This window comes from Astyanax mexicanus, chromosome 8, assembly GCF_023375975.1.
Source record: "Astyanax mexicanus isolate ESR-SI-001 chromosome 8, AstMex3_surface, whole genome shotgun sequence".
Lineage (NCBI taxonomy): Eukaryota > Metazoa > Chordata > Actinopteri > Characiformes > Acestrorhamphidae > Astyanax > Astyanax mexicanus.
Window position 1 is genome coordinate 45,072,442 of NC_064415.1, and position 133,446 is coordinate 45,205,887.

General features: G+C 39.4%; 3 protein-coding genes across 8 annotated transcripts; 2 read left to right on the forward strand and 1 right to left on the reverse strand.

The window, feature by feature from the left end:
• Window positions 1–1,358: 1,358 nt before the first annotated feature.
• myo9b (myosin IXb) lies at window positions 1,359–69,668 on the reverse strand. Of its 6 annotated transcripts, none has more exons than XM_022663605.2 (42): window positions 69,516–69,668; window positions 68,087–68,948; window positions 47,245–47,339; window positions 45,337–45,399; window positions 44,432–44,531; window positions 43,417–43,517; window positions 42,025–42,148; window positions 40,695–40,784; window positions 40,114–40,230; window positions 38,793–38,927; window positions 35,021–35,142; window positions 33,911–34,052; window positions 32,701–32,896; window positions 32,405–32,480; window positions 31,854–31,946; window positions 30,559–30,666; window positions 28,240–28,279; window positions 27,891–28,013; window positions 26,181–26,261; window positions 25,221–25,331; window positions 24,399–24,521; window positions 24,160–24,309; window positions 22,680–22,834; window positions 20,842–21,321; window positions 19,390–19,474; window positions 19,060–19,236; window positions 14,783–14,862; window positions 14,383–14,492; window positions 14,118–14,305; window positions 12,816–12,923; window positions 12,254–12,430; window positions 11,981–12,016; window positions 11,551–11,662; window positions 11,129–11,202; window positions 10,658–10,850; window positions 10,261–10,389; window positions 10,060–10,165; window positions 9,079–9,210; window positions 8,864–8,987; window positions 8,608–8,705; window positions 7,891–8,018; window positions 1,359–5,061 (listed from the first exon to the last, which is right to left on the reverse strand). In XM_022663605.2, the coding sequence occupies exons 2-42, from the start codon at window positions 68,939–68,941 to the stop codon at window positions 4,862–4,864; spliced, it is 5,937 nt and encodes a 1,978-aa protein (XP_022519326.2). In that variant the 5' UTR covers window positions 68,942–68,948; window positions 69,516–69,668; the 3' UTR covers window positions 1,359–4,861. The 6 variants fall into 6 exon arrangements, with proteins under 6 accessions (XP_022519326.2, XP_022519327.2, XP_022519325.2 ...); XM_022663606.2 differs by having other exon boundaries at window positions 14,392–14,492; window positions 69,374–69,668; XM_022663604.2 differs by having other exon boundaries at window positions 69,374–69,668.
• Window positions 69,669–108,472: 38,804 nt separating this feature from the next.
• Window positions 108,473–118,174, forward strand: myadmb (myeloid associated differentiation marker b). Its single transcript, XM_007236328.4, has 2 exons — window positions 108,473–108,720; window positions 114,452–118,174. The coding sequence occupies exon 2, from the start codon at window positions 114,534–114,536 to the stop codon at window positions 115,413–115,415; it is 882 nt and encodes a 293-aa protein (XP_007236390.1). The 5' UTR covers window positions 108,473–108,720; window positions 114,452–114,533; the 3' UTR covers window positions 115,416–118,174.
• A 3,039-nt stretch (window positions 118,175–121,213) lies between these two features.
• ftr66 (finTRIM family, member 66) lies at window positions 121,214–127,772 on the forward strand. Its single transcript, XM_049482818.1, has 6 exons — window positions 121,214–121,810; window positions 123,655–123,750; window positions 124,988–125,209; window positions 125,307–125,466; window positions 126,195–126,254; window positions 126,807–127,772. Exons 1-6 carry the CDS (start codon window positions 121,214–121,216, stop codon window positions 127,334–127,336), a joined length of 1,665 nt encoding a protein of 554 aa, XP_049338775.1. The 3' UTR covers window positions 127,337–127,772.
• The last annotated feature ends 5,674 nt before the right edge of the window (window positions 127,773–133,446 follow it).

Here is a 133,446-nt window from a genome sequence, read left to right on the forward strand (position 1 = left end):
CAGCAAAAACAACTCAATTTTGGTTTCATCTGTCCACAGTATATTTAGCCAGTACTTCTGTGGAAAATCCATGTGCTCTTTTGCAAACTTGTAGATTTGTCAACAAAAATGTTAGCATGTGATAGAGATTTATGTCTGATTTTAGACTTTATCTGACACTCTAGGATTCTTTCTCACCTCATTGGACATTCTGTGCTGTGCTCTTGCAGTCATCTTTACAGAACCAGCACGCCTAGGGAGAGCAGCAACAGTGCTGAACTTTCTCCATATGTAGACCGTCTGTGTTACCGTGGACACATGAACATCAAGACTTTTAGAGATTCTTTTTTAACCCTTTCCAGCTTCATGCAAGTCAACTGTTCGTGATCATGGGTCTTTTGAGAGCTCTTTAGTGTGAGGCATGATTCACATCCAGCAATGCTTCTTGAGAGCAGCAAACTCAACACTGGTGTGTGTTTTTATAGGGCAGGGCAGCTTTAACCAACATATCCAATCTCATCACATCTTGGCTAGGGGTTCACATACTTATTGCACCCTGCACTGTGAATGTTAACAGGTTGTGTTTAATAAAACCATGCAAACATATAATCTTTTGTGTGGTATTAGATTAAGCAGACTGTGTTTGTCTATTGTTGTGACTTATATGAAGATCAGAACACATTTAATGACCAATTCATGCAGTAATCCCAAAGAGTTCACACACTTTTTCTTGCAACTGTAACTGAAGAACTTTTCAGGACACCACCAGACTCAAACCCTCATAATGAAGTAAAAATCAAATAACCATTTCTTTTTTTATACAAATTATTTTACTTACTGGCACCAGTGTTTAATACTTAGTATTCATTGCATCCTCTGTTTGCTATCCTCTGACAGCTCCTTTACAGAAACGTATTGTACCAAATGATAATAAATCCACTACATCAAGCCTAAAACAATGTTTGAAAAAGATTTAGCATCTAAAGCGTAGTTTAACCCAGAATATCCAAGAGCCAGTTCTGGTGAACCTTTTGTAAATGAGGTCACATGATTTCACATTCACAAACTGTCCTTGGTAGCTTACAAGATGTTCAGTATATTTCACTTAGGGACATTTGGTTTAGATTTGCCAAAATACAGTATATACTACTATAAAATTCAGAAGACGTGAAGATTCCCTGATGGACAGTAAATAAAATGGCTATCTTTGTGTTGTAGTCTGGTTTTATTCACCACCACTAAAGAAGTCTGTGTCTGTTAGTTTCTCTGCAGTGAAGCACAGTGTCACACTAAACACCACCCACTCTGCATGGGTTCATCTAAACACTGGATTATGCAGATAATTTAAGTAAATAATAACACATTCATTTCAACACTGATGAGATGGACTGCTTAGGTTTTATTGTCCATAAAACAGAGCAACATTTATGAGATGTTCATGAGGCTTCTTTTTACAGGTGAACTCTGCAGGCTGAATCCCAAAACTCTGCGTTACAGAAGTTCTGAGTCAAGTCATTCACTAATAAGAAACAAAATCATCACAGGATATATAAACTCTAGAAGATAACTAGATAAAAAATAGAATAAGTGACAGAGCTCAAACATGCATATCAGCACATATCAACCAAGTAACAATTATAACTTTAGCTTTAGAAATGCAAATATACACAGGAAACACTGAAAATAATGGTTAATTGTATGATAATTAATTATAAATGAAATTTTACACCTTGTTTCTATATACAGTACTGTTTCCCTGATGAGCAAATTGGTGCCAACAACAATTATTATAATAATGCTGAAAAAATGCATTGTGTGCGTGTATGTGTGTTCCTTTTCATACATTTCCCTTTTAATTGAAAGGGAAGAAAATGAAGGCTAATATTAATGCAATAATGTGTCCTTTCACCAACAATTACATGTTTTAAATATGTGTAACTGAATTGCTTGTTTATATCCCTGAACAGTAAAAATAGGTCTTCTTTATATTTAAATTTTTTTGCTTTTTGACATAATTTTAATGTTTTTATTGTTTTTGTTTCAATTTATTGTGAGTGGACAAAGAGTAATGCTTTAAAATGATCTCAAACTCCTCCCAGGTACATTGACTTACACTGAAAATAGTTAAAGGTATTTGCTTAACCTGTAACATTAATGTTTATGGAAATACTAAAGGTTTTGTTACAGACAGCAAGAATATTACTTATTAACTATTAACAGGCATGAACATTAGGCATTATTTATTGGGGCCTGTATTGCCCAAATACAGTTTACACCGATCAGTCATAATATTATAACCACTGCTAACTGAAGGGAATAACACTGATCATCTGGTTCCAAGTGCTTCTGCCTAGGGTCTGGTTATATTAGGCAGCAAGTAAACAGTCAATTCTTGAAGTTGATGTGTTAAAGCAAAAAAAAAAAAACAAGAACCAAATTGTAATGTGCTAGATAGCTGGGTCAGAATACCTGCAAAACATCGGACAGGTCTTGTCAGGTGTACCCGGTATGGGGTGGTCAGTACCTACCAAAAGTGCTTCAAGTTGTACTGGTGACAGAGTCTTAGACATCCACGACTGAATGATGCTCATTAAGGCCCCACTTCATAACTTATGGGAATTAACTTCTGAAGCGGTACAGAGATGACAGGAATCCTTGAGAAGTCAATGTCTAAGAATAATACCGAGCACAGTATTAGGCAGGTGGTTTTAATGTTATGGTTGATGGGTATAAAATTGTGTTCAACTCTAAAGAAAAGGAAAAAGAACGTGTCTCTAAATGATTGTGTGTTTTAAGAGTGTGAAAGTTTTCTTAATGCTATTTGACTTACAGAGGTCAATGCCTCTTGTCTCTAAGGCTATGTTAAGACAACAAGTATAATTGTTGGAATATGTATTTTGTATTCAGATTTCTGATAGACTGAACAGCCTGCAACTCTGATTCCCACAAATGAAATACGGATTTTTCCAGACTCATGTGGATGCTCTTTATAATCAATCAGACCCTGTCTTTTATATCATTTGCAACACGGCAAACACAGACCTCATTAAATCCAGGGTAACTGAAGCATGGGGGTCTAAGAAAAGCATTAATGGTTAGTTACTGAAGCTGACCTCGTTACAGATACGTTTGTGTTGTTCAGACATATCAATTTCACCTCCCCCCCTTGCAAATAACAAAGCAGACTTTAATATATATATATATATATACCGTATTTTTCGGACTATAAGGCGCACCGTATTATAAGACGCACTATCAAAGAACGCCTATTTTCTGCTATTTTTCCATACATAGGGCGCATCGCATTATAAGGCGCGTTAAGTGACACTAGAAAGGGTGCCTATATCAAAGTGAACAGGGGTGGCGCCATGTTTCCCTTCCCCCACCGGGGGTGGTCGCTTGCCGGTGGAGCGTCTCAGTATACAAATCTAGCTATTTCAAAGTCAAACGAGTGCTGGATATTAATCTACACAGATTCCTCTCCTGAAAACTGTTTATTTGGGTGAGTAACGTGCTTCAGTTTATTTACAGTAAGCTTAGATTTCCAGATGTCCACTAAGGCTTGCTGCACCAGCGTTAGCATAGCTATCCGCTAGCACGCTAGCTAGTCACCTAAACTAGTAAAGTTAACCCAAACTTAAACGACAGCGTTACACTGAGTAATCCTGCGTGTTCTGGTAAGACAGTGAGATATTAGCTAGCGATTCGTCCCCCGTAGCTTGTTTTAACACTGTAAACAAGCAGATTACAGGCTGATAAAACTCACCTCTGAGAGAGTTAGCGCTTAGCATCTAGCTAATGCTAGCCAGGCAAAGCAGCACAGACTTACAGGCCGATAACTCACCTCTGAACGGTGAACGCTTAGCGATTAGCATCTAACTCTAATAATACTGCTCCAGCAGTATTAAAAGTGCTAAATTTAGAAAATACTGATCTCTGAACAGTGAAAAAGCTAGCTAGCTAAGCGGTTAGCATCTAGCTAATGCTATTGCTGCTCTGCACGGAGTGTGTGTTTACTGCTCCTTACACCTGACGGGTAAAATTTAGATAATACTGATCTCTGAACAGTGAATAAGCTAGCTAATGCTATTTGCTGCTCCAGCCTCGGAGCTGCACGGCTCTGGACTCTGTATAGCACTGAAACTCTGTATAACGCTGCACGGAGTGTGTGTTTACTGCTCCTTACAACCTGACGAGTAAAATTTAGATAATACTGATCTCAGTGAATAAGCTAGCTAGCTTAGCGGTTAGCATCTAGCTAATGCTATTGCTGCTCAGCCTCGGAGCTGCACGGCTCTGGACTCTGTATAGCATTGAAACTCTCTATAACGCTGCACGGAGTGTGTGTTTACTGCTCCTTACAACCTGACGAGTAAAATCCATACAAAAGGCGCACCGTATTATAAGACGCACTGTCAATTTTTGTGAAAATTAAAAGTTTTTAAGTGCGCCTTATAGTCCGAAAAATACGGTATATATATATATATATATATATATATATATATATCAGATTTGCCTGCAGTCTGAAAATAGTCCAAGATGGTTTTACCGGATAGCTCTACAGCGCCACCTTGAGTGAAGCAGTGGCAAGGCTTGCATTTAAATGAATCACATCTAAAAGAAAGCTGGTTCTTTTTGTCCACTCATATTTCCTACCCTAACAACATGGCCTATTTGTGTGACTGTGCCTCTAAGACCCAAAATATATATATAATTTATTATTTGTGAATCACAAAAACAGTTAATCCAAATGGACCACATTTGCACCATGTCCCTCTTCGGACCGCTAGGTCTAGAGAGTGAAATTTACGGTTAAAAACAAATATCACAAGCTGTTTACAAGAGTTACACGAGTTCGTATAAGTTAGGCTTCCACTACAGCTCACGGATCATCATCTATAAAGGGGATGTCGAGGTCGGAGAAGTTTCCAGTGGTTCTGGAGCTTGTGTTCTGGATGCTCCCTGCACTTGTGGTGGACAGTTGATTTTGGTTCTGTGAGGGATACGTAGATTGCTCGCTGCCTCGGCTTGCTCTCGCCGCTCCCTCAGGCGTGCTGCCCTGTGAGGCCTTGCTCTTCTGGTCTGAAATAGAAACTCTAGATTAGGCTCGTGAGAGCTGCACTCAGATGGACCTCCCACATTCTTTTAAAACGTGTCCATCTCAGAGCTCTACAGCCAAACACAACCAAAAAAACACAAGCAATGACTTTAGACATGCATTAACCGACAGCACAGACCCACAAAAACTCCACACAACCAGTAACCAGAGATCAGTAACCCAAGACAGTCTGACCGGGGAAGAAAAGATTCATTTAGACAGTTTTCCATCTTAATACAGTTCATCAGCCCAGATAAGTAGAGTGTCAGAAGTTTGCTTCATTAGTTAATAAGTGTTCATAAAACTAAGCACCAAGGCTAATGTAGACAAAATAAAAGAGCATGGGTATGTGACGGATATGTACTCTAGCTTAACGTAGGCTAGATGTTAAAAACTTTTCAACTTTTTGTCACCTTACAACCACAAACTTTAATGTATTTTAAGTGACAGACAAACACAAAGTATTGCATAATTGTGAATTGGAACAAAAATGATACATAGTTTTCAACATTTTTAACAAATAAAAATCTGAAAAGTGTGATGTGCAAAAATTAAATCCAGTGCAATCAACTGCCTTCAGAAGTTAGTTATTAGCATTCAGCTGCGTGTGATTTAGTCTCAGTATAAATACAGCTGTTCTGTATTGGCCTCAGTGGTCTGTTTTAGAACACTAATGAACAAACAGCATCCTGAAGACCAAGAAACTCACCAGACAGGTCAAAGATAAAGCTTTGAAGAAGTTTAAAGCAGGGTTAGGTAATAAAAACATATAACCCAAGGAGCACTGCACAATTCACCATGCAAAAATTGAAAATTATTCTACAACTGCAAAACTACCAAGACATGGCCGTACCCCCAAACCGACATATCGAGCAAGAAGAACACTGGTCAGAGAAGCAGCCAAGGCCCAGGGTCACTCTTGAGAAGCTGCAGAAATCCACAGCTCAGGTGGGAGAATCTGTTTACAGGACAACTATCACAAGTCATGCGCTCCACAAATATATCCTTTATGGAAGAGTGTCAAGAAGAAAACCATTGTTAAAATAATGTTTAGATCAAAGAATATTCGTGTGTTAGAATCACTCAGTCTTAAATTGCATTGAGCTTCTGTCACAAGACATGAAAACTGCTGTGTACAGACACTCTTCATCCAACCTGGCTGAGCTTGAGCTGTTTTATAAAGAAGAATGGGTATAAATCTCAGTCTCTAGATGCGCAAATCTGGTAGAGACAAATCCCAAAGCACTTACAGTTGTAATTGCAGTAAATGATGGCTCTACTAAGTATTGATATAGGGGGGATGAATACTTTTGCACATAACACATTTATTTCAGTTTTATTTGATAACATGTTTTAAAACGATGTATAATTTTCGTTTCACTTTACACTTTGTATTTGTCTATTATTTAAAATCTCAATAAAATATGTTTAAGTTTGTGGTTATAAGGTGACAAAATGGGGAAAAGTTCAAGAGGGATGAATCATTTATTGTGGTGACGGACAGTTCTGGTGGAAACAGGAGAGTTGAGGTGCACATTGAATTCTGCTGTGATTTGGGGAGCCGTGGTTTTATGTTTTTTGGATACAATCCGGGTTAGCACCAGAACATCCCTTTCATACAGCTTCTTCTTACAGCGTCCACAGTTAATCCTGTTGGATGTGGTTGGTCCTTCTTGGTGGTATGCTGACATTACCCTGGATACCGTGGCTCTTGCTTCATCACAAAGACTTGCTGTCTTGGTCACAGATGCGGCAGCAAGATGTGCACCAACAATTTGTCCTCTTTTAAACTCTGGTATGTCACCCATAATGTTGTGTGCATTGCAGTATTTTGAGCAGAACTGTGCTCTTACCCTGCTGCTAATTGAACTTTCACACTCTGCACTTACTGGTGCAATAATGTACAATTAATGAAGATTAGGCTGCTCCAATTTAGCCATGAAACCTCCCACACTAAAATGACAGGTGTTTCAGTTTCATTGTCCAACCCCTGTGGTTACCTATTTCAGCTGATGTCAGCTACTTGTGTTAACTATAATAAGTAATGTTATACATAATGTTAACTATTCTAGCTAAAATCAGTTATTTATCTGCTTATCAATTTTTGCTCATTATAACAACTCTAAAACATGTTTGCTAGATAATTACCGTAATATTGAGAATATTGACAGAAAAAGTAAGTTAATTTGTGTTTGGTAGAATGTTTTTTTGCCAAATCTCTACTTTTTCAGCTTATTTTGCTGTTGCTATTGACACTTGCTTTGAGCTTCGGGTGCTCCAAGGTGCTGCCAATCAGTCACAAGCTGGTGTTCCAATAAACCATAATGGGGCATTATTTGGAGAGAGCCCTGGTACCATTCCCAAATTGAAGTTCCATTTAATGGGGGATGTCAAAGAGAATTTGCAATGTTTTTCACAGGCAAAACCCACACACTGCGCTCTACTGCTCATCCCACAAATGCATGTTCCTTACTTTTTGTGGTATTATTAGTTGCATTATATTATACTATTCAAATAATGTACTGAAGTACTTGCTAATATGTAAACTTAGTGTGATTTCAGCAAAAATGATTAAAAGAACAAATGTTCAGTGGCAAACAGGATGTGATGGTTTAGAGTGTAGATCCAGTGAAACATTTTTACAGAATTCAGACGTCCTGGGTGATGGGTGACATGTTAGTAATTATTCCTTTAAAAAACAAGCCACTCACAGCTGACCAAGCCCCAGGAAACAGCAGCAGCTTCCTCCGCTCCACAGCAGCATGCAGCCCCACATGCATTAAACAATAAAACTGTCTGTACCTGTCACTGACCTTCCAACACTACGCCGCTAATGTGGTGCTCCAGCGGGCTCTCTAAGCTGGCCATGGACTCAGAGTCCAGCGTCTCGTTGTCAGAAGTACTATCGTTCATCTCTGGCAGCCTGCGGGCCAGATTAACTCTGAAACAGAGAGGAAGAGGGTGTGAGTGAGCACTGCCTGTAATTCTGTACAGTTTCTTTTATCTATGCTGAATAATTTAGTCTATTTGGGTTTATTTTAGTGTTATATTAATGTTTACAGGTAGACTCTCTTACTGACCACTGACTTTATATAAAATTTGGGTTTATTCTTATTTGAGATGCACTAACTAATCCCAGACTTTATGTTCATTTAGTTTATTCTAATGTTATATAGAGTTGATTATAGGATGACACATTCACTGACTGACGTAACAATTGTTGGTTCATTTTAAATTGAAAGTTTTACAAGGAAAACACACAGTCCACTGCCTTTGTATACTACAGAGCAGGAAGGTTTGAGGTGAATGTAGTTTTAAATAAAATTATATTATTTTGAATAATGATGATTTACTAAATCATAAAAAATATATATTTTTTGACAAATTGTGGAATAATTAAATACAGATTACGGGTGTGTGTTTATGGTATAAGAATTAAAGAAACAAAACTGAGAGTTATTTAATGAAGTGATTTAATTTTGATCCCAGAGAATTAACTGATTATAAGAATATGAAGATGCTACACTTGCTTTTCAATCTTTAAAGATTTGATCCTCTCTTTCAGGGTCTTCTCCACCTCTGAGTCTGGGGGAGACGAGTCTGCTTTGCTCCTCGGCTGCCCCCGGATCTAAAACAAAATGTACACAACAAAAAAAACTAAACAAACGGCATCTAATCATATATTTGCTTTGACATAAAAGTTCCTTATTGGATAAACAGAGAAATGCTTTGGTATGTAATGAAATGTGTAAAGCAATGATACGAGTGTGTGTGTGTGTGTCTGACCGTGCTCTTCCTCTGCAGTGTGAGCTGTTTAATGGCTAATGCCTCAGCGTGTTCCAGCTGCTGAATCTCCTTCATTTTCTCATCATAGCGTGTGCTCTGCTCTATGATTAGAGTCTCCAAACACCTGATAAACACCAGAGACAATATCACATACTATTAATTCATTGACTGATGAATTTATTTGGGTATGACAGTGTTGTGAGTGCGAAGCTCACAGTGTGGTCCTGGACAGGTCCTTCATGCTCAATAACGGGTCAGAATTGTCGGGACAGCGCAGAACACACGGAGCGAACACTATAGCGAGAGAGTTTGCAGACATCCGGTTATGAGATTCCTCCTTTGCCACTCTGCAGAACAGACAAGAGGAGTAAGACAGTTTATATGCTCACACTTACAAATTCTTACACACTTTTCTATATTCTATTCTACTATAGTGTAAAGTTATGTTTATTATGGCTGCTTATGTTCATACTATGTACTAGTGTACTAGGATTATTTATGTTTACAGACTAGAATCTTATATTCTAGTGTACAGAAGTTTTTTTTATTGAGGTTTAAAGACTAATATGTTGTAATGTAAAGTGTGTATCAAGGGTATAAGTATTATACAGGTGTACAGGGGTGTTTTTTGAGGTTATTTATGAACACCATCTTCTATTCCAGTGTACATGAGTCTTAATTGAGGAGTGTTCAGTTTGTACTAACGTCTCCTATTCTAATGTATTGGAGTGTTTATTGAGGTTGTTCACTGATTAATATAAGCACTATTCTAGTGCTAAGTAGTGTTTATTCCCCACATGACCAAGCTACAGAGGTCACATGACTGGTATGTGTTGAATGATACATAGGTTTCAAAAGTTTAATCACATACAAATCTGAAAAAACACACACACACACACACACGCAGTGAGCCCCCCTCTCTCTCTCTACCTTACACACACACACACATACACACACACATACACACACAAACACACAGCAAGCCTCCCTTCTTTCGCTACTTACATACACACCACACAACAACAAAAAACAGGAGAGAGGAGAGAGGGGGGGCTAAAAAGTAACTTGTAATCTTAGTAACTTAACTTACTTTTAAAATCAGGTAATTCATAAAGTAACTAAGGTACTTTGTAAAGGGGTAATCAGTAACTATGCAATCACTGGTTGAGAGTGTGTGTGAGATTTTGAACACTCACCTGACAAGGTGAAAGATAAGTCTTTCTAAAGTGTTGTAATTCGGAGTAGGAAGTTCCTCTACTTTTCTGTAAATTGCTTGGAGCCTTTCAGATTTCTCTGGCAGGTCTGAGGAACAAAATGCCAGGGTCATCACCTTTTCAGAATTTCTATTTAAACATGATCATAAATTAGAGATCGCCGATTATTAAAAAAATACACACCAACAGCGTAAAGGAAGTCGTTGTAGAGGCTGAAGGTCATCAGGGGATCTGGAAGTTCCCGTAACCAGCTTTTAATCAGCCCAGTGACCGTGTGAATCTGGTAGTTTTCAAGATATTCCCTCTTGGGATCTGAGAACAAAGACCACACCAGTGTAATTAGTACAGTGCAGTGTTTACATTTCCACATGTAATCACACCAGTAAGACAAGTGCATAGTTTCTGAACTGTTTGCCTAAAGGGAGGCATAGAGTGTATATGAGTATGCTCTGTATTCATATGCTTATGAACGCTGTCACCCAATAACCTTGATAAGATTACAAGACTTCATACATATAAGTGTATGTATACGAGAGAGTGTGTGTGTGTGTGAGAGAATGTTTGTGTGTGCGAGGCTGACCGGTCTCCAGCAAGTGATGGAGCTCTTTGGCCTTGCAGGCTGATCCAGACTTGCGGTAGATCCCCTCAGTGTAAAGTCCCTGCAGCTCCACATGAGCCATCATCATTTCCATCACAACCGGCACAGGCGTCTCACTGCTGGTCAAAGCACCCACAGGCACTCCAAAATGAACAGTGCTTTTACCACATTCAAGCTAGAACACACATGTTCACATATTCATTTACAATGCAGGACAAAAAAAGAAGGAAAGGTTGAATGAGAAGGTTTACTAGAATACCTGCATTTTCAGCAAAGCAGTAAATACAATTAGTAGCATATGCCATAAGCATACTACTATTAATCCTCCTCCTATTACTACTATTATTATTATTATTATTATTATTATTATTATTAATAATAATAATAATAATTAATTAATTTTAGCAATTAATATAATAATTATTATTAGAAAGTCTAACCAACACAGCTCACCTTCCTGCTGGTGTGTTTTGAGCAGTATGTAATTATTTTACTGAGACATTTCCTGTGACACACCATCTTACAGGCTAGAAAGAAAGAAAGAAAGGGAGAAAGAGAGAGAGAGATTTGTGTCACAATAATGGAAGAACAAACTGCAAAATCAAAACATTTCGAATTCATTGATTCGCTAATGTCACAAGAGTTGATTTGTTTTTTTCATATATCTGCCCATTCAGTCTACAACATTATAATGATATAAAGTCAGAATGTACAATATGGGTTCTTGAATAAAAATGTACATGCACTGGTTATATAATGCATATAAATATCTAATCATTTTCAATGACAAATCTGTTGATTCATGTAACAGCAGCCACTTTATTGCAGATCTCAGAGCCTGAGATCTGAAGCTGATGACTGCGGGAGGAACTCACAGCTGCATATGCAGGCTTTCTCCATTCCCCAGATGAACGAGTTACACAGGTCACATGACTGGTAGATGTTCACCTGGTACGTGATGAAACTGTGGTCTAAAGGACTCTCTGGCTACAGGACACAAAACAGAACACACATGATACACTGCAGGGCATAAACAACACACACATCTTACAGCCACAGGACATTCAAATTCCACTGCAGAACAAACGAATGCTGCAGGACACACACGACACTGTGGGACACATAATACACACAACAGGGCTCACATGACACAACACAGGACACAAACTTCACAGCGCAGGACACATAATACACACAACACTCACACAATGTAACACACATGTAATTAGCTATAAAATACTGTAACAGAATTCCACTCCAATTGCAGAGGAATAATAATATAATGTAGACAACCAATAAACTTACACATTTATCATTTGACCTCTTGACCTTTTTTTTGGGCTGGTGGATGTAGGGAGACACATAAGGAAACAAAGTTATGTTTGTAAATGACTTGAATACTTAAATTCTTTTTACATTAATTAATTACTTAAAATATAACAAATGTAAAAAAGTAGATGTTTTATACAGAATCATTTTTACATTTTATTCATCTTTATAATAAATGATCAAAATCTTGATGTTAGAAAAAGGTAGAATTGTGTTTTTCTAGTATTATGGTGTTTTTCAGAAGCGTACCTTCACAGGCTCTAAGTCTAAAGAGGCTTTTCTGATCTCAGCTCTGATGAAGTTATCCAGAACCGACTGGAATAGATTAACCACCATGGGCACCTCGTCTCTCTTCTTCTGCCCAGCCAGGCTGGACACTTTGCTCTTATAGCCCTGCAGTAGCCCTTTATAGTTAATCTGGGGGTTCTGGTGGCACAGGAAAGAGTGGGGTCAAATTAATATACATTAGCTAGTGAGGTAAAATTACATATACGCAAAAACAAACCACATGTACACACTATCCCACCTAAACTAAACGTGGTAAACCAGCAAAGATATTATGGTTACAATCACTCAGCAGATAAAAGTGTCTCAAATCCAATATATTTGTTACATTTGACACAAATGTGTAATTTGTGCAGCACATTAAAAAGATTGCGTGAACAGCCTAAAATAAATATTGGATTTGGTGAGAAAATCAGATTTTTACCTGCTGTTTAAACAAAGCCTAAGTTTCTGTTTCCAGGTTTACACTAGTTCTACAAGGCTAATATACTGGTAATGTATGGCGTATGTGTAGGTTCATACTCACAGAGAGAGAGTACATGCTCTTGATGGTGTCTCTGAACTGGGTGGTCGCTGTGAGAAAAATTGCTTCAGTCTCTGAGAGAACCTTCGTCTGAGACTGGAGATCATTCATCTGCAACACAGTAAGAACAGAACTAAACTCACTGTCCACTATATCAGAAACAGCTGCCAGCTTTTGCTTCCTCACTGCTGAAACAGCTGACTCACTGTGCCTCCACACCCCAGTCACTTTATTAGAAAAAACAGCTTTCTTTGTGCTTCCGTTTTCTGGCCAATTTAATAGAAACACCCACCACCTTGTGATTACACTCTCTGCCTGCTTCACTGAAACACACATCACTTTGTGTGTACTCTTGGACCACTTTATTAGAAACACCTACCTCCTTATGCTTTCTCACTGGCCTTGTCATTAAAAACAAGTACCTTCTTGTGCTTTCACTCTTTGGCCACTATATTAGAAACACCTTTCCACCCTGTGTCCACTTTATTAGAAACTCCTGCTCCCTTGTGCTTAAATATCTGGCTACTTTATTAAAAAGTACCTACCACATAGTGATTACAGACTTTGGCCATCTTCTTAGAAAACACATACCTTGTTGTTTTTCCTCATTTGCCACTTTTTTTTTTCTTTTTAGAAACACCCACCTCTGTGTGGCTTCTTAAGGCCTCGGCATACTTCATGCGGAGACGACGTTCGCGTGGCTCTAGCGAACAATGTGACTTAATTGCGGAGAAAACGAACAGGCGCGAACGTCGCACAGGGGCTTCGTTCGCCGTGTCGTGCACATGGAAGCTGGGCGAACTCCACGGCCGAAGACACAACGCGACAAAGGCTGTGATTGGTCGTTAAAAAAGAGGCGTGCCAAGAAAACAAACATGGACGATTTTGAAGAAAGGCTGGCTGAGCAGGTACAGCGGTACCCTCACCTTTACGATTCACACGTTTTATAGTATTTCACACGTTGCCATACCGGAGCTTGTGTAGACAGAGCGCGATGGTTTTCCGGTAACAGCACCACCTGCAGTTGTGGAGCATGCGAGACAGGCAAAGGGAAGCCGCAGAAAGTATGCCAGCTCGAAAGCTCGCGAAAGCGCGCATGACTTCGTGCAATGCTCACGAAATTCGTTTCGCTGGAAGTATGCCGAGGCCTTTACTGGTCACTTTATTAGAAACAAGTACCGCCTTGTACTTCCGCTCTTTGACCACTAGATTAGAAACACCTGTCATCTTGTGCTTACACTCTCTGGCTACTTTATTATACTTTACTGAAACCCCACTCAATGGAAGCAAAAGAATCAGACTCACCTGGTTTCCCAGGTACTCGTCTAGGTGGCGCAGCTCGTGGCAGTCAGTGATCTGTCTGTCCAGGAAGGCGTCGCACTGCTCCTGCACGCGCGTGCCTCGGCTGATCCGGATGCTGTGGTTCCGGCGTTTGCGGTTGGGCAGAGTGGATGTGATGTATGGGTTTGGGTAGTATGAGTGGGGGCTTCCATCTGCAAGAAAGAAACACACACCAGTGAGTTAGGGATGAGAAAACCAGTTAAACAAGTGAGTCACATGAGGTCACGACCTGAAACACCTCGTTCATCAGCGAGTGTCTTCACCATGGTAATATTCCCATCCTGAGGTGTCAGACGCTTCTTCTGGCCTTTTGGGAAGAACTTAGCAAGGAACGGCGTCCTGCAAACAATCAAAAGGGAAACTACATCAGTCTAACATTAATGATGTCAAATTAAGGTTTTTCTGTCCAAAATCGAATAAAATTAAACATTTAGCTGATGGCTGAGTACTGAATTCCGAACACTGCCATTCCTTTTTAAAAAAACATTAGAGAAAACACTGCAATGTCACTTTAGTCACTGACTGGTAGAGACAACTAGGTATTTTCTCTTTTTCAAAGTATTTTAAAAATAAAGTTAAATACAAAAAAAATCACAAAAAAAACAAGTAATTAGATTTGAGTTACTCACTTCTCAGGAGTGCCATGCTGTCCAGGACCCGTCACACTGGTTCTCTTGCTTACTTTAGAGCCATCAGTGTCTATATTCAGCTGAAAGAAAAACAGCAGTTTTAGAACAACAGCAGCAGGAGAAACTCGACCTGGGATGGTTTTCCGGACACAAATCACGACTGTCCTTCTGTGATTTACACAGAATTTCCAAACATTTAACTCGACTAGCATCTCTTTCCTCAGTCACTGTATTACTGTTATAATTTACTGATAAGTTTCCTGAATCATAAACCTATTTTGTTCCCCACAAAGTTCTCAAGGTTGGTTTCCAGGACTCTGAGATGGTCTACAGTTCTATAGTAGAGATGTAGCACCAACATGGGTCCTTTGTCTGGTTAAAGGAATCTAAAGGGTTCTTGATCACAGCAAATTATTCCACTATTATTAATATTACTGAGTCAAAGAAACATTTTCAGAACTCTTTTTGCTTTCAGTATAAACTTTGGGTTCCAATATGGTTTCTTAATTGTAAATGTTCTAAACAGAACCATGACAACCACTGGAATACTAAAACTGGTTCTTTGTCTGGTGAAAGGGTTCTAAAATTAGTTATAGATAGCAACAAAAGGGGTCCCATTATTATTGTCTTTTTTGCTTTAAGTTTTCATTGATACATTAAGGAGTAAAAATTGTTGTACCGGGCACTTGGCTTATGTTCACATAGTTGCTAATAACACCACCTTTCCCATGACAGTCCCTCACTCTACACGGGCAAGACTACTAACTTCTAACTCAGAACTTCGGTCTGCTTTTGAAGTCCTGACCAATGGATGAGCTTCATTATGTGGTAGTGAAAAAGGGTTACCTGAATCCTCGTGATTTTGGAACCCTTTCTGGTGCCACCCGACCTTAATTAGTGCATCACAGATAGCACAACACTCGGCTAGGATAAGGCAATTTTCAAAGTGTGTCCAGAAAACCAAACCATTTGGAGGCTTATGTTAAAATAGCAAAAGCATCATCAGAAGACATTAGTCTATCATCAGCTCCAAAATCCTGCTTTCAGAACCACCCTAAAGAGAACCATTTAACACCTTGACACCTCTGACCCATGCTGCAACAGAGAGAAGCTGAGGAGGAGTCACATGTCCAGAGAAAGACTAACAAAAACTGGGTTTGTTGCTGCCAGAAGCTCAGTTTACACATAAAGCACATTGATCATGCTCAGGTTAGATTACAGAACAGAGAACCAATCAATTAGGGATGCAGTGAATGTTTGGCAACCAAAATATTTGGCTAGAAATGGAATCTGGCACTTTATACAATACAATCACTTATCATGCTTGGTATCAGTTACAAACTGTCTGTTTTCCAGCTGAAGGATTCTGGCTGTTGAGGCGTAGGACAGTAACATTAGCTGAGATTAGAGTAGCACTGCTGAGGTAAATTCACGATTAGAGCAGCATGGCTGATGTATATGTATTATGTTTAGTTGCTTTGCCTAGTTTTACTTTGAAAAGCAAGACAAAAATACAAAGTGTTTAAAAGTTGAATTAATTTTCCTTTCACAATTAATTGAATTAGTCATATGCTTAATTTAGTTTGATCTCAGCCACAAATTCCATTTCAGTGCATCCCTACAATCAATAGATCAACTGATTGGAGTTTTCCCTCCACCACTAAAGAATGAAAGCACTTCTCCCACTACATGCAGCCCTCATCCTGCCCCGACATTGACCTTTTTTGCTATAAGTGATTGTTTCTGATTGAGCTGTATTCAACCAGCTTTAATCCCTTAAACCCTAAACACTCTCAGAATCACAGAACCAACAGATTACACTGAATTAAGATCTAATAATTATATCAATCTAATAATTCAATAAATGATCAGTTTAGAGTTTGAGGGATTCACATTAAAACTGGAGTTAATGATTAGTCCAGATGAGTTTAAAATTAATAAAGACTGAGAGATTAATACATTAGATTTAGTTTGATGTAAAGACCATAAAACACATCAAATAATCATAATAATCATACTGACACTCTCCTCAATCATCTGCCCCCTCATTAAGTGTGACTTATTATACATTTAAAGGGGCTGATCATTTTGAAGGACATCGTATTACACACTTACATTCACTAAATGTTCAACATTCACTGCAGCCGTTACACTGAATTTTGTGTAATTTCAACCATCAATCTCACATTATATGCAGTAATTGCCTGGATTAAAACAGTTTTAGTGGTATTACTAACAATGATAACTAGGCTTACAGTGATAAAATGTTAACAAAAAAGGTCAGAAAGCAGCTACTACAGAAAACGATTAAACAGAGGTTCAGCTGTTTGAAGACAAATAAATCATGGTTCAGTTAAGACCCATCTTCTGAGAAACACCAAGATCTCTGAGTTTAGAATATTCCAGTATTTCAACATTCCAGCTTTGTAGCTTTCAGTGTTGAGACACGTTAAAATAGCTACATTTTTACCTTCCCATCTTCTCCCAACAAGTAGTCAGTCAGCAAAGACATGTTTGCTTCTTTCGTTAATTAGTTGGTAAGTTAGTATTTTGGGTGGATTTTGAGCTAATAAGTATAAGAATGAACCTTTGCACTGGTTCCACATCAAGTAAAGAACCCTTGAAGAAAATAGTATTATTTAGCTGTTATTCAGCAAATTTCTCTTTATTTCCTAGTCATGACAATTATTACTAATATCCACTGAGGTCCAATTAAATCCTAACCCTCAGACCTACACAGCATCAACCAAGATAACCGGACGGTTGTGTCCCAGAAGCTAGCACACTTTAATAAATGGTAATAAAGTCTAAGTGGCCGAAGGATCAGGAGTTTATATCCCTCTACCATCAGCAGGTGGAGCCCAAATAGCTGTGGTAGACGGCGCTCTCTTCCCAGTCTCTCTCAAAGTGATACTTGCGGGCCCAGACGTCTGTTGGCTGGTGTATTATAGCAGGGGTTCCTGTGTTTTTCTCAGAGTCTAATGAAGCTGAATTGGTGACAGTTTGAAAGGAGGTAGTGCTTGACTTCACATGTATCAGAGGAGGCATGTGCTTGTCCTCACCCTCCTTTTGGAGGGCTGCATGTGATGCGGGATTTCTAGTTATTGGATTAACTAAACTGGGTTAATTAAAGTGGGGGTAAAAAAACAAAAACAAAATGAGTTCAGATTTAAACCTGGTTTAAATGTGATTAAATGGTAACTGCAGATCTTTCAGAGTAGTATCTTTCAGTGTCACAGTGCTCCATACCATCACTACTCCTATACTATCACTACTTTTCCAATTTTTCTGTTTGGATGAGAGACGTACAAAGACAGGTTGTGCCAATACTTTTATCCATATCATGTTTGAAGATGAATTATAATTTAGATTGTTTAATTCCAGTCTTTCACCATTCAGTAAAATGTTTTGAATTATGAAATATTGTTTACTGTTGTCTACTGACTATTAGATTTTAATATACCAATGTACTCTACTTTTAACATTAAGTACACACAGGTGAATTTAATTATTTCAGTTAATTTACTTAGCTATGCATGTTTTGCATTTATCCTTCATTTACATATTTGGAACACTGCAATGTTTATATGATAAATTTATATTAAATATGTATTAATATTTTATTTGTATTACTATATTATACACGATGAGTCAAAGGTCACAGAACACCCTTTTATTTCAGAAATGGGGAAAAGGGGAAATGAATTAAAAGGGAAAATGTCAACTAATTACCACAGCAAGTAATGGGTGAGGTGGCTGTCTTTTAGGCTTTGTATGGAACATAGCTGCCATATTTTTTTCTGAAATAAAAAGGCGTCCTGTACACCCTGTACATCAATCAGCCATAACCTTAAAATCATCTGTCTTATCTTGTGAAGATCCCTTTGTGCCACCAGCCAGCTCATACTCATCGAGGCAGGGGCAAGGTATTCTGTGGTATCCAGGGGATAAGTCCTGTCAGTTGTGAGGTGGGACCTTCATGCATCACATCCACATGCCTTTGACCCCTTAATATATCCAGCCCAAATCCAGATGATCAGTGTTATTCACTTAAGCTGTGATCATAACATTATACCATCACTCGCTTTCAGTGTTAAACAAACCAATAATTAACCCCTATAACATGTCTCAACTGACTGACTGTTTGGGGTAAGCTGTAGGAATCTGATTTTTTGCAAGACTTTCCCTTCAACCTGAAGGCCTGCATGCAGAGCACTGAAGCCTGCCCAGTCCTGCCCTGGCTGGGTTTGGATCATGCAGTCCATATAACCATATACCTGGACGTCCAGCCCCTCCGTGGTCCTGAGTCTAATTGATTCAGAAGGGCTGATGGGGGGCAGGGGGAAGTTCCAGTACTCCAGGTCGACGGCCTCGCTGTGGGGAAGCATAAGGATGCTTCGAGGGTTGGCCAGCCGCCGCTTGTGCTTCAAACGTTTGCGGCTACGCAGCCTCACCTAGTGTTGCGTAAACCACTGTTTTACTGTTTCATAAGCTACACCAACCCACAGGAGCTAAAGAAGTAGCTACAGCATACTACTAATATTCCTTTTAAACAGACCACTGCTGATCTGATAATGTGCATTAAGCCACCCCCTGTAATACAGTACCTCACTCGTGGATGGAGATGTGCTGTCAGACTCAGAGGAGCTGAGCTTGGACAGGTTATCCAAAGACATGGAGATCCCTCGAGACCTGAAGTCAGACAAGAGAGAAAGTTTGAGCTTGGGCTAAAGGCACAGAGGAATACCACAAGAATTTAAAAAGGAATGGGCTGTGACTGAAATGGATCCTTGAGCTCTCATTAGTACAGTGCTATATTGTTTACGAAGCACTATTTAGTGCATAACTCATAGTCAGCAGATATTATGCTTTTTAAAAAGGTATGAGGCTATATTGCAACAAACAACCAAGACTAAAACTCAATAGAAATCCATAGTAATCCTCACACTTGCATCAATCTGCTTAAACTACCTTTTAACTATTTTGTAAAAGTAGTGTAAGAGTACCGGAAATGGTTTAGGACATAATATGAACGACTATGAACAATGACTGTAGAAAACATGTGAACCAATGCTTCTGCAGGCTGGTTGCAGTATGAACTCTAGCCCTGTCCATTTCCAAATGTTGAAGTCCATTTTCTCATTTTCCCCTCGAAACTATCTTTTTAAAAATATTGGCACATGGATTTCTACTGTGCATTAGAGATTACTGTGCAAATTTGACAACACAGCAGACAATTCTGGCTTTATTTCTACAATCATTGTTATAAACTATGAGCTTTAATAAAGCTTAATTTGCCTGGCGTTCAGCAAAAACTATTTTTGTTATACCGTGTCCAAAACCACGCCCACAAGTCCTACATCCAACATCTAAACATCGTTTAATCAGACTGAAAAAAGTGTGTGGGGGATATTTACCCGAGTACTGCAGCTATGAAGATAAAGTTGCTAACAAATACTAGAAGTCAATAGTTATCCAAATTGGTTAGGTTAAGTGCATGCCCACAAACGTGTCTAAACCAGCTTAAACCCCACTCAGACCTTCTGGATGGTGAACAACAGTGAAATTTGACCTAGAAAATGTTCCTTAGTGAATATTGAAGAACGATAGTTTGTGTAGTAATTAATTACATGCTCAGATATTAAGAAAACATGCTGAGTTTAGGCATAGACAGCTATTTTGAGCTGAGCTTCAGTATGTACTTATTAGAACTGTGTGGTATGTCACAGAAATCTGAGTGGGAATCTGTCTACCGCCATTCCCCCCAGTGCCATTTCCACACCCTGACTTTCCAAGTATAAACAACAGTATGCAAACAGTGTGCTACAACCATGGAAATAGACGAGCTGGCTATTTTTCAGATAAACAGGTAATTACAGAGCTTACATCTATATGTATTTTACACAGTTACAAACAGTTTTGGAATTGGGGCTGTAAGTCCACACAAGTTTGACTGACTACTGACTTCCAGTGTTTATAGCTAATGCAAAACTAGCCTTATATCTGGAGTGCTAAAAAGTCACAGCCTTGGGGAACCTGTAGATAAGGAAAGTTCTTACTTTAAACTCTTCAGTTTGTGGCCCTGCAGCTGTAGGTCTTTGTAATCGGATCTCTCAAGAAGCCCAATGTCGCTCCTTCTCTCCTTCCATTTCTCCACCTTCTCTTTCATGGTGGATGTTTTGGGGTAGCGCTGGAGAGGTGCAGTGTTTGATTGCAGATCTTGATCAGACTGGACTGAGCTCAGACCGGTCTTTAGATCTAGAGAGTCTGGGCGAGTCGGGGCAGAAGAAGGAGACTTGTTCTCTTTCTCTGCTCTCTCTTTCTGACCCGGCTCTTTACCGTTCAGTGTCCCCAAACGATCCTCAGATCTTCTGTTTTCGTCCCTGCTTTTCCTCTCCACTGAGGTGGTCTGGGTGGGTATGGATGGCAGGGGGTTTGTTATAGCACCAGGGGGCTGTGCTGTTGCTTCTTTACTCTCCTCTATTCCTGGGCTGATCTTGGGAGTTTCGGTTTTGCTTACGTTTCCCTGCAGCGTAGATCTGAAAGACAAAGCACTAAAATCACACCCACCAGGATGACGATGCTCATGTATTTAGACTGAATGAACAGTGGTTCATGGTGGTGTGTGGTTTTCACAGCTGGCCATGAACTGTCAAAATATCATCCCGCAGGGTTTAGGTGAAGACCCCAGTCTGAGCTGTTAAATGTACTTATATAACCAGAATAAGCTATAATGTAACATACCTTTAAATAATAACAGAAACAAATAAGAATTATTTTCCAATATTTTTGTTTTGATTATTCCTTATGCAGCCAAACACTAAGGTACTGTAATCTAAATCTAACTGCTCATACAACAGCACAAACAGACAACACAATTAGCAAGTACAAACTATTAAATATGCTTTTAACTGAATAGAATTAATCTATTAAAAAGTTCGACAACTTTTGCAAAACAAATCCTGATTTTGACAAAATACGTCAGAACGAGAAATTCTCAATCTTTTTAGGAAAAGCTTACTACTTTAACAAAACTGGCAAGTAAAAATGAGAGTACAGAAACTCCATAGAAAAAAATAAGATAATAAAACAAAGAAAATATCTTAAAAAATAAAAAAGCAAAATTGAAAGAAAGGTATTTTTGCTTAAAAAAACTTTTCTTTTTGATGAAAAACTGTTAGTCAATTTTACATTTTGCTAGAAAAGAAGTCCTATTAATGCTAAACCAATTAAGTCGTTACAAAAAATAACCACATATATCAACAATTTCTCTGATCTGTTGTTTTCCATTTTTTTTTTTTTTTTTTCATGGTAACTTAGTGTAATTAAACCACCTTTTAGTTTTTTGGCTATAATCTTATTACATTCATATTCTCTAAAAAAGTTCTCTGTTGAGCTTCAGTTGGTGGACAGATGGTCTTGGTAAACTTGGGAATTCATTTTTCCGTTGATGACGGCAATCCGTCAGCAAAGCAGCCCCAAACCATTATGCCCCTCCACCATGTTTCACAGTTGGGATGAGGTTTTGATGATGTTGTGCTATGCCATTTTTCTCCACACATAGCGTTACGTGCAGAAATGTTTTTTGGCTTTTAGAGATAATTTTGTAACCCTTTCCAGCTTCATGCAAGTCAGCAATTCTTGAACGTAGGTCTTCTGAGAGCTCTTTTGTGTGAGGTATGTAATGACCAGTTTATGCAGGAATCCAAGTAAATCCCAAAGGGTTCACACACTTTTCTTGCAACTGTATACACACAAACTATTGTTTTAGAGAACATGAATGTAATAAGATTATAGCCAAAGTATAACTTTAGCATATTGTAACATTCAATGTTACAGTTCACATACACATCCCGGCTACACTAAAACAAACGAGTTACACTAGTATTACTGTTACCTCCTGCGTTCAGAGGGCCTCTTCAGCTGCTGCATTTTCAGAAGGCTCTGTCTCTGGTGGAGGTACTCGGCTCTGTGATGAGACTGTCTCCAGGCCATCTGGATCACTGCAGCTGCTCTATAGCGGGTCGACGCATTGTAACCTCGCCAGGAACGCTGGGATATTCAGAGGAAACCCATTTTTTGATTTTCAATGGAAGTTAAAATACAAAGTTAAAGTACTTCCATTGGAAATGTGAATTTAAAGGTCTCATTCTATTAAAATCCACTTTTTTCTTTGTGAATTACGACAGGTGTCTCTGAGTTGTATATGCATGCTGCAGTAGCTAGAAAAATAAAAGCCTCAGAAATACGAGTTGATCAGAGAGACGATAGGTGTGTACATCAATCAGTGAGTTTATGGCCTCGTCCACCTCGGCTTAGGACCGCCCACAGGCAGTGCTGAACCCGGGCTACAGCATTAGGAGCTATAGATATGGAGGAGCTAACAGCTTTGTTCACAGCTCTGTTTACAGCTTCTGTTTACAAAGCTAAGAAGTGTTAGCTATGTCATTTTACCAAGCCCTTAAATAAACACTAGGGAAGCACTAGCTTTGCACTGCTGCGGGGATAGCGGCATCGCGGCCGTAGGGGTTATTCACGCTGCCGCAGAGACGGTGCCGTTGCATAAATTTAACTGTGAGTGAAGGCAGGTAGGCGTTCTCTGCTGCAGTGCTGTTAGCCAATCAGAGGCAATATGTTTGCATGTATGAATATTCATGAGCAAGAGCTATATCCTGTCTTTCTCTAATTCAGTGATCTAAAGCAGGGCTTAAGCACTTTTTTAACAAAAAAGTTAAGTGATTAAGTCATACTAAAGACCACAACTACACTGTTTAAAATGAATTTAAAAACAATTGAATAAGACCTTTAAATAAAATTCTGAATATATAACTTATTTTTAATATACATCTCAATTAATAAAATCTGAAATATACTTTTGAACTGAATTTGAATCTGAAACTATACTGACTTTAAATGTTGAATTAAATTTTTAACTTGGATTTTTTTTTTTTTACAAATTTAAATTTTAAATATTGAACTGAAATAGAATTTTGAAAAAGCAGTAGTTTAACATTTCAAAGTGATTTTTACATTTGAGCATGTGCATATTCAAATTCAAACTGTGATACAAATATAAAACAAATATTGTTCAAATTTAAAGTTCTCATGGCAAAAATAATTTTGGAAAACGTGAAAAATATCCTGGATTTCATTTGTGGTTCTGTTATTAACAGTAATAGGAAAGAAGAAATAGCTTTTCTAGTCTAGTACAGATATATTCCAGATATAACTCTAATATCAGGTCAAAAATACAGACACTCTAAGAAACCCCCTTTTTTTTATAATGGTTTTGTGATGAACACATGTTGATAAAAAGTGTAATATTAGAGTAAACACACAGCAGAGACAGAACTCAGGATCAGAGTGAATATCAGCACCTGTAGCGTTACGATGGCTTTCCTCTTCATCAGGTAGTGTTTCCTGGTGAGACAGGCGCGGAACCACCTCTGCAGAATGAGGATGCGGCGCATCACCTCCCTGTGGAGGGTCTCCTGGAGCTTCTGTCTGTCCACCTCCTTCAGAAACACCTGCAAAGCATACCAGAGCACAGGTCAGGCAAAAGGAACAGGAGACACATCCACTGCGTTCACAGTATGAGGACGGAAAGCTCAGGGACCTTGGTCTTGCCGATCTGAAAGCTTGAGTCGTCGATGCCCGTTCTGCGCAGCAGGTTGGGGATCTCCTTCTGAGGCGTGGATGCTTTCTTTGGCAGCAGAACCCGGAACTCATCTGTAAACTCCTTCAGGTAAAATAGGAAGATATCATTTAGTGTGACTGATTTAGAGTTTTCGAAATATATAAATATATAACTGAATGATAAGTGGGGTTCTTTGTAATCAATCTAAAGCATTCATTTTCATTAATATGCTAACAAAGCTAGAAGGATTTATCACTGATTCCAGATTCATTTTATTCAAACTGTTTGGTATCTGGCATGTGCTGGAGATGTTAGGCTAACATTGATAATAAACACTGGATTAATCATCCGTCACCTTCTAATCTCAACCTGTCTCTCAAATCTCCTCCAGATCTTCACTGGTTTGGGAAACGGATGTGGTAATTCCACTATATGCCCAGAGAAACTTAAACCAATTATCAACCTAATGCCAGAAGTGGTCAAGACGGGTATAAAGTCCCCCAGCATTGCGCTACAGTTTGAAAGTGGAATAGCACTACAAAGTGGGACTGTATAAGAATGCTAACGGGGTTACATTATAAAACTGAATATATGTGAATAATATTTAAAAATATCCATCATGAAGTTTTTGAGAGATTTTTGAGGCAAATAAACCATGTTTTGGTTCATGGGTGTGTTTTAAAGAGATAAGATTGTCTAAAGGTCAGTTATTTTTAGCAATATTAGCCTAGCATCTCCTGGTCTAAGCTAAAGTAGCTTCCATTCAATGGTCAACATGAATCAATAGAACATTTAGCCTACCTTAAATGTGTATTTGGCTCCATATCCAGATCTCTTGATGCGAACAGTCTCCAGCATACCTGTGTATCTCAACTGCTTCAGTACCAGATCTTCATCAAACTGCATTTCCCTCTGAAAACACACACATCAAATAACAGCCACACTCTCAGCTAAGCACATCTTCAAGCACATCTACAAACAAAATTACAAATTCAATAATGATTTATATGTACATTTAGAACTAATCAAATGATTAGTCACCTGGGCATTTAATCAGAGCTGATTTATATCATTATGCCAGTCAATCTCAGCAACGCGTTTTCTTCTCTATTTTTAAATTAGTATAATTTTTAAGCTGATAATTTTACTTATAGTATAACGAAAATGTATTTTAAGTGTAATATTACATTTTCTCATTGTTATTTTTTTAAACAATAATGAGGATTTATATTTAACAATTACGTTTTTTTAATTATTATTATTATTATTATTTTCACTTGTTTACTGTTTTACTTTTACAGTTTTACTGTCTGTATATTCTTAATTACAAAATGTATAATGCTCTTTCAAAGGTTGTAAATGCATTACTATGTGATAAAAGTATACATTTATTAGTGGCATAACATTGTCTAAAATTGGCAAGTGATAAGTTTGAGATAATATATCATCAAAAAAACATTATTTTAAACAATACTTTAATTTATATTATTATATAAATTAACATTTATGAAGGCTGCGCTTGACAATTCTGTCATTTTAAAACTGAAGACTGGAGTAAGCCTTTATAAATAGTTCAGTGTTTTATATGAACGGTTGTATAGGAATGGTTATAAAAGGTTCAAGCAGACTGTTAATGCTGTCCTTTTGTAAAGTGTTACACATGAGACCCAAAGATCATTATCTGCACTATTGAACACCTAGAGCTTCAGTTCTTCAGTTGTGCTCTCTGTAAAGCTAGAGAAGATCATGCGTCTACTGTACCTTCTCAGCATTGGATCTGATGCAGCGGACGAAGAACGGTTCTGCTTTCCTTAGCGTGTCCAGCAGCCTGACCAGAGACGTCTGAGGAACACCAGACAATATAGCACATATTTCATTGATTTCTTCATCAGCGTCCATTAAGCCCCACTGTTCCCACCCAACCCCAACAGCCGACCCTCTCCTCTTATTTATAACTGCACTCCTACTGAGGCTTTCACACTAAGATGGAAAGACCATTCTCTGGATGGAGGAGGATGAATCATGTGTGCTTCGCTGAGTGGGCATTTTTCTGACCCTGCACTTTCCAGATGATCTATAGTTCCAGATGATAGAAACCGAATTATATCAGTAGGGCTGATTAATAACCATCCATCTGATCTATAATTACAATACTGATACTCTCCAGCTGTTTATATGGTTACACTACGCCCCTTTCCATGACCAGGGGTTTAAGAAAATATTGATATACTCTCATTGTAAAAGAAATTGTTGGAAAAATAGATTTACTCAGAAAGAAGTGTTGGACTGCAATTCTATTCAGAAGTAGAATAAAGCCTACCAGGAACAATACTTATTGAGCTACACATACAATTATAGTGTGTAACAATAATTCAACCGAAATAATTTTTTTTTAAACCAATAAACAAAAATCTATACAACGCTTTGCTTAACAATATATTTAAAATAACAATATATTAAATTGGATTGTAATACGTTCACTAATTTGCCAAAATTAACTGCTCATCTGCCTATATGAATTAAGTGACATTTCATTCTTAAACCATATGGTTTAATATGTCGTCTGACCACCCTTTGCAGCTTTAACAGCTTCCAAAAGTTTTAGGAGTGTGTTTATGAAATTTTGATCATTTTGATAGAAGCCCATTTTTGAGGTCAGACACTGATGTTGGGCAAGAAGGCATGGCTTGCAGTCTCTGCTCCAATTCATCCCAAACTCAGGACAGGACTCGGTGCAGGTCAATCAAGTTCATCTATGCCAAACTCACTCATCTATGTCTTTATGACTTTGCAATGTACATTGGTGTGCAGTGAGGTTTGAACAGGAAGGGGACATCCCCAAACTGTCCCCGAAACTTTAACATTATGAGTTCCTTTCACTGGAACTAAGGGGCCGAGCCCAACTCCTGAAAAACAACCCTACAGCGTAGCCCCCCCCCAAAATGTACACTTGGAACAATGCAGTTAGATAAGCACCATTGCATTGGCAACTGCCAAACCAAGACGCCATTGATCTAGAGTCCAGTGATTTTACACCACTGCATTCAACACCTAGCATTGCACTTGGTGATGTTAAGCTTGAATTCATTCCCTGAGACTCTCTACACACTATCTCTGTTTCTTTAGCTAATCTGAAGGCCACATGAAGTTTGGAGGCCTCACTAATTTCCATGATTATGTAACAGTCCTTCCTATGGATGTGCTCTATTTCCATGGTTGCATTACCTTATTTCCATTATTTATATATTATATGATATATTATTAAATTATTATTATTTTTTCAGACATATTTTTATGGTGTTTCGTGGTTCACTACATTCCCTTCCATGATTATACAAAAGTCATTTTCACAGCTGTTACCAAATTAATTCCTATTACCCCATTAGTATTTCGCTCTGTTCTGAAAACACAAACAAATTTGGACACTTCCTCATACAGTAATTAATATGTGTCAACACCAGTCACCCTAACCTGAAACTGGGCACTGATGCTGGGAGGCTTCTTCTTCTTATGGAGGTGCAGGAGGGACCTGGTGTCTCGGTTATGCAGATTAAGGTCCACAATCATCTTCAGGGATTGAGAGTCGATCAGGTTCTGCACAGAATTATGTAGAGTCAGAGGGAGGACACTGTGTTATCTATTTGAGTAGTAACTCAAACATTTTCTTCATGTGTTTGAGAGTTTTCATATATACTATAGTGTTTTCAGATCATTTTGAGAAGTATAAATAATGGTTTCATGATCACAGTGTTCTTCATTATTAGTGAAGAAGGCAGAAGGCAGAAGTAAGGCTTAATTGAGTATTGCAGTAGATGCGTACCTTGGGAATGAGCTGCTTGTGTCTGTTGGTTCTGTTCTTTCTAAAGAGAGACAAGACAGGATCTGAAGACCACAACACGGCTCCACATCATCAATGAAACTAGTTTACACAACAAAGTTGCCAGTATTCAATCAACACTGTGGGTTAACTTAACACTAATAGTGTTAATTTAACACAGGCAAATTGGCTGTGTGGTCCTCATGACTAGAGCTGGGCATCAAATATCAGTGAACCAATACGCACACATGCTAAAACCAAGCCTACAGACTTGTCCACAGACACATTCAGAGCCTGTAGTGATGTTCAGAACAGATTCTGCCCCCTAGTTTAGTAGATGGGCTGCAATAAAACAGATCAGTATGAAGAATTGGAGCTCACTCTGAGCCACTGTGTTTCTTTTACTGTATGAAATGTGCGTTCTGTCCTTACTGTTGGATGCACTGAACTAATTTCTAAAACCAGTTCTATTCTTTATGCGTCCACTCTCTTAAAGGAGAGGGTGTGAAATGCACTTGGGGTATAGTAAAGCATGATAACGAGTATGAACTTTTGTTGAACAATGATTCGACTGATGAGTACAATAGGGGAGAAACAGTAGGATAGGGGAACAGATATAGAAATTAGGGGTGTCACGATTCTCTAAACCCTCGATTCGATTTTATTTCCGATTTGAGGGTCACGATTCGATTCGATTCTCGATTTTCTTTTTTATTATATTTTTACATTTTATTATTTTATGCCTCATAAAATTTAAATAATATATTATTTATTATTTTTATTATTATTATTATTATTATTATTATTATTATTATTTATTAAGATATATATGTAATGCCATCTAGTGACTTTTTTTGGTAGCAACAGTGTGCACTATTAAAACTGCAACGTGCAACATAAAATAAAAAAAAAATAAAAAAAAAAGGAACAATTAAAGCCTTAACAAACTGAACTCTATCCTACTATAACAGTTAAACATGAAAAATAAGACTCGGTCCCTGAGAATTACAAGTTTTTTTTCTTTAAGAAAGATATATTATTAACTTTATCTGAGAGAAAGATGTTTTTTTAATTCAAATGAAGCAACAGGTGTAGTCAATCATAAGTTTAAGATTTTTAATCCACCTCACTGTGATCTATAGTCAGCGTTCTCAAGTCACACTGACACACGCATTTCAGCGAGTTCACACGCACCCCCCCCCCCCCCCACACACACACAGAAAACCTGCGCGCACAACGCCCGCCCCCCCTCACCCCGTTGGACAGATAAAAACCAGTGATCACACTCCCGCCGACACTCAAAACTTGAAAGCCCTGTTTGAAGTTTCAGTTTCAGTTTCTCTGTTCTCTGCCTCTCACACAGCAGAACTGAGGGCGGGGCTGCGCTCATGCAGCGGCTCTCTCTATTTAAATGAATAGGATGCGCTGTGTTGGTGCTGCGCCATTTGCGTAGCGCACTGTGCGCGCGGGAGGGATCGTCGATACTCTTTTTGACTTCGATACACGATACCATGACCTCATTTCGATCGATTTCGATAAAATATCGAGATCGTGACACCCCTAATAGAAATGCATATATATCCTGTCCGACGTATTTGTTTGTGCTTGTCAGTCAATTAATTCTGACTTAATTTCAAGATGGCGGCGCTAAGAGATCTACCTGAAGGTGCTGTGTGTATAAACAGTGTTTTGTTTAATAAACTTCCCTTTGCACTTTCAAAGTTCTCAGTGCCTCGTTTTAAATATCAGGGCCATTCAACCACTGAAGTGTGGAGCTACTTTGAAAAATAGTGCACTCTAGTACACTCTAATAGTGTGACTCTATGCACCAATCGCTGGAACTGTAACCCTGTTCGGCTTACAAACGGTTAAAAGATGGTCTGATTGGCTAAAAGCGCTGTATTTCAGAATGCTGGAGGTGAATGGGTGCGCTATTCAACAAAGTTTGAACTCGTTAACATGTTTCACTTCACCATTTCACACCTTAAACCACATGTCTCCTTTTAGTTTTTTACACTTGGCTGCTTAAATAATTCTTTGCCTGATTAAAAATAAAATGTAACCTTTTAATTATAGGTTTACTGAGAACATCACTCCTGATGACAAAGCAAACACTGAGAATATATTCAGTGTTTGAAGGTACTAAAAACAGTAATTGTTTAGCCTAATGTAATTTTCTATTGCCTAATGTAGTCTAACGTATGTGTTCAGTAATTGAACTGGTACTCAAGTGGAGGCATCTGCACTGAAACATTCTGATCGATACCCAGCTCTACTCAGGAGCTCAGCTGTGGAGGCGGGACAGTACGAGAACACACTCACTGAGAGAACTGACGCAACTTCCTCATAGAAATGGTGGACAGACGGAGCTTTTGAGGAACTTCACCACCTAACCGCTTAATGGTGCACAGGACTTTGGCATGCAACTCCCTGATTAACCCAGAGCCCAGAGTGGAAAAGAGAGAGAGAGAGAGAAAGAGAGAGAAAGATGAACAGGTAAAAATCAACACCTGATTAGTAGAACACATATATTAAAGCGATAGTCTGGTAAAACAAAAAAACACCCAAGTATAGTTGATAAGCAAAGTCTTGTTTGATTTGACTAAAAGTTTACTCTGAAGCTACAAGGCTTTTGGACAAGGCTAGCTACCAGGTTTATACTCTATCAATTAGCATGGCTCTAACAGCACTCTTAATATTAACTCCCTATGAGTTTATTCAGCTCATTTTGAGTGTATATGTGTGACCATAGAATAAACTCTAGGGTAGAGTAACATTTCTTACTACAGCTTTCCTATTGGCACCTGGCATCAATTAATAGCTTAATAACAGCCCCCTGCTCAACATTAATGTGTACTTATTCAGGGTAGGTTAGCTTGTGTTTGTTTCTTAATACAGAAAAAATGACACTTCTTTACTTCTATCAGCCCCATGTTTTTACCATTACATGAAAAAATGAATCCAGCACTGGGCTGCACTTCTCAGCCAGAACAAAAAACGCTCAATCATTATATAAAATATAACTGAATACCCAGGGAAAAGTAGCCCTGGTGTACAGGAGTACACAATAATGGTGAATAAGGGTTGAGGAAGATATGCCTGTTATGCAATTGATGCCATGAGTTTATTGTATAACTCCACATTGTCCAGCTCCAGTGTTGATCTTCAACCATGCAGGAATGTTAGAACCATGCCATTAGACGTTTCAGAATTTTTCTGCTGTTATTTTGAATGTGTGTTGTATATATACTTTTTTTTAACCAAAACTGAATTTTAAATTAAATATGAGCTCTGAAGTAGAGCTGAATACTGAACTGGGTTTGAATTTTGAACCCAAACTATCGCTTTAAAACAGTCCAGCCACCCCTATCCTAAACAAAACAGCCAGCCAAACATTAGCAGCCACGTTCATCTCAGTAAAAGGAGCTGGATCAGGACTTTCACCGCTGCTGAAAACTGATCCAGAACTCCTCCTGATCTGAGGGCCTTAGGAACAGAACTGATGAAGACATTCATACTGTGGTTATTACACAGAGGAGAAGGAGGAGAACCCAGATAACCCAGAATGAGCATGTGATTAAGATATTAGTCACAGGGTTAATAAGAGGTCAACTTACTTTTTACTCTCAAATGTGGCGAAAATGTCCTCGAACACCTCCAGTGGGTTCTCCTCTGAGCGGTCGAAAGAGAACTCGATCAGAGAGCGCTGACTGCAGAGAGAAGCAAACACAGGATTACTATATAGGTAGGTATATTGTTTTACTTCATATTGTATATTTATGTTTACTTCATTTTACTTGCAAGTCATTCTAAGATAGATGTAAATATTAATAAAACTTAATCCTGAATTTTAAAGTTATTAGTACTTTAGATTTGTTTTTATTAAATACATATTAATAATTTATATTATATTTAATTAATAATGCTATTAGAACTAGAATATTAATGCTACAAGAACTTCATTCTGGATATAAGGTTAATTTGTTTAGTTAGAACTACAAACTGGTTACTCATATTTTATTTTACACTAGATATACAGTATTACTAGAACTTCGCTGTTGCTAAAAACTCTAATTACAAATTACATAATTGAAGTGTAAATCTTTAATAATTAAAAAATAACATTCAGCAAAATGTATAAAAATAAGTCCTAATAAGACCTCCTCACCTCATCAGTCTGCCAATAGCTGAGGTGGGTCTCTTCATTTCACTCAGAGAATGACGGGAATAACGTCTGACAGAGTCTGAAACACGAGAGAGTATATCCATATACATCTTGAACATTTACCACTATTTAGACATTTACCATAAATGAACAGCATACATTTTAATCCATTACACAGCAATGCAATAACTCAAAGAACATTATTTATTAGAAACACCGACCTTGTGCTTGAACTAACTGGCCACTTTATTAGAAACCACTGTGACCAAGGAACAGTGCTGATAATGAACAGAAGGTACCTGGATGTTGTGCAGCCCAGCGGCGGCCGGCCTCTTTGAAAGTGGCCAGCGTTCGTATGGTGGCCCGTAGGATGCCCCAGCGGAACACAGCCACAGGATCTGAGCCAATCAGCTGCCTCAGGTAGCCCCGCTCACTGCTGCGCAGCAGCGCCACCATGCCTGGACGCATGTGATCAGTGTTCTTCGCCCTGAAGTCCTGTAAGACAAAGAGGAGGTTCATTACAGGTGCTTTATAGAGGTCATGTGACTCAGCATTACTGTCATTCTCTTAACGTACAAACATATAGAGGGATGAAATATGGTTTCTGAGCCCATGTTCAAACAACTAAGACAGCTATAAGATATACATATACATATATCACGTTTGGATGCGTAAGTGTGAATAAACCTAGCTTGGGGTTATTTGGATATTATGTAACACTGGTAACCGTAAATAATGTTACAGCTGTTGAACAAGATGACGTAGGTAGGGTTAGGGGAATTTATGTTTTTATAGAGATAATAAGTGTTGCCCAGGATGTACCAGATTAATCTGATTTGTTTTTCAGGGATGCTCCACTGATATATAATCAATTAATCAAAAATCTGGTTTTCCTGGTAGTGACTTTTTCTATTTAATTAGTATTACAATATTTTTCTGTTTCTATTGAAAGATATATCACCAGCGTATGTGCCTATAACATAATGATAAATGTTACACTGACCTCTGACCCCAGATTTAGTTTATCAGACCTGATATTAAATATATGATTAAAAGGAAAAATAGGAACATGGATGTGAAACTTCATTATTATTATTATTTTTATTGTAGTCCACAAGAAATAGTAAAAAATGACAATATTTATTTTCTAATTTTCCATTTTTGCATCTCCTAAAAAAAGTTTGCAGTATACCATCAGACTGGGAAAGAAGATTTCTTTCTTTTTTGTATTCAGAAGAGAAAATTATATTGAGGTTACACTAAATTTTTGATGTAACCCTCAAATGATGAAAAAAAAATGATGAATGTAGTAATCGATCATTCATTTGATTTTGTGCTAAACTGCACCTTTAAGGCTTCTACTGCATCAGTATGGAAACATTATAGAACATATTTTCTATAATAAACTCACAGTCAATCTGCATACTATTTTTAAATAGTGAAACTGAGGCGTGTTAAATAAATAGCTCAGACACAAAAAAAAACAACCTTCAAAATGCTTTGCTTTACCTTTATCTGGTATTTGACCTTGCCGGCATAGTGGAGGATGACGAAAGCGGGCTCCATCACCGGCGTGAGCACAAAGAAAGCATTCTCCTGATGCTGCTGTTTAAACTTCTCCAGCAGAGTGTCATCTGTGGCATGAGGGAAACTGAAAATGGAAAGTGTGAGATAACACAGTTTACTTCACAAATTTAGTAAATCAGCCACAGCGGTTTTGATGCTTATCAACTCTTAGGAGTTGAGCTACCAGGCAAAATTAAAGTGACCAATGTTTTGGTTTCCCAAAAAGAGGATGCTAGGGACTGGGGTGGGTGATATGGCTCCAAGAATCATCACAATATTGCAGGCTATTTTTGCAATACCAATATTATTTGGGGATATGAGGAAACATTGAAAAATAATTAATTAATTCCAAAAACATACTACTTAAGAAATAATAAATGATGAAATAAAAAATAAGAAATAAAAAATGATTTATTTTATTTCAGTATAACAGTTTCAAACATTCAAACATTCAGGAGAAACAATAGTAACTTACCAATACCAATATATAAAATAATAATAATGCAACAAAAGAAATTATTTAACATACGTGCAAAAACGTTGTATACAACTGCAAAAAAAATACACAAGAAAAAAAAGCTTCAGAGTAAATAATGGACTGCTTTTAACTGAACCCTGCTATAATGATTGTCATTTTTTTTCAAAGACAATATTACCTCCCAATATATTGTGCACAATATGATATAGCACGCCCTTTCAAAGGAAACAGGGGTGCCCACCAGGGTTGGGGGGGGTTCAAGAAGGCTTTTCAAGTAATATTTACTTTTACCACAAGCACCTTCCATATAATAATATTTGTTTATGCCAACATAAAATAAATACATAAATTTAATAAAATCAGTTGCCAATATAAAATTCATTGTTTTACTGTGAAACACACCGTGTTTCACGCTGCTCAGTTCTCCTGCTGGGTCTGAGAGTTTGCTACTGTGGGTGTGACTGAATTGATTATTGATTTGAATCTTATTTGATCTGCTTCTATAATTGATTTATTTATCTGTATGCCCCTTGTTTTCCCCAGTCATTGGTTTAAGCAAGATTCCACTCAATCACCTGCTCTCCTCATCCAGTAGATAGAGCAGTCCGGTGGGCTTCTTGCTGATCAGGTTAATGCAGCCGATGTTATCGGAGTAGTCCACCGTGCTCCAGGTGATTCCCTCCGACAGGTATTCCTCCTGCAATGAATCACATAGTGCTTTGCAAACAGACAGTAGAATTGCTGTTTAAAGCTCATTTGCTGCTTTCTTTAAATGTTTTCAAACGATGTGCTGTTGATATTGTCTCAAAAAGGATGTCAAAACCTTATGATTGGGTAACACTGCTTCTTAGACATAAGGCTACTCTTTACCTACAGTTGTGGTCAAAAGTTTACATACACTTGTAAAAAAACATAATGTTATGGCTGTCTTGAGTTTTCAATAAGTTCTACAACTCTTATTTTTCTGTGATAGAGTGATCGGAACACATACATGTTTGTCACAAAAAACAGTCATAAAATTTGGTTCTTTCATAAATTTATTATGGGTCTGCTGAAAATGTCACCAAATCTGCTGGGTCAAAAATATACATACAGCAACATTAGTATTTGGTTACATGTCCCTTGGCCATTTTCACGGCAACTAGGCGCTTTTGGTAGCCATCCACAAGCTCCTGGCAAGCTTCAGGTCGAATGTTTGACCACTCTTCTTGACAGAATTGGTGCAGTTCAGCTAAATGTGATGGTTTTCTTGCATGAACCCGTTTCTTTAGCACTGTCCACATGTTCTCAATGGGGTTTAAGTCAGGACTTTGGGAAGGCCATTCTAAAACCTTAATTCTAGCCTGGTTTAGCCATTCCTTTACCACTTTTGATGTGTGTTTTGGGTCATTGTCTTGTTGGAACACCCAACTGCGCCCAAGACCCAACCTTCGGGCTGATGGTTTTAAGTTTTCCTGCAGAATTTGGAGGTAATCCTCCTTCTTCATTATCCCATTTACTTTCTGCAAAGAACCAGTTCCACTGGCAGCAAAACATCACCAGAGCATAATACTACCACCACCATGCTTGACAGTAGGCATGGTGTTCCTGGGATTAAAGGCCTCACCTTTTCTCCTCCAAACATATTGCTGGGTGTTGTGGCCAAACAGCTCAATTTTTGTTTCGTCTGACCAGAGAACTTTCCTCCAGAAGGTTTTATCTTTGTCCATGTGATCAGCAGCAAACTTCAGCCGAGTCTTAAGGTGCCTTTTCTGGAGCAAGGGCTTCTTTCTTGCACGGCAGCCTCTCAGTCCATGGCGATGTAAAACACGCTTGACTGTGGAGACTGACACCTGTGTTCCATCAGCTTCCAAATCCTTGCAGACCTGCTTCTTGGTGATTCTTGGTTGACTCTTGACCATCCTGACCAATCTCCTCTCGGCAGCATGTGATAGCTTGCGCTTTCTTCCTGATCGTGGCAGTGACACAACTGTTCCATGCACTTTATACTTGCGTATAATTGTCTGCACAGTTGCTCTTGGGACCTGTAGCTGCTTTGAAATGGCTCCAAGTGACTTCCCTGACTTGTTCAAGTCAATAATTCGCTTTTTCAGATCCACACTGAGTTCCTTTGACTTTCCCATTGTAGTTTTTGTAGCTGAGTCTAATCACTGGGTCAAATGAGCCCTATTTAAATGGGCTCATGAGAAGTCAACAGCTGTAGTCAATCAGAATCACTTACAAGAAGTGAAGAGGCCATGACATGAAGCTAATTTGATTGACACAACTCGCTACATCACCAAAATTGACAAATTTTGTTGCTGTATGTATATTTTTGACCCAGCAGATTTGGTGACATTTTCAGCAGACCCATAATAAATTTATGAAAGAACCAAATTTTATGACTGTTTTTTGTGACAAACATGTATGTGTTCCGATCACTCTATCACAGAAAAATAAGAGTTGTAGAACTTATTGAAAACTCAAGACAGCCATAACATTATGTTTTTTTACAAGTGTATGTAAACTTTTGACCACAACTGTATATATACAGTTGCAAGAAAAAGTATGTGAACCCTTTGGGATTTACTTGGATTTCTGCATAAATTGGTCATTAAATGTGTTCTGATCTTCATATAAGTCACAACAATAGACAAACACAGTCTGCTCAAACTAATACCACACAAAAAATGATATGTTTGTATGGTTTAACTGAACACAACATGTTAACATTTTCAGTGAGGGGGGGGGGGGGGGTGGGGGGGGAGTATGTGAACCCCTAGGCTAATGACTTTTCTAAGAGCTTGCCCTGCCCTATAAAAAACACACACCAGTGTTGAGTTTGCTGCTCTTAAGAAGCATTGCTGGATGTGAATCATACCTCACACAAAAGAGCTCTCAGAAGACCTACATTCAAGAATTGTTGACTTGCATGAAGCTGGAAAGGGTTAAAAAATAATCTCTAAAAGTCTTGATGTTCATGTGTCCACGGTAACACAGACGGTCTACAAATGGAGAAAGTTCAGCACTGTTGCTGCTCTCCCTAGGCGTGCTGGTTCTGTAAAGATGACTGCAAGAGCACAGCACAGAATGTCCAATGAGGGAGGAAGAATCCTAGAGTGTCAGGTAAAGTCTAAAATCAGACATAAATCTCTGTCACATGCTAACATTTTTGTTGATAAATCTACAACAAGAAAAACATTAAACAAGAATGGAGTCTAAGGGAAACACCACAGAGGAAGCCACCGCTGTCCAAAAAAAACATGCTGCATGTTTAAAGTTTGCAAAAGAGCACCTGGATGTTCCACAGCATTACTGGCTAAATATACTGTGGACAGATGAAACCAAAATTTAGTTGTTTGGAAGGAACACCAAACACTATGTGTGGAGAAAAAAGGAACAGCATCAAAATCTCATCCCAACTTTGAAACATGGTGGAGGGGGCATCATGGTTTGGGGCTGCTTTGCTGCCTCAGGGGCTGGACAGATTGCCGTCATCAACGGAAAAATAAATTCCCAAGTTTACCAAGAGATTTTGTGGGAAAACTTTTCACCAACTGAAGCTCAATATAGGATAGATGATGCAACAGAACAATGACCCAAATATAGAAGTGAATCAACAACCGAATGGCTTCAACAGAAGAAAATACACCTTCTGGAGAGTCCTGACCTCCTGAACCCAATTGAGATGCTGTGGCTCGACCTCAAGAGAGTGGTTCACACCAGATATCCCAATAATATTGCTGAACTGAAACAGTTTTTGAAGAGGAATGATCCAAAATTCCTCCTGACTGTTCTGCAGGTCTGATCTGCAGCTACAGGAAATGTTTGGTTGAGGTTTTTGCTGCCAAAGGAGGATCAACCAGTTATTAAACACAAAGGTTCACATACTTTTTCCCCTGCACTGTGAATGTTAACATGTTGTGTTCAATAAAACCATGCAAACAAATAATTTTATGTATGGTATTAGTTTGAGCAGACTGTGTTTGTCTATTGTTGAGACTTAGATGAAGATCAGAACACATTTAATGACCAATTTATGCAGAAATCCAAGTAAATCCCAAAGGGTTCACATATTTTTTCTTGCAACTGTATATTTTGACATCACCCCAGGAGTGATTAGGGGAAAGAGCACTATCTACCACCCAGAGAGAACAAGGTCAATTGTGCTCTCTTAGGGCTCAGGCAGCTGATGACAAGAAACTCGTCTCCTGTCTCTTGTTGTGATGATTTGGTGGATGTGTGTTTCCACCGCCTGCTTCTAATCTGAAATTGGTGCACTTATGCATCTTATGCAGTTCTATAAGGAACTGACTGATATATGAAAAGGGTTGTTTGGGTTTCTGAATGAGCGCTGCTGTATCTCACCTGCTCCAGTCTGAAGATGTGCTGATTGCAGTAATGCTGCAGCTGTTCGTTAGCGTAGTTAATACAGAACTGCTCAAAGCTGTTCGTCTTAAAATCCTCAAATCCAAATATATCCAGAACTCCTATAGACAGACACTTCAGAGCACACAGAGTAGAACAATTATTACAGAGTTTACAACATTCAAAGATATCAATGATCTGTATCCCTGAGAAGGCACAGCTAAAATTACATTTATTTTGTGTGTGTGTGTGGGGGTTAAAGATGATTACTTTTTAGTGTCCATACTTGATAAATGTTATACAATATATTAATATAAGTGCAAAAACACTTCAGTCTATTCCATCTGTGCATTTTTACTGAAACTAAAAGTATTTTTTTACAGAAAATGTATGATATAAAAAAACACGAAACCCCTAATGTCATTTAGCACAACTGTCTCCTGTCTCTTTTAAGAAGCAAAACTTATTAGACTAATTCGTTTCTACTTGAATTTTTTAAGTAAAATTTAAAATGTACTGCTTTAGCATAAAAGATACTCCATCATGTGTTTTTCAGTATTAATAATATTCAAGACACTTTCAGTTTCCATTTTCTCAATATTCAATTGTCATTCAGTACAACTTTAATAGTCTTATTATAGTATTAATTGCACTGAAGGACATTTTTGTGTCCTTGCTGTTTGTCAACATCACTAGAAATATAAAATAAGCCAAATTCTGAGGAAAACATACATATTTACATAAATCACACACTTGCACACCTTTGTAAATATGTACACAAAATAATAATTTTATCTGGTTAAATTAAAGTACAAACATTTGCATGTAAGGCTATAAGGGTTACCAGACTCAGCAGCTCAAGACTCTATTTATACAAGTCCAAATGTTTGTGGACACCCCTTCTAATGGATGCATTCAGCTACATGAGGCTGTACCCACTACTGAAATAGATGTACATGCACAGCTGGTCTAGTCCCTGTAGAAATGCACTGTCAATAAAACAGAACTCTCTGCAGCAGATGAACAAAAACCAATTAGGCACCATGCCTAATGCTAGGTGTGGGCTAGAGGGGTATAAAGCTCTCCAGCATTGTGGAGAGGTGGAGGTGCAATGAGATGATGCTCCACATCCAGTACATTTGAGATGAGGTGCGATTGTGATCATCAGACATCCTGACCTCACAAACATGTTTGTCTCTATATATCCTCACATCAATTATGCAAAATTTGGTATTAGGCCTTCCCTGGACATTAGAGACAGTTACTCCAACAAAGGCAGGATATACTGCTGCACAGGTAAGCATGGATAACAGAAACGTACTGGGACAGAATCCTCCATGTCTCTCTTGTTCAGAAGGGCGTGATTGATCCGCAGGACGATCCAGTCGAACAGTGAACTGTACAGAGACTTAGCCATGGAGTCTCGGGCAGTAATGGCCTAAAGAAAATCAATTAGAAACATAATTAGTGTCACAGTAGTAACAGTAATGTAACAATAAATAAAAACAATACTTTAAAACAATGTAACATTAATATTTTTTTATAGTTTATAAAGAGAACACTTCTACAGAGTTATGCGCTCACCGGGCGTTCTGTATTCTGTATTTTCTATGCTTAATGTTTTGCCTAATTCTTTGTCCTGTGATCACGTTTCTGTAAAGCTGCTTTGTAATAACATCAGTTGTAAAAAGCGCTATACAAATAAATTAAATTTGATTTGACAACAATGCTTCTGAAAAACAGTATAGAGTTGTTACTAATAATAATAGTTTTACAATAAAAGGAAATAAGACTAGAAATGAGACAGAATTGATGTTTTATATTTTGTGTTATGTTGTAACAGTTTACAATAATATGAATAATTATAGTATAATATTTTGAAATAACCGGGAGCAGGCTCACCTCACTGAGTGTGTATGGAAGGATGAGGACATCATTGGCTGTCATTGCTTTCCTCTTGGTGAGAGCTTCCACCAGTAGCTCCTTCTTCACCTGCGCTTTCAGAAACATTAGTAAACATTAGTAAACATGTCTAGTGTCTGATGAATCAGGAGGCCAGTGAATCATCAGCACCTATTGGTGTACAGCAGAAGTCACTAACAGGCGGACCGCGGTCCGGGTCCGGACCCAGACGTTGTCCAATGCGGACCCGAACCGATAAAACTACAGAGCAGGATTTCATTTTGACAGTGTTCATTTAAAGCACCGTAACTTTTCTTGTTCACACTGCAGCGACGTGGCATCGCTTCCAAATTGCTTTCCCCGTCTTTTTCTCGCCACTTTGGGGCGTGTCGCCTGAAACAGCAAGCAGTTTATCTGCCACCAGCAAGAGTGTGCAGAGTTGTAGTTCAGTGCTGTGTATAAACGAGACGCTGTTCTTTTTTTATCACCTGGTAAACCCTGCTAAAACATCCAGTTCAGCGTTCAGTCTCAACGCTTTGCCTTGATCGTGCCGCTACCGGTCAGCGTTCTCTGCCGCCGCTCTCCATAGAAAACAGTGGGAGGTGGCGCAGTGTGTGTTTTGTGGCGCAGTAAACGCACACACCAATCACCTGTGGTGTAAGATCACCAAATGCTCTCATTTGCCAATCAGATCTGTGGAGACCGCTGCCCCGGCTAGTGAATTGGGACGCGGCCGGGAAAAAAACGCCTTTATAAAAGATAGGGAGCCCGAGAACTGGCAGAAAAACAAGAACGGGCAGAAACTAAAGACAAGAGTTCAAACAACCTCACGGGTCAGATGTTTTATATATATAAATAAATATATATATATATAGGGTATAGCACTGAATCATAACACAAGTTAACATTGGTCCGGACCTTGAACTGACGAAATTTTCTCCAACTGGACCGCACTGAATTCTAATTAAAAACCCCTGGTGTACAGTATGAGGTGGGATTCACCCCATTCAGAGAAGACTGCTATGTAAACACAGATTTATACAGGAATAACCATTAAAATTCCCCTTCTTAAAGGTGCACGCTCTTACCAAAATAATTCCAGGGATTTTATATCTATCCTGGTAAAATGCATTTTAAAACATTCAATAAAAACACATTTTCAAGGTTTTGTATAGAATAAATCTATTTCTATTACTACAGAGCCATTTAACTACAAAAGAGGCATTAAAGTATCTACATTACTCTTCTCTAAAGAAACACAGAAGAACCCTTTATAAGATTACTCATTTAAATTTTTGCACAGTTTTTGTACAGTGATGAAGATGGTCACCTTAAGAAGCTCAGAAAGAGTGGACAAAACATCTGCAGGGCCCACTGTCAGACCCTCTTCATCAGCTTTCGCCTCATAAGTCACATTACCCAGGTACAAAATAGCAGACAGCACAGAGAATATCCTGAAAAGGAAGAAAATAAAATCATTTTAAAAACAAACAAAGAAAGTGCTTTTAGAAAAAAAGATAAAGGTTACCAGGAATAATTAATGATTATAAATTTAGACTGATGTGGGCAACCAGACAGTGTGTAACGCATATGTAACATAACAATAGAATTTTACACATTTTTATTTGGGGATAGCTCTGGCGATGTAGCTGAACATGGCATAGTATCTGTGTCTTCAGTGCAAGCTCTTTAGACAGCAGCAGCATTCTTACAAACATTGTCCTGTTGAATAGTGCACCAGAGCGTGCACTAATAAAAGGTATGGTCACTGATTGCAGGACCTCATTTCTGTAACATTGGGCTGTGAAAGTGCCTGTAATTAATACCAAAGGTAAGATCTGGCAGCATATGAAAATAGCATACCACACCCTGACCCCAAGACCTCTAGATGCGGAAAGCGAAGACAAAGGCGTGACCCACTGCTATTTGAATTTACCTCTTGACGGTCGGGCACGATTACCCACCAGGTTTCATTCCTATCAGTTAATTCCCTCTGGCTGAAACAATAATTTGATGATGAGTGTAAAACCTGTTTGTGTTCTGTTTAATCTGCAGTTTCTGTTTTAGTTTAATCCATACTGGAATAGCCATGACACATTCCAGAGTCTGTGATACAAAAAAACTAATTTACACCAAACTGTTCGATGTGTTCTACAGAATCTGATACATGTGTTAATATCATACTGTAACCACACAGCATGGCTAGCTGGTTAACTCTACTAAGCTCTACTAACTCTACTAAATACTAAATCAAGGCTAAGATACTCTATGTGGACAAAAGTATTGGTATGCCTGTTCTTATAAGGACATTAAAAGAGTGTATTCTGCTTGGGCTAAAGTAACTGTCTCTTCTACCCAAAGAAGTTTTTTTTACTAGATTCGGAAGAGTTGCTTTGAGGATCTGTTTACATACAGCACCAAGAACATCCCCAGCCCATCGCAAAAATACTGGATGGAGCACAATCTTTCTGAGAACACAGTTTCACTGCTCCAAAGCTCCGAAGTTCAGTGCAGGTGGGTTTAAACCCCTATGGCCCACAGTCAGTAACAGACATGGTGGTATGTTTGGTGGCAGCTTTGTGTTTATCTATTCCAGAGAGTCCTATTCTATTGGCCGTACTTCTCTACGGGGACTAGACAAGCTGTGAGCATGCATTTATGCATCTGTGTCAGCAGTAGGTGCATCATAAATTAGCTGAATCATAAAGTAGCTGAAACTCACTGTTTCTTAGTTGCAGGCAGAAAGCCAACCATTTCCATGGCCTGATGAAGTCTTTTAAATTCATACTGAATTTCAGCTTCATCTTCCAAATGAGGATTATCCTGTAAAGACAAAGACAATAACCCCTCAATAAACACTCCTATTCACAAGAATGAGAGATATTAGTCCATTAACACCCTCGATAAACATACATAAACTCTATACACTGGATAAGGAGATATTAGTTTTTAAAATAACATCAATAAACACTTCTATTTATTGAAATAAGAGATAATAGCCTATAACAACAACCTATAAACACACTAGTACATTAGAATAAGAGACTGTACTCTATAAACATCAATAAAAAAACACTCCTATACACTTGAGAAGGAGATATATGCTCAAACTTTTTGCACATGCAACCCCTTCAGTCTCTATTCTTTAAAGTGCACCCCCTCCTCCAACAGCACCCTACCCTCCCACACAGTGACCATCCAAAAGTCATATACAATGCAATATTGTCACAATGATTGCAAAATTGTTATGTAACCTTATTGTTTGAGACAGTTCTGTGAGTACAACAGAGGAATTTGTGGTTCAATTCCAGACACAGCTAGTCATAAATCACCTTCCATAGTCAGTCAACGTGAGCTGATCTTGCTTTTGATGTTAACGTGTGCAGAAAACATGGCTTTATAAAGCTGAGTAGAGTGAATCTGCAAGACTGCACAAGTGCGCTGGTAGGTCTGCTATGCAATTAGTCCAACAAAACTGGTGCAAATGGAAACAGAAGGTGCAAATGGAAACAGAAATACAGTGCTTAATGTGGACCACAGCTGGTACCGTCTTTGTCGTCATGACATACAGTTACATTTCTGTAGGTATATATGAGGTAAATATTTCTTGAATTGTATGCATTATTTACAGTCAGAAAAAGTGCCAAGTCTCACCCATATAAACACTGCATTGTACTAGAATAGGAGGTATCAGTTCCTAAACAACCTCAAAAATATATATGTGTGCGTGTGTGTACCTGTTTGAGGTAGTGATACTCTTCTGGCTCCAGCAGCTTGAACTCCTCCCTTTCTTCCTCAGATGCTCCAACCAGCAGATAGTAAAACACATGATAGTTCCTGCAATAAAACACAAAGACTTTAACTACGGATCACACAATAGAAACATTTCCTTCTAATAAGGGAGTTTAACGTCTCAAAATGCTCTCAGAGAAACATAACAAATGTTTTTTAGACACATTTGTTATACAAGAGTATCTAAAACGTGTTTTTAAAATCACATATAATCAAAAAAGGTAAGGGGATATATATATATCTGTAAGTGCTCCTGCATTTTTGCTACAGCACAACAATTTCAAAACAATGATACTTTTTTACATTTTTAAACAAGGATCATTTAACAGACCCATGTCAGTTTATAAAAATATAATTTGATCTCACACAAAATGGCCTTATTCATTTACTAAAAAGTAAATGAAAATATGTTTATTTTGGATAGTAGGGGCGGTTTCTATAGTAAATTAAATGGCTATATATGTGTACATGTCATGGTAACTGATATATGATTTCATGATTCCATTCACTACCACCACTGTGAAACAGGTTTCTCTACAGTACACAGTACTTTGTGTACTATTTTTTTTATTTTTCTACGTTATTTAAAAACATAAACAGTGACTCCGACATCAGAGAGTATATTCATTATCATTTGGTGTAATTTCTCTGAGGAAGATTTTAAGGTTACATCTGATTCCATTCATCACAACTGCAACCGATCTGGCTGAGTACATTTCTGTAGAACAGTGTCTTACACCTAAGCCCACTATGAATTACTTTGCACACATCTTATGAGCATCTCTTGGGCATATTTATGGGTCAAGAATGTAAAGAATGCATGCTGTTGTAAGTTTAGTTTGAAGGTTACCTTTCAGAGCTCTTCCTGGACACCAGTCGACACTTCTCCAGCAGATACTTCTCTATAGTTGCTCTGAAAATAAATTTATATCCAAAGCAAATCATCATCACCACTATTACTCCTCTACTGGCAACTCTATGACACATTAGTTCTATCACAAATCAGGGGCTACATCCTTTGAAAAGCTGCGTAGACTGTGAAGACTGAACTGCAGTTATGTCCTCACATGTCCAACAGACAATTCATCTTAGGATATGTTGGTTGGCTAAGGATCCTCAGCTGCACATGCCTTCAAAATTGGACACTGTGATCCTGTCTGCAAACCCAGCTTTCAAAGGATACACTGCCTGAATTGGAACACACTTATTGTTTTATATTATGCAGGCAAATAAGGTGTAGATTAGAGTAATAAAGCTATTGTGTCAATCACAGTCAGGGGAGGAGTTCTGGTTAAGGTCCAAGTCAGGGAAAAAGTCAGACTATATGAGGTGGTGCTTTAAAACAATTAAAGTCAGGTCGAGGAGTCTCAGAAAAACAAGATGGGGCTTTAGGACAAATCACAGTAAGCAAAACAATCTAATACTTACAATACTTAATAAGACAAAATTTCTTATCAGAGAAAAAAAACAAAGATTTATTGCCTTGAAATTACATAACTTCAGATTATTTATTAGCTACATTAACCTCACATCTCCAGAGCAAATTGGTGGGGTATAAGTGTCCATTATTTGTTAGCAAAATTAGTCTCATGACTTCTGTGCTAACTGATGGGTCACTGATTGCTTGTTAGCTTCATTAAACTCATGTATCTGTAGTTGACTGGAACAAAGTCCATTGAATATTAGCTACATTCATCTCACTGTTTCAGTGCTAAGTGGTGGAGTACAAGCTTCCTTTAACCATTAGCTACAGTCACCTCACTATTTCAGTACTAATTGGTGAGCTATTCGCTTCCATTTAATGTTAGCTACGTTTCCTTCTTAGTTTCAGTGCTAGTTTGCGGGGTATAAATTCCTTCATAGCTCCACTATTAATTTGTGGGGTATATGCTTCTACTGATTCCTAGTTACATAAGCCTAAAGGGTAGAGTGCAAACCGGTGAGATACAGGTTGTTACTTGTTAGTCACAAAAGCATCATAGATTAAGTTCTAACTGCTGGAGTATAAAATTACATTGCATGTTAGCTACATTAGACTCATAGCTCTAGTGCTAATTGGTGGGGAATAAGTGTCCATTATTTGTTAGCTAAATAAGTTTCATGACTCCAGTGCTAACTGTTTGGGTATCAGCTTCCACTGATAGATTTTTAGCTACATTAGACTCATCACTCCAGTGCTAATTTGTGGGGTATTCACTGCCATTGAATGTTAGCTACATTAACTTCATAACTTCAGTGCTAATTAGAGGGGTATTAGTGTCCATCACTTGTTACATACACTTGCTTTATAGCTCTAATGCTAATTGATGGGGTATAAGTGCCTTTTTTGTTAGGTTAGCTACATTAGCCTCATAGCTCCAGAGATAATTGGTGAGGTATAAGCATCTATTACTTGTTAGCTACATTTGCTTCATACTACTAGTATTAATTGGTGGGGTACCAGCTTCCTTTGCTTGTTGGCTACATTAGCCTCATAGTTTCTTTGCCAATTACTGGGGTATAAGTGTTTCTTGTTTTTATAGCTAGCTACATGGGTATTATAACTTCAGTGTTAATAGGTTGGTTATAGGTATGATATTTTTTGTTAGCTAGTTAACTACATTGGTCTACATTGCGGATCAACCACAAGGGGGAGAAGTACTGCTTTTGGTGGACTCTCTCTTTAAATAAAAGAATGAGATCTCGGCCCCTATCTCTCTCTCTGAGCAGTCTGAATAAAGCTGATCTAAAGTCTGCAGAAGTTTTCAGGCGGACTCACCCTCTGACGATGCCACCCTCCAAAAAGTTCACCTGGATAAACTTCCCAAAACGGCTGGAGTTGTTGTTGTATGTGGTTTTAGCATTCCCAAAAGCCTGCAGGAGTAAAAAAGGGAAACGCACACTGAATTAGCACCAGTACAGTACTGTACAGTACAGTACAGTACAGTACAGAACAGTAGCAGCAGCCACATTTGAACTGATCTAAGTGCTCAGCAGTATTTAGATCTCAGAGAAACGCTGTACAGTAAAACACCTTATAACAACAGAAGCCTAAGTCTCCCAGCATACAAGCTAGCATGCTAACTACCCAAACACAAACCAGCCCCTCTCAATATGCTTAATGTTACAGTGTGTAAGTTGTAGGTGTGAATGTATGCTAAAAAGTACATTTTAAATGTGAAATGTGGTGCAGTTTCTTTTCATAATGAATGAATCTGGTGATCTAGTAAATCTGGGGTTCTAATTCTACATTAACATTTCCTTTAGGTAATATTAGGGGTGGACGATATGGCTCTAAAATAATATCATGATATTTCAGGGTATTTTTGCGATATCGATATACTTGGCGATATAGGAAAACAGAAAATAATAATTTGTTAATTTCAGGAATATAGTATAATAGTTTAACAGTATAATCATAATGTGGCAAAATAAATATATAGCATAAATAATATAATGCAGCAAATAATATTGCAGAATATTTAGTGCATGCATATAAACTGCAAACTAAAACAATTATACAATACATTCACTTAAAGCTTTACAGTAAATAATAGACTTCTTTTAAGACAACATGATATTTCTGTGTCACAATATATTGTATAGGATATAATATTGCCCACCCCTAGGTAATATGTCACAATAAGCACTTTAGTGTTGGTTTTATGTCTTTTCTATAATAAAAGTTTGTTGAAACACTTAAAATATAAAGCCTTTAAAAACAAAGAAATACTAAGTCATAGTATTTTACTGATTGTTTTATATGATAAAAGTCCTAGTTTTTGACCAATCCCCACAATAAATGGCACTGCAATAAACGTTTTATATTATAATAAATATGTTAGACTTTTCTTTTAAATTTTCTACTATAAAAACATTCATTTTATTATATCAATATAATATAGAAAGAGAGATTTAAAGAGTTTTAATAATAAAAGCCTCAACATTTGAAAACTGTTTTGATAAAGGCTTGGTATATGAAGGCTTTTCCTATAAAGTTTTTTTTAATTATAAAAGCCCAAAAGATTATACAGAAGATTATTATTCTGTGTAATAAAAGTATTTTATAAAGCATCCTAACGTGACCCAACAATGCTGCAAGACTAATAAAGCATTGTATTAAATTACTTTAAATTAAGGTCACAAAACTGATGCATGCGTTTGTGTGTAAGACCAGCAACAAAAGATGTCATTAAATTATCATGCTAAAGTTGATAGTTTTAATTCTTTTTTATTTCTGTTTTTATTCCTCCCCAGGCTAAATTTTTATAAGGCTTTAGTGTGAGTCACAAATCTCAGCTAATAGTCCAGATCCACAGCATGATTTATAATTGTGCTTTTTTGTTGAATAGGCTAATTAGAATGACAAAAAACACAACCATTAACAAGAAACACAGCTGGAGATCAGAACAGAGCCCGCAGATGGATGGCCAGTTTTAGGGAAGATCAAACCTTGTGAGTGAAAATGAAACAGACAGAAATAAAACTGCCCACACACACAGCCACACACACAGCCACACACACAGCCACACACACAGCCACACACACAGAGACACACACAGAGACACACACAGACACACACAGCTGTATAGAGTAAGAGTAAGTGTATTTGGCACTAAGGCACATAAAGAATCCTGCGAGTAAGAAAAGCAGTGGGGGTTCTCTTGCCTGGCCTAAATACAGCTGAAACAGTCTGCGTCATGTGGGTTTCTGTTTCTGTCACATATGAGCTCTCACACACACTTCAGTCAAAATAACACACACCACTATGCTGCCCATCACACTTAATAAACAGGCGGTTTTCTTTTTTTTTAGTTTGCAGAAACAGTTCGTATTAATTAACATTAGAATATGTGAATGAGAATGGGTGAGACCTTTAAACATGTTACACAAGCTTCGTAATAAAAGAGTCTATTTAAAATGGACTACACATTCTTTAAATATGTGACCATCCACCCAAAGTGACAGATCGAGCATGGAGAGCACTGGTCAGGGAAGCAGCCAAGAGGCAAATAGTCACTCTGGAGGAGCTGCAGAAATCCACAGCTCAGAATCAGCAACTATATATGCACTCCCCAAATATGGCCTTAGTTAAAGAGTGGCAAGTAGAAAACCACTGTGAAACATGGTGGTGGCAGCATCATGCTGTGGGGATGCTTTTCTTCAGCAGGGACAGGGAAGCTGGTCAGAGGTGGTCGGAAGATAAACGGCGAATTTTTTTTGAAGAAAATCTGGTGGAGGCTGTGAAAGACTTAAGACTGGGAAGGAGATTCATCTTTCAGCAAGACAATGACCTTAAACATACAGCCAGAGATACAGTGGAATGGTTTAGATCAAAGAATATGTGTGTGTTAGAATGGTCCAGTCAAAGTCCTGACCTAAATCCCATTGAGCTTCTGTGGAGAGACATGATAACTGCTGTTCACAGATGCCTCCATCCAACCTGGCTGAGCTTCAGCTGTTTTGCAAAGTAGAACAGGCAAAAAGTCTCTATATGTGCACAGCAGGTAGAGACATACCCCAAAAGACTCTCAGCTGTAACTGCAGCTTTTTTTGGTTGAAAACCATATATAATTTTTGTTGCACATCACAATATTGTGCTACTTTGTGTTGGTCTATCATTTACAATCTCAATAAAATACTTTTTTTTTTAAGTATGTGGTTGTAAGATGACAAAAGGTGAAAATGTTCAAGGGGCATGAGTACTTTTGCAAGGCACTGTGTATTATGTTTCTTCCTATAACAGAACAGTTTTGATATTAGAAAACGTTTTATTCGTCCATCAATTCGTCTTCTTATCAAAGGGTTTCTGTAAATGTAGTGCCTACCCAGAATCATCAGGCACCAGGCAGGAATACCCTTTGGAGAGTGCACTTGCACTGTACAATACAACCATTCACTCACTTCTCTCTCACACACACACACATCAAACTCTTCCTCACAAACAGTGACAAAAGCAAATTGATCGAACCCACAACCACACTCACAAAGCTCTGTGACACACACACTTTTTATGAATCTTTTCAATAACAAGAAAAAAAGATTACGTGATAGCTTTTCTATAATGAAAAATGCCATATTTAAATTTCAATATTGCCATATCAAAGCTTACCTTAAATAAAGTTTAACATTTATTTTTGTGAAATTAAAATGGTTTTAAACCTTCTTTATAAAGCAAAACTTACACAAAACTTCAACATCTAGAACCCCTTTCTCCCAAATACAAAATGCTAGAGGGCAAAGGGTGAAAGCCAGCAGGGTCTTCTTTTTTCTCAAGCTTCACTAAATCTTTTTAAATTACCCCAAGTCATCACCATTGGAGCTCAACACATTTGGAAGAGAATGCTAAATTCTAATCCTAGCATTACCCAATCTGAGTGATGATATGTAGAACTTACAGTCATTGATGGAGGGCTGTGGCATCATTGGTGTCAAACCTGCGACCTATTCATGATAAAGTCTTGTTGATTTGTACAAAAAATGAAAATAGAAAAATATTATGGACAGTTTCCCACACTAGTTTGGAGTACACAGCTTTTTAAAAGGTGATTCTCCAATAAGAAGAAAATATAGCCCACAACATGGCTTAATCCATGTCCAGAAAACCGACCCTATATGTCCAAATTGTTCTGAACACCCCATATAATGAATGCATTCAGTTGCTTCAAGTTGCACCCATTGCTGACAAAGATGTGTAAATGGGCATTCACACATAGAATAGGCCAATGTTGAGCAGATAAATGTAAACCTATTGGCACCATGCCTAATGCCAGGCGTGGATTAGATAATTATAAAGAGTTCTCTGGAATAACAGTGCTATGTGCAGTACATTTGGGAAGAATTAGGAAGGTAAGGATGAGGTGGGGTGGTGATCATCCAAATCCTGACCTCATTAAAGCACTTGTGTCTGAATGCAATCAACTCTTCACAGCAATGATTCAAAATCTAGTGGAATGCATTTTCTGGATAGTAAAGCAAAATCAATTTAAAACACTTTTGTCCAAAGAAAAATGTATCTCCAAAACAGCAACTTTACAGGAGAGAGATAAAACCTTTTTAAGTAATGATAAAAAAAAACTTCTTTCAGGTGATAAAAAAAAAACAATTTGTCTATTCATCAAGAAATTTTGTCACAGAGACAATGTGTGTTCAAGTTATGTAGTAAACATCGACAAAAATGTAAATGCTGTTTTTTCATTGGACAGCGACAACATGATTCAATTTGTGTTGCAGTCATTATGATGCCCCGTTCCATTTACAACCACTGTAAAGAGATCTGAGTCATCACTGAATTATGCTGAGAATTTTAGATTCCCTTTTAAAATCAGTCCTTGTGACGGATTTCTGCCAGTCTCTGATCGATGACCTTTTAAGGTCTACTAGAGACTGTGGTTTGGCGGAAGAAGAGATAGCAGATTGGAGTGACAGATACTGTGTGAAGAGAAATGTTTCAGCCATGGTTGCTGCGCTGAGTGCACGTTCATATACAGCAGCGAGAGGAGGCAGGCTGCGGCGTGTTTCTGCCTGCTGTGGTATTCAAGATGCAGACAACACCCTTCTCACAAACCCGGAGGACTCGTCCCCCAGCACCTTTACACACACGCGGGCGTGCCACACACACACACACACACACCTCAGCATGTACAACTAAGCAGCCTCAAAATACACCTCTTCAAAATTCCCCAGTTAAAGAAGTGTTTCTAATAATACTTCCTCTCATCCGTCACATGTGTCCGTCCATGTCCAATTGCGTAACCTCTCATTTCTAAACATCTCTAAACACCACCATCTCGTCATATAAACCAGGACTCTCCAACATGTGGAGATCTACCAGACGCCCCTTGGTCTGTATCAATATAGCATGACTTTTGTGCCAGAGGAACAGTTGTTTAAAATGAATGCAAACACTGTGTTACAATACATATTCAGAGTAAATCTTCATTAACACATTATAACAAATACAGAGGAATGTTACCCTTTACTTTGTACATTTTATACACTTCTCTTTTGTGTGGTGTTGGACTTTTTTTCGCCATGTCCACAGTGCAAGTTAAATTTAATTATTTATTTAAGTGGTTACATGATACATTTCTTAAACACATTTCTTAATATTTTGAAGATGATTTTTTATCATTTAGGCATTTAAATTATTAATTTAGCTAATGTTATAATAAAAAACTGTCCACTCAGTCATCCTAGGATAATTCTGCTCTTAAAAAACAAGGAATATTTACCCTCAATAACATCAGGAACGTAATGCTTAATCTGTATAGTCTGAAGTATTACATGGTATGATAATTAGTAAAATGTAAATATTAAGTCTTTTTTTCAGATCAAAAAGCACAGTATTAAACAATTAAGCTCTGGGAAATCCTGCATTATGGAAAAGCCCTGAGGTGTTCCATTTCATATACACGCCAGCCAAAACAATACCGGCACCCCCACACATCCAGTAACCTCCCACTTGCCTTTCAGATGACGACATGAGATTACAGTGAATATCTGGAAACCATTGAAAATCAACAGTTTACCCCTAACCCATGTGTGTGCTCAAGAAAATTTGGTTATGTTTAGTACGAAATATGGTGGTTCAATTGTGAATTTCTAGAAATACATAACTTTGGATACCACAGCAACCCCCTAGCAACTGCACAGCACTGTCATGTAATATTATAGTAACTGACAACAGCAATTAAACCATAGTTTTGGTTTGGTGTATGGTTCCATTACTTGGTAGCTACATTACAGCCTCATAGCTGATATTCTAATTGGTGTAGTGTAAGCTTCCACTACCTGTTAGCTACATCAGCCTCACGTATATCGGTCGTTAACTGTCACGTGTGTGAGACTTCACCAAAGCGCCATGTTTAAGGTGGTGTTACTGTGAGCAATACAGTGAAAATGGAGAATTTAAAGCAATACAACTCTAGAAACGGACACAAAGTGAGGAAACAGTGACTTCAGATGAGCCGAGTGACAATTCCAGAAACTCCACTTCAGATTAATAATTATCTGTTTACAACACAGATAAATGCATCCTGATTACACAAAACGGAAATGCTATTTCTGCTTATTATATTCAATTAATGAAATATTAAATTCATAATTATATTTAATATTAAGAACCGGCTTCAGACCCAGAACTTACGGTAAAACCGTGTCTCAGGCATCAGACAGTGTATTTATAACCATTTGGTGTAATAACTTTTAAAAAACGTTTTAAATTGAATATAATAAATAGGGGAAAAATACTGTAACATCCAGGTAACATTGTGAGGCTGGATGCAGCAGAAATAGCATTTCCGTTTGTTGTAATCAGGATGCATTTATCTGTGTTGTTTATTCATCTGTGATTAGTTATGGAGTTTCTGGAATTGTCACTCGGCTCATCTGAAGGCACTGTTTCCTCACTTTGTGTCCGTTTCTAGAGTTGTATTGCTTTAAATTCTCCAAATATACTGTATGTATACTGTATGTTTTGTGCTAGCCTGATTAATCCAAAACATAAGCCTAATAGCTCCAGTTCCAATTGGTGAGGTGGAAGTATTATATTAATTATTATTTATTAGATAAATTAGATTCATAGTTTAAGTTTTGGTTTGCTAAATATAAATATATTGCTTATTAGCTACATAAGCCTTGTAGCTCTAGTGGTAAACCACTAAACTGCACTGGTGTTTTATTTTTTCTGGAACTGCACTTTCTTCATTATTACATTATGTGTAATAATGAAAAAGTGCAGTTCCAGAAAAAAATAAAACACCAGTGCTGATGGTGGCACAGTAGTCAGAATGTTGACTGCTACACTTCCTTCTACACAATGTGGTCATTGCTATTCAGGTCAGAACACAATGTAAGCCTAACCAGGCTTCCTCCCCTCTTAAAGAGAAGGCAACAGAGGCTGGACTGGGGTGAACAGATCATAAATCAGTAATCAAATACGATTCTCTACAGACACAGCAGCCCCAATCATTAGAAGATTTATATTTAAAAAGCCTGTTTGGGTCAGGTCGCTGTTTCTTTAGATCATGATGATCAATAAATGGCGGTTACCAGGAATGGTGGAGGTAAAGTTGAGGTCTGAAAGTATTGCTGGAAATGGAAACCCAAACCCCTTTTGCCTGCAAACGAACAGTGCAGACATACCAGCAAATTCTGGAAGCAATGGTCAATATATATTTATTTATATTAATTGTAATAATTGTGGTTTCACATTGCAAAACACTATTCCAACTACAGACAGTTTAAAATTATTGTGATTTGGGCTTGTATACAGCTTTTTGATTTAAAGCATGGTTTCCATGTATTAAAATTTTTTGCTGATTTAAAGCATGGTTTCCATGTATTAAAATTTTTTGCTGATTTATTTTCCAATAAGCAACATTTTGGCCTCTTTTTATGTCACAAATACACAAGTAACACCTAACAGACCCCATGAGGTACCACAGCAACAACTTGACAATCACCTACCAATACCAACCAACCACTAAACAACAGCTTAAGCATAGTTTAAATATCATTGCAACCACCTTGCAACAGTGCAGCATCTGTGATCTACTGATCTACACTCACCGGCCACTTAATTAGGTACACTTCTCCAACTGCTCATTAACGCAAATGTAGAATCAGCCAATCACATGGCAGCAACTCAATGCATTTAGGCATGTAGACATGGCCAAGACGATCTGCTGCAGTTCAAACCGAGCATCAGAATGGGGAAGAAAGATGATTTAAGTGATTTTAAACGTGGCATGGTTGTTGGGTTGTTGGTGTCAGACGGGCTGATCTGAGTTTTTCAGAAACTGCTGATCTACTGGGATTTTCACGCACAACCATCTCTAGAGTTTACAGAGAATGATCTGAAAAAGAGAAAATATCCAGTGAGCTGATATCAGTTCTGTGGAGCAAATGCCTTGTTGATGCCAGAGGTCAGAGAAGAACAGCCAGACTGGTTCAAGCTGATAGAAGAGCAACAGTAACTCAAATAACCACTCGTTACAACCGAGGTCTGCAGAAGAGCATCTCTGAACACAACACGGCCAACCTTGAGGCGGATGATGAGCTACAGCAGCAGCAGATACACCGGGTGCAGATCCTGTCAGCTGAGAACAAAAACTGAGGCTAGAATTTTAAGAGGAGCTGTTGCTTCAGAAAATTACTATTTCAAGAATTAAAAAAAAAATCTAATTATTTAAAGATGTAAAGTTACAATTCTACAAACAGGTTACTATTGGATAGTTAGTATGAAATGTGTGGGACACATTCTTTATATATTCCTTGTATACATTCTTTGTATTTCCCAAAATTTGCATTAAGCTGATTATTCTGGGCCATCATACAAAGCAATTAGGGGCTTTTAGGATCTACTAGTATCTGGCGTCTGCAATATGTGAAACAGGTTCAGGCCACATCAATGTTGCTATCAGGAATACAGCTTGCATAATGCCACCAGCTAAGAGTAAATCAAGGTAAATGAGATTTTCTTTTTAGAACAGTCACTTACTGCAGAACAATACCAATAAATAGTTTACTCTGTTTATACGGTTTCCTCTGTTTATATCTATTCTATGTCTCGGGCATCAGGCAGTATATTCATAACTATATTCTCTGAATTAACAAATGAGCAAGACCATCAGGACATACTCAGTGCAACTCACTTTGTGGCCATTCCCTCTGTGCGTAGGCAGAGCTTCAGAGGTTCAGGAGCCCAGAAGAAAAGGAAAGGCCGTTAGGGAATTGTAAGAACAGGTCTGACCTGTTTCAGAGAGTCCTGACACATTACTACCTGAGAACTCAAAGACTACAGGTCAGAGTTGCAGTCCCACAGCTGTTCCTGTAGCTGTGACTTTAGATTTTAAAGGTCTAGTGTTTTTACTAAGGTCTTGGTTCTATAAAGCTCAGATTCTGTTCTACATTGGTTGATTCTGCTCAGATCTATCTTCTTCAGTACAACTTAGAAAATATTCTACCAAAAATCCAAAATGTACCATATTTAGTGCCTGCATAAAAACAAAACTATTAAAAACAAATACAGTAAAAAGCAAAACATACAAAACAAATTGCTTTTGAGAATATTGCGATATCGGTAAACCGAGTGGTCCAGCGGTCTAATGCGCTGCCACTGTGAATGGGAGGTCGCAGGTTTGAATCCCGTTCACGTAGCTCTGCCATCAGCTGCCGGCGCCCAAACAGAGCAAAAATGGCCTTGCTTCCTCTGGGTGGGTTGATGGCACTCTCTCCCATTACGCTCAAAAGTGGTGGCGGGCGGGACAAGGCGTCTGTGAGCAGATGTATCTGAACCTAGCCCCTGTGCTTTCCTCCAAGTGTGCTCGCTTCTCAGGCAATGATTAATCAGCAGCAGTTTAAAAAAGGGGTGATTGATTTCACATGTGTCGGAGGAGGCATGTGCTCGTCCGCACTCTCCTAGCAGGCGCCACTGGTGATGGGGACCCACAAAGGGGTGGGACAACTGGATAGCCAAAAAAAAAAAGATATGTATATATGTATATAAGTATATATATATATATATATATATATATATATATATATATGTATATATATATATACACATATGTGTGTGTGTGTGTATATATATATATATATATATATATATATATATATATATATATATATATATATTGCAATACCACAATATGGAGTTTTTGTTGTGTCAAAGATTTTGGCTATATTAGTGGTGAAACAATGGTTATTACTTGAGTAATTAGAGTTACTCAATATAAAAAATGGATCGATTTTTCTGTGCCTCGAGTAATCGTTTAATTAATCTTTAAAAGTCAGAGCAAAAATTTGTGCTCTGCATTTTATGTGAAACAGCGCATAGTGTTTGATCACCCGCGCACAGGAAGCAGGAGGAGGAGGCAGAGGGTTTTGAATTGGTGGAGCGGTGAGTAGGTCAATTTAACTTATAATAAATCAATGAGATTAAGATTAATGTACCTTAAGAACAGAACGACAGCGCTGTGGAGTGCGGATTATTATTAATACTGTCTAATGTGTGTGATTAGTTTATTACAATGGAGACAAGTTCTAGACTAAATACAGGCTTTATGTGATCAGTAAACTCAGCGCTGTGGAGTTTATAAATAAATACATGTTAAAGTTAGCGAGATAAAGTTACTCTGGCTGGAATGCACGGCCATGAACTTACTGTATTGTCTAAGATACATAACATAAAGCCATTGTTTATGCCTTTATTATTGATTAATGCCCTATATTTAATACTTACAAGAAATCATTAGTTAAAATAACTGTACAACTTTATTTATTACATTTATTAAATTATTACTTGTGGTATTTATGTCTATTTTGTGTTTTATTTGTTTATATTTGTGTTTGCAATGTGGAAATGTATGTTGTGAATTAAAATATTAAACCAATTGGTCATTCATTATTAAGTGAAATTTTTTATTTTATGTTTTATTCGATTAATCGAAACGATTTTTCAGTAGAGTACTTGATTACTAAAATAATGGGCTAATATTTTTGCATGCTATACGATATGTCACATCTCTAGTTGCTGTAGTTGTATTTAAAAAAGGTGTTACAAATATGGTATCATAAAGGTGGAACTACTGTTTTTGTATATGAAGAGCAAGGCAAAAAAAAAAATCTAAAATCTAATCTAAAAGGTTTATTTACATGTCATGATTATTTGCAGAACAAGTGCGTTTACAGAAAATGCATTACATATAAGGAACCTTTTAATCAGGCAAAGAGCCATTTAAGCAGTTATAGTAGTCATGTTGTCAAATGGTTCAACATAGCACCTCTGTCTTCAGTAAATCACCCTTAAAGAGTAAACTAGAACCCAGTAAAAATGCAGTGCTGTTTATTATTAGCTGTAATTATTTGCACCAAAAACAGGAACACAGCTAAATACACCACCAGCTGACCCTGTGCTACTTGCAATATATTATCAATTCATGCCATCAAATATCATTATTTTTATTAAAACATACATGCTCTAAATTTCAAAAGACTCTTCCCCCAATTTGCTGCTTCATTACTCCACATGGTGGCGCTAATCATATGAATAGGGTAAATCTATAGTGAAGAATATTGGATATGAAATGTAAATCCATGATTCCTGTTATTTGCTTATTTAGTATTTTATCCTCTTCAGTGACACAGACTAAGTGTCAGAGAGAATTATCTTGTGATATATCGAGTATTCCAGAATCACAGTATGCTCATATCATCGTTATCATGGGCAACGTAACGCAATATCTCATCTGAAGATGCTCTGTGATTCTCAACCCGAATATCAAACAGTCCACACCACCTTCTGTACACCAGCTGCCCAACGCTGGAGCTCTGAGCCACTCCTCAGTCAGACAGACTGGCAGACTCTATTTATAGCCAGGGCTTTCTTTTGGAGCCCCCTAGTTCCCCTGAGAGGAAGTGGTAAAGGGGTGTTCCCAGGTCATGTGAGCAGTTTCTAGATCCGACTTTAACAATGCTTCAGAAAGTGTGAACAACATGTAACACCTACAGAGTCCAACAGGCAAGCAGCTTGCTCTTGGCTTAGGGTCTCCTTGAAACTTAATATTTACATTTTTAACCAGGTAATGAATTTGACCAGGGTTACCTTAAATAACCCAATTCTATCTAACATTTTTCTTGTATTTTATTTTTGTTGCATTTTACTTCTTGCCAAAAACTACTAATAACTACTATCAAACTTTGTCTTTTATGTACCAAAATTAAACAAACATCTGAATTACACAAATTAGGCATTTTAAAACACAACTACACAAAAATAAGGCATTTGGGAAGACAACTACAGACAAATTAGGGATTTCAGAACAACTACATTGCAGTGCTGATTTGTGGTTGGTTGCTGTGGTGTTGCTAGGTGGTTGCTAAGTTGTTGCTATGGTATCTGTGTTGGTTGCTATGTTGTTTCAAAGTGGTTGCATGAGCAAACACATGGCATGGCTATGGATGCTGGTTTGCTCTGGACATGTGGTGTGTCCAAAATGTTGAGTGCAACTATGAACACTAGGTTGCTATGGCACCTGTGGTAGTTGCTGTGGTGTTGCTTGGTGGTTGCTAAAGAATGTATTTGCATAAATCAGATTAAAATGTACATGACATGGCTAAGGATGCTAGGTTCCTCTGAACGTGTGAAGGGTCTAAACTTTTGATCAATAGCTAGTTTATCCACAAGCTGCTTCATACATACACATTACTGGAGTGCTGGCTGACATCCGGAGTGTCCAAATTTTGAGCTAATGCTGCTTTACAAATACGTGCAAATACAAGGTGCAACTATAGACACTAGGTTGCTATGGCACCTGTGGTGGTTGCTATAGTGTTGCTCAGTGGTTGCTAAGTAATGCATTTGCATAAATCAGATTAAAATGTACATTGCACTGCAATGGATGCTAGGTTGCTCTGTATGCTTTATCCAATGGCTGTTCCATACTCACACAGTACTGGAGTGCTGGCTGGCACACAACACAACTACAATTAGATATTTTAATACACAACTAAACACAAATAAGCAAAAACAACCTGGTTAAATGTACCACCACTGTACAGAAACCAGAATTAACAATGAATGCTTTCACACCTAACCTCACTTCTGAATGACTTAAATATTATATTTTGTCCCTTTTTGTTGTCGTTTTTCTTCTGCTATACCATGGGTATACCAAACCATGACAACAACATTTTCTGATATACATTTTAAGGGTGCATACTTTTGGAAAAGGTATTCTTAGATTTTCAACAAAAGTAGAATCTTTTGGTGCTTTGTAGAGTTTTTCCACCAATCTGAGGAGCCCTTTAACAAGTTAAAGCATCCTTCTTCACCCACTGAGTTCCAATTGTAATGTCTGCAAGTGCATCAAAAATAAAAAAGGAAGCATCAGAATTAACTAGAAGGACTTGGGGAACTAGGAGAATGGTAACTACTCATTTTAGCACTTATGATGTAATAAGCATGGGTGTGTGTTTGGCTCACAAGGACATATGTAGCTAACAATTGCCAACAAAATGGTTTAAGAAGTGCTAATTAGTTATTATCAGTTAACACTGTTGGCTAAAGTTTGCTAACAACAAGCTATGACACTAGATGTTAGCATCTGCTAATGAAATATCACTGGCTAACTCCAGAGAATTCACTAATACTGGCTAAGTAGTTTGCATTACCCCATAATCTGCATACCCATGTCTCTTCTGAAATCAGTGGTATTTATAACGGCTTTATCCTGCATTAGTTGGAGTGACTACAAATGCTCAGAAAAATAAAGGGATTAAAGTAACACTTTCTAGATCTCAATAAATAAAATATTCCAGTTGAAAATCTTTATTTATTATATAGTGAAATGCGTTGAGAACAAAATAACATACAAATTATCAATATAAATCAAAATTATTATCCCATGGAGGTCTGGATTTAGAATCACACTCAAAATCAAAGTGGAGAATCAAATGACAGGCTGATCCAGCTTCAGTGGAAATTCCTCAAGATTAGTTAAAATGAGGATCAGTAGTGTGTGTGGCTCCATGTGCCTGTATGACCTCCCCACAACACCTGGTCATTCTCCTGAAGAGGCAGCGGATGTTCTCCTGAGAAATCTCCTCTCAGATCTGGATTAAACAGTCAGTCAACTCCTGGACAGTCTGTGGTGCAGTGTGGTGTTGGTGGATGGAGCGAGACATGATGTTCCAGATGTGCTGGATTAGATTCAGGTCTGGGAAATGGGCGGGGCCAGTCCATAGCATCAATGCCAGTACCTCTGGCGAGCACATGGAGGACTGACAGACATCAGCCAGAAAGGAGGTTGTATTGCTAACTGCCTCTTTATTTCTACCTGTTGTTTGTTCCATTTGCACAACAGAAGGTGAAATATTGATTCACAATCAGTGTTGCTTCCTAACTGGACAGGTTGATTTTACAGAAGTGTGGGTGGCTTGGAGTTACATTGTGTTGTTTAAGTGTTCCCTTTTTTTTTTTTTTGAGTAGTGTACCTTCTTCTATATTTTGGAGGTTTTTAAAAGGATTTGATTGCATTCAGTTTCAAGTCTAGTAAGGTCAGAACGTTGGATGATGGTTCACTGCTCCACAGTTCAAACTGTAAACACATCCAGCCCATGCCTGGCATTATAGGCACTTTATATTAATAAGCTTTACACTTATCTGCTACAGAGAGTCGTAATCTACAGGAAATGCGGCTATACAGAAACTAGAGACACAGTATGTGTCAATAGGTGCTATTTAAAGCAGCTGAATGCTCAGAAGGTAACTAAGTGTAACTAACACAGCTAAGCAGTGGCTTATTAGGTAAGTTGGCATGAACATCAGCAAACTCATCACACCAGAGTCCTGATTACATCCAGGTTAAACAGGTTTCACTGATTCCATTTAACAAACTCTCACACTAAACTCAAGCTGTTTAATGAGCTGACCCACAGCTTGCTTTACACAATAGAGGAAACTTCCAGCAGCCTGGCGTCTCTTATACTGAAACAAGTTTATGAATAATCCACCAAGAGTTCCGTATTCTTCCACTTTCAGCTCCACAAAGGACAGTAGGTCAGATACTACACCAAATGATCATGAATGCACTGTTTAACCAGAGTTCTGAGAAGATGGAAAAAATGGTCAGCCATGACAAACATACCTTCACTGAACTATACACGAAGTATACATCATACAAACAACAGCATTTTAGACCACAACTTCAAACTAATTTTGCATTCCCCAAAAAGAATATGTGTATTTCATCATACATTGGCATGTCATGGTCATATGCTGTCCCATGATGTTTGCAATGTTTTTAAGTCCACCTAATACTAAAGAAGGCTACAATGACCTGTAGGATATGTGTGCAGTGTCCTACATTAAATGTCAGTGTGATTTCTGCCACAGTCACTTGTCTGTTCACACAGAATAATTAAGCCAGGACACTAGGGCTGCAAAATGTATCCTTCAATACAATCTCAATGTGCACATCGCAGGCCATTCCATTCAAATTACATTTTAAAAGATTTCCTACAGTCTGCACACTAACATATATGTGTGTATATATATAGTCAGCATATCAAGATGGTCAGCATATCAAGATGCTGATTAGACACAGTGATCCTTACACAGGTGTACCTTTGGCTGGCCACAATAAAATGGCACTCTAAAATGTGTAGTTTTGTCAAAAAGTTATGAGGGAGCGTGCAATTGGCATGTTGACTGCATGAATGTCTATGAGAGCTGTTGCCTGTGAGGAACATAGTGAGGAAATGGAAGACCACAGGAACAGTTCTAGTTAAGGCCTGTAGTGGCAGAACAATAAAAATCTCAGATAATCAGAGGAGAAAGATGGTGAGAACAGTCATAGTCAACCCACAGAACAGCTCCAAAGACCTACATCATCTTACTGCAGATGGAGTCACTGTCAGTGATAAAGTTCCAGGGCTGGATACTTCAACAAGACAACGACCCTAAATACTTAACACTGCTCTAAATCTACTAAAGCATTCAGACAGAGGAACAAGTACAACGTCCTGGAATGATCATCTCAGTCCCAAGACCTGAATAATACTGAACATATGTGGTGTGATTTAAAACATGTTTATGATCAGAAACCATCAAACCTGACTGAACTGGAGATGTTTTGTAAAGAGGAATGATCCAAAATAGGGGTGGGCGATATGGCTCTAAAATAATATCACGATATTTCAGGGTATTTTTGCGATAACGATATACTTGGCGATATAGGAAAACTAAAATAATTCATTCATTTCATCATTTCACAGTATAATCATAATGTGGCAAAATAAATAGTATAGCATAAAATAATATAATGCAGCAAATAATATTGCAGAATATTTAGTGCATGCATATAAACTGCAAACTAAAACAATTATACAATAAATACACCTAAAGCTTCACAGTAAATAATACACTACTTTTAAGACAGAACAGCCCTATTATCACGATATGGATTTTTAATATCATGATATTTCTGTGTCACGATATATTGTATACGATATAATTTTGCCCACCCCTAATCCAAAATGCCTTCAAACAGAAGCCAGACTCTCATTAGAAGCTATAGGAAAAGTTTTAGAGGCTGTTATTTTTGCAAAAGTGTTGAACCATTTTTTTTTTTTTTGGGGGGGGGGGGGGGGGTTCAAATGTATGCACCTGCATAATTTTGTTTAAAGTATTTTTGCACACTTTCTGTAAATCCTATAAACTTATTTCACTTCTCAAATATCACTGTGGTCATCTGCTTTATGATATTTTTAAATACTTCTTCAAATTTTATGTTTTGTTTTTAAAGTTAGGTAACACTGTGTTGCCAGCAGAGAGTGAACAACCAACCCTGATATATATACTGTAGCGATAATGCAGTCATGTTCTGTGTTTACTGACTGTTAAAACATGCACTGTTGTGTTTAGGGTATAAGACAAGTGTGGGATTGGGGGAGAGAGTAGGGGGGGCGGCTGAGAGAGAGCAGGGTCTCTGTGTGTGAAGAGCTCACTGTGAGTGTTTGTTTTAGCCTGTTAGCTTGTTAGCTCACTGGAATGTTGTTATATTGTTCCAGCATTAAAGCAAGAACACTTACTTATCTTTTCATGTAAGGAAATTTCCAAAACAATGCACAATGACTTTAATCAGATTACTGGATTGGAGGTAGTAACATGTCAGATTACTCGTTACTGAAAAAAATGGTCAGATTAGAGTAACACGTAATGCATTATTGACTGAACATTATTATCACTGAACTCTACTACTTTACTAGAGAGGCAAAAAATTCAAAAAAATGTCCTCGACAAGTTCAGCACAGCTGTTAACTGAAAGCCATTACAGGTGACTCAAATACGTAATCTAAACAAGAGGTGCTCCTTTAAAGAATCTAAAATATAAAACATACTCTGGATTGTTTAACATTTTTTTGTTTACTAAATAATTCACACACACACACACACACACACACAATACTGTGTACAGTAACATTAATAAGTCATGTGTACCAGCAGTGCTACAAACAGAAACAACCACGGTGGACCATCTTCTGTGGTGATGTTATCTACCTTGTTGTTAAGTATCATAGGCGCAAGTGTGTGTCTATGTAACAGCCAGAGAGAGAGTGAGATTGTGATAGAGAGTGAGATTGTGATAGAGAGTGAGAGAGTGAGAGAGAGAGAGAGAGAGAGAGAGAGAGAGAGTGTGTGAACGAGATGTGAGAGGCTGTAGTGCTTCCTGTACTGTAGTCGTTATTTCCACTTTGCAGAAACCGGTCAGGAAATCATGAGGCAGAAATGAAAACAACAAAGATCACATCAGTGAATCATCACTTGCATCTACAGGCCCTCAGCCTTAGATGAGAACACTGCAGCTCAAACTTGACTGTCATTCTCTGGGCTCAGTTTAGGGAAGCTTTTACTGTAGTACACAATCACAATGAGAAGGTTGTTAGGATGGGAGTGATCTGTGTGCTATTGTGTTTATTGAACTTCAGGAGACACTGGGTTCATTTTACTGTCTTTGGAACCCTCTATTTTCTATATCACAGTTTTTCTTTTTTTTTTACTAATCCCCATCCACAGCCTAAACAGCCAGAGAAGGGCACCATGTGGAACTCAATTTCTGCATAATTAAACAGTTGATGTGAACAGGGTCATTCAGAGTGGCTTCAGGGTTAAAAGCTCTCTTCAATATACAGTGGCTTGCAAAAGTATTCATACCATAAGTTTTCACATTTTGTCACTGTGCAACCACAAACTAAAATGTATTTTATATAGATATAGAGATTTATAGAGAAGTAATAAACTAACACAAAGTAGCACATAATTGTAAAGTAAAATGAAAATTATATATTTTTTCTAACTTTTTATTAAATAAAATTTTGAAAAGTGTGATGTTCAAATGTATTCTGCCCCCTTTATTGAATCCCCTAAATAAAATCCAATTGACTGCCTTTAGAAGTCACTGAATTAGTTAATAGAGTCCAGCTGTGTGTGATTTAGTCTCAGTATAAATACAGCTGTTCTGTATTGACCTCAGTGGTTTGATAGAACACTAGTGAACAAACAGCATCCTGAAGACCAATAAACTCACCAGACAGGTCAGAGATAAAGTTGTGGAGCAGTTTAAAGCAGGGTTTGGTTACAAAAATATATATCCCAAGCTTTAAGTATCCCAAAGAGCCCTGTTTAATCGATCATCCAAAAATGGAAAATGTATTCTACAACTGCAGACATGGCCCTTCACCCAAGCTGACAGATCAGACAAGGAGAGCACTGGTCAGAGATGCAGCCAAGGCCCATGGTCACTCTGGAGGAGCTGCAGAAATCCACAGCTCAGGTGGGAGAATCTGTTTACAGGACAACTAAGTCGTGCACTCCACAAATCTGGCCTTTATGGAAAAGTGGCAAGAAGAAAACCACTGTTAAAGAAAAACTTATTAAGTGCTGTTTGTACAGCGAACATGTGGTAGAAGGTTCTGTGGTCAGTTGAGAACAAAAAAAGTTTTTTGGCCTAAATAAAAAGTGCTTTGTGTGACTAAAAAAAGTAACACTGTTCATCATCCTGAACATACCATTCCCAAAGTGAAACATGGTGGTGGCAGCGTTATGCTGTGGGGATGATTTGTTCAGCAGGGACAGTGAAGTTGGTCAGAGATGTCTAAAGCTGGTAGAGACAAACCCCAAAGCACTTACAGTTGTAATTACAGCGAATGGTGGCTTTACAAATTATTTATATAGGGGGATGAAGACTTTTGCGCATCACACATTTCAGATTTTTATATTTTTCATTCGACTTCACACTTATGCAACTCTTTGTGTTTGTCTAACACTTAAAATCTCAATAATAATACATTTAAGTTTGTGGTTGTAAGGTGACAAAATGTGGAAAAGTTTAAGGGGTATGAATACTTTTGCAAGCCACTGTGTACTTAGTCAGAATTGTTCAAAGTGTTGGTTAATGCAATCAGACGTCTGCAACTCTAAATGCTCCCTCACAGAAAGTGATTACACTAAATGTTCATATTTACATTGTCTGATTCCCAAGATCCTGAGGTAGCAGGGACATACACAATGTGCAGGGTGCAAAAAAATGATCACCAAAAAAAAAAGTATTTCTGGTTTATATATATGTTAACTACTCAAGTACTCGCAGGTATTAAACTTACACATTCCTGAACACAACTGCATGCAAATTATTACTGCAATCTAAAACTCAAAGTGTGTAACAATGTCTTCTCTGAGTCAGGACTAGGCTTAACCCCTGTCTGGTAAACTGTCCCCCAACGATATAACCTTGAGTCTTTAAAGGTTCTTCAGGATGACACATACCTTTAACAAACTAAAACACGACAAATTCCAATACACAAATGCATACAAATTAGCCACCTAAGAATTCAATTATATGCAAAGAAGGCATCTTAAAACCCAATCACACACAAATTAAGGAGTCAGAAACACAAGTACATTAGATTACATGTTCAACAACATTCTAATAATCAACTTAATACAAATTACATATTTAAGAACCACAACACATGAAAAGTAGACATTCTAGTACAAAGCTACACTGAAAACACAACTAAACATAAATAAGGCATTTTAGAGCCCAAGTACACAAATGAGGCCTTCTAAACCCAAGTACACACAAAAGTGGCAATAAGGGACAAACAAGGACTACACAACTGAGGCGTTTAAGAAAGTACATGCAAATTCCTTTTCCTGGTTCTACAGCTGCATTACAAAATCTAGGTTGCAGCTGATGTGGGCTGCATGTCTTGGCTGCAAAGTCACAGAGGGTTGATCCAAGCAGAAGGATTCTTACATACAGACAAGAAATGCAGAGCGATTTCAAAGATGGAACTGATGTGGCTGGCCTATGTGGGCCTGGTCGCACAAGGGGAAAAAACAGCACCATGAAAATGGTGATAAATAAATGGTGGTAAAAAAAAAAAGTCTTTATTCATTTTTAAATTATTTTCATGTTAGTGTCATGCCTCAGTGTCTACACGAAGCTGTGTTACACTGTTCGGAATATATGTGACCAACAACCTACTGAGAACTGCAACTTAACTGCAACAATGAGCTTTTAAGGAGCTGATTAGGTTTGTTGGTGTGATCAGGTGTGTTGGGAGCAGTGGGCTTCCCAGACCTGGGTTGAGAAACACTGCTCTAGGAGCCAATTATCAAAGGTGTCAAAAGTTTTCACATTCATTACTCAGGTAGAAGTATAGAAAGTAGTGTTTAAAAACACTTTTTTAGAAGTTGAAGTATCAAGTATCATTTATCATCTTTTACAGTGTAAAAGTTACGTAAGTGGAAAATAAAATCAATTAAGGACGAAAAGCTTAAAAGCTGACACCTCCCTGCTGATTATACACAAATGAGGTATTCTAGAACTCAGAACTTGTACACCCATGAGACTTTCTTCATGAGATTACTCCATCATACCTGACCATCATATACAACTCAGAAGACAAGTGTAAGTTCAATGACCTGTTTAACTCAATCTATTCTTAATCTTGTATCCTTAGAAAAATTTGATATTTATCGTTTATCCAGTATCACCCACCCTTATATGGGAACCCCTCTGTTCTTAATAATCCTGGCAGTATTTGCTTACCTCCAGCACTGGCCCTGCCCCCAGGATGGTCCTCTCCACACCGCTGGTGCAGCCCTTGCGGCTAAAGGCGGTCAGGCAGTGGATCAGGAAGTTGGTGCTCTGGGTCTTGCCTGAGCCACTTTCACCGGAGATGACAATACACTGGTTAAGGTGTTTGCTGAGCATAGCACGGAAGGCAGCATCAGCAATGGCAAAGATGTGTGGGTCCAGTTGGCCCAGCGTGTGGTTCTCGTACAACTCCACATACTTCGGGTTGTAGATGGGAAGAAACTTGAAGGGGTTGACTGCAATAAGGATGTTATTGGCGTAAGTGTAAATCTGGTTCTTAAGGAAGCGGTGACGGAGCGTCTCTAGGATGTTCTTCTCGGTCAAAACGGGAAGACTGCACAGATCATTGCAGTTCTCTGGGTGAAGATACTGAAGGCAGCAGATGTCGGGCACACGATTTGCCTGGCTCTGCTTGTCTGGACCACCCAATTGAAGGGCAAAGTAGTACCCATGGCTTTGAGGGTGGATCTCTTGGACCTTTCTCGGCCAAAGGAGCACCCTTTCAACCGGGCGGTCGCTGGCTTGCAGGGGCCACTCCTCACCTCCAAACTCCCTGACCTCCACAAGCTGGTAGGGTTTGGACATATCCAGGCCCAGAGTGACCCCTGCATTCTGGATGACTCTGGCAGCCGTGGCATCCTTGTGTACCCTGAGGGTGCAGCTCTGGGCTGTTTTGACAGACAGTCTTGGGTATATCAGGAGAATGTAGGTGGTTTCATCTTGATAGGTGGATTTTCTGCTGTCAGGGACGCTCATCGTAACACTCGCAGGCACGCACCAGCTTCGCCTCAGCACACCGCATGACATAGATCACCTGAGGGAGGGAGGGAACACGAGAATTCAAAGAAGGAGTGGAAAAAAAAAACTTCAGGTCGGTGCATGTTCACACTTGTTCCTTTTGAACTAGAACGCTTGGAACTCCAGAGCTGCCCCTATCAGGAATAATGTTTGCAAGAACTTTTACATGGTGAATGATTAAATTGAAGAAGTTAATAATTATATCATGATGGGTTTGTGAAACAATAGGAACTATACTAAATCCCCCTCCAACAAAAAAAAAAACGACCACTTATATCACCTATGCTCAGGTGTACTTCCTTCACCTGATCTCTGCTGCTTACACTGGCAGTTTCCTCAGAGCTCAATCACAAACCTGTCCCGTCAAAACCCCCCAGATAAGCTGTAAAACAACCCCACCCTCACCCGATTAACAACTAAACATCTGCTGAACGAGCTCACCTGGTTTAGTCTGGTGTCATTTCATTACAGCACGCGCCCAGTCCAATGAGGAAAGCAGAAAAACAACGTCACAGCTTCCCACCGTCCAAAGTTCACCAAACCTCTGCCTGACCCCCAGAACACACCTGAGCGCGGGACTCACCCACAGCCCGTCAGCAGTGACGCTCTCTCCACAGGTGAGATATGAACACAGCGCAGGTAAAAATCACCACAGCGCGAGCCGCGCCGCTCCGCTCCGCTCCGCTCCGCGCGATTACAGCTCAGGTCTGCTCTCGTGCCGCGCGCGGTCTCACTTCCTCGCTCTGTGACTTCGCTTCACCCCCACCTCCCTCCACCCCCACCACCCCGCCCCTTACACCGCCTCTACACCTCACACCCGTATTCAGACAGGCCCCGCCCACCCGCGCACTGATTAGCCAGAAGATCGAGGTCAGCGCAGCAATAGGCTATTCCATTTTCAGAACTGCCTTCCAACAAACATTCAACATAGGTGACACTGTTTATATGTGTTCTAAGCTACCTGTACTTCTATTCTCTGTGATCTTGTGTTCTAGTGTGTCTAAATTCTGTAAACTTGTGTTCTAGTGTGTCTAAATTCTGTAAACTTGTGTTCTAGTGTGTCTTAAGTATGCGTACTTGTGTTCTAGTGTGTTTTAAGTATGTGTACTTGTGTTCTACTGTGTCTTAAGTATGCGTACTTGTGTTCTAGTGTGTCTAAAGTATGCATACTTGTGTTCTACTGTGTCTAAAGTATGCATACTTGTGTTCTACTGTGTCTAAAGTATGCGTATTTGTGTTCTAGTGTGTCTAAAGTATGCGTACTTGTGTTCTAGTGTGTCTAAAGTATGTGTACTTGTGTTCTACTGTGTCTTAAGTATGCGTACTTGTGTTCTAGTGTGTCTAAAGTATGCATACTTGTGTTCTAGTGTGTCTAAAGTATGTGTACTTGTGTTCTACTGTGTCTTAAGTATGCGTACTTGTGTTCTAGTGTGTCTAAAGTATGCGTACTTGTGTTCTAGTGTGTCTAAAGTATGTGTACTTGTGTTCTAGTGTGTCTAAAGTATGCGTACTTGTGTTCTAGTGTGTCTAAAGTATGCGTACTTGTGTTCTAGTGTGTCTAAAGTATGTGTACTTGTGTTCTACTGTGTCTTAAGTATGCGTACTTGTGTTCTAGTGTGTCTAAAGTATGCGTACTTGTGTTCTAGTGTGTCTAAAGTATGTGTACTTGTGTTCTACTGTGTCTTAAGTATGCGTACTTGTGTTCTAGTGTGTCTAAAGTATGTGTACTTGTGTTCTAGTGTGTCTAAAGTATGCGTACTTGTGTTCTAGTGTGTCTAAAGTATGTGTACTTGTGTTCTACTGTGTCTTAAGTATGCGTACTTGTGTTCTAGTGTGTCTAAAGTATGCATACTTGTGTTCTACTGTGTCTAAAGTATGCGTATTTGTGTTCTAGTGTGTCTTAAGTATGTGTACTTGTGTTCTACTGTGTCTAAAGTATGCGTATTTGTGTTCTAGTGTGTCTTAAGTATGTGTACTTAGTAGTTCATTCACTAGTTAATTCATCTACTGTTTACGTATCTTTTGCACTGTTTACGTATCTTTTGCACTGTTTACGTATCTTTTGCACTGCTTAATTTAAATTATTATATAACTGTGTATTTGCACTTTCTGTTTGGCTGACATCAGTTATCCTCACTTTATGCACATCAACTGGTGTTCACTGTCTATTGTGTTCAATTGCACTACCTCCATTCTCCATCTCCATTACACACACACACACGAAGACTGTACATTTACACTGTATATTCTATTTCTTATTTGATTGTATTTATATGTATCTTTATATTTTATATTTTTTAACTTTGTGTATTGTGTAACTATCTATCTATCTATCTATCTATCTATCTATCTATCTATCTATCTATCTATCTATCTATCTATCTCTACTGTGTCTAAAGTATGCGTACTTATGTTCTAGTGTGTCTAAAGTATGCGTACTTGTGTTCTAGTGTGTCTAAAGTATGCGTACTTGTGTTCTACTGTGTCTAAAGTATGCGTACTTGTGTTCTAGTGTGTCTAAAGTATGCGTACTTGTGTTCTACTGTGTCTAAAGTATGCGTACTTGTGTTCTAGTGTGTCTAAAGTATGCGTACTTGTGTTCTACTGTGTCTAAAGTATGCGTACTTGTGTTCTAGTGTGTCTAAAGTATGCGTACTTGTGTTCTAGTGTGTCTAAAGTATGCATACTTGTGTTCTAGTGTGTCTAAATTCTGTAAACTTGTGTTCTAGTGTGTCTTAAGTATGTGTACTTGTGTTCTAGTGTGTCTAAAGTATGCGTACTTGTGTTCTAGTGTGTCTAAAGTATGCGTACTTGTGTTCTAGTGTGTCTAAATTCTGTAAACTTGTGTTCTAGTGTGTCTTAAGTATGTGTACTTGTGTTCTAGTGTGTCTAAAGTATGCGTACTTGTGTTCTAGTGTGTCTAAATTCTGTAAACTTGTGTTCTAGTGTGTCTAAATTCTGTAAACTTGTGTTCTAGTGTGTCTAAAGTATGCGTACTTGTGTTCTAGTGTGTCTAAAGTATGCGTACTTGTGTTCTAGTGTGTCTAAAGTATGCGTACTTGTGTTCTAGTGTGTCTAAAGTATGCATACTTGTGTTCTAGTGTGTCTAAAGTATGCATACTTGTGTTCTAGTGTGTCTAAAGTATGTGTACTTGTGTTCTAGTGTGTCTAAAGTATGCGTACTTGTGTTCTAGTGTGTCTAAAGTATGCGTACTTGTGTTCTAGTGTGTCTAAAGTATGCATACTTGTGTTCTAGTGTGTCTGTCTTGGGTGCTTGTGTTCTATAGTTTCAGTGTTGTGTGTACATGTGTATAAATTGCATGTGCTCGTGTTCTAGAGTGTATAAATTGCATGTGCTCGTGTTCTAGACTGTATAAATTGCATGTGCTCGTGTTCTAGAGTGTATAAATTGCATGTGATTGTGTTCTAGAGTGTATAACTTGCATGTGCTCGTGTTCTAGAGTGTATAAATTGCATGTGCTCGTGTTCTAGAGTGTATTAATTGCATGTGCTCATTTAGTAGGGTGTATAAATTGCAGGTTCTTGTGTTTCAGAGTGTCTAAATTGTGTGTGATTGTGTTCAAGAGTATCTAAATTGTATGTGCTCGTTTTCTAGAGTGTCTAAATGGTATGTGCTTGTGTTCTAGAGTGTCTAAATTGCATGTGCTAGTGTTCTAGAGTGTATAAATTGGATGTGCTCGTGTTGTAGAGTGTCTAAATTGCATGTGCTCGTGTTCTAGAGTGTATAAATTGCAAGTGCTCGTGTTCTAGAGTGTATAAATTGCATGTGCTCGTTTTGTAGAGTATATAAATTGCATGTGCTCGTTTTGGAGAGTGTATAAATTGCATGTGCTCGTTTTGTAGAGTATATAAATTGCATGTGCTCGTTTTGGAGAGTGTATAAATTGCATGTGCTCGTTTTGTAGTGTATAAATTGCATGTGCTCGTGTTCTAGAGTGTATAAATTGCATGTGATTGTGTTCTAGAGTGTATAAATTGCATGTGATTGTGTTCTAGAGTGTATAAATTGCATGTGCTCGTGTTCTAGAGTGTGTATATTACCTGTGATTGTGTTCTAGAGTGTATAAATTGCATGTGCTCGTGTTCTAGAGTGTCTAAATTGCATGTGCTCATGTTCTAGAGTGTATTAATTGCATGTGCTTGTGTTGTAGAGTGTCTAAATTGCATGTGCTCATGTTCTAGAGTGTATAAATTGCAAGTGCTCGTATTCTAGAGTGTCTAAATTGCATGTGCTCATGTTCTAGAGTGTATAAATTGCATGTGATTGTGTTTTAGAGTGCATAAATTGCATGTGATTATGTTCTAGAGTGTATAAATTGTATGTGCTCATTTTCTAGAGTGTCTGAATTGTATGTGATTGTAATTTAGAGTGTATAAATTACATGTGCTCGTGTTCTAGAGTGTATAAATTGCATGTGATTGTGTTCTAGAGTGTATAAATTGCATGTGATTGTGTTCTAGAGTGTATAAATTGCATGTGATTGTGTTCTAGAGTGTATACATTGCATGTGATTGTGTTCTAGAGTGTATAAATTGCATGTGATTGTGTTCTAGAGTGTATAAATTGCATGTGATTGTGTTCTAGAGTGTATAAATTGCATGTGATTGTGTTCTAGAGTGTATAAATTGCATTGGCTCATGTTTTAGAGTGTATAATTTGCATGTGCTTGTGTTCTAGAGTGTATAAATTGCATGTGATTGTGTTCTAGAGTGTATAAATTGCATGGGCTCGTGTTCTAGAGTGTATAAATTGCATGTGATTGTGTTCTAGAGTGTACAATTTGCATGTGCTCGTGTTCTAGAGTGTATAAATTGCATGTGCTCATGTTCTAGAGTGTATAAATTGCATGTGATTATGTTCTAGAATGTCTAAATTGTATGTGATTGTGTTCTAGAGTGCATAAATTGCATGTGATTATGTTCTAGAGTGTCTGAATTGTATGTGATTGTGTTTTAGAGTGTATAAATTGCATGTGATTGTGTTCTAGAGTGCATAAATTGCATGTGATTGTGTTCTAGAGTGCATAAATTGCATGTGATTATGTTCTAGAGTGTATAAATTGTATGTGCTCGTGTTCTAGAGTGTCTGAATTGTATGTGATTGTGTTATAGTGTATAAATTGCATGTGATTGTGTTCTAGAGTGTATAAATTGCATGCGATTGTGTTTTAGAGTGTATAAATTGCATGCGATTGTGTTTTAGAGTGTATAAATTGCATGTGCTCGTGTTCTAGAGTGTATAAATTGCATGTGATTGTTCTAGAGTGTATAAATTGCATGTGATTGTTCTAGAGTGTCTAAATTGCATGTGATTGTGTTTTAGAGTGTATAAATTGCATGAGATTATTTTCTAGAATGTCTAAATTGTATGTGATTGTGTTTTAGATTGCATAAATTGCATGTGATTATGTTCTAGAGTGTATAAACTGCATGTGCTCGTGTTCTAGAGTGTGTAAATTGCATGTGATTGTGTTCTAGAGTGTATAAATTGCATGGGCTTGTGATTGAGAGTGTATAATTTGCATGTGCTCGTGTTCTAGAGTGTATAAATTGCATGTGCTCGTGTTCTAGAGTGTGTAAATTGCATGTGATTGTGTTCTAGAGTGTATAAATTGCATGTGATTGTGTTTTAGAGTGTATAAATTGCATGTGATTGTGTTCTAGAGTGTATAAATTGCATGCGATTGTGTTCTAGAAATTCTAAATTGCATGTGATTGTGTTTTAGAGTGTATAAATTGCATGTGCTCATTTTCTAGAGTGTATAAATTGCATGTGATTGTGTTCTAGAGTGTATAAATTGCATGGGATTGTGTTCTAGAGTGTATAAATTGCATGTGATTGTGTTCTAGAGTGTCTAAATTGCATGTGATTGTGTTCTAGAGTGTCTAAATTGCATGTGATTGTGTTCTAGAGTGTATAAATTGCATGGGCTCGTGTTTTAGAGTGTATAATTTGCATGTGCTCGTGTTCTAGAGTGTATAAATTGCATGTGATTGTGTTCTAGAGTGTATCATTTGCATGTGATTGTGTTCTAGAGTGTATAATTTGCATGTGCTCATGTTCTAGAGTGTATAATTTGCATGTGCTCATGTTCTAGAGTGTATAAATTGCATGTGATTGTGTTCTAGAGTGTATAAATTGCATGTGATTGTGTTCTAGAGTGTATCATTTGCATGTGCTCATGTTCTAGAGTGTATAAATTGCATGTGATTGTGTTCTAGAGTGTCTAAAATGCATGTGCTTGTGTTCTAGAGTGTATAAATTGCATGTGATTGTGTTCTAGTGTGTATAAATTGCATGTGCTCATGTTCTAGAGTGTGTAAATTGCATGGGCTCGTGTTTTAGAGTGTATAATTTGCATGTGCTCGTATTCTAGAGTGTATAAATTGCATGTGATTGTGTTCTAGAGTGTATAAATTGCATGTGCTTGTGTTCTAGAGTGTATAAATTGCATGTGCTCGTGTTCTAGAGTGTATAAATTGCATGTGATTGTTCTAGAGTGTATAAATTGCATGTGATTGTTCTAGAGTGTATAAATTGCATGTGCTTGTGTTCTAGAGTGTGTAAATTGCATGTGATTGTGTTCTAGAGTGTATAAATTGCATGGGCTCTTGTTTTAGAGTGTATAATTTGCATGTGCTCGTGTTCTAGAGTGTATAAATTGCATGTGCTTGTGTTCTAGAGTGTATAAATTGCATGTGATTGTGTTCTAGAGTGTATAAATTGCATGTGCTCATGTTCTAGAGTGAATAAATTGCATGTGTTCATGTTCTAGAGTGTGTAAATTGCATGGGCTCGTGTTTTAGAGTGTATAATTTGCATGTGCTCGTATTCTAGAGTGTATAAATTGCATGTGATTGTGTTCTAGAGTGTATAAATTGCATGTGCTTGTGTTCTAGAGTGTATAAATTGCATGTGCTCGTGTTCTAGAGTGTATAAATTGCATGTGATTGTTCTAGAGTGTATAAATTGCATGTGATTGTTCTAGAGTGTATAAATTGCATGTGCTTGTGTTCTAGAGTGTGTAAATTGCATGTGATTGTGTTCTAGAGTGTATAAATTGCATGGGCTCTTGTTTTAGAGTGTATAATTTGCATGTGCTCGTGTTCTAGAGTGTATAAATTGCATGTGCTTGTGTTCTAGAGTGTATAAATTGCATGTGATTGTGTTCTAGAGTGTATAAATTGCATGTGCTCATGTTCTAGAGTGAATAAATTGCATGTGTTCATGTTCTAGAGTGTGTAAATTGCATGGGCTCGTGTTTTAGAGTTTATAATTTGCATGTGCTCGTATTCTAGAGTGTATAAATTGCATGTGATTGTGTTCTAGAGTGTATACTTTGCATGTGCTCGTGTTCTAGAGTGTATAAATTGCATGTACTCATGTTCTAGAGTGTATAAATTGCATGTGCTCGTGTTCTAGAGTGTATACATTGCATGTGATTGTTCTAGAGTGCATAAATTGCATGTGATTGTTCTAGAGTGCATAAATTGCATGTGATTGTTCTAGAGTGTATAAATTGCATGTGATTGTGTTTTAGAGTGTATAAATTGCATGTGATTATGTTCTAGAATGTCTAATTTGTATGTGATTGTGTTTTAGAGTGCATAAATTGCATGTGATTGTGTTCTAGAGTGTATACTTTGCATGTGCTCGTGTTCTAGAGTGTATAAATTGCATGTACTCATGTTCTAGAGTGTATAAATTGCATGTGCTCGTGTTCTAGAGTGTATACATTGCATGTGATTGTTCTAGAGTGCATAAATTGCATGTGATTGTTCTAGAGTGTATAAATTGCATGTGATTGTTCTAGTGTGTATAAATTGCATGTGATTGTGTTTTAGAGTGTATAAATTGCATGTGATTATGTTCTAGAATGTCTAATTTGTATGTGATTGTGTTTTAGAGTGCATAAATTGCATGTGATTATGTTCTAGAGTGTATAAATTGTATGTGCTCGTGTTCTAGAGTGTCTGAATTGTATGTGATTGTGTTTTAGAGTGTATAAATTGCATGTGATTGTGTTCTAGAGTGTATAAATTGCATGCGATTGTGTTCTAGAAAGTCTAAATTGCATGTGATTCTGTTTTAGAGTGTATAAATTGCATGTGCTCATTTTCTAGAGTGAATAAATTGCATGTGATTGTGTTCTAGAGTGTCTAAATTGCATGTGCTTGTGTTCTAGAGTGTATAAATTGCATGTGATTGTGTTCTAGAGTGCATAAATTGCATGTGATTATGTTCTAGAGTGTATAAATTGTATGTGCTCGTGTTCTAGAGTGTCTGAATTGTATGTGATTGTGTTTTAGAGTGTATAAATTGCATGCGATTGTGTTCTAGAGTGTCTAAGTTGCATGTGATTGTGTTTTAGAGTGTATAAATTGCATGTGCTCATTTTCTAGAGTGTATAAATTGCATGTGATTGTGTTTAGTGTCTAAATTGCATGTGATTGTGTTTTAGAATGTATAAATTGCATGTGCTCATTTTCTAGAGTGTATAAATTGCATGTGATTGTGTTCTAGAGTGTATAAATTGCATGCGATTGTTTTCTAGAGTGTATAAATTGCATGTGATTGTGTTTTAGAGTGTCTAAATCGCATGTGATTGTTCTAGAGTGTATAAATTGCATGTGCTTGTGTTCTAGATTGTATAAATTTCTTGTGATTGTGTTCTAGAGTGTCTAAATTACATGTGCTCGTGTTCTAGAGTGTCTCTGAGATTTTGTTCTAGAGCGTCAGTGGTGTATTTGTGTTTTAGAGTGGCTGTGTTTTATGTACTTGTGTACTTGTATGTACAGTGCCTAGGGAGTCTGTGCTTGTGTTCTGGGGTGCCTGAATTATCTGCGGTTGTGTTTTAGAGTGTTCAATGCCAAGCTCTGACTACACAACATTTTTGTCTCTCTCGATGTTCCCTATGTTAGATTAAGCAGTCATCTTCATTTTGTGTCTTTCTAGAGGAACTGGCAACATTACACCTTAGTCCCTGACCAATCATTGTCCACGTCCTTGCGTGAGTTTGTAGTGGATCGCGGAGAAGGAGCAAAAAGGGCTCTTTATTGGGTTACATCACAGGCTCTGTCTACTTCAGAGAGAACTCGAGGTATGGTATGTTTCAGTGCATTTAAACAGAATATCTCATGGATAAAGAAGATTATAAAAAAAATAATAATTATTTATGTACATACACATTACACAGGCCCGTTGCATCAGGTAAACCAAGCAATGCATGGGGCCCTCACCTGGTTATGAGTTGAATGCAACAATGAACTGTGAGAAGCCATTTTAAATTCGATGACGGTCAATGCAGGAAAATACGACATTGATTTACTGACATCAATTTCACTTTTAAATCCTGGAAACAGCACACCAAAACTTCAAGCGAAAGATGTGTAGCCATGCTATATCTGAACTCGAAAGAGCTGCAAAAGAGAAAAGTGCAGCACATTTTGCCTCAATCTTGGTCAAACAACAATATAACATTTCAGTAAAGATGGTGGTTATAATGTGTTTATACCATTGCTTTTTATACCATAAAATTTTTGACCAAGACTGAGGCGGACTGCTGCACACTCCAACATGCTCACGCGTCTCCAGCTGCTAGTGTCATTTTAGAGCACTGGACAAAAGTAATAATGACTTAATATATTTAATTTTCTCAACATGTGACCTGGTGATGAAAAACAAACCCTTACGTATACCCTTAAAGATCTGTCTATTTCACCACTCTGAGTGTCCATCATCCCTATTGATCAGCACCAGGGAGCACACTGCAGAGCATGTCAAACTAGGTGATAAAATACACAAATTTTAACATGCTAGTTTTTCCATGGGATGGTTGAACAGCGCCACCCAAGTCAAATTACTGCTCTTTCACTATGTCATACTACAAGGACCTTTGTACCTTGCAACACTAAATCAGGCCAAAATCTGGCTAATTAGTGTAGTCTGATCCGGGCTTGTGCTCAAAAGCACGTGTGTTCTGGAGTGTCTAAATTGTTAGTTTGTGTTGTAGAGTTAAATCTGTATTTGTCATTTTGAGTTGTTTCTTTACTTTACTAATGAGTCTCTGTTGAGCTCTTGGGGTAATTTTGACTAGGCACCCACTTTTGGCAAGGTAGCCAGAGCCCCCAAATTGAGACAGCCCCATTTGTAGGTTCTTTGCCTTACTGTAGACTGGTGAAAGTCATTAAAATCTCTTTGTAACTCTTTCCAAGTTCTTGTAGATCAACGTTGATCCTCTGAAAGCTCTTTTTGGCACAGCATAGATCACACAGGCAAATCCTTCTTGTGTGGAGCAAACAGCAAATGTCTTTTATCAGTCAAATTAGCTCCAGTCCACACCTCCAAATTAGCAAGACTCTAGTTATGCTAACACTTGACTCCAGTTAGCTTTTTTGAGATAATGAAGAGTTCCCATACTTTTCCTTGCCGCTGTACTTGACCAATCCATCACCTTCAACTTCAGCTCCCTCGCATTCAGAATGTCACAGGACATGTTGAAATTCAGCATTCATGAGACAAATTAGACACTCTAGATCACAAATACACAAAAGTGAGTGAGTGTACTAGTGTCCTAGAATGTTTGGTTTTTGTGTAGAACTATATCAAATCAAATCAAATCAAATTTATTTGTATAGCGCTTTTTACAACAGGTGTTGGCACAAAGCAGCTTTACAGAAACATGATTACAGGACAAAGAATCAGGCAAAACATTACACATAGAAAATACAGAATACAGAACCCCCAGTGAGCGCGGAGGCAAGGAAAAACTCCCTCAGAGCTGCAGGAGGAGGAAGAAACCTTGGGAGGACCAAGACTCACATTTGAGGGGGGACCATCCTACCACTGGTCAAACGGCTTTTAAATTAAAATTTCAAAAGTCTTTTATACATCCATATAGGTTTTATGTATTCAGGAGTATAATAGCGCCACTAATGGCTTGTATGTAATCAGTAGTGGAGAATAAGATGGACGATGAGCAGCTGATCTGTGGTGGTGGTGGAGAAGAGCTGACTTCAGAAACTTCCATCAGTCTGGCCGGACAGGAGACGCGAGAGCCTGAGGGTCCAACATCGGTATCGGGTCAGACAGGTGGGCAGTCAGTAACTCGGAGGAAAGCAGAGAGATGGAATTAGTTTTGACTGGATTTATGCAAAACTGAGAATATTAAAACATTATCAGAGTGTGGCAAATGACTCCGGCAGAACTGAATAAAACAGCCTAACTAAAGGGAGAGAGTCAGAAGGTAACATAGACATGGAGGCACCCTGAAACACTGGCATCCACCCACTCCACCGTCCACAAACCTGAGTGACCGTGTGCAGTGGGAGGACAACAGCACCAGCATCTCAGTTTACCCACAATTCCCTCTGTCCATGAACCCCTGAATCTGCAGCCTTATCTAAAAGGAAAAACATTAATTACCAAAAGCTAAACTAAACAAGTAAGTTTTCAGTCTAGACTTAAAGATTGAGACTGTGTCTGAGTCCCGAACATATTCGGGGAGATTATTCCAGAGTTGAGGCGCTTTATAAGAGAAAGCTCTTCCTCCTGCAGAGCTCCTCTGAATTTTAGGAACTACTAATAAACCAGCACCCTGAGATCTAAGTAATCGCGGTGGTTCATAACAGGAGATGAGGTCTTGTAAATACTCAGGAGCGAGCCCGTGTAGGGCTTTATACGTTAACAGGAGAATTTTATAGTCTATGCGGAATTTGACTGGAAGCCAGTGCAGTGCTGATAGTACTGGACTAATATGGTCAAATTTTCTCGTTTTAGTAAGGACCCTGGCTGCAGCATTTTGAACTAGCTGAAGTTTATTTAAGTTACTGCCGGAACATCCAGACAGTAGCGCATTACAATAATCTAGCCTTGAGGTAATGAAGGCATGGACTAATTTTTCTGCGTCATGCAGTGACAGGGCATTTCTTAGCTTGGCAATATTACGGAGGTGTAGAAAAGCTGTTCTAGTAACATTAGATATGTGTTTATCGAATGCTAGATCTGAATCTATGATAACTCCAAGGTTTTTAGCTGCTGAACCAGGGGTGGCTGAGAAGTCAGCCAGATTTAGCATTAAGTCTGATAATTTATTTCTAGCAGCTTTGGGGCCTAATAGGAGAACTTCTGTTTTATCACTATTTAATAGGAGGAAGTTGTGCGACATCCATGATTTTACATCTTCTACACAATCCTCGATTTTCTTTAATCTCACTCTGTCATCAGGTTTGGCTGATATGAAGAGCTGCGTGTCATAATAACGGTCCTAATATAGAGCCTTGTGGAATTCCATATCTTACCTTGGTATAACTGGAAGACATATCATTTAACCTCACAAACTGATAGCGATCGGTTAAGTACGATTTAAACCATGCTAAGGCAGTTCCGGTTACACCGACCATGTTCTCTAGTCTTTCTAAAAGGATAGTATGATCTATTGTATCAAAGGCTGCGCTCAGATCGAGAAGTACGAGTAGGGAAACACAGCCTTGGTCGGCGGCTATAAGTAGATCGTTTGTTATTCTAACTAAAGCTGTCTCAGTGCTATAATAAGGCCTAAATCCAGATTGAAATTTTTCATAGATCTGGTTTCTTTGCAGGTAAGAGCAAAGTTGTTGGGCTACAGCTTTTTCTAAAATCTTAGAAATAAAGGGTAAGTTTGAAATAGGTCTATAGTTAGACAGTACACTAGGATCAAGATTTGGTTTCTTGATCAGAGTTTAATTACAGCTGTTTTAAAGGCTTTGGGTACATGGCCCAGGGTGAGTGATGAGTTTACTATCATTAACAGAGGTTTAATTATATCTGGCAGTACCTGTTTTAGTAATTTTGTGGGAACAGCATCAAGTGTGCAGGTTGTGCTGTTTGAAGAGGAGATAATTTTCTCTAGTTCTAGCTGTGGAAGTGGGTTAAAGACTTCCAACCTAACTTCAGTAACAGGGTTTTGTTCTAGATCAGCCAGACCAGATGACAGAGAGGATGTAATATTTATCTGTTTAATTTTATCCCGAATGTTTTCAATTTTACTATTGAAGAAGTCCATAAAATCGTTGCTGGTGTGAATGGCTGGAATCTGAGGTTCAGTACCTGCCTGGTTTTTAGTTAATTTGGAAATAACACTAAAGAGAACTCTAGGATTATTTTTATTTATCTCGATCTGTGAGGCCAGATACGCTGAGCGGGCTTTATTTAGTTCTTTTCTATATTTAACAAGACTTTCTTTCCACGCAGAGTGAAACACTTCCAGTTTAGTTGATCGATATTTACGCTCTAAATTTCGTACTAACTGCTTTAAGGTACGGGTTTGATCATTGTACCACGGTGCGAGCTTTTTCTGTCTCTCTATTTTGTGTTTAAGGGGTGCTACAACATCTAAGGTAGAGCGAAAGGTATTTTCTAAACCTTCGGTTAGTTTGTCTAGTTCTACTGGGTCTATAGGAGAATATATTAGAGTTGATAAGTCTGGAAGCTTATCTGTAAATTGTTGGGCTGTAAAAGGCGTAATTGAACGTTTTACAGAGTAGCTAGGGGATGTACGTATATTATGACTGAGATGTAATTTAAATGAAATAAGGTAATGATCTGAAATTGCGGAGGTTTGAGAACGAATATTCAGGTTATCTATGCTCACACCCAGGGTCAAAACTAAATCCAGAGTATGATTACAGTAATGAGTAGGTCCTGTTATATTTTGAATAATACCAACTGAGTCTAAAATCGATGTGAATGCCTTCTTTAATGGATCATCCAATTTTTCGAAATGAATGCTGAAGTCTCCAACTATAATCACTTTATCACTACTTACTGCTAAGTCTGTGACAAAATCACTAAATTCTTTTAAAAATTCTAAATAGGGCCCTGGTGGTCTGTAGATATTAATTAAGGAAAATGCATTCTTTTTTGTAACTGGATTAATTATACTGGTGTAAAGAAGCTCAAAAGAAGTAAAATTTTCATAGTGTTTCTGATTGCTAACTAAGGTACTTTGGAAAAATATGCAGACCCCACCTCCTCTACCGGACAGTCTCGGATTGTGTATATAATTATAGCCTGCAGGGGTGGCTTCATTTAATGCTACATATTCATTTGGCCTAATCCAGGTTTCTGTCAGACACAGAACATCGAATTTCTGATCAGTTATCATTTCATTCACTAGAACTGCTTTTGAATTTAGAGATCTAATATTAAGTAAACCAATCTTTAGGCTTGAAATGTTAGTACTACAGTCTGGATATGATTGTTTAATATAAGTTAAGTTATTTAGATTTACTGTTTTAGTTTTTTGATGTTTTTGTTTCACTCGGGGGACAGACACAGTCTGAATACATTGGTATCTAGGTAACGTCTCTTTGCAGCTCGCAGACGGTCGGTTAAGCCTCTCTGTCTGCGGCCTGGTCCCGGCTCTGGATTGTCAGCAGCTTCTAATACTACTCTGCCGACTAGCTAAAAGACTATGAGCTATGCTGCATGAAAGTAAGGCAGCACCCTCCCGCGTGGGGTGGACACCATCCCTACCTAAAAGACCAGGCTTGCCCTCAAAGTGTAGCCAGTTATCTATAAAGCCCACATGATTTTCTGCACACCACTTGGACATCCAGCGGTTCAGCGAAGAAAGCCTGCTGTAAGCTTCATCACCACGCCTCATTGGGATGGGGCCAGAGCTTAATCACCTCTTTAATATTAGCCTTAGTTACTTCAGACTGCCGCAGACGAATATCATTGGCCCCTACATGAATTACAACCCTCGAATATCTCCTATTCCCTAACCTGAGGTTGCCACTAATGTCCGGTGCTCTGGCTCCCGGTAAACAAGTAACTGTTGCCGCTGGTGCCCCTAAAGGAGTAGCTAATTTCACGTGTCGGATGATAGAGTCTCCTATCACCAGAGTACCTTTAACAGGCTCCTCAGTTGGTGCTTCACTGAGCGGGGCAAACCTGTTTGACACGTGAACTGGGGGAGCGTGGTGTTTAGGTGGGCTGGCTGTGGCCTTTGCGGTAGCATTAGCCTTAGCCTTTCGACTATGCCGCCGAGACGTTACCCATTCGCCCCGCTGTGAGGGCTCTAAGGCCGGAGTCGAGGGGGTACTAACTCTCCCTGAGACACCCGGGGCTGCTAACAGTGAATCCTGCTGTCTATCCCTTATTAAACCCCGGACGTGCAGCTCTAACTTATTCACCTTATCCACCAAGGTGCTAACTATCTCACACTTAGTACAAATACCACTATTGTTACCAGTATCGGTGGATAAGGGATCTAAGCTATACATGCCACACTCTAAACAGGTGTAAACCTGAGCAGAAGCCATGGAGAAAAAAAGCACTCACCTTGTTTCAGTTGAAATTAGAAACTTACACAAACAAACTGCAGCAGCAAACAGCTAATCCAGCAAACCTGAGGAAAAAAGTCTATAAAAGTAGACTGAGAGTGGATTAATAGGTGTGTAGAGCAAAGAGGAAGCAGACTAAAAGTGGATTAGTAAGTGTGAAGAGAGTAAAAGAGAAGAAAACAGAGAAAAGTGTAGAAGCTGAAGATTAAAGCAAGCTTTCAGCAGCAGAGCAGCACAGCAGCCAACTATAACCAACTGCAGTTTCCATTAAAGGTTTAAAATACAGATGCTGGCAATTTAATCTACATTTAAAGCTTAAAATAAATCAGTACAATTATTCGTATTGTTTGTTTATACTACTGTTAATAATTATTGTAAGATTACAGAGGTTTTCCAAAAATAAAAGCTTGTTGGTGAGTTAGTGAGCCAATCCCAGCACAGGAGGGCGGGGCTTGTCGGAATACAGGTGGGGGAATTCCAGCTGAACACCTGAGAGAACAGCAGGTACAGTAAGAAGGAAATGATCAACTCTGAAACTGAAAGGAGAGAACAGTGTTCTAGATAAACCTTCCACACACAAACGCACAGGCACACACACACACACACACACACACACACTCATGCAGTGTCATTAAAGTAAATTTAAGTTCTCAGTGATGACACGGCTGCTGTCCACTAGAGTCCGACATTTATCGCATTTATTCCCCTGCAGTCAGAGCGCTGCAGTTACATTCTCCTACACCAGAGTGCGACAAAACCCAGATATAATAGAACACATTGACTCAGTTCAGTCAGAATATTATGAGCACTTCATTAGAGCAGGCAGCATAGGCTGGTCAAACTCAGAGGCAGATCTGGTTCTTTGCTTGTGGGAGATGCAGCACTCCTGAACAGTGATCTCCCAACACAGTTGTCAGGTTCACGGTTTTCCCGCCAAATTGGACTTGTTTAAAAGTACAGTAGTGGATACCACGGGTGCTTTTTTAAAATTGCAAATAGGAGAAATATGAGAAATGGCAGTGGGGTGCAGTGAGGCCCTTCTAACCCTTTAGAGAAGGGGTGACAATAAGTGCATGTAAATATTTTATTTTATTCAGGAAATATATATATTATAGTTATTGTAAGTGTAAGAATTTATTTTATAAATTAACTAAAATAAAAAACAGCAAATAGTTTAAAGCATTAGTCTGTGTTCTCAGTTACTACAGTGGTTTTAACCAATCAAAGCTTTTTAAAATGGCTTCTGCCCCCGCGTGACTGTGTGACCCTACTGCTGATTTTGAGAAGGGTGTAGTAATGTATCTATTAGCAAAGTCGAAGCAAGTCTAACCAATCAGATTCATGATTTTCACTCCGGGGGCGGAGTCATGGCTGTGTAACCCCTTCTCAGCGCTCTGGTGAAGGTGTTACGCGTTTCTTAGTCATAAACGGCGCTCATGCTGGATTAAGAAGGGTTGCAGAAGGGGTACCCACTATATTCACTGCAAGCCACTGAGAAATGGCATTGGAAGAATCGTTTTGTTTATAAATTTCTGTTAACCAAGTTAACTGCTACTCTCCTTAACGTTTCTAGGCTGTATAGAAATACAGTGGTATTAAAAGATTTTGGCACTATTTTTTTCATTTTTTCATTTTTCATTCATGATAATTTTCATAAATTTCCCATCAATTTTGTGTATATAAAACAAATGTGAGGACTGAACCTGAGCATCAGCTGGGCTGAAATAATCATTGCTCGTTTTAGACCAATAACACAACTCTAATTCTCTTTAAATATAAGTAAAAAAAAATGAACATCTGTGATTTAGGTTCTGAAACCATGGAATTATAATAAAACAAAGTTTTCTTTCACCACAAACAGCCATTAGGTCTAAAATGAAAGACTGCTCTCTTACTCTCTCTTTACTGCTGGCCTTTACTGCTCTTTACTGCTGTTTGGTGTTAAAAAAACATGATAAGCACAGCTTAACGAGATATGGTTCTTACTCACTTGAACATTTCCCATTATTTATAATTATTAATAATTTAAACATCATCCTAACACAATATTGTTTTTGTTTTATAAAAAAAGCCCTTGACTGCTCGACTCAACTGACGAGGCTAAAGACAAGTTTGAAGAAACTTTTAACGTTGGGTCTGAAAAGATCTTAGTGGATTGCATTCCTGCTGTCAGACCCACACTGGACAACTCTAGATCACCCTCGACTAGACTTTTAACAGATATAAACTCTTTTTTGTGGTGTAAATCCACTTTGAACCCCTTTTGAAAGCTGGAAATTATCTGTGGCGTTGAACATCTTCCAACATCTGCTGGATCAGGGTAAATCTCCATCCACTATTAAAAAGAGTGTTGCAGCTGTCTCCATGTGCCACGTTGGCATTGATGGCGCCCCACTATCAGAGATTTGCATTTAGTGCTTGACTCCCTTTGTAGTCCCCAATTTGAACCCCTGGACCAGATGGATTTGAAATGGATTTTGCTTATAACAACCATTTTGTTGGCAGTGAGCTCTTCGGGTCTTTCTACTTTCTATCGGGTCTTTCTACTTTTTATACTTTCTGCATCCTGCCTAAGGTTGCTCAACCAGCGTTTACCCTGAACCTTATTTAAAACAGGAGAGAGTGTGAAAGCCTGTGTAATCCTACAGAAAAATGGATTAATAAATATAAAAAAACATCTCAGTGTTTCATATGCAACTTGAAAATAAGATTATAATATATGTATTATTTTTTTTAATTAAAAAATGCACAAGTAGCTAGATATCTAAAACCATTTTTCTGGAGTTAAAGCTCATTGGTTAACCCAGGAAGTGCTAGCCTCCTATTAGAGCAGTGGATCTTGATCCTCAAGGATTCAAGAATTCAAGGAGATTTTATTGTCATTCGCATCACATGTGGTACATGAAGTGTAACGAAATTGTGATCTCGCGATCCAGTTTACACCCAGGCAAAATTGTTAAAACAGATTAATATAGATAAAATAAAATAAAATAAAAATAGAACACAATAAAATAGAATAGAACAAAATAGACATCAAGATAAATACGCAAAAAAATTTAGGCAGGTGGCAGCAACATGAAGTCCAGACTGCAAGTTTGCTATAGCAGCATGATAGTGTGCCTCTCTTCTAGAGGTGAATGAAGAATGAGGGAAGAAACAGCCAGAACAAGATATTGGGGTGGAATTTAGGAGATGGCTGGATAGCTGGGGAAATAAAAACAAGTTAAACCTTAACCTGGGTGGTGTTTTACTGTGTTTTCTGGCAAAAAAGGTCCAAAACTGATAATTATGAGGATAATTGAGTTGAACTGCTAATCAGCTACAGATGATGTGGTCAAGCAGTGCTATTTTTTTAAACTTAGATTCAATTTGAGTTTACAAAACAGAGAGTAATGTTTATACAGTCATATGAAAAAGTTTGGGCATCCCTATTAATCTTAATCATTTTTAGTTCTAAATATTTGAGTGTTTGTAACAGCCATTTCAGTTTGATATATCTAATAACTGATGGACACAGTAATATTTCAGGATTGAAATGAGGTCTATTGAACTAACAGAAAAGGTGCAATATGCATTAAACCAAAATTTGACCGGTGCAAAAGTATGGGCACCCTTATCATTTTATTGATTTGAATACTCCTAACTACTTTTTACTGACTTACTGAAGCACAGAATTGGTTTGGTAACCTCATTGAGCTTTGAACTTCATAGCCAGGTGTATCCAATCATGAGAAAAGGTATTTAAGGTGGCCAATTGCAAGTTGTTCTCCTATTTGAATCTCCTTTGAAGAGTGGCATCATGGGCTCATCAAAACAACCCTCAAATGATCTAAAAACAAAGATTGTTCAACATAGTTGTTCAGGGGAAGGATACAAAAAGTTGTCTCAGAGATTTAACCTGTCAGTTTCCACTGTGAGGAACATAGTAAGGAAATGGAAGACCACAGGGACAGTTCTTGTTAAGCCCAGAAGTGGCAGGCCAAGAAAAAAATCAGAAAGGCAGAGAAGAAGAATGGTGAGAACAGTCAAGGACAATCCACAGACCACCTCCAAAGAGCTGCAGCATCATCTTGCTGCAGATGGTGTCACTGTGCATCGGTCAACAAAACAGCGCACTTTGCACAAGGAGAAGCTGTATGGGAGAGAGAAAGAAGCCATTTCTGCAAGCACGCCACAAACAGCACACCTCAGGCGACTCTGTTTGTGGCTTCTTTCGCATCACTCTCTCATACAGCTTCTCCTTGTGCAAAGTGCGCTGTATTGTTAACCGATGCACAGTGACACCATCAGCAGCAAGATGATGCTGCAGCTCTTTGGAGCTCTTTACTATGTTCCTCACAGTGGAAATTGACAGGTTAAATCTCTGAGACAACTTTTTTTATTCTTCCCCTGAACAACTATGTTGAACAATCTTTGTTTTTAGATTACTTGAGAGTTGTTTTGATGAGCCCATGATTCAGTGGAGATTCAAATAGGAGAACAACTTGCAATTGGCCACCTTACATACCTTTTCTCATGATTGGATACACCTGGCTATAAAGTTCAAAGCTCAATGAGGTTACCAAACCAATTTTGTGCTTCAGTAAGTCAGTAAAAAGTAGTTAGGAGTATTCAAATCAATAAAATGATAAGGGTGCCCATACTTTTGCACCAGTCAATTTTTGGTTATTGCACATTTTCTGTTAGTACAATAGACCTCATTTCAATCCTGAAATATTACTGTGTCCATCAGTTATTAGATATATCAAACTGAAATGGCTGTTACAAACACACAAATATTTAGAACTAAAAATGATTAAGATTAATAGGGGTGCCCAAACTTTTTCATATGACTATATACTGTAACTAAGTTAATAATTGTCTTAAACATAAAGATAACAAGCATAGAGCGCAATATAACAATAAGACAAAGTGAGCTGTAGTTAGCTGTAGCTTTGGCTGTGTCTTAGGGGTAAGGCATTAAAGTAATTAGAGCATTAGAGTAATAGTATCACTTGCTGGAGAAGACAAGAAGTATGGTTGTAATTTAGACTGTATTTTGGCTATCATTATATTGTAAGCTTGTTTTAGTTTGGTATTAGTATTATTTTAAGCAAAGAGTAAGAATCAAAACAGGTCTTGTTCATACAATTCATTGTGTATATGGTTCAAATTGGTGACGTATTTATTATATCAGAGACACAGTTGAGACGTCAGTAGGAATTAACTGGTTAAAAAAGTGGTTGATTTGTTCTTAAAAGGAGATGAAACATTATTATGTACTGTATTTACTATACGGTTGAGTGTATTTGTTGGTTGTAAGAGACCTACCCCCATAGAGCCGTCTCTGTGGGGGTAGGTCGTCTTTGTGGGGGTGAGTCGTCTCTGGCGGGGTGGGCAGTCTGTGGGTGTGGGTCGTCTCTGTGGGGGTGGGTCGTCTCTGTGGGAGTGGGCTGTCTGTGGGAGTGGGCCGTCTCTGTGGTGATAGGTCGTCTCTGTGGGGGTAGGTCATCTTTGTGGGGGTGAGTCGTCTCTGGCAGGGTGGGCTGTCTGTGGGGGTGGGAGGTCTCTTTGGGGGTGGGTCATTTCTGTGGATGTGGGGCGTCTCTGTGGGGGGGGCGTTGTCTCTGTGGGGGTAGGTCGTCTCTGTGGGGGTGCATCATCTCTGTGGTGGTGGGTCATCTCTGTGGGGGCGGTTGTCTCTGTGGGGGTAGGTCGTCTCTGTGAAGGTAGGTCGTTTCTGTGGGGGTGGGTCGTCTCTGTGGTGGATGCCCTCTCTGTGGCAGTGGGTCGTGTCTGTGGGGGTGGGCTGTCTGTGGGGGTGGGCCATCTCTTTGGGGGTTGTGGGCCATCCTCATGCGAGTGGGCTGTCTGTGGGGGTTGTGGGCCATCCCTGTGGGATTGGGCTGTCTGTGGGAGTGGGCTGTCTCTGTGGGGATAGGTTTTCTCTGTGGGGATAGGTCGTCTTGGTGGTGGTGGATAATTTCTGTGGTGGTGGGTCGTCTCTGTGGGGTGGGTTGTCTCTGTGGGGATAGGTCGTCCCTGTGGGGGTGGGTCATCTCTGTGGGGTTGGGTCATCTCTGTAGTAGTGGCTCCCTCCTTGGTGGTAAGCCATCTCTATGGGATAGGTCGTCCCTGTGGGGGTGGGTCATCTCTGTGGGGGTAGGTCGTCTCTGTGGGGTGGGTCATCTCTGTGGGGGTAGGTTGTCTCTGTGGGGGTGGGTCATCTCTGTGGGGTGGGTCGTCTCTGTGGGGATAGGTCGTCTCTGTGGGGGTGGGTCATCTCTGTGGGGGTGGGTCGTCTCTGTGGGGTGGGTTGTCTCTGTGGGGATAGGTCATCCCTGTGGGGGTGGGTCATCTCTGTGGGGGTAGGTCGTCTCTGTGGGGGTAGGTCATCTCTGTGGGGATAGGTCGTCTCTGTGGGGATAGGTCGTCTCTGTGGGGGTGGGTTGTTCTTTGGAAGTGGGTCGTCTCTGTGGTGGCTCCCTCCCTGGTGGAAAGCCATCTCTATGGGGATAGGTCATCCCTGTGGTGGTGGGTCATCTCTGTGGTGGATGCCCTCTCTGTGGTAGTGGGTTGTCTCTGTGGTGGTGGGTCGTCTCTGTGGTGGATGCCCTCTCTGTGGGGGTGGGTCGTATCTGTGGTGAATGCCCTCTCTGAGGCGGTGGGTCATCTCTGTAGTGGTGGCTCCCTCTCTGTGGTGGATGCCCTCTCTGTGGGGGTGGGTCGTATCTGTGGTGAATGCCCTCTCTGAGGCGGTGGGTCATCTCTGTAGTGGTGGCTCCCTCCTTGGTGGTAAGCCATCTCTATGGGGATAGGTCGTCCCTGTGGTGGATGCCCTCTCTGCGGGGGTGGGTTGTCACTGTGGGGTGGGTTTGGATTTGAAATCATACTCAAAATCAAAGTGGAAAGTCCAACTTTAGTGTAAATTCCTCAAGATAAGGTAAAATGAGGCTCAGTAGTGTGTGTATCTCCATATGCCTGTATGACCTCCCTACAACCAGTGATGGAAATAATGGCGTTGAAATAAACAGCGTTACTAACGCTGTTACCTTTTTTCAGTAACGAGTAATCTAACTAATTACTTTGACTGTCACTATAACTGCGTTACCATTTCTGACACCCCGTTACTGCATGTTACTTTAGCCGCTCAATTAACTTTTTTTATTTTTTACAAAAGCATACTGTCTGGTGCTGTAGGCACTCCTGTTTCTCCCACACACAGCGCTAACAGAGGTTTTCAGTCAACATTCAGACAACTACACTACCCAGAACGCACCACCCGCTGACATCACACACACACCCACTGACGTGACACCTCACCTGCTTCCTCCAGGAAGCCCTGAATACTGATTACCCTGCTGTATAAAAGGACACTCCACGCACACACCTGTTCCGCGTATTGTTGGTACTTCCACTTTACAAAGCGTTACTCTCGCTGATTGTTGTTTTTCTCATGTATGACCTTGCTTTTGTTTTCTCAACGCCGATTTTTGCCTGTGCCTCTGATTGTGGATTTACCGTGTATGATCTGGACTGTTTATTGTTTCTCCCCTTTTGGATTATCTCTACTGCTGGCTTCTCTCGTGTATGAACTGTGGACTGTCTCCAGTTTATGGAATGGTTTTGTCTGTTTTGCTTCTCTTTACCGGTGCTCTATTATTTTTCCAACCGTCTACTCCTTCGTTGATTACTGTTTTAATAAACACCCACTTTAGCCGTATCTGCGAGTGTCTGTATTCTGCGCACACCGTGACACATACCTGTCAAAACTCCCGTTTTGGCCCAGAAACTACCGTATTTTACCCCTCTTTCCCGCTGTCCTCCCGTATTAGTATTGTCCCAGTAATTCCCCATATAAAAAAAAAAGGTATAAATGAGAGACTATTAAATCCCTAAACGCCAATCATGGTGTCAGTTCAAGGAAAAAGTCCTGCCTTTCAGGAGAAACAGCCAATCAGCTTGCTGGGTTTGTGGAGCGCAGAGGAGGGTCAGTGTGGGGAAGCCAGTAACTGATTATTTGTTTTTACGTGTATTTACTCATTTAGGATTGCAGGACTTCAGTTAGATAACTAGTTTGCTAGAAGCAGGATGTAGAGGATAGCCAGAATTTTGCACAGTACTTTATGTTGGTAGTTTAAAGCAGTTTCTGAACTCTGATAAACAATCCTTTACTGAGTTTACCTGTTAAATCCCTTAGCCCACTGTGGACCATAACTCAGTCATTATGTAAATCCAGCAGTGTATTAGACACATCATACCACCACTTACTTTATTATCTGGAAGTACTCCTGAGCTGTTTTTGTTGCCTGCTAGAGGAATATTAAATAAAGATTATTAATTGTGTAGGCCCCTTAGAACTGATATGTATGGATATTTCTCTTAATAATTCTTTTAATAAAAGTTCCTTCGTATTATAAAAGGTAAATAAACAAATCAGAAACAAGTGAATTGTTTACATTATTATATTGCTACATGAAATCCATTGTTGATATACTGTTTTGCATACTTTATTGAGGAATGGATTCACTGATGGACTATATCTGGTCCATGTCCTTTAGTAAAAGATCATTTTGCAGAATTTGTGCACAATTTGTTAAATTTTATTTCCATTGAATAAAAAAAATATATAACACGATTCTGACAAAATATATAACGACTCAAAGCGGGCGGCAGAAAATTTTCCTTATTTTTAAATTCAAAACTTGACAGGTATGCAAAAGTAACACACTAGTTACTTTAACTGGTAACTAGTTACTTTTGTAGTGGAGTAACTCAGTTAGTAACTGAGTTACTTTTTTGGAGAAGTAACTAGTAACTATAACTAATTACTTTTCAAAGTAACGTGCCCAACACTGCCTACAACACCTGGGCATGCTCATGATGAGGTGGCAGATGTTCTCCTGAGGAAACTCCTCTGTCTCCACCCCACAACCCCACCCCCCGCCCAACCGCTGTTTTTTCCTTTCTACAGAACAAAAGAACATTTTAACTTGAGTTTTCTAATTTCCTGTGAAGAAAATAAAAAGTTTGAGTTTGTTCAGATGTCTCTGTCTGGTTCTGGCTCGCTGGTGACAAAACTTTAATGTTTTATTTGTGGTTATTGATTGGACACTGTATTCTGTGTATTTTGTGGGTGATAGTCAGGATTGCTTAGGACCTGATGTCTCTCCTTAACCATGCACCAACCAATCAGAATTTTTTCTGAATTTCCCAGAAGCAAATCAGTGCTCTGAAGGCAAATGCTGAAGATTTGAGGGATAATTAAACAAAATGTTCTCAGCTGCGTGATCATGGAGAGTGAACGCGAAATTTGAAGAGGTGCGGTCAGCTTATAAATCCACTGTTTGGGATCATTTTGGCTTCAGCGTTGAGTATGATAAACAAAGCAAAAAGACAGCCAGCAGACATATAAATAACAATATATTTTGTGATTTTAATTAATCTATGCCTTTTTTTCTATTTAATATTGGATCTGCAAGTATGAGTATGAAAATGAAATGTTATCACAGGACAAAATCAGGCAAAACATTAAACATAAAGAATACAGAATACAAAACCCCCAGTGTATGCGACTCAACTAAAGGGGGACCATACTACCACTGGTCAGACAGCTTTTAAATACATTTTAAAGTGTCTTTCTACATCCACATACCTCTTATATATTCAGATGTATAGCAGCGCCAATAATTGAAGCAGTTCGAGGGTCTGAGGGTCCAACATCCATCGGTATCGGGTCAGACATGTGGGCAGTCAGTAACTCGGAGGAAGCCAGAGAGATGGAATTAGTTTTAACTGGATTTATGTAGAACAGAAAATATGAAACATTATCACAGTGTGCCTAATGACTCCAGCAGATCTGAATATAACACTGGCATCAGCCCACTCCACCGTCCACAAACCTGAGTAACCGTGTGCAGTGGGAGAACAACAGCACCAGCATCTCAGTTTACCACAATTCCCTATGTCCATGAACCCCTGGATCTGCAGCCTTATCTAAAGGGAGAAACATTAATTACCAAAAGCTAAACTAAACAAGTAAGTTTTTAGTCTAGACTTAAAGATTGAGACTGTGTCTGAGTCCCGAACATATTCGGGGAGATTATTCCAGAGTTGAGGCGCTTTATAAGAGAAAGCTCTTCCTCCTGCAGAGCTCCTCTGAATTTTAGGAACTACTAAGAAACCAGCACCCTGAGATCTAAGTAATCGCGGTGGTTCATAACAGGAGATGAGGTCTCGCAAATACTCAGAAGTTTTAATGAGGACCCTGGCTGCAGCATTTTGAACTAGCTGAAGTTTATTTAAGTTATTGCAGGAACATCCTGACACTAACGCAGGTTTGGCTGATATGAAGAGCTGTGTGTTTTCTAATGACTTTGCCCAGTGGAAGCATATATATGTATGTGAACCCTTTGGGATTACATGAATTTCTGCATAAATTGGTCATTAAATGTATTTTGATCTTCATCTAAGTCACAGTAATAATAACACAGTCTGCTTAAACTAATACCACACAAAACATTATGTTATGTTGTTTAGGTAGTAAGAATGCAAGACTCCGTAATAACTTTCTTAAACTTTATCTAAAGATCTGCAACATGTACAGCAGGGAAACATCACATCACTGCTTCAAGTACTCCTTCTACATATGCTTATCAACTCCCAGGGTAATGGTGCCAACTAGTGGTGTGGCAGTATGCAGACACAACATCCCCCCACAACATAAAACAATTCTTCCTGCCATGAAGTCACTAGAAATACCTTCAGGGTTATGCCTGTAACGTAAGGCATTTTAAACATTGATTAAACAATAAAGCCCTAGAATTAGACTGTCGAGTCATTAATGAACTTAATGTATAAGCACCCGAAGGTGATCAAACTTGCATACCGTACCATTTTTAACGTAAGCATCAACAATGAATGAATTCACTTTCATCCATCCATCCATCCATTTTCCTCCGCTTATCCCAGGTCGCGGGGGCAGCAGCCTAAGCAGGGAAACCCAGACTTTCCTCTCCTCAGCCACTTGGGCCAGCTCGTCCGGGGGAATTCCAAGGCGTTCCCAGGCCAGCCGAGAGACAGCAGCGGCTCTACTCTGAGTCCCTCCCGGATGACTGAGCTTCTCATCCTATCTCTAAGGGAGAGCCCAGACATCCTGCGGAGCTCATTTCGTCCGCTTGTATCCGTGATCTCGTTCTTTCGGTCATGACCCAAAGCTCATGACCATAGATGAGGGTAGGAACGTAGATCGACCGGTAAACCGAGAGCTTTGCTTTTTGGCTCAGCTCTCTCTTCACCAGGACGGATCCGTACAGCGCCCGCATCACTGCTGATGCAGCACCGATCCGTCTGTCGATCTCCCGCTCCATCTTTCCCTCATTCGTGAACAAGACCCCAAGATACTTAAACTTCTCCACTTGAGGCAGGACCTCCTCCCCAACCCGGAGAAGGAATTCTACCCTTTTTCCGGCTCAGGACCATGGCCTCAGACTTGGAGGCGCTGATTCTCATCCCGGCCATTTCACACTTGGCTGCGAACTGCTCCAGTGCGAGTTGTAGATCACGAGCTGATGAAGCCAATAGGACCACATCATCTGAAAAAGCAGAGACGCTATCCCAAGGCCACCAAAACAGATCCCCTCAACACCTTGGCTGCGCCTAGAAATTCTATCCATAAAAGTTATGAACAGAATCGGTGACAAAGGGCAACCTTGGCGGAGTCCAACCCTCACTGGAAACGAGTCCGACTTACTGCCGGCAATGCGGACCAAGCTCTGACACCGGTCATACAGGGACCTGACAGCCCGTAACAAAGGGCCCTGTACCCCATACTCCCAGAGTACCCCCCACAAGACTCCCCGAGGGACACGATCGAACGTCTTCTCCAAGTCCACAAAACACATGTAGACTGGTTGGGGGAACTCCCATGACCCCTCCAAGACCCTGCTGAGGGTGTAGAGCTGATCCAGTGTTCCACGGCCAGGACGAAAACCACACTGCTCTTCCTGAATCCGAGGTTCGACTATCCGACGAACCCTCCTCTCCAGGACCCCCGAATAGACCTTACCAGGGAGGCTTAATCCAGTCTGCCAATCCAGTGGATCTGCCCCAATGCCCACGCAATGTTGCAGAGTCTCGTTAACCAACACAACCCTACTACATCCAGAGCCTTAAGGAACTCCGGGCGAATCTCATCCACCCCCGGTGCCTTACCACCGAGGAGCTTTTTAACCACCTCGGTGACCTCAGCGTCCGAGATTGGAGAGCCCACCCCAAGGTCCCCCGGCTCTGCATGGAAGGCATGCTGGTGGGATTGAGGTAGGGTGACCAGATTCCAATTCAACAGATGTGGGACAAAGACTATTTTTGTGTGGGACAATGTGGGACACCAATGCATCGAGGCAGTCGAAACAAAACAAAACAATGAAACATCTCTATTCTGCCTCTTTAGCACATAACAGACTGCAAAAAAATGTGTATATATATATACACACATTTATATTTTTATATATATTTTTATTACATATAATAACTTATTTAAATATACTTTAAAATAAACTGAAATAAACTTTCTCTCACGTAAGAAAAAATAGTAAGCATGGACATTTCATACTATTTCACAGTGCTTCTCAAGTTAAAACACCCGACTGTGTACAATTAAACAGAACAGACAGTTCTAAGGGTATGGCTTTCCTGCATTTTCTCTAACAACACAGAGCAACAACACAACACCAGCACAACTCCAAACACCACATTAAAGTGCTTTTTTCTGGTAGAATAATATACTGAACCACATATGTACTGGATTAGGCACTAGTTTCACCCAGGGGTAGATAGTTTCCCAGTCTTTGTTGTAGCTGCATTTTCGCGTCGCGCTTACCTCCCTTTCCTCCATATCTCGTGCTGCACGCCGGTGCTGTTTTAACCTGATTTGCATTGGTTTGTGTTGGTGGGCATGCCTTAACCCGCGTCCGCGTTCCTGTTTGATTGACATGATGAAACAGCCCGTCCTGCCCCCTGCTGACAGCCTTCACTGTTTTCCCCACACAGCCGTTTAATAAATGCCAGATTACAAAACAAGCATTTTAAAACTGGAGTCTGATTGTCACTAATGCGGGACAGCGTCTCAATTTGCGGGACACATGAAAAGTAATGAAATTGCGTGACTGTCCCACACAAAGCGGGACATCTGGTCACCCTAGATTGAGGAGGTCTTCGAAGTATTCCGCCCACCAGCCCACAACGTCCCGAGTTGAGGTCAACAGCACACCACACCCACTATAAATAGTGTTTGTGGGATACTGCTTCCCCCCCCGAGACGCCATATGGTGGACCAGAATCGCCTCAAAGCCGTACGGAAGTCATTTTCCATGGCCTCTCCGAACTCCTCCCACGCCCGAGTTTTTGCCTCAGCAACCACCCGTGCCGCATGCCGCTTGGACTGTCGGTACCCGTCAGCTGCTTCCGAAGTCCCATGGGCCAGAAAGGCCTGATAGGACTCCTTCTTCAGCCTGACAGCATCCCTCACCGCCGGTGTCCACCAGCAGGTTCGAGGATTGCCGCCACGACAGGCACCAACAACCTTGCAGCCACATCTCCGGTAGGCCGCTTCAGCAATGGAGGTGCGGAACACGGCCCACTCGGACTCAATGTCCCCAACCTCCCCCGGAACGTGTTTGAAGCTCTCCCGGAGGTGGGAGTTGAAACTCCGTCTGACAGGAGACTCTGCCAACCGTTCCCAGCAGACCCTCACAATTCGTTTAGGTCTGCCAGGTCTGACCGGCATCGTTCCCCACCATCGGAGCCAACTCACCACCAGGTAGTGGTCAGTGGAGAGCTCCGCTCCCCTCTTCACCCGAGTGTCCAAGACATGCGGCCGCAGATCAGATGACACGACAACAAAGTCTATCATTGAACTGCGGCCTAGGGTGTCCTGGTGCCAAGTGCACATATGGGCACCCTTATGCTTGAACATGGTGTTAGTTATGGACAATCCATGACGAGCACAGAAGTCCAATAACAAAACACCACTCGGGTTACGATCGGGAGGGCCATTTCTCCCAACCACACCTCTCCAGGTCTCACTGTCATTACCCATGTGAGCATTGAAGTCCCCCAGCAGAACAAGGGAGTCCCCTGGAGGGGTGCTCTCCAAAACCCCCTCCAAAGACTCCAAAAAGAGTGGGTAGCCTGAACTGCTGTTCGGTGCATAGGCACAAACAACAGTCAGGACCCGTCCCCCCACCCGTAGGCAAAGGGAGGCTACCCTCTCGTTCACTGCGGTGAACCCCAACGTACAGGCCCCGAGATGGGGGGCAACAAGTATGCCAACCCCAGCTCGGCGCCTCTCTCCCGGGGCAACTTCAGAGTGAAAGAGTGTCCAACCCCTCTCAAGGAGACTGGTTTCAGAGCCAGAGCCGTGCGTCGAGGTGAGCCCGACTATTTCTAGCCGGAACCTCTCTAACTCGCACACCAACTCCGGCTCCTTCCCCTCCAGAGAGGTGACATTCCACGTCCCAAGAGCCAGCTACTGCAGCTGAGGATCAGATCGCCAGGGTCCCTGCCTTCGGCCGCCACCCAAATCACACTGCACCCGACCCCTTTGGCCCCTCCCACAGGTGGTGAGCCCATAGGAAGGGGGGCCCCTGTCTCCTCTTCGGGCTATGCCCGGCCGAGCTCCATGGGCAAAATCCCGGCCACCAGGCGCTCGCCAGCATGCCCCACCTCCAGGCCTGGCTCCAGAGTGGGGCCCCAGTGACCCGCGTCCAGGCGAGGGAACACTTAATCCAAAGTTGTCTCTCTTCATTGGGGTCGTTTGGGCAGCACTTCGTCTGGTCCCTCACCTAGGACCTGTTTGTCTTGGGTGTCCCTACCAGGGGCATGAAGCCCCTGACAACATAGCTCCTAGGATCCTTGAGACACTCAAACCCCTCCACCACGATAAGGTGGCAGCCCAGGGAGAGGGAATTCACTTTCAGCATTCTTCTTTTTTTTTTTAAGGTATATGAATGAACAATGAATTAACTTGTAGCATAACTGGAAAAGATATGGATCAGTCCATTTTTTTTATTTATTTATCAGGCCTCATAGTCTTTCAACCATTCAGGAGGCCTCCGCTCTCTGGCCGGATGCACTCGGTCAGCAGGCTGTTTTCTCTCAGGTGCATGTACTTCAGCTGCCGCAGTTGGAGGTTGCTCGGAAGGCGTTGTCACAGTGTATGTCTCCTTGGCGTGCTGATCTGGTGGCTTCACAGCTGCATCAGGCGCTCGTGTAAGTTGAGAAGAATGCCAGTTCTTTCCGTCGGCCAGTTCGAACATGCATGGTCCCACTCGTTTTTGGATTGGAACTGGGTGAGTGAATTTGGGATGACCTTTGGGAACATGTGTCTGTTTTCTCACCCGAACTTTGTCTCCCACTTTGAAAGCAGGTGTGCGTGCCCTGGTGCCCTGGTGGTTCTCATGTGCCAGCACAACTAGTGTTTTCCGCAGGGAACGAGGCACCACAAAGCGAGAGCCACGGAGCACTAGGTTCTCATATACACTCAGTTCATAGCGCATTTTGAAATAGGGCTGAAGGTCAGGGCTCAGGGATTTTTGTGAAGCAGGCCAGCCTTTTTGAATTTGCAAGCGTAAGGCTGAGAGCTCTGTGCATGACATGGAAGCAGACTGGAACTCAGCAGGTGTAATGGCTGCTTGGGCTGTGGAGAGTAGGGCAACAACCTCAGGCTCTGTCTCAGGTTCATCAGCATCAGATGTAGGCAAGGGTAAGCGAGACAGACAGTCTGCAGTTTGGTTCTGTGCACCAGCCTGATAGACAATGTCGTAGTTGAAGCAGAGCAGTCGTGCGGACCACCTGGCGATGCACATTCCAGCCCTGTCAGTGCCTTTGGTGCAGAGGAGTGTAGTGAGGGCCTGATGGTCGGTGCGTAGGGTGAACCTATGGTCCCACAGGTATGTTCTCCATTTCTCGACTGCCCAAACACATGCTAAGGCTTCTTTCTCCACAGTCGCATACTTCCTTTCAGCCTGTGTAAGTGTCCTTGACGCAAAAGCAACAGTGCGCTCACTGTCGTCAGGGTGAATCTGTGTAAACACAGCACCTATGCCGTAGTCAGAGGCATCTGTAGAAATGATGCAGGGCAAGGTAGGGTCGTACAGGGCAAGTGCAGAGCTGTGCACAAGCAGTTGTTTCACCTCACTGAAGCACTTGTCAGCCTCAGCAGTCCAGCTGAACTCTGTGTCAGTGCGCAGGCAAGCACGCAATGGCTCCACCATGGTAGCGTAGTTGGGTATGAATTTGTTGTACCATGAGAGCATCCCAAGGAATGAACGTAAGGTAGCTGCATCATTTGGTGGAGGTGCTTGTTTGATTGCTTGGACATGTTCTTTGTCCGGCTCAATGCCCTTTGCAGTCACTAAGTGTCCCAAGAAGCACAGGCTGGGCTGTCTGAACTGGCACTTTTTCTTGTTCAGGCGCAGGCCTACCTTCCTCAGGCGCAGCAACACTATATCCAGTGCAGCATCATGCTCGGCTTGTGTACACCCATGGCATATGACGTCATCTAGGTAGCTCTGAACGTTGGACACTCCCACCAGCACAGTAGACATCATCTTTTGAAATGCAGCAGGAGCAGAAGCCAACCCATACGGCACACGGCAGTACCTGAATAGGCCCTCGTGGGTTATGAAGGCAGTGAGATCCCTGTTGTCCGGGTGTAGTGGTAGCTGGTGGTAGGCACTTTCCAGGTCGATTGTTGAGAAGAGTGTTGAGCCGGCAAGTTTTGTAAGCAGTTCCTCCATATGTGGTAGAGGATGACTGTCCACCACTATGGCTTTGTTGGGCTCTCGTAAGTCGGCACACATCCTGATGCCGCCCGTCTTCTTTTGTGTCACTACAATGTTTGACACCCAGGGTGACGCATCAACTCGCTCGATCACCCCTGCAGAAAGCAATCGTTTGAGTTCATCAGACACGGCAGATCGTACAGCAAAGGGTAGACGGCGCAGCTTCTGACTAACAGGTGAGACGGTCTCACGGATCTTTACTTTGTGCATGAACCCTTCAACGCAGCCCACCGATGGAGAATCAGCACTATCCATGGCGAGCTGTAGGACTGGGTTGGAAGCAGGTAAGTTGCACACAGGTGAAGCAGGAAGCACAGTGTCCCCTTCAATGTGCAGTTTCAAAGCAGAGATCAAGTCCATGCCCATCAGTGGGGTTCCACTCTCTGTCACATAGAAGTTTGCTTTGCAGGTTTCGTTGTCCCTCACCACTGTAGCAGGCATGCAACCCAGCACTGTAATTGGAGTTTTGGCATACGTCACTAAGCGGGCTGCAGGAGGCTGTAGGGGTATTCCTTTGAAGTTTTCCTCGACCAGGCACTTTGGTAGCACAGACACTGACGCACCAGTGTCAACGGTAAGTTTCACAGTCTTTCTTGCAGTTCCAGCTCGAATATCCACGGTACAATGGAGCTTGGCTGGTGATTCAGACTGTTGCAGTAAGAGCAGCGTGTATTCCGGAACTTCCACTTGCTGTACTCTATGCGTCCGTGCAGACCTACACACACGAGCAAAATGTCCTTTTTTCTTGCAATCTTTGCATACAACTTTAATCGCGGGGCACTCGGGTGCATTTGCTAGGTGTTTATCAGATCCACAGCGAAAACATTCACGAGAACTAGTCAGAGTGGAGGCGGAGCGGCTCGTCGGCAAAACTGATTGTGCATTCCCTCTACACCGCTGCCTGCTTTTCCCTCTGCTTTGAACTTGGACCACCTGAACTGGTAAGCTAGAATGACCAGCACTAGCCATAGCTTTCGCTTGCTCGCCAGCAGACTCAACTTGACTAGCAAGGGTAATGGCATCCTTCAGTGTCAATTTTGTCTTCAGCAGCAATCTTTCCACAAGTTGATCTTGGATCATGTCATCAGCATTTTCAAACTCACAGGTAGCAGCTAACTGGCGCAGCGCAGCAACGTATTGTACTATGGTTTCATCACGTAACTGAGCTCGCTTTCTAAAAGTGTGTCATTCCACTACGACATTTACCTTTGGTGTGAAGTATTCATGCAGAGCCTTTAGTGCCGTTGCTAGTGTAGTCCCCGTATCAGGCAAAGTGTAGAAGATCCTTTGGCCTTCGGTGCCCAGGCAGTGAAGTAGAAGAGTTCTTTGCCTTGCCTCGGTCCATTTTTGTCCTTCCACATCGATGACCAAGCAGTAGTTGTTGAACATTTTCTTCCGTGTCTTGAAGGGAATGGCAGGCTCCCCCGGCGCAGGAAGAAAAAAACTCGGCAGAGGTGTTGTAATAGCCATCGTAAAAAAATACAAAATAAGTCAGCATGTTGACCGAAAGTAAGCAAAAAAAACGCAGGAGTAAGTTCCTCGTCGCCAATTTGTTATGTTGTTTAGGTAGTAAGAATGCAAGACTCCGTAATAACTTTCTTAAACTTTATCTAAAGGTCTGCAACATGTACAGCAGGGAAACATCACATCACTGCTTCAAGTACTCCTTCTACATATGCTTACCAACTCCCAGGGTAACGGTGCCACCTAGTGGTGTGGCAGTATGCAGACACAACACATTATATGTTTCATGGTTTTACTGAACACATCATGTTAACATGACGGGGGGAAAGGTATGTGAATCTTTGGATTTAATAACTGGTTTTCCTTCCTTTGGCAGCAAAAACCTCAACCAAACATTTCTTGTAGTTGCAGATCAGACCTGCAGAACGGTCAGGAGGAACTTATCTTCACTAAACTGTTTCAGTTTAGCAATATTCTTAGGATATCTGGTGTGAATCACTCTCTTGAGGTCGAGCCGCAGCATCTCAATTGGGTTGAGGTCAGGACTCTCCAGAAGGCATATTTTCTTCTGTTGAAGCCATTCGGTTGTTGATTTACTTCTATATTTTGGGTCATTGTTCTATTCTCTGTTGAGCTTCAGTTCGTGAAAAGATGGTCTTAAGTTTTCCTGCAAAATGTCTTTGTTAACTTGGGAATTAAATTTTCCATTGATGACGGCAATCTCTCCAGGCCCTGATGCAGCAAAGCAGCCCCAAACCATGATGCTGCCTCCACCATGTTTCACAGTTGGGATGAGGTTTTGATGATGCCTTTTTTCTCCACACATAGCGTTGTGTGTTTCTTCCAAACAACCTCCCTGAGATAGTTTCATCAAGAGGAATGGCCATCAGTACATTTTATTAGTTACAGCACTTCCAGTCAGCCAGCTAACTTTGTCATACCAGCACAGCTGAAAAGACTTGTTACTTTTCCCCACCTTTTACACCAAATTAATCTGAGGAGTTGACCTGCCCTGCTGTTTAACTCTTAAGTTTTTCTTTGTAAAGAAGACTATCAAATGACTTCGCCAAACTCCGGTCCAAAACATTGAAACCGTCTGACATCATGTGCAGCTTGCTACCTAGCTAGAGACTGGCGCGAGGCTAGTGTGAAGTGTGTCTGTCTGTGAGTGCTTTGTGACGGTGAAGGGGCTCAGCAGCACCCGCTGGACAGAAACTGCGATAGAAGTCAGAAAGAGTGATAGAAGTCAAAAAGAGTGATAGAAGTCAAAAAGAGTGATAGAAGTCAGAAAGAGTGATAGAAGTCAGTCTCCAAACACAAGCAGCTACAAAAAAACACCAGAAATAGAAGCTTGATTTGTCGCTAGTCGTTTTTAATAAAGAAAATGCCGCTAAAAAGATTAGGAAAGTCTCAGGTTCAACTCAGAACAGAGTGAAAATTAAATGCTCCCAGCACGGATGTTTACACCAAAAGATCGCTGATTCGCTCATTTCGCTGTCAATCAAAAAGGTATTAAGCTTCAGACAGATTATCCAATCATCATGCAGAAGCCGAGCGTCCGGGCCGGCCGAGGCAAGCCCACTGCCCCATGGACCCCCAGAGACGCTGACCATCCGATAGGCGGAACAAAGCCCAGCATTTATCCAATGGCTCGTCTCGTTTCGCTGCACGCTTTGCTTCCCTATTGAACTCCACACTGTTTAAAGCACCGTGAAGCTGCGGAAATGAGTGAGAGGAAAGCTGCGTTACCAGTGATAAGAAGCTGATTCTGAAGTTCAGCGCGTTGTAGCGCATATTTATTCAGTGACATGTACACACAACAGTATATATTTGATCACTTATTTTTTTACCTTTTAGGGGAAGCTGAGCTTCCCTTGCAGTCTTAAAGCAATCGCCTCTGGTCCACAGTATATTTAACCAGGACTGCTGTGGAACATACAAGTGCTCTTTTACAACTTCAAACGTGCAGCAACGTTTTTTTTTTGGACAGCGGTGGCTTCCTCTGTGGTGTTATGTGGCTCTGTGGCTCTCTCTCTTATAAACTTCATTCTCGTTTAATGTTTTCCTTATTGTAGATTTTTCAACAAAAATGTTAGCATGTGCCAGAGATTTTTGTAAGTCTTCAGCTGATACTCTAGTATTCTTCCTCACCTCACTGATTTTTCTGTGCTGTGCTCTTGCAGTCATCTTTACAGGACAACCACGCCTAGGGAGAGTAACAGTAACAGTGCTGAACTTTCTCCATTTGTAGACCGTCTGTCGTACCGTGGACACATGAACATCAAGGCTTTTAGAGATTCTTTTGTAACCCTTTCCAGCTTCATGCAAGTCAACAATTCTTGAACATGGGTCTTCTGAGAGCTCTTTTGTGTGAGGCATCATCCACATCAAGTAATGCTTTTTAAGAGCAGCAAACTCAACACTGGTGTGTGTTTTTTATAAGGCAGGTGAGCTTTAATCAACACATTCAATCTCATCACATCCTGCCTCCAATTAGCTCTTAGAAAAGTCATTAGCCTAGGGGTTCACATACTCCCCTCACTGTGTATGTTAACATTTTGGACGCTATTGTACACCCTGTACACTCCAAGGCGTGTAGCGTGGCGCGTTACCATCATACACCCTGTCAATTTTCCCGCTTTGCGCACTCATCCTTAAAATAGCGTTGGACTTTAGGAATGTATTAACGCTGATGGGTGTGGTGGTCTGGAAATGACGTGTGTTTAGGTAAATTTCTGGCATGTTTCTATCTTGGCAGCAGAAAATAGACCTGCGAGACTGATCTGGTTATACCCCGACAAAAGTCAACAGTCAGTCTGACAGCCAGAACTGGATCACTGATCCATATATTGACATATTCTGACAGTTCTAAGGATTTATATTTATGTTCAGTACACAGACTTAATAACTGTAGCTTAATACAGCAGATATAGACATTCTGCTGTTTGAGAATTTTAACAGATGTTTATTCTCACTCAAATGCTGGAGTTTTCAAAAGAAAACTTAAAAGAGAAAAGCACTGAATATAAATGTATTTTATTTCGCTTCACTATTATCTAATTTAAATTCACCTTAATTTTTTTTTTTTGTAAAACATGTAGAATACACAGAAATATAAAGCTAAATGTTAGCATTCGTTTCTTATCACCAGGGCAAATTTATTAAAATAAAAAATATGTTAATTACTTAATTAATATCTCGTCTAACGCTCTAAAATGTCGCAGGCATGCATAGCGGAGGTTGGATTAAGATCAAAACACATTTAATGACCAATTTATATTATTATTTATTTTGTATTATCATTTATTTATTTAATTTATTATTTTTGCAACTGTAATGTAAATAATAACGGTCCTAAGATAGAGCCTTGTGGAATTCCTTATCTTACCTTAGTATAACTGGAAGACATATCATTTACCCTCACAAACTGATAATGATGGGTTAAGTATGATTTGAACCGTGATAAGGTAGTTCCAGTTACACCGACCATGTTCTCTAATCTTTCTAAAAGGATAGTATGATCTATTGAAGGGAAACACAGTCTTGGTTGACAACAAGAAGCAGATTGTTTGTTTTACCATTGTTTTAAAGTTGTGTTGTAAAGAGGTAGAGTTACAGGTATACAGTAAATAGCCCTAGTTGAATAATGTTCTAATCCATATTGTGGTAAGAACTACTCAACTAAGTAAAGAACAAATAATCTAAGATGTGATGGTCAGTCAGTCTGAAAAACTTTAAGAATTTTAAAAGTATTCTCAAGTGCAGTCACAAATAACATTAAAAACGTTATGATGTAACTTCAGGACTGCCCCAAAAAGGCAAGAGTTTTTGGTCTGTTTAACACTTCCTTATGTAATCCGTGATAGCTTGTAGGAGTTCAATATTAATTTACAGGAAAAATATTAATTAGGTAGAAATGAATTAGAAAGTGTGTCCAAACGTTTGTCTAGTATTGTATCTGTTTATTTATCATATAATATAATTATTTTATAATGAATAAAATGCTATATATATTTATAGAAATCTGTATTCTATGTTTTGGCTCATGGTAAATGAGGGTTACTGTCAGTGTGCTCAGAGTCTAAATACAGGTTTATTGATTGATTGACCTAGAAAAGTTCAGCAGCTGAGAAGTCCAGACATGGAGAAGGCTAAAATTAAAATCTGCAATAATCCTGTTTCAAAGCATTTAACATTATTTATTACCCATCAAATTCCCCAAGGGTTACTTTGCCACTCACCCCCACCCACTCCACATGTGTGTGTGTGTGTGTGTGTGTGTGTGTGTGTGTGTGTGTGTGTGTGAGTGAGAGAGAGAGGAAACCCCGTCTTTCTGCCGGAAATGAGCTCTTGAGTCACTCATCTCTTTAACCACATTTTATAAATACTCCCTAAACAGGCATCTGGTTTCCATAGACACTGTTTTGGTTACCTAGCAACACAAACAAACGATGGGATGTGATGTGATAGCAGAATACACTGAACATAAACATTATTAGTGTGATTCTATTAATAAAGAAACATCAAGATTTCCCCTGAACTGCAGTTCGCCAGTTTTTCCATCTGCAAAATAGAAAAATTTGTAATTGAAATTTTGTTTTAGTGCCACTTTCTAATGAACACATTTTTATGGAATGATCACAATGATAATTATGACTGCTACACAGCAAATGCCTTGTGGAATGTAAGTTTACTATATGCGTATACAGCGTCCTCCATAATTATTGGCACCCCTGGCAAATAAGCGTTTTTGGCTTCTAATAAATTATTTTAAAATAATATAAGACATCAATTAAAAAAAGAGAAAAATCTAAGCTTTAATTCAAGTGCCTTTATTTGGGCGGAAAAAAAAATCACACATTAAGAAATAAATATTTTAAATGAAATCATGTGTGCCACAATTATTGGCACCCCTGGTGTTAATACTTTGTACAACCTTCTTTTGCCAAAAAGACAGCACTTAATCTTCTCCTATAACTTCTCACAAGATGAGAGAATACAGAAAGAGGGATCTTTGACCCTTCCTCTTTACACAACCTCACTAAATCCTCCAGAGTCCTTGTGAACCATTTCTGAGTAGATTTGGCCACATGTTTAGGGTCATTATCTTGCTGAAAGACCCAGTGATGACCCATCAAAATGTCTTTTCAAAGAGTTCATGATTTCATGTAACCTTACCAGGTTCCCAGGTCCTTTGGCGGAGAAACAGGCCCACAACATCACCGATGCTTCACCATATTTCACAGTGGGCATGAGGTGTTTTCTGCATACTCATGCTTAGTTACGTCAGACCCACTTTGTTTTAGTGTTTGTTCCCAAAAAGCTTTATCTTGGTCTCATCTGACCAAAGCACACTGTCCCAGTTAAAATCCCAGTACAGCCTGGCAGACTCCACCCATTTACACTTACGATTATAACTCAGAAAATACTTTCTTCGTGCTGCACGCCTCCCAAACAGCTTGTTAGCCTGTAGATGATAGCGCCTGATGGTTGTTTTGGAGGCCTTCTAACCCCAAGATGCTCCATCTGATTCAGTTCTCTTACAGTGAACTCTGAAGAACTTTTTACTTGTCTTACCGTGCTTCTCACTGTGCGCGGTGGCAAGATACTCTTGTGTCCTCTTCCAGGCTTGTTTGTCACGGTTTAGATGTTTTAACTTTATGATAATTGGTCTGACTGTAGATAAGGGCATCTGCAGGTGAGTCCCTGATTTTTGAAAGTCGACACACATCTGCCTCATTTGAATAGTTTTCAAAAGATTGAAAATAGAAATGTGTGTGAAAAAAGAAAGAAAGAAAGAAAGAAATGAGGAAAAGAGAGAGAAGAGGAAAAAGGTGAGAAATGAAGAGTAAAATAAAGAGAGAGGGATGCAGGGAGACACTGGAAGCGAGCAGGAAAGTGGGAGTGACCAATAGAGAGAGTAAGAGAAAGAGGGAGTGACTGCTGGATGGAGAAAGAGAGAAAAAATCAGCAGCGTTGTGTTTTTTTCTCCTAATGTGGTAAAGCTCTGTTCAAAGAGAGAGTGAGAGAGAGAGAGAGAGAGAGAGAGAGAGAGAGAGAGAGAGAGAGAGAGAGAGAGAGAGAAAGGGGTTTCCTTCAGCGTCCACTCTGTCTGCACAGCCCTGGATCAGACTGACCGGCCCAGAGCAGGAGGTAAGACTGTGTGTGAGTGAGTGTGTGCTGTAGTAGAGATACCTCAGACTCCAGATTGTACTTTGAGGGGTGCTTTAGCTGTACTGGGGGGGCGTTTTCTGTACTGTGGGGGGGGCTTCTTTTGTACTGAGGGGTGCTTCAGCTGTACTAAGTGGGGCTTTAGCTGACTAACAGACTGACTGTAACCTACACACTCTTTATGTTATAACAGGTTATATGACAGTACACACTGTTATAACACATTGATAACAATCAGTGTTGACTACACTTATGCACTGCTTATAGCTTGCAACGGTTTTGAACCTGCAGTGTATGTGTGTGTGTAAGTGTGTGTGTGTGTTTGTGTGCATGCGCTAGCTGGCAGATCTGTACTATTGTAATTATACTGAACATTTCATATTATTGTTATAATTGCATACTAATATACTTCAGCTAAGTGAAGAGGATTGTTAAAACTGGTAGTATAGAAACTCATTCTGGGTACCATGACATGTGTGCGTGTGTGTAGGAACACACCCACCAGATCACTCACAGAGCAGATGGGTGTGATCATTTATTCACAAACAAAAAAGGCATCATTAAAAATAGAAAAAAATTTTTTTTAGATGATTTCATATTATTGTCTCTTTTTAAAAAAAATGAAAAAAAAAAAAAATCAAGATATCCAGATTGTTACTTTAGAATCATTTTGCAAACTGTGTTCCAGTTTTAATAGTTAAATGGCACTACTTTTACTACAGAATTATCTTGTTTCTGTAGCTTTGTCTTTTTTTTTGTTTACAAATTGTTAAAGTTAATAAATTATATATGATAATATGTCTACACAGATGAGATGGGTGACAGTTTAAGTCACCGTGGTCACAGTGGTTGTTAGCAACATAAACCTGGACTAGAACCTGGACTACCTGCAAATATCAGAATCTATGCTCTATGATCAATTCAGATAATTACATTTTTTCACTGAACTGCTTCTTTGTAGAATCTGAGCTGTAAAATTGAGCTGATTATGAAGGGGTGTGGCATGCATGCAGTTTGCTTTAGACAGTCAGGCAGCAGTGTGTGTGTGTGTAACCAGGCTTATGTAAGCTGTGTTCAGTAGCTGCTCTGAGTAGGTTTGGGATACTCTGCTAAATTAAAGAGGAAATTTAGTTACTAATGGAAAGCTGGGGTCATGTGACATCATCCCCTTTTTTGTTCTGTTGCAAGATGAGCTAAAAGGCCATTCTGTGGTCAGTAATGTTCTGAGATTCGCTTAAAGGTCAAAGTGAAAAGGCCATTTTACAATTGTAATGGCACTTCTATTGCTTTTCTGATGGATTGCTGCTGTATGCAAAGTGGATTCAATTAGCTGGATTTATGCCATCAGTGAGTCACAGACATGTAGACGAAATGGGGACAAGGTAAAACGGTAGTTCAGACCAATTTTTCACTTTAATCTTTAAAGTTTTAACCTGATAATTATTTGAATGGCATATTTCATGATGCAGTCTCTAGATATTAACTGAAATAACAGAGAACTGGAAATCATACAACAATGATCAGGACCAATAATAAGCAGGAGGAGGGATCTCAGAACAAATGAGATGATGATTACAACCAATCACATTTAAGAGGAGTCTCTCTTAGCACCAAAATCAGTCAGGAGGAAGAGTCTCGAAGCCATCTAAGTGCAATTAGGACCAATCACAATCTTATGTTTTTTCAGAATACAAACAGTGATTTAAAAGCAATTATTTGCAGAGAGTCAGGAGTCTCAGGCTAAACGTGGTAGGTAAAACCAATCCCAGCCAATAGGCTTACAACTAGGACTAATCTCAGTCAGGGGAGGAGCTTCAGACTTAACAAGGTGGTGATTAGGACCAATCCTAGCCAGAGAGAGGCATCTCAGAATGACCAAGATAACAATTAGGACTAATGACAGTCAGGGGGAGGAGTCTCTAGAAAAAGAACATTTAAATAGGACTAATGACAGTCAGGGGGAGGAGTCTCTAGAAAAAGAACATTTAAATAGAACTAATGACAGTCAGGGGGAGGAGTCTCTAGAAAAAGAAAGTTTAAATAGGACTAATGACAGTCAGGGGGAGGAGTCTGTGAACAAAATAAAGTTTAAATAGGACTAATGACAGTCAAGGGGAGGAGTCTGTGAACAAATTAAGTTTAAATAGGACTAATGACAGTCAGGAGGAGGAGTCTCTAGACAAATGAAGTTTAAATAGGACTAATGACCGTCAGGGGGAGGAGTCTCTAGACAAATGAAGTTTAAATATGAATAATTACAGTCGGGGGGGGGGGGGGTCTCTAGAAAAATGTAGTTTAAATAAGACTAATGACAGTCAGGAGGAGGAGTCTCTAGAAAAATAAAGTTTAAATATGAATATGACAGTCAGGGGGAGGAGTCTCTAGAAAAATAAAGTTTAAATATGAATAATGACAGTCAGGGGGAAGAGTCTTTAGACAAATGAAGTTTAAATAGGACTAATGACAGTCAGGGGGAGGAGTCTTTAGACAAATTAAGTTTAAATAAGACTAATGACAGTCAGGGGGAGGAGTCTCTAGACAAGTGAAGTTTAAATAGGACTAATTACAGTCAGGGGGAGGAGTCTCTAGAAAAAGAAAGTTTAAATAGGACTAATTACAGTCAGGGGGAGGAGTCTGTGAACAAAATAAAGATTATTTAGGACTAATCACAGTCAGGGGGAGGAGTCTCTAGAAAAATTAACGAAAAATACCCTTAAACGATCTCAAAATTCAAAAGATTCAGTGATATTTAGGAGGTAAATATACACAGAATAAAACGTACAGGGTTCTGAACATATTTATTTACCACAGAATGTGACAGAGGACAGTTTTTGAAAAGCCCATTCAAATTCCATATTTACTTGAACAGCTTAGACACAGAACCCCAAATATGGGCATAAACAACAGTGTACCTTCTACAAAATGACGACACGACACTATAGTGGTCTATTAGGACTAATCAAAGGGAGGAGTCTGGCTGGGGTATATGCCTACATTACTTGTTAGCTACATTAGTCTCATAGCTCCAGTGCTAAAAGAAGCCACTGGTGAAATTTGAACTTTTGTTAAGGTATTCCTTTAAAACCCCATTAGAGAGTGAGAGAGTGGGGTGTGAGTGTTGGAGGCAGCTGAAAGGTAGAATTGTGTAGGAGGAGGAGGTTGTGGGGCTGGTGAGAAGGGTACAGTAAAATGGAAAACTTTAGGCATGTTTCTCTCTCTCTTTCCGCTGTTTGGAGGGATCCTTAACATCTGGGACACATCAGCTAAAACACATAAAGCTGGAAACTCTGACACAGAACTAGAAGAGTGAGCAAGAGAGTGAGAAGGTAAGAGCGGGAGGGAGAAAGAACAGTGAGGGAGGAGTGACTCATGACTCGACTATTCGTGCTTAAAACATAGCCTCTCTGAGGTGAAAAAACAGAGAGAATCTCCCTCCTGTTAAAATCTCCCTCCCCCCTCTCTCTGTCTCTCTCTCCATATCTGGCTTGTCTTCTTGCCCTGTATTTGCACCTGAAGTCTCCATCTCTAGTTTGTTTGCGTGAATCATGGATTTCATTATCAGTGTCCACTATGAATTTCTTAGTAAATACAATTGAATTAATTATCCAATATCTGTTATAAATAACATATTGCCTATAATGACTGATTCAGTGTCTACAATTAATTATTCTGCATCCACTCTTATCCCCCATGAATTATTTAGCACCCACTATTACCTATTCAACTATAGACTATTCACTATCCACTATGATTTTCATTCATTATTATGAACTAAGTTCTAATAAATGGCATATAAAACTCTGAATAAATGAACAACTAAACCAGCCTGACGTGAAACCCATCTGAAGAGGGGAGCAGGTTCTTCTAAATTTGAGTTTCTGCATTAAATTCAGAGAGCACACACAAAATATGCAATTTTACAGTAATATTTATACAGAAATATCCAAGATTAGCTTTGAAATACAGCTTTGGATTGATGTCATTTAAGCAAATGAGGACACTCTACTGTACTTCACATTACTTCCTAATGTAACTATAACTAATATAACCTATCCTATTGCTTTCATACAAAGAAAGATCGGGTCATTATGGTCATTAGGCTTTGCCTCAGGATGAGCTAGCTACAGATCTTGTTAAAAGTACACGCTTTTGGCTTTTAAATATACAAAGATTCTCCCAGTCAGGAAACGTTGGCTGGAGTTTTTCCAGCTTTGCTTGTTAGGAGAATCTATTTAGCAAACTTTCAAGTGTGTCCTTTATTAATGACAAATACTCAATTATATTTTTACTTAACAAATTGTCTAATTGTATATTTTGATTAATATACTCTTTAAAACTCTCTTCAACTATTCAGTTTTCTCTAAATATGATTGATACGGTATCCGATATAAATTATTTATTACCTTCCATTAACTATATAGTATCCATTTTAAACTATTACAGATCATGCAGTATCATAAAAAAGTTGTTCAGCATACACTGCAAATTTTGCATAGACTAATATGAATTATTCAATATCCATTATGAATTATCAAGTGTCTATTATGAGTCATTTAGTCTTTGCAAAATCAATAATACCCTCATAAGATATAATATAATAATAATTATAGATATTAGTGTTTTAGGATTAATAATAACAGTGATAATGTTTAAGTAAAAGCACAAAATTATTTATATGTGTATAAATATATACTGTGTATACGTACATGTGTCTATATGGTATGGGTACACACACAGTGTATACAGTATATATTTAGAACGTGCTATAGTTACTATTTCATTCTTTTCTCTAAGGCTAGGACAGCTGTGTATATAATATCTTTTTCTCCTTTTATGGTCACTCCTTTTTTCATCCCTCACTCCTGTTACTCTCCTCCCTCCCCCTTTTCCACCACCTCCATTGGTGTGAAGAGTTGATTTGAAACTGAAAGGTGTGGTCACTCTGTTTATAACAAACCTCGCTGTGTATGTGTTTTATGAGAGGGATTCCATCCTGCCGAAGTGAAGTGTAGGAGTGGCAATGGTCTGAATGTGGCGATTGTTCTGCTATCAGGCTCCTCCCACACGCGCTGATGACAGATGGATTGTGGGGTTGAGTAAAGGTCTCGGTTGTGCCGTGCTGGACTAAATAGCCGGAATACATTACTCACAGGCTCTTACAGGGCGGCCGCCTGGCAGGCAGGCCTTCCTCAGCTGCTGCTCTGAGACCTTTTTGTTGAAGCTCTGATGGCATTAAACAGAAGGAGGAGAATTTGTTAACATTTTAACATTTCACTCTTTTGCGTAAGCGCTGCAGTCGCGTGAATACAGCTGCCATTGCTGCTATAATATAACTTTTGTTTCACAAACCAAGTATTATTCACCACCTGTTTATTAGAGCCCCCACACCTTCCACTCACTGGCCACTTTATAAGAAACACCTATACTCTTTTGCTTTCATTGACTGGCCATTTTATTAGAAAAATCTACATTGCGCTTCTCTACACCCCTTTATCAGAAATGTCTACATTGTCTTCCATTTGATTGGCCACTTTATTAGAACCCCATTAGAACCCCCTTTCTGGTAGGTCCACTACTCTCTTTAGTCTTCGTAAGGCATGTATCTTTTATAAGGTGTGGAGCTACGAGGCATGGGTTTCTGGTGAAATGTGCATTGTAAATTGTATAGAATTGATAAAAACCTTGTTAATCCTGTATTCTTTTGTGTTTATAGATATTCCAGAGTCGCAGAAGGGCAAGTCAAGCTCAAGTTTGAAAGTTTTTCACGCAGTCATCCTGCCTGAGTGCATCTCATCATGGCGATAGTTTTCCGCTCCTCTCCACTGCTGTGGACACGTGTGGCGGCCATGGTGTTCGCCTGTGTGGCCTTCAGCGTTGCCCTGTACGGTGCCGCCCTCCCCCATGGCACAGGTGACTGGTGCATTTTCTGCTGGAGCTTCAGCTTCGCCGGCACACTCCTGGTGGTTCTAGTGGAGCTCTGCGATGTCCAGGGCAGAGTCCCGGTCTCCTGGAAGAACTTCCCCATCACTTTCGCCTGCTATGCCTCTCTTCTGTGCCTTTCTGCCTCCATCATTTTCCCCCTGTACTTCTTGAAGGGCTACAGCGACCGCAGTGAGAAAGTCAACTGCCGCATTGTCTCCACTGTCTTCTCCTGCCTGGCCACCCTGGCCTACCTGAGCGAGGTCAGCCTGAGCAAGGCCCGACCAGGAGAGGTGTCCGGTTACATGGCTACTGCTCCCGGTTTGCTGAAGGTGTGCGAGACCTTTGTGGCCTGCATCATCTTCGTCTTCATCAGCGACCCGATTTCATACAACCAGAATGCTGCCACCAAGTGGTGCCTGGCTGTCTACTGCATCTGCTTCATCCTGTCGGCGGGCATCATTGTGCTTTGTGTTGCCGAGTGGACCGGATGCCTGCCGTTCCCTTTCGCCCGTTTCCTGTCCACCTACGCCCTGTTAGCCGTAGCCATGTACCTGTCGGCGACCATCGTCTGGCCCATCTACAAGTTTGATGAAAAGCATGGAGGCATAAGCCACAGGCCCAACAACTGCGGCTCCATGTTAGGCCTGTGTCCATGGGACAAGTTGCTGGCAATCGCCGTGCTGTCCGCTCTGAACTTCATCCTCTATCTGGCTGACCTCATTTACTCGGCCAGGCTGGTGTTTGTCACAGTGTAACCCTGGTGTTTTTGTTGTGGTTGTTCTTATTTCCTCACTGTTTGGGCTCATAGAGTCCCCTATGCTGTATGTGTTTCAATAATAACCTAGTTTTGCCTTCATTTTTGTTTTAATATTATACTAAAGGAACCAATAGATAGAAAACTAAATCTCAACCTTTTCCAAAAACTGGCCACCAAAATTGGACCATAATTGCAGGAGAACCCTGAAATTGTGTCTTCGTTGTGTAGTCCACTCCCTACCCATGTTAGGCACTCTGGGTCTAAAGTCTAGTCTACCCTTTACACTTTACCTGAACTACAACAAAACATCATACATTTAATTTCCTCTGTCACAGAATTATCCCAGGACTAATGAAATCTACAATGATGGCATTGTAAATACAATTTATTGCATCACATCTATGAAATCAATAAAAACAAAACTAAAAAGCACTTAAATATGTAAAACCTTCAATTTATCGGTTTAAAACAATTACGCAATCAGAAGATTTGTCCATGCTTTTATAAGGATGACATTTTGAATACGTAATGTATTTCTTGTATTATGCAAAAGAAGTTCTCAAGTTTTCACAATTCCATGTATCAGAGATAAAAAAAAATCTTCACTATCTATCCCTGTGGTAAAAACACACAGTCCACACACCATACATGTAGACCTGCGTACACTATTATCTTGAATGTCTTTGAATCCTCTTTGAAGTTTACACCCTGGAAAGGAGCTAAAAAATGACAATCCTACATGCTATGCTAACACTGTTGTTAGACAGCAACAACATAAGACCTTTAAATATCCAAACAAGACCAGTGAGCTTTGTTCAGTGTGGGAGTTGTGAAGCAGCAAATCCATTCTACACAGATTAATTTTACCCAAATTTGGCAGATGCACTGTAGCTAATGCAATCAGTTTATTTATCACAAAACTACTGTGGCTGTGGTTTAGTCCACAAGGCTTTAACTAAACTAAAGCAATAGCTAGCTAAACTGAAACTGTCTGTATTACCAACAGTTAGCAATCTACAGCTAGCCAGCAAAACTGCTACCCAAAGCTTAGTGGATGTTTAATATATTATACTTAACTTCAACCTCTTTTTAACCTCGTTTTGGGGGTCAAATAATAGAACTTATGCTATTGAAAGCTGTTTACATTGGCAGAAAGAATTTTGCAAAAATTTATGGGTGCAACCCACATATTCAGCTCTACTACTCATCCTACAAATGCATGTTCCTTACAAATATGGTTCCATTTAAAAGGGAAAGCAATAATATAATTGTTATTGCCAAAAAGCATTGTTACAGCAAAGATGTAATCTACTCAACACGAATTTCCTTATTTTTGTGCTATGTTCGTGTTTTTACCACAGGATATAACAGTGGAGATTCTTTTGCTAACATCCATAGTTCCTAATATAAGAACAATGTAGACTTTGGAATTAGACACTCCATTAGATGCATATTATTACACTGTTAATTATGTTTTTTTTATTGTTTATCTTGGATTATATTGTTTGTAAACACATTTTGCTTTATAGCAATAGTTACATCTTTGTAGAATAATAATTAGCAAAAGGCAACAGTATTATACTAATAAATCAGTGTTAGGTGTGTTAAGGAGCTGTTATGGAAGGTCTGGGGTCTCCAGGACCTTAAACAGACAACACGGGTTAAAATGGTTGGAGTGAAGAGTGTGTTAAAAGCCTGGCTCATTGCCAGGGAGGCATCTGTAGTGTTATGGTTAGTCTAAACCAAAGCTCTGTAAAGGTCAACATCCGCAAGGCTAGTGGCCTGGTGGTCCACAAGATAATCTGTCGGTAGGCTATTAAAATCATATTTTTGATGTGTTCTCAGTGCCTTATTATGTCAGGGCCCTCAGAATTCTAACAATAAAATGTTGAGATATTTTGAGCTTATTGGTGTGAAAATAGCGATTTCTTTGCATGGAAACTGCTTTGCCCCTATCACTAGCATTGTTAGCCTGTTGGGAGCATTGGCTAAAATGCTGTATTTGTGAATGCTGGGGGAAAGTAGAGGTGTTTCACAAACCTTCATACTCATTATCATGTTTCACTAGTAAACCCCAAGTCCATTTCACACCAGATTTCTAACTTAAAGCAGTATATTAAGTGAACCATTGGCCATGAGTCCAGTTCTACTCAAACAAGAAATGCCTGAACAATAAATGAGGTGTTTTTTGTTGTTGTTGTTTTTTAGTAAGTGATTATTTCTTTTATAGCTATGTAAGTTTACAGTTTAGTGCAACATGCTGTGTTTGTCACCTTTCAGCAATCATACAATACCAAAGAAGCTTTGAAATAGAATTTACAGTGCTTTAAATTCAGGTAGAATTTCAACTGTTGCTCAGACGGGCTCAGATGAGATAATCATAGATGTGTAGGATAGATATTATTAAGTGGTCTTTATGTTTATCCATTATATCAATAACATGCAGGATAATTTACTTACATCAAATCCTCTCTATGATACTTGACTATATGAATATTCAACATGTAACACTGGTGCTTACTGACTAGTGCATAAAGTACAGGCCTGTGGTTAAGGTTCTGCTCATCTTATATTATCTTGTCTCGACTTGAATTACTAGAAGTTGAATTATAATGGCGAACTAAGTGTATATTCTGACATATCATAGATCATATATTCAATTAGAAATATTAAGCAGCGTTAAACCTGTTGATGGCAAATTAAGTATGTTTTGCTTTTCAACTCAGCAAAAATAAACAAATGCTGAAATCTTTTAAATCTTGTTGGTATCTCTGGTCTTTCTTTTCAGGTTGTTACCAGAAGACACGTTACAGTGGTGTTGAATCGAACCAGTTGTGAATGGGTCACCATGACTAAAACGCTGAAGGCCTCTCAGAACTCTGATAAAACTGTATATCAGATATAAGGCAATGTATTCATAATCATAACCTTTTGGTAATACATTTTTGTAAATCAGCTTTTAGGGGTCCAGACATCTGATTTTATTAATCACCACTCTAAACAATTCTGCCTAGATATACAGTAGCAAGGAAAACATCTTCTCCTTCTTTTTTTTCTTCATTTTTTTCTAAGTTACAAATGAGTACTGACGTCATGCAGACTATGAAGATAACATGAGGAATCATATAGTAACATAAAAGTTACCAAAGTTATGTGAAGCATTTAGGGGCACTTATCTGGGGTGCTGTTAAATTGCGGTTTTCTAAAGCTGGTTAACCTGATGAACTCATCCTGTGGAACAGAGAACTTTTTCTCTTTTTGTCCTGAAGTGGTCCTGATGAGTGACAAAAACACTGAATTTAAGGTTTATCAAAGTGTAACTATTGACTAGCACGGTATATTCTCTAGAATGTAAAAAATACTGACATAAATTATGGTAATGATAAGTTAAGTAAATGTATTGTTTGATTGACAGGAAACATAAGGGCCAGTAGAATAGAGATACAGTTGCAAAATGCTTATAGTGTTTACAGTAAGAAGAGAATGAATGAAAATGTCTACAAATCAGTGTAAACATTTTTATAATATTCTCACAACACTCTTTCATAGTGGGTATATTAGACAATGTCAATAATAGCTGTATTATACCATTGAATCATAAAAACAGTATGTTAAGCTAAAACTCTCAGTGTGTGTGTGTGTGTGTGCGTGTGTGTGTGTTTCTTTGCTTTTTCTCTGTAAACTGTATCAGTTACACAGACACCTCCCAGCAACCAAACAAAGAAAGATCACTGTGTGTGTGTGTGTGTGTGTGTGTGGCTGTCTCTGACTGTTACGGGGTCGTGGGGGTGATTCACTGTGTGATCAAGAAGGGTTTGTAGTATTGTTCTGTGGTGTCTTTGTGGTATCTTTGTGGTGTGTGTGTTTTGTGTGTGATTTGTGTGTGTGTGTGTTTGTGTGTCGAAATCAAGCTCTGACAAAAAGCTGTCTAAAGGAAATGACCTCTTTGTATGTGTGAGTGTGTGTGTGAGTGTGTGTGTGTGTGTGTATCTGGATGGTTGTGTGAAAGCTCAGACAGCAGAGATACAGATGGCAGCTCTGATGTCAGCAGAGATAGAGAGTATCTTCTGCATTCTACACACTCTAAGATACTTATACTGCATCAAACAAACCCAAACATAAACAGATAACTGTTCACAGTGGTGCTGGAGAGAAGCAGATGTTGAATCTCACAGAGAGTTATTACATCAAATGGTTGTGAATAAACTGCCTAGTGTTTGTTGACTGAGACTGACTTATGGGAAGATTGTGGGTCTAAAACGTTATATTATTGTAGTAGCAGAGGGGCACATGTGCAACATTCAACAGCATCAACATTCCATATTAAAGGTTCCCTGGTGGGTTTGAAGATTAAATTGAAATTCCCTGACATGCTAAATCTCATGGAACAGGAACTAGTTTAGTGTCCCTTTACTTTTGCCATATTGTTTTATTGAAGCTAAAAACACTGCACTGCAATCACAATCATTATCACCCACTGCTCTCTCCACTGCAAGTGGTAATGTCTACTTTGGCATATTCCTGGTACACACCTGACTCTGTGTGGATGGAGGAATGTTTAATGCCTGCACAACTTTAGAAACTGAATGTCCCATCCATCTGTCCATCCTATCAAACTCCACTCAAACTGAAACAATAAGGTATACCAGTGTGCAACCTGCACACAAAGAGGTCATGTATTTCTTCACATGGTGCTTGTGAATATATCTTCACTGATGGGTGCAGTGTGGAAGTGAGGTGTGTTCAGGTACATTTCTGGCGTATCATTATCTTTGCAACGGAATTCACAATTGTCAAACACTGTCGCATCCCCAACGCTCATAAACCTCCGTGTGTGTGTGTGTGTTACACACACAACCCATATCATGTGTTTGGTGCCAGCTATGCAAAATTTGGTACCACTTAAAACTACCCTTATAAATGGTTTATAAATGGTTTACAATTTGTTTATTAATGGTTACTAATTAGGTTGTAAATGCCTTAAAAATCATTAGTAATCAGTTATAACACATACATAGTATGGGCAACAATGACCTGTTGTTTTTCAAATAGTGAACCCACAGCCACCTATATTGTTGCCCTTTCTACGTATGTGTTATAAATGATTATAATTAATAATTAGGCATTTACAACCTAATTAGTAACTATTAATAAACTGATTGTAAACCATTTATAAACCCTTTATAAAGGTAGTTTTAAAGTGGTACCCAAAATTTTACCTCAATATTAAACAGAATGAACGTACAGCTCAGTTTCCTCTGCTGAGAAGTGTTGGACGTGTCCAGGTAGCTATGCCCCTGAAATAGCAATCTGCTAAAGTCAGTGTGCACCTGGCTTTTTTAAAAGCAATGGCAAGTGGCACCCTTAAGTTTTTTTACATCAAAAACACACCTATGATCACTTAAGAGAATTAGTACATGCCTTTTACACATTTTGACCAGCACACTCTGTACTTTTCCTGTAGTTATGATAGCAAGGACACACTGACACCCTAAATCAAGCTGTGTGGTGTGTGATTTCCTTGATAACTTGATAACCCTATGGGCCAGATGCCACTGGTAACTATATTTATCAAGAAACAGTATCATGTCATTTGCCTGCATTTGACTGTAGCATTTTGTAGTGTAAGAGGTGTGTCTCACCTCTTACATTTGTCCATATAATGTATCTGTAACATGCCTGCTAGTAGAAACACACACACATGCACACACTAATGCAAAGGGTGTGGCTGAGACAGAAAGTTATCACCTGCCTTAGTCTTCACCTGCCCCATTTCCCTCTGCTCTCCAAAGCAAAATGGCACAGCTGAAGCAGCTTCTGGACAAAGAACAGTTCATTTGCCTGGACTTGCTCAGAGATCCTGTGGCTATTCCATGTGGACACAGCTACTGCATGGGCTGCATTAATCTCTACTGGAAAAACAATGACCCACATGCCACCTTCTGCTGCCCACAGTGCAGACAGAGCTTCAGCCTCAACATGCCTATCCTCAAGCCTATCCTCAACATGAACACCATCCTGGCTGATGTGGTGGAGAAGATGAAGGTTCTGGTGCAGCCGGCTGTGAGTTGGTCAGCTGCCCACAAGGTGGCAAGTGAAGTGGAGTGTGATTTCTGCACAGAGACCAGAGAAAAAGCCGTAAAGTCCTGCTTGGTCTGCTTGGCGTCGTACTGTAAGATTCACCTCCAGCCACACTATCAGTCTCTGGCTCTGAAAAAACACAAGCTGGTCGAAGTCTCTGGGCATCTTCAGGAGAAAATCTGCCCTCAGCACAGCAAACTGTTGGAGATATACTGTCAGACAGACCAGCAGTGCATCTGTCTGCTGTGTGTGATAGATGGACACAAGGGTCACGAAACGGTTTTGGCTGCATCAGAGAGTGCAAGACAACAGGTAAGAAACAGGAAAGTGAGGCGCTTGTGTGTAGAATCTGAGGTAGTAATTAATGTTAATGCATGTTAACAAAGGCAAATATTCTGGAAACTTTAATGCGTTAATTTTTAGCACAAAATGTATTATTTTAACAAATTTATTCCCAATTACCCCTTACAGGACCAAGTGACATATAAGAGTTTTTTTTATCAGCAGGTTGAGTTCAGTAGGTAGACTTTTGTGTGATTTATATTGAAATATGGATTAAACCATAACTAACTCTTTTAGTCTTTAATCTCTCCCACGTTTTATCATTCTTTTGCAACTCTCTCTCTCTCTCTCTCTCTCTCTCTCTCTCTCTCTCTCACACACACACACACAGACACACAGCTGTGACTCCTATGAAGCAACAGTTTGTCATGTTTCCTCTCTCCTGGTTGCTTAATTCAGCTGTTTATCTGGTAAAAGTAGTGTTTAACAGGGAAGGACTCCATTCAAACATATTGCAAAAGGAGTTACTCCTACTTCTTGTTTTCAAATGTCACCCTTTCTCCCATAAAGGGAAATGGTTGAAATAGGACAACCCTTCAAAGATATGAGCCATCACTGAAGTAAATAAATAAAAAATTAACACTGCTTTATTACAAGGCTACTTGCAGTACCCTGTAAGCAGCCTTGCCAGTCTGTTGTGGCCGCAGAAGTAGATTTTAGGACATGGCATCTCTTCAAAACATCTACTAAGGCATTCATACAGAGAAACGAGTGCAATGTTCTGAAATGGCATCCCAGTCCTGAATATTATTGAAAATCTCTGTGTTCAGATAAGATCAGGTTCAGAAACCATTAAACCTGACTGAACTGCAGATGTTTTGTAAAAATTGGTCCAACATACCTTCAAACAGAAGCCAGACTCTCATTGGAAGCTGCATTTAGATACTGTTATTTATGCAAAAGGAGGATCTACTGAATATTGATATAATTTTTCTGTTGGGCTGCCCACATTTATGCACCTGCCTAATTTAGTTTTAAGAATTATTGCACACTTTCTGTAAATCATATAAACTTCAAATATCACTTCTCAAATATCACTGTGTTCTTCTGCTATATGATATATTTCTGAGCAACCAATGATTTCTAAAGAAAAATCATGAAAATTATCAGGGATGCCCAAACATTTCATACCACTGTATCTCCTCAAAGAGCTGAAATGGCTGTAGGTTTTTCTTTTATCAAAGCAGTAGCTGATGACAAGCTATAAAACTGATTAAAATAAAGGAATCAGATGTTCCCCAGGCTGTTTGGAGCAACACTAGCTCATTATGAAGTCTGAGAGAGCACAACTGGCCTTGTTCTCTCTGGGTGGGTAGATGCATACTCTCAGTGTGATGTTGGTCACCACAGGCTGCAAAAAATGGGTAATTGGTCTTTCAAATTGGGAAGAAAATAGGGGAAAATTAAAAAACAATTTATTCAACAAAAAATAAGATTGAAGAGAGCACCAATTTTAATCAAGGTTTAATCAAGGTTTCAAGCCAAACTATCCAGATATATTGTTATCAATTATTGGCGAAAAGGAAGATAATAAAAGAACACATTGTCTCCCATTCAAATTTCAGCTCCACGGCTTCCTTTATTTTTATTAACTGAGATTGACATCAATCCAGTGGGAGGCAAGACTAGAGGATGGGTGCCCATACTGTTTTGAATGTGGTACACATATCATATCTCTATTTCCATCACCATCTCATCATCCAGTGTCTCATAATTTGGATTTACCTTGATTTGCCACCTCTACTAACATTCTTTTGTTAACAAAAGTATAAGTAACATTTTTGATCAGATTATCTCTGGTTGTTCCTCCACAGGAGCAGCTGGGGCTGGTCAGACGGAAGTTCAAGGGGAAAATCCACACCAAGGAAAAGGAACTGCTGGAACTGAGACAGGCAGTGGATACTCTCAAAGTAAGAAGCTTTTACACAACCCAAAATATCCTTCTTTTATTCTGTAATCTCTTATGCGAAACTCATTTATGCATTCTTTTCATATTTCCATTTGGTCTTGACACCCTTATAAACACTCCAAGCGCAAACAAAATCCATCCGTTTTTTGTGAATTGGCTGAAGATTGTAGATAGAGAGTCATGTTCCATTTGAAAGTTCTGTTATACACAGATTGGACAAGCTATGTATGTGCATTCACACACTTGTGCCAATAATTGGTGCAACTTAATGTAACTGAATGCATCCATTAGAAGGAGTGTCCACATTATATAAATATGGCCTGAATTTCTAATATATTCCATTCTTCATACTTAAGATTTGTTTTTGAGAAAATATCTGCAAACGAAATTAAACACTTTTACCAGATAAAATCAAATCAAATCAAATTTATTTATATAACTACATAAGGAGGACTTAAAATATGCAAAAATATCCAAAGAATCTTACCAAAAGTCTTACAAAAAATAAATGTACACTGCCTGGTCAAAATAAAAGGTCACCACCCGGATTTAACTAAGCAAATAGCCAAGAGCCTCCTATTGGACAGTTACTGCATGAGTAAATATGTTAAATATGTATGAAGTTATTTATGAGTAGCTCTTTAATTAAACAAACCATGTGAAGACACAAAGATATGTTTAATAAGAAGAGCATTTCCACATGCACAATGTGAACTCAAGGGATTAAACCGCTGTGAAGCCTTAAGAAAACCACTGTACAAGCCTGTGGGGGAGGGGTTTTGATCTGGGGTTGCTGCAGTTGGTCAGGTCTAGGTTCAGCATATTCCAAGATGAAATTGTCAGGATTCATGGTGCTGGAATTATGAAAGAGTGTTTCAGGGAGCATGAGATCATCATTTACATACATGGATTGAGAGTTCACCACAGAGTCCAGATCTTCACCTCACTGAGAATCTTTGGGATGTAATGGAGAAGACTTTGTGCAGCGCTCAGACACTACCATCATGAATCAGCAAGATCTTGGTGAAAAATTTTTGCAACACTGGATTTAAAAAAATCTTGTGACACTGCAGAAGCTTGTGGAAACAAAGCAGTGATTAAAACTAAAGGCGGTTTAACCAAATATTACAGTACGAGAGCTTTTTTTGTCCAGGCAGTGTATTTTGATTTTTTTAAGATTATTTTAAATGCTAAAATGCTGCAATTAAAATAAAACATACATACAATCTTCTTCACAGATCTCAGTAAACTCGACAATGGAGAACAGTGATCAGATCTTTGATGAATTTGTTCAGGCTGTTAAGAAACGAAGCCAGGAAGTGAGAGGCCTGATCCAAGATCAGGAGAAGATGGCTGTGAGCCTGTTAGAGAAACTGGAGCAGGAAATCACTGAACTCAAAGAGCAGGACAACAAGCTGGAGCATCTCCTGCACACTGATGACCATGTCCATGTTCTTCAGGTAGTCTGAGATTTGCTTTTAAGATTAGTGGAAGCTGAACATAGATTCCTGTCTTGAAGGTCTGAACCACTACAGTGCTCTCTCTTTCTTTCTCTAGACCCACCGGTTGATCTCTGCCCCTTTCGGATCTACAGATGTGCTCAGCATCTCCATTGCTTCATTGTCTGATCTTGGGAACGTGACTAATGCCGTTGCTGCCCTTAGGACAAGGTTGGAAGGGGTTTTTAAAGTGGAGTGGCCCAAGATTGTCAGATCAGGTAAGGAAGAATTAACTGTTGGCTTAGTGGTTAGCTCTGGGGTCCTGGGTTCAAGTCCCTATCAGTGTAGGATTTCAATGTTCTGCCTAAATATGACCTATATTTCTGCATAAATATGACCTAAAATATCATAGGATTTTCAAGTCAAAAAGTAGATAAAGAGAACCCAGTTAAACAAATAAGACAAGATATTATACTTGATAATTTATTTATTAAGGAAAAGTATCCAATTTATTGAGTGGAAAAAGTATGTGAATCTCTAGGATAAAATTAATCAGGTGTTTTCAATCAATTTGATGGTTTTATTTAAAGAACAGGGATAAATCAAGTCTGCTCTTTACAACACGTTTGTGGAAGTGTTGGAAGTGGAAGATTTTGAAAAGATTCCAATTTTCCAGTGCACTCCCATCAAACACCAAAAGTATTCAGAATAATCTCAGAAAACTCCTCAAATTCATCCAAAAGGTATTCAGTGATTGTCACCTTTCCTACGGACCTCAGCAGATAAAATATTATCTTTACAGCTAATACCAAAAGAATTCAGCACCAAGAGTTGCTCAATGCGACATGTGTGCCTGATTCTCTAATTAGATAGACATGTAGTCTAGCCATTTTCAACATTATGTAATTTTGTGCATCAATAATGTATTAAACAATGTAATCAATGTATATTCACTATAGTTTAGTTATAAGGCTTTTAATAGTTTACTGAATCGTTTTGTTCCCAGCCAGCACAGTGAAAATCCTCCAGAGCCCACTTCCCAAAATCAGAGCGGAGTTCCTTTACTGTGAGTACTGCAGCTTTCCCTTACCTCTTTTCCACCAACAAAGTGCTGGTGCCTGAGCCGGAGGCAGGTCCTGCGAACCTGCGAACCTTTTAACTCTTAGCTGTGAATTGAGGTGAGGTTTGTAAACAACTTTGCCCTGGAGATGCTTCAGCGCCCCTTTTTGGCTGCTCGCGTCACAGGTTCGATGGTTCCAGACCAGCAAGGTTGTGGGGCCAGAACGGAACTGGCTTTTCTGGCCGAGAATCTGTGATTTTGCGGTGGAAACGCAAAGAACTGTTTGGGAACCTGGCACCAGCATCAGCACCATGCCGGTGGAAAAGCGCCTCCTCACTCTCTGCCACTGCTGATGTGGACTAGAGTGAAACTAATGATAATGTTATATATGCTTTCGATCTTGACAGAGGTTGAGACGGCTGTGTATGAAAGTGCAGTTGAACACTTTGCATAGCTGCTTGACTGAGTTTGCATAATTTACCTGTTGAATCAGAGCCAGTATTTGTTGTATAACCTCCTTCCTCTTTGCACATCTTTTTTTCCCTCTCTTTTTTCCAGACTCCAGCCAACTCGCGCTAGACCCTCATTCAGCTCACAGGGAGCTGAACGTGTCTCCTGACCGCAGGACGGTGTCGGTGCGGGCGCGGGAACACTCCTGGCCGGACCAGCCCGAGCGCTTTGACTACTGGTGTCAGGTGTTGGGCTCTGAAGGGCTGCTGGGCTGCTGTTACTGGGAAGCAGAGTGGAGCGGGATGGGCATCACCATAGCCATGGCATACAAGGACCTGGCCAGGAAGGGGGATGGCAATGACTCTCACTTTGGACGCAACATCATATCCTGGAGTTTGTTCTGTTCCAGGAAGGGTTACGCCTTCTGGCACAATAATGCAGTAACCAGGATCCCCGGGCCGAGCTCCTCCAGAATAGGGGTGTATCTGGACCATAGTGGAGGTACTTTAGCCTTCTACAGTGTGTCTGAATCCATGAAGCTCCTCCACAAAGTTCATACAGCATTCACTCAGCCTCTGTATCCTGGACTTGAGTTTACATGTTATGGAGTGTCTGTAACATTAAGTCAAATGGAATAGGGGTATAAGCAATGTTCAATTGTTACATTTTAATCACATCTACTTTTTAAGTAAGTACTTACTGTACCTTATACTTTCACATTATTAGAAACACCTGCCATATTTACTGTTTCCATTTACCAGCTCCTGAAAAAATTAAAAGATCACTTCAAAATGACCAGTTTCTCAGACTTTTGAGTAAAATTGTTGTTTTATTGTATAAACTACTGACTACATGTCGCCCAAATTCCAAATAAAAATTATTGTGATTTAAAGCGTTTATCTGCAGAAAATGTGAACATTTGAAAATGTGTCATAACAAAAAAGGATGCACTGCTTTCATATTCTTTAAGAAACAACAATACAACAATTAGAGTTTAGAAACTAATATTTGGTAGAATAATCCTGATTTTTAATCACCAATCTTTCACACTGCTTTTGGGTGACCTTATGTCACTCCTGCAGTCATTCAAGCAGTTAAGCTCTGCTTTTTTTTAAGCTTCAAGCAGTTAAGCAGTTGAGCTCTATATAAGCAATATATTCAAATTACAGTAATGGATGTGTACAATCCAGTATATATACAGTACACTAAACATTGATTTTGTAGTTACTGGCCACTACATTTGTCAGCAAAATATTGTTCACTTAAATCATTTTGTTGTTCATATTTTATTTATTATATTATATTTACTGTAAATAAAATACAGAGTGTTTTCACTGCACTTATTCCTGAATATAGTCTGTTATTATCAATATTTGCTTTAAATTTACTACATTATTCCACTACTAATAGTAGTACTAAAATATTATTCTATTTATTCTAACACTTCCTCATTACTATGTTTAATATTAAAAAAGCGTATTGCCATTCATCTTCATCAAATGTATTTTCTTTTCAAATATAATACAAGTCTATTTTAGCTGCATTTATATCGTATCACTATTAATAATTATGTTACTTTAATACTGAAACTGTATAATCTTGTCTGATTTGTAATTCAGAAAAGGCAGGTTAAAGGTGCCCCCTGGTGGTGATCAGACGCATACTCATAACATAAAATCACAGGCTCAGATTAAAGGGAGATTAGAGTTTCAGCAGGCGGCTCTCCAAACTGGTCCTTAGAGACCCCCAACTGGTTTCGGCTGCACCCCACCATAACCATCACACCAGCACCAGACCAGTACATGCTGGTTTACCAAACCCTGAAATACACTGAAATACTTGTCAGTCAGCACTGCACCAAAATTAGACCAATATAAACCAGTATAGTTTGAAACACTAGCATTCTGGTCAACCATCAACAGACCAGCATAGCCCAGCATATGTTACCTTTGAACACTTGTATACTGGTCAACCATCATTAAACCAGTGTAAATGTGCCGTGTTGTAAACACTAACCCGGAAAAGACCAGGATAAATCTGTATCTGTGTTGTGAATACAGGCATACAGACTGTACCAAACCAGTGTCAACTAGCATATATTTCACTCCAGCGCCACAACAACATAAACCAATATACACTACCATTCATAAGTGTGGACACCTGGAATGGCTTTCAGTTAACAGCTGTTCTAAACTGAAAAGTTAATTACTTGAATTTCTTGTCCTTTGAGTTTGTGTTTGAGAGCATCAGTTGTAAAGTAGTGAAGAGGTAGATTTACAGGTATACAGTGAATAGCTCTATCTGAATAATGTTCTAATACATATTATGGCAAGAGCTACTCAACTAAGTAAAGAAAAAAATACTTTTAGAAATGAAGGTCAGTCAATGTGCAACATTTTAAGAACTTTGAAAGTATCCTCAAGTGCAGTCACGAAGACCAACAGAAAGGTTATGAGGAAACTGGCTCTCATCAGGGCTGCCCTGGGTAAGGAAGAGCCAGAGTTAGCTCTGCTGTACAGGATAAGTTTATCAGAGTTACCAGCCTCAGAAACTGAAAGTTACCAGCTCCCCAGATAAGAGCACCTAAATGCTTCTTCACAGACTATTTTGGTTTGTTTAACACTTTTAAGTTTCTACATGATTCCTTATGTGTTCCTTCATAGTCTTGACGACATCAGTATTCAGTACCATTTACAATGTAGGAAAAAAAATTGAATTAGAAGGTGTGTCCAAACTTTTGACTGGTACTGTGTGTCGTGTTTATTGGTCAGCTAGCATCACACCAGCACCACATCAGTATAAAACAGTATAGACCAGCTTAGACCAGCACGGAATTAAATCAACAACAACAAAACAGGTTTGGGCTACAGTCTGTATCTCTATCTCCTAAGTGAAATAGAAATGGTAAAACAGTCACGTGATCATGTGACTGGGTCACTTCACTGGAACTGCAGGAGTAACATCTGATAGTGTTGTTTATACGAGCTGAGAGCAGGTTAGCGGTGGGTTTGAGATGAGATCAGATGCTGTAATCAGGCGATGGCCTTACACAGCTGATAGGAAACACACTGCCAGGATGTGGGTTGAAGGTGTGCTGCTGAAAACTGCCTGTGAAGAAAGATCAGCGATTTCTCAGGGGAACTCCTCCAGGGGTCAGATGGAGGGCAGGAACACACCAGCATGGCCTCAGGGTGATATGCTATTATCACACTACACTGTACTAATGATACACTTTACTCACAGACAGCATACACATTTCCGCAACACTTGTCAGCTGCATGCTTCATAAACTTCATAAAACCTATTCAAGATAAATAGTCCATAACAAACAACAAACAGTAGAGCCATACAGAAAGAATGTGGGAATGTGGGGTGCCCATACAGTAGAAAAGGGAAAGGTGTGCATTAAGCCACTACTATATATATGCGTTATTTCTGCACAAGCTGAGAAGCATGTTGACTGATTCTGTAGAGTAACATCATAGAATTTCATACAAATATATTAATAATCAGTGTTTAGAGCAATTGGTTATTGATGACAAGGGTTCCGCACATGGGTTTAGTTTGAAAAGTTGACACTTTTCAGCAAGGACCGTCACATTCTCGTTCTCGTTCTTGTTCTAACTCTATGTCATGTGCCATGTGTTTTCTTGCATGTGGCTATCCGTCTCCTTGTCTCCTTCCTTGTCTTCAGTGCTCCCCCGTGTGTCATTTGTAACTCTTCCCCCTCGTTACCTCTCCCCAGGTGTTTCCTGTTCTCTCAGTTCTTGTGCGTGTTCCACATCAGTCAGGTTGCGTGTGTTTCGTTGTTTTTTTCAGTCTCAGTGTACTTCATGTTTTTGTTTGTTTATTTTCTTTGTTTATTAATGTATTGCTCACATTTGCCTCCTTCTCCGTGTCCTCCATGCTGCACAACCTGACAAAGACCATGAGCAAGGCCCTTTAACCCTCATATTGAGGAAACATTCTAATGTAACATTCCTGCAATCAAAATAGAACATTAGAGGAATGTGATCTAAAAACATCATGCCAAGACAATGTTTGTATTATAAATGTTTGTAAACGAAATACACTTTTGTTGCATATAAGGTTTAGGTAATGTTGAGATAACATTACAGTGGAACATTTCTGCAGTCAAAACCATATGTTCTTAGAACATTTCAAGACATAGTCCTAGAATGTTACACCGAGAGATTTTAGGCATTACATCGTCATTGGTCTGTCGTTGTGCTCACTAGACCTATCACTGTATTCCGTGGGCAGGATTTATACATGAAGTCTCTCTTCATAGTTTATCAGTGGAGTTATTCGGCTGCATGCAGAGACTTACAGTGAACACATTTGCCCAAAGTGCCAATATTTGGTGTGACCACCATTATTATCTAGCACTGCCTTAACCCTCTTTGGAAATCAACAGAGCTGCACAGGTTGCTATATTGGAATTCTCTTTCACTCCATCGTGATGACAACACAGAGCTGGTAGATGTTAGACACCTTGCGTTTGTCTACCTTCTGCATAAGAATGCCCCACAGGTGCTCATTTGAGTTTATGCCTGGTAAGTGTAAGATAAAGATGGTGGACTGGCCAAGTATGCCTAACTTAGTCAGTCCATCACCTTTATTTATCTTCAGCTTTCCCTGCAAGGCAGTTTTCATATTGGATGTGTGTTTAGGGTCGTTATCATTTTGGTATCAGTTTCCGAAGGAAGAGGAGCTTTGCTTTAGAATGTCCCAGTACATGTTAGAATTCAGCTTCCAAGTACCCTAGCAAAACAAGTTTTCCTTGGTCTTGTCAGACCATAGGACATGGTTCCAGTAATACATGTTATTGGCCTGCTTATTTTGAGCAAACTGTTTCCAAGCTTTCTTTTGGTTTAGCTTTTTTCTGGGAAGCTTTTTTTCTGGGATGAAAGCCATGCAGACAAAGTTGATGCTGTGTGCAGCGTATGGTCTGAGCACTGTAGGCTGACTTAAAGCTCTGCATCTATTTTTTAAGTCATGTGACAATTTCTGGCTGACCTTGACATGGTCAAACTGCTGTATGACCATGACCATTGTGCTGTAGCTCAGTGTCAGGGTGTTAGAAATTTCTTTGTAAAGAACAAAAATTCTATTTCTCACAACCTTAGAGAGTTCTTTATCATGAGGTGCCATGTTGAATATCCAGTTGCCATTATGAGATAATTGTACCCAAAACACCAACCAATAGCCCTGCTCCCCATTCCAGTCTCCAGGACTGTCTAATAGATCTGACTGAAGGTCAGCAGCAGCAGCTGTGTGAGGAGAGCTGAGAGAGACTGATGAGGAATGAAAGACGCGTGGATGGCGTCACTCGAACCTCCTAAATAACATTACAATAACATGGGTAAACAGGTCTGGAAAACACGCCGCCTCGCTGGAAGGTCACCAAGGTGTACTTCGGCTTGTTTTGGAAACAGAACAACATTCCCGCATGACAGACTTTCACACAAGCGCTGGAGGGATTCAGATTAATTACTGTGATTTGCAGCTGAGAGAAGCATTCGAGACCAAATCAAATGTTCAGTCTTATTAGATCCAGATTTTTGAAAGGTTACTCAGGGTTAAAGGGGGGCTCTGGTCTTGTCTCGTTGCTTTATCTAAGGTAGCCTAGGGGAATGACTACACACCGACAGTGTGTGTCAGAAACTATTCTATTGACAATACTTTTCTTCATTAGACAAGTTGTCAGTGTGTATTTACACAGCAGCTGGATGCAACATAAAGTAGTTGAATGCATTCATTAGAAGGGTTGGCCAGTTTTCATTATCGAGTATTTATTGCATTCATTTCAATAAATTTAGTTTGCTTCCCATACCACATATGTAAACTAAGCAGCAAAAACTTTTTTATACACGTTTTATATGAAATATATGTTGTGATGTCACAACTACCAAGGCACTTACATACAGTGTAGCTGTGTTCCAAAGCCTAGACTGCAGCCTAGATAGGGCAGGTCCTCAGTAGGACTCCTTCTTAGGTTTGAGGTCACACATATGGAACAGTATTAATAAGGCTGTGTGGTGATGCCACATGTGAACATGACCGATAATGCTGTGATATGAAACTGGCATGCTTTTTCATGTCTTCATGGAAATTAATTATAATTACAAAAATCGTATATTATGTGGCTGCTTTGTTTTCCACCATTTTCACCTCATTTTCATGGTGCTGTTTTTCTTTTTTCCTTTCATGCTGTTCATGCACAGAGGGACATGAACAGTGGGTGACTGAGGGCCTTGAAGTATACATCAGCTGCATCCCCCAAATTGATCTGAACAGGGGCTACATTTTCCGGTTGTATATAAATGATTCTTTACTTTGGAATAGCCTTCAGTGACGTAGGCCCACCTAAACCCTAAATGCTTTTTGAATGAAGGCACCAGTCAGAACATTTAAAGAACATTAACACTCTTTAAATACATATCGTGTGTCCTAAAGACACAGTAACAAAAATAACTTTCTGATTCTAAGGAATAAAAAGGCAATTATTTTATATTTAATGAAACACAGGGAAGATACAGTATATGGGATGTTTATGCTATATAACTGTGTAACTGCTTCAGCCTTTGTAGTGCATACTGGTTGTGGAGAAGGTTTGACTAAAAAGTTGCCTTTCCTTATTTAGTTTCACCACCAGGGGGCAGTGCGGTTACCCTAATTTATCAACAACAAACACACACAAACACGTATATACATACAGTGGCGTAAAAAAAATATTTGACGCCTA

What these genes read in the sequence shown, in the direction of transcription:
- ftr66 (XM_049482818.1), top strand. Translation starts at nt 121,214, where the DNA reads ATGGCACAGCTGAAGCAGCTTCTGGACAAAGAACAGTTCATTTGCCTG. An exon ending in AGGCAGTGGATACTCTCAAA is followed by an intron (nt 123,751 to 124,987) that starts GTAAGAAGCTTT and finishes TCTTCTTCACAG; the next exon opens with ATCTCAGTAAACTCGACAAT. An exon ending in CAGAGCGGAGTTCCTTTACT is followed by an intron (nt 126,255 to 126,806) that starts GTGAGTACTGCA and finishes TCTTTTTTCCAG; the next exon opens with ACTCCAGCCAACTCGCGCTA.
- myo9b (XM_022663605.2), bottom strand. Translation starts at nt 68,941, where the DNA reads ATGTCATGCGGTGTGCTGAGGCGAAGCTGGTGCGTGCCTGCGAGTGTT. An exon ending in CAGCATGGCACTCCTGAGAA is followed by an intron (nt 14,493 to 14,782) that starts GTGAGTAACTCA and finishes GATTGTTTGCAG; the next exon opens with GACGCCGTTCCTTGCTAAGT. An exon ending in CCATCACTTGCTGGAGACCG is followed by an intron (nt 10,390 to 10,657) that starts GTCAGCCTCGCA and finishes CTTTGTTCTCAG; the next exon opens with ATCCCAAGAGGGAATATCTT.
- myadmb (XM_007236328.4), top strand. Translation starts at nt 114,534, where the DNA reads ATGGCGATAGTTTTCCGCTCCTCTCCACTGCTGTGGACACGTGTGGCG.